General features: G+C 41.7%; 2 protein-coding genes and 2 pseudogenes across 4 annotated transcripts; 3 read left to right on the top strand and 1 right to left on the bottom strand.

Annotated features, from left to right (window-relative positions):
• The first annotated feature begins 8,683 nt into the window (after positions 1-8,683).
• Positions 8,684-8,798, top strand: LOC131900347 (5S ribosomal RNA; annotated as a pseudogene).
• Positions 8,799-14,011: 5,213 nt separating this feature from the next.
• Positions 14,012-49,375, top strand: Zc3h12b (zinc finger CCCH-type containing 12B). The gene is made up of 6 exons (XM_059251302.1): positions 14,012-14,101; positions 14,723-15,485; positions 38,947-39,086; positions 41,589-41,823; positions 42,417-42,523; positions 43,681-49,375. The coding sequence occupies exons 2-6, from the start codon at positions 14,881-14,883 to the stop codon at positions 45,099-45,101; spliced, it is 2,508 nt and encodes an 835-aa protein (XP_059107285.1). The 5' UTR covers positions 14,012-14,101; positions 14,723-14,880; the 3' UTR covers positions 45,102-49,375.
• Positions 49,376-52,472: 3,097 nt separating this feature from the next.
• On the bottom strand, positions 52,473-81,561 carry Las1l (LAS1 like ribosome biogenesis factor). Of its 3 annotated transcripts, XM_059250171.1 has the most exons (14): positions 81,083-81,561; positions 80,279-80,404; positions 78,851-78,920; positions 76,466-76,547; positions 75,118-75,396; positions 74,738-74,784; positions 73,783-73,892; positions 70,504-70,589; positions 70,127-70,177; positions 69,611-69,817; positions 69,215-69,362; positions 63,595-64,187; positions 54,390-54,540; positions 52,473-52,833 (listed from the first exon to the last, which is right to left on the bottom strand). In XM_059250171.1, the coding sequence occupies exons 1-14, from the start codon at positions 81,271-81,273 to the stop codon at positions 52,692-52,694; spliced, it is 2,283 nt and encodes a 760-aa protein (XP_059106154.1). In that variant the 5' UTR covers positions 81,274-81,561; the 3' UTR covers positions 52,473-52,691. The 3 variants fall into 3 exon arrangements, with proteins under 3 accessions (XP_059106154.1, XP_059106155.1, XP_059106156.1); XM_059250172.1 differs by lacking the exon at positions 70,127-70,177 and having other exon boundaries at positions 81,083-81,558; XM_059250173.1 differs by lacking the exons at positions 52,473-52,833; positions 54,390-54,540; positions 63,595-64,187 and adding an exon at positions 66,301-66,478 and having other exon boundaries at positions 81,083-81,378.
• LOC131900033 (eukaryotic translation initiation factor 4B-like) lies at positions 81,363-118,309 on the top strand (annotated as a pseudogene).
• Positions 118,310-144,179: the final 25,870 nt, after the last annotated feature.

Here is a 144,179-nt window from a genome sequence, read left to right on the forward strand (position 1 = left end):
CTGATATAGTTTTCTGAGAATAAACTGAAGTAACAAATTTGAAAGTATTTTGTAGATATAAGTTTCCATAGTAAAAATATGAAGAAAATGTAATAAAATTAACATTAAGTGGATAATTATCATGTGATAGTCACCGTACTAGTTGTTTGCTTATTTTATATTTATTGTTCTTAGCAAGACCAAGACCTATGTGTTGTTAAGAAATAGCCTCACACTGGAAACCCAGATAACTACTCAGTGCTAGTGAAATTATGGTTATTGGAGGATAAGCTACAACCACTAGTTTACTAAACCAGCATAATCCCTAATGACAATCTATAAATATTTGTCCTTACACCCAGAGATAAGTTTAGTCTTTCCCCTCATCAAGGACACTTTTCTTTGCAACAGATGGGGACCGCTACAGTAAACCACAACCCATCAAAATGCAGAGTTGTGGAGCCCAGTACCAATGGGTTCATCTTCAAACACTCCTGCACCTAAGGCTCAGGAAACATTGTGAAAGAGGGGGAAGAAAGAATGTAAGAGCTAGAAGATCAGGGAATTTGTTGTGAGACTGTGCCTCCTAGTCACATCAGAAGCTATACTCGTAAAATCCCACCAACAGTACCACTCAAGCATGAGCTGAACAAGGATGACACCAAGAACATGCCAGACTTGGCAGGGAAAAGCCCATGAGGCCTCACAAAGAACTACAGGCAACTGAGTAAAACTGGGAGCAGGAGAGGTGGTCCTCCTCCCCAGGGAAGAGCATACCAATTGGTTGTCCAGTACTAAATGGTCAGACCTGAAAACATACATACAAGAAATGTTACCTAGACTTATCAGGTTATATTTAGGACTATATATGTACATACAAATACTTGTGTGTCTTCAGTAATAATGAAAAAAGAGGTCATGAATTTGAAGGAGAGTAGGGAGGACTATATGGGAGAGTTTGGAGGGAGGATAGGAAGAAGAGAAATGTAATTAAATTACAATCTCAAAAATAAAATTTAAAAAATGAAATATGCATATAGTCTATCTCTAAAAGGTTCCCTAGTATTTAACAGTCTTAACACTGTTTAAAAACAAAGCATCAGCAACAACAACAACAAAAAAAAAAACAGTATCCTCTGGAGTCAAGGGAATGAGTTAACCTGTGAGCTTCTGTGAAATCAAAAACGTATATTAAACAAGCAATGGCACAGACAAAACATCTCCCATCCCAAAGTGAGGAACATGAAAATAACAAGAAAAGGTAAGACCAAAGCAAGGCTGAAATGCAGCAAGGAAAAAAAATATCATAGCTCCATATGTGACATCTGTAGCTCATGCTGGCATCATATGGGTTACAACAGCTTTAAGAAGTCCAAGCCCTCCAGGTTTGTCATCTGTAGGAGTCGTACCCTCTCTTTGGGTTGGCTCCATTCCATGCCTACAGCTTTCCTTTGAGGATGGCTCACAGTCCTAACATATTTAACATACTTGGAATCTCTACTGCAACTTACTCTTCTTCACCTTCCTATCTCTACATAGTGGCCTTTTGGGGCCTCTTTACAGGGAATCCACCCCTTCCAACGTATTTCCTGGCTTTAGTGATTTCTCTGGAAACTTGGTTTAAGCCTACATGACCTCCTCATTCTTAATTCTTTCCTATCTGTAAAACCAGTGTCATATGGACATTGGGCTACCATATACTGCTGCCCACTTGAGATGCAGCCTGGCTTCTTGGACCATGGTTATAGTGGCCTCTAGTATGCCTTTGAAGATGACCATACAGAAGCATTTTTTAGATATTAAAAAAAAGTGAGAGAAAACCATGGGATCCTTATGGTGGCATTGTCAGATTAAGCTCCCTCTTTTCAAATGAATTTGCATTTTCACAAGTTACAGCCTATAATGAATGGGGAGGTGGTATTTATTGTCTGTAAGATGCTATTCCCATTGTTCCCGAGCAGAACTATCGATTTCTTTTTAATGGTGCTAATCTTTTTAACAAATATAACTGCATTGTCTGCATTCTCATCTTCAACTGTAAATTCACTCACATCCCTTTCTTTACCAACCAGAACATTTTTCATATTCTGCTCTTTCTCTTTCTCTCTTTCTCTCATTGTAGACCTAAATAAGAACACTGGGCAGGAACCATGCCACAACCTGAATGCCAGCTTATCTTGACATTTCTTTTTGTTTGTTTTTGTGTGTGTGTAATTTTTTATTAATTTTTTTCATTTATTTTACATACCGACCTGAGTTTCCCCCTCCCTCCTGTCCTCCTGTTCCCTCCCCCCACTCCCTTCTATCCCCACTGCAGCATCCACTCCTCTTCTGTCTCCATTCAGAAAGGGGCAGGCCTCCCATGGGAGTCTACAAAGCATGGCACATCAAGGTAAGGCAGGACCAAGCTCCTCTCCCTGCATCAAGGCTGGCCAAGGCAACCCAGCATGGGGAATAGGTTCTAAAAGGCCAGCTTAAGCGCCAAGGACAGGTCCTGATCCCACTGCTAGGAAACCCACAAACAAACCAAGCTACACAACTGTATCTTGACATTTCTCACACCAAACAAATTAGTCCATTACTCCTATATTCAGCCTTACTCGAGTTCTCAAGACACAGAAAGAATGAAGACAAATTCTTTGCCAAACTATAACATGAATAACTTCTAGTCTGTTTCTGATAAAGTCTTTGTTCTCCTCTAAAATGGGCCAGGCTGTAGCTAGAGTTTTCCTGCGTGGCCCACAGTCAGGACAAATCTCTCTCACCTGCCAGTCCCACAGCCGCTCAGACCCAACCAAGTAAACGCAGAGACTTATATTGGTTACAAACTGTATGGCCGTGGCAGGCTTCTTGCTAACTGTTCTTACAGCTTAAATTAATCCATTTCCATTAATCTATGCCTTGCCACATGGCTCGTGGCTTACCAGCATCTTCACATGCTGTTTGTCATCGTGGCGGCTGGCAGTGTCTCTCTGCCTCAGCCTTCCACTTCCCAGCTTTATTCTCCTCCTTGTCCCGCCTATACTTCCTGCCTGGCCACTGGCCAATCAGTGATTTATTTATTGACCAATCGGCAACACACTTGACATACAGACCATCCCACAGCACCAGGCCTCTACTGTCCAATTTCTCTCAGCATCTGCTCTTCCAAACTCCTCCCAGAATGTCCCATTAAACTATAATTATAGGACTTTAGTACTTGTCTAGTCTACAGCTCCCAACTCTTCTACATTTTTACTGCAAACCAGTTCCAGAAGTTTACAAACCACAGAGATGGTTTTATCACACCAATAGCTCCCCTCCACAGTGTCAGTTTTCTGTAGTACTTCCTTTTCTCGCTGCCGTGATAAAATATATGACAAGAGCAATTTGAGAAAAGAAGACATTTTTTAAAGTCCCAGTTTAATAAGGAGTATAAGACATCATGGTAGGGAAGACAGTGTCAGGACCACTTAATCTGCAGTCAAGAAACTGAGAGAGATGAATGCTAGTATTCAGTCCAGGACTGTAGTACTTGTAATGGTGTCTCACAGTCAGGGTTTGTCTTCCTTTCTCACTCAATGTCTCTGGAAATGTCTCTATAGATCTAACTAGAGGTGTATTTTTATTAATTGTTATATACATGTATGTATATCTATTTCCTAAGTATATAAAATATATATATTTCTATAAATACATATATAAATAAAGTCTTTATTCATATATATAATTTTTATATGTAAAATATACATTTATATATATTTATATATATTCCTTCTCAGTCTGTATAATGTTACATGTATGATTTCATGGCTGATCATTTGGTATTGAATAACCAATTAATGTGCTGTTTCATTTCTTGAGAAAGACTATTGCTCCTACTTTTAGCATTCCTTAGATGCCTGTAATTGTTTGAGTAGAGTTAAGACCTTCTGGGCTTTTTCCTATCCTTGGAGATTGTGTCTCCTAGGAATGTCAGAAGCTACACCCATTAACATTTCACCAACATGGCTGCCTGAGCATGAACTAAACAAGGACAACAATAACAGACATGTCAATGTGGGGCTTTAGTTTTAAAGAGCTTAGATAGCTCAGCCTATCCATCTTGCGCCCAGCATCTTGGGTTCTGCTCTGAAATTCCAAACTTCAGTTTAATAGCATTGCAATGGACTCTCAGGGCCTCCTCACACTGACTCCAGTACCACCACACATTCCCTGTCCTCAGTAGCTCTCTGAAACCATAGAGCTGTAATCCACCAGCCTGTCATTCTCGTACCTTTCATGCTTCCAAAGTCAGTACCATATGTTTGAATGCCAAGTTTGGGACCCTTGCCCACTTCAACCTGTATTAACCGTAGGTTTTGTATGTTGAAGCAATTACTTTCCAAAAGCAAACAACCCCTTAGGCTTACTCTTTTCACAAGTTGGAAGCTTAGCTAGGTGAGGTTTTTCTTGCCTTCAGTGTACCCTTCCCATTGTTTCAATTTCACTCTAGAAGGCCTCTTCTTAATGTTGTTAATATCCTTAACAATTATAACTTCTCTTTCAGCACATACCTAGGCTGTAACATAAAGCTCTATTCCTCGCTTAACTGTACATTTTGTATTTCTTTCTTTCCCATTTGCTATTTTTCATTATAGACCAGTATAACAGTTATCCATAATAACTATGCCACAGACTCAATGGTAAGCAGTCTTGAAGTTTCTTCCATGAAATAAATTAGATCATTACTCTTTAATTCAGCCTCGTGTCAGTTCTTAAGACATGGGCAGAAAACAGCCATATTCTTTGACAAAATATCACATTAATGGGATATTGCCCAATTGATAACAGAAACCTTCTTCTCCGCTGAAAACTCATGAGCCTGCCTTCTATTTCCCATTTTACTCTCAGCACTCCTGTCTTCCATGCTCTTAGAAGAACAGCACTTTACACTCTTCTTATAGTATTTAACTTTTTATTTGGTTCAGTGCTCCAAAGTTTTCCACATTCCTCCAAAAAATAACATAATCAGGTTCTTCATAGCAACAACACCATGTCTTCTGGTATCATCTTCAATATTAGCTATTTTTCTGTTGCTGTGATAAAATTTCATGACCAGAAACAACTTACAGCAGAAAGTTTATTTTGGCTTATGGATTAGAGTCCATAAAGGCAGGAATGGCATTTAGTAGGCGATAGAGAGAAGAGAGAGGACAATCACATTTTGTTGTCACAACAGCAAACAGATAGGAAGTAGGAAGTAGGGAGAGGATATATACTCTAAGCCCTTTGTCAATGAAGTACTTCCTCTAACAAGGCTCCATATCTCAAAAGTTCCATAACCTCCCCCAAGTAGTCTGCCACAAACTGGAGACCAAATGTTCAAATACATGAGCCAATGCTGGACATTTCTCATTCAAATCATCACATATGACATGATGGTGCACACTTCTAACACCAACAACTATGAGGCAGAGGCAGGAAGATCACTAGTTGAACAGTAGCCTTAGCTATACAGTAATACTACGGATAAGAAAAAGAGAAAGAGAGAATATAAGATTCTAGAAAATGGCAACAGATTGTTCTAAGATCTAGCAGGTAATGATTTAATCTCATTTGCCATATTAAATGTAGATTTTAAAGTTAATGTATTCTTTGACCATTTCATACATGTATATAATATATTCTCACTACTACATCCACACCTCCCAACGAGTCCTCCTCCCATGATCATTACTTTCTGTTTTGTTTTTGTTTTGTGACCCACTGAGTTTAACCAAGGCTGCCCACATGGGCATTGTGTGGACCTCTCCACTGGGACGTAGGTAACCAATGGCTACATCACTGATGAGAATGACTACTCTTCACACAACAGTCATCAACCACTAACAACTCTCACTGGGTCCCACAGTCTCCTTCCACATCTATGACTTAATGTTGACAGGTCTAGTCTTGTGTAGACTCCATGGTGATAACCACAGCTATGAATTCATGAGCCCTATGGCATGTCACACTTAAAAGACAGTGTTTCACACCTCTCCTCCATATCATTTGGATCTTACATTTTTCTGCCCCACTTCTACAATGTTCTCTAATCCTTGGAAGGGCTGATACAGATGTTTCATTGAGAACTGAGCACTCAACAGTCACTTATTTACAGCCCTCTGAGGAGTCTTGAGTCTCTACTTTAACTGTCATTGATGGCAAAAAGAAGCTTCTCTATAAAGGCTGAGGGCAGCCCTACTCTGTGAGCATAAGCATAATTATTTAGGAGGCAATTTGACATGTAGTTTTATGGTTTGAAAAAGTTAATACATCTCCCTCTTCCTGACATATGGCTGTTGGTATGGTGAATCTCTTTCTACACATCTGTCAATAGCATTCATCACCAGAAAAAGTTTGCTTTCAGCACTATATTATCACTGTCCCACATCAAGCAAAAAACAACTCATCAGCTCTTTATCTTAATATAGTTTGCCACCATCTTGATAAATTTTTCTTCACACTGATCTATTATATTGATGGTATTATGTTGACTTAATCTGATAAGCAAGAAGAAACAGCTATAGTGAACTTATTAATAAGATATTTTCCAGCCAGAGTATGAAAAATAAATCTCATTAGTACTCAGGGACTTTCTACCCATGGAATTTCTAGAAGGTCCAGTGACTTGGGACATGATCAGATAATCTTTTTCATGTGAAGAATATGTTGTACTGATTCCCTCCTATAACCAAGAAAGAGGTAGAATGTTTAATCTCCCTCTTTGTATCAACCACATTGTTGATTTGAATGTGTTACTCTGCCTCATTTACCATGTTACTCAAATATCTGCTAAATTTTAGTGGTTATGGGAAAAAGAGAAGACTGTGTAATAGCATAGGGCTTCTCTGGAAGCTATTTTTCCAAATGGGGCATGATAATCCAGTAGGTTCAATGGTACTTGAGATGAAAGAAGAAGATAAAAATTATTTTAAAAATTATGGAGCATTTAAAGGAATGAGAAATTATGACATATATTAGGAAAAGGGAAGGAAATATAGATTTCCTTACAAAGAACCAGATACTATATTTAACAGAAAAAAATTTCATGGTAGCCATTTGTTAGAGGATAAATTGTGCATACTCTTCCTAAAATTTCAATTATGAAAGTACTAATCTGCAATACTTCAAAATGTTGACTTATATAGAAATTATGTGATTTCAGATGACATTAAATGCATTAACATAGGACTACAAATTAAATATGGTAAATGTCCTCATAAAAAATAGAGGAAATTTAGAGACTTATAGGTATGGTGGTAGATTAAAAACTTCTTTGTGTGATCCAATTAAGGAGAAGAGTCACAATATGAAAAAAATTATACTCACTTCCAAAGAGAGATATAAAGGAAAGTTTAAAAATTCAGAAAGGTAAGAAGATGTCCAAAAGATAAGAAAAAAAGGAAAGATGCAATGGGGGAAAAAATAAGCAAAGCCAGCCACAGCTCCAGCCCTGTTGGTCTCCAGAATGAAGAGAAGAAGCAAAAGCTTCATTTAGAAGATAGGCTAGGGGATATGTTAATGTTAATTGTCAGCTTGACAAAACTAGAATTACCTAGGAGATTGTTCTCTGGATGTACCTATGCAAGAGTGTCTTGCTTATATTAATTGATGTGGGAAGATCTACCCACTACGGGAGGGCACTATTCCCTATGCAGGAGATTCTGGACTATATAATAGTGGGGAAAGTGAGCTAAGTATTTGCATGCAAGCATTCTTCACTTCTAACTGTGGACATAATGCAACAAGCTGCTTCAAAGCTCCTGCCATTGTGACTTCCCTACCTTAATGGACTGTATCCTGAACTGTGAGCTAAAGCCAATCCTTCTCTGTTGTAGAATATTATTTTAAGGTGTGTTACTTTGTTTATGTTGCATTTGTTTAAACTCTGTGAAGCTGTGATACTTTGCCTCTCTAAAACACCTAATGGTCTAATAAAGAACTGAACAACCAATAGCAAGGCAAGAGAAAGGATAGGCAAGGCTGGCAGGCAGAGAGAATATATAAAAGGAGAAATCTGGAAGGAAAGAGGAAAAGTAGCCAGAGAGGGAGGAGGACTCCAGGGGCGAGCCACTCAGCTACACAGCAAGCCACAGAGTAAGAGTAAGATTTACAGAACTAAGAGAATGGGGAAAGCCCCAAGGCAAAAGGTAGATGGGATAAGTTAAGTTAAGAAAAGCTAAGTGGGATAATTTAAAGTTAAGTAAAGCTGGTAAGAAACAAGACAAGCTAAGGCTGGGCATTTATAATTAAGAATAAGTTTCTCTGTGTGATTTATTTGGGAGCTGGGTGGCACCCCTCCCCCAAAAAAGAGTAAAAAACAGACAACAACCCCTTCTCCCTTAAGTTGCTTTTCTCAGAGTATTTTATCATAGCAAAAGGAAAAAAAATTAAGATGGAGTCCTGGTGAAAACACTTGCACTACTAGCCAAAAGACAACGCACAACTATGGAAACCTTCAAATTCAATTACAAGTTCTGATGAGACAGTGATTCTGCCAGCAGATGGGTCATCAGTGAAGTAAAATCCCACTATGTCACTCTATAGACTCGGTATGGAGGCAGTGTCTGGGCACTATAATGATAAGGAATTTGTTTAAAATTGTTTACCTGGCCATTGCGTCAGGACATACCTGAGAGACAGTTGTGGAGAGTAAGCTGGATGGACAGACAAATGTAAGAGCAAGTGTTAAAAAACAACAGCCTGCATACCACCCTGAACGCGCCCGATCTCGTCTGATCTCGGAAGCTAAGCAGGGTCGGGCCTGGTTAGTACTTGGATGGGAGACCGCCTGGGAATACCGGGTGCTGTAGGCGTTAAAAATAAAAATAAAAAATAAAATAAAATAAAAAAACAGCCTAGGCAGTTAAGTGCATAGGAAAAAGTAGCTTTCTCTCTGTGCCTGGGAACAGACCCCATAACTCTGGGCTTTAATATCCCAGTACAGCAGATAGAATATAGGTTCCTCCACAGGATGATCTATTCACTACTGTAGAGTCTGAAAATTCTGAAGCTACAGCACACTCCTTGAAATCCATAGCTTCATCCCCATAGCAGATTAATTAATACTTCCCAGGTTTTGAAAATACAAGAACAGGTAATTTGCCTGTACAGATCTTAGTGCTGCAATTACTTCTTACAACCCAACCCCCAACCCTGGTTAGAACAACAGCCACCTCAGGGGATACAATCTGAGAAGCCTCCAGAGAATGGGAGAACCTGCACAGCCCATAAACTTCAATGTTAAGTATGTACAGCAGAGAATCCTGATGTGCACAGATGGGAGCTACAAAATCAATGTCAGCTCTGTCAGATATTGGACACTTGTTCAAAATATCCTCTATCCCAGCATCAGTGATAGGAAAGGAGTCCAGAAGCCCAACTCTCCCTCCAAACCCTATGCATACAACTGTCAGTGCCCAATTTTCAGTGACCCCAAAACTACTACAATATACATCTTTTATTAATTTTTTCCCAGCCCGATCACATTTTCCCCTCCCTTTTCTCTTCCCAGTCCCTTCTCACAACCTCTCCTTCCTCCCCCTACATCCACTCCTCCTCCTTTCTCTTCAGAAAAAGGCAGGGCTCCCATGTACATCAACCAGCCATGGTATATCAAGTTCCTGTAAGACTGCATACGTCCTCTTCTATTAAGGCTGGCTGAGGCAACCCAGTAGGAAAGAGACCCAAAAGCAGGCAACGGATTCAGAGACAGCCCCTGCTCCCACAGTTAGGAGTCCAACAAGAAGACCAAGCCACACAATGCAACACATGTGCAAAAGGCCTAGGTCAGTTCCATGCGAGGTCTCTGGTTGATGGCTATTCTTGGTTGTCAACGACTACTTCTGGAATTAACTAAAACCCAAAAATGGAGGGCATACCTTTAAGAGATTTCTGCTTAATTTGAAGTGGGAAGATCTACTTTTATTCTGAATGTTTGAAGCAGAAAGACACACCTTTATTCCAGGTATTTAATCTAGATTTAATCTAGGCCATGCCTTCTACTGGAAGCCTGTGATAGACTATGGGGACTTCGAAAGTTGGACTAAATGTATTTTGCATTATGGTATGGCTACAAGCCTATGGGGGGCAGGGAGTGGAATGTGGTGGTTTGAATAAGAATGGGCCACATAGGCTCATATATTTGTATGCTTTGTCATCAGGGAGTGGAACTACTTGAAAGGATTAGCAGGTGTGGCCTTGGAGTAGATGTGGCCTGTTGGAGGAAGGGTGTCACTATGGGTGGGTTTTGGAGTTTCAGAAACTGAAGCCAGGAGCAGTGGCTTTCTTTTCCTGTTGCTTGGGGATCCAGATGTTGAACTCTCAGCTACTTCTCCAGCTTCGTGTTTGCCTGTGCGCTGCCATGCTTCCTGCCATGACAGTGACCAAACCTCTGAGACTTTAAGAAAGCCCCAATTCAATGCCTTCTTTTGTTTTGTTTTGTTTTTTATTTTAAAATTCAAATTATTTTTTTTAATTTTTGTGTATTTGGAGATTATAATACAATCACATCATTTTTCATGCCCTTCCTCCCACCAAACCACATATATTCCCCTTTGTTCTCTTTCTTTTTTTCCTGTTTTTTTTTCTTTTTTTATTAAGAGATTTTCTATTCACCCTACACACCAATCACAGATTCCCCTGTCCTCCCTCCTCCTGCCCCCCAGTTTGTAAGAGTTGCCTTTTTCATGGTGTCTCTTCACAGAGATAGAACACTGACCAAGGCGTTCATATTATTTTTTTCAAATATTTGGTTTTTTTATGTGCATGAGTATTTGCCTTCATGTTTATATGTGCACTGCATGAATGCCTTGTGCTTGTAGAGGCTAGAAGGCATCATATTCACTAGAACTGGAATTACAGATGGCTGTGAGCCACCAGGTGGATACTGGGAATCAAACCTGGATCCTCTGGAAGCACAAGTGCTCTTAACCTCTGAGAAATCTCTCCAGCCTGTACTTTTAAAATTTTATATTAAGTGTGCAAAGTAGTGATCATCATTATGATGTTTCCATACAAATAATGTGTATTGATCATACTCCTTGTCTGCTTGTTACTTTCATATTACCACCCCCCTCAATTTTACTCAAGCTGGGACTCTAGAGAATGAAGAAATTTCATTAGTAATTATACTAGAACAACAGTCACAAACTGAGAGATGTCCCAGGAAAACCTGGATGTAAGTTTGCAAACGAGACAAGACAACAGAAGTGTACCATCTCCTCATTCAAACTAACAGTGTTAGACAATGTGTTAAGCTCCAGGGCTAGAAAGACCAATAAAACATGGATCTTTAGCCAAAGAACTAAGAAAAAATAGATTTTAAAAGTGACTAGGAAGAGCACTAGGAGGTACTGAAACTTCACTTCAGAGGTGATTTACAGATCAGTGGTTATTACAGCATTAAACATTAATCAGACTAGCTAAGCTATAGAGAAAGCCTAGATGACCATCAGCAAACAAACAGAAAAGTGTGGTAGACCTATGCACACTCACAGCAGTTTGATTTCACAGTAAAATGAATGTAATTGTGCTCTTTGTATGGAAGTAACTGAAGATCAGCATGTTAAGTGAAAGAAGTCAGCTTTAAAAAGACAAATGACTCGGAAAGACAAACATCATGTTACTACTCATATGCAGAATCTAGATTTAAACATATGTATGTATACTTAACAGTAGAATGAGTATGCTGTTGGATGAGGAAGGGTCTAATAGTGGGGGAGGAGGTAACAAGAGAGGGTAATAGAAACAAAAAAGAGACAAATATTGTCCATTCTCTCTTACATAGGAAATTTAGATTTAAATATGTGTATAGCCCAATGTGGTAACACATAACTATGGTCCCATCACCTCAGAGGTGGAGGCAGGGGGAATCCGAAGCTCAAGGTCACCCTCAACTGTATATCAAGTTCTAGACCAGCCTGTCTCTCAAAAAAAAAAAAACCCCAGTATATATAAATATCAGGAAAGCAGGAGGAATATTGGGGGAGGAATGGAACCAGAGGTAGATAGATAGAGGATAAGACAGGATAAAGGAGGGGTGAAAATATGAGCAAAGTACACACAGTTTGTGTGTGTTACAATTACATATAAATATATGAAGTTTGTACATATATACACAAGGTAAAATTATATATAAGAAAGTATCATAAAATATTAAATTATATGTTAGCTAAAATGTAATGAAAAAATGAAATATAGGTATAGAAATTTGTTTCCAGTTCCATTCTGAAACAAGTAAAAATACCAATACAAGATGTAGTACAAATACTTTTCTTAAATTCACGTAATGGTTTTAAAGGTTGATTTCTGTTTATGAAAGTTTATTTCTGTTGAGCTATTTTTTCTCTTTAAGTGGGATTTGTAATGACTATGATTTCAATAAGAGGTTCTGGTCTATGTAGTATTTTCTGTGAGTTTAATCATGTTATGTGTCTTCTTGAACATGGTGGAAAATTTCAAGGATGTCAATGTAAATAGAGGTAAATACCTAAAAGAAGGAAAAGCAATATATAATATACTATATATTGGAAAGTAACAATATACTATACTATCTAAGAGCAACAAAATAGTCCTTTATAAGTACTTAATAATATATACCCAAAATAAACATGAAGTCCTATAAATGGTTGTTTTTAAGTGATTTTGGAGCTTTGAATAAGTGCTAGACAAAAACATCAGTACCTTTTGTATACTAGATATTATTCTGAAGAGAACAAAATGTAAATCAATAAATGCAAAAATTCCAAAGGAAATGAACTTGAAAGTTTGAACAACTCAGATGAATGGGAAAGCAAAATTAAAATTGGTATCTTTGTGTTCGATAATTAACTAAAGGCAATTGAGACATGATCACACAGTGTAGATCAGGCTTGCCTTGAACTCGTGGAACTAGTCTTGTATGAGACTCCAAGGGCTGGAATTACAAGCATGAGCCACATACACAGCTGAAAGAAAAATGTAAAGCCAAAAGTAGTAGTGTAGCACAAGAGAAGTCATTACATACTTCCTTAATACCAGTTCAGAAATTTTATTTCTGTATTAATGTTTCCAGATATGAATCCCAAAGTAAAGGAACAGCCGTAACACTGTTAGAACTATCTGTAGCTTTTCTTCTTGCTTGTATAAATAGAATTGACATGATCTGGAAGTCTCTGGTATATTGGTTACATAGATAGCCTTGTTTTAGATTAGCGAGAACAGCTGATGCTTGAGAAGGTTTCCCATTCACACAGCTCTTATGTCCTTGCTCCATTTTCCTTACAAATAAATAATATGTAAGACTAGCTAAAGAAAAAAAGTCTTTCAATTTGAAAGAGAGCAATCTTGAGTACATGGGAGAGTTGGAGGAGAAAACAAATGGAAAAAAATCATGTAATTCAATCTCAAAACTAAAAATATTAAAATAAACAAATAGGTGAGTATAGATGTACATGCATTTCATTCCATGACTGGGCAGGCAGAGGCTCCTGGACTCCAGTAAGTTCAAGGCCATAATGGTCTACATAGCAAGTTCAAGGCTAACCAAGCTTCATTGTGAGAACCTTCTCAAAAATAAAATTAAAATGTAAAAACAGCTCTGAACCAGATGTAGTAAATTACATTTATAATTCCAGTACTCAGGAGGCTGAGCCAGGAGGATTCCTATGACTTTAAGGCCAGTCTGGGCTACAGTGACAGACCCTGTCCAAAAGACACACCTTGTGAGCTGTGGAATCTGCCGCTTCGTTGAGAATTTGTGTTGAGAATTGACTGCATTCTATTCACTGGTCTAGGCATATTCAGCACTCTTCTTATGTAATCCTTACGATTATTCTGTTAGATCCCAATGAATAGCTTCACTTTGCACATAAGAAACACTCCAGTTCCAAGAAGAGAAAAAAATTAGAACTGAAAACTGTCAGTACAGGTGAAGTGTGTGCTAGAAAAGTTAGAAATAAAATTGTGTCTAATCCTCTGCTGTATGTAATATTTTAATTGTTTATCAAACAAGTTAAGTTGATTTTTTTTCTTTTTTTCTGATTTACAGGGTCTCCCTCTGTTGCCTATGGGGAGGGATATCTCTCCCAAGGCTCAAGGGAACCTCCTGTCTTGGCCTCCTGAAAAAATGGGACTTGAGGTATGCATCACTATGCACAGCTGGTTTGCTCCTTTTGTTTACCAGTTATAATAAGTAAAAGAGGTGGCAGATATATTCAGGCATGTGTGCGTGCATACACACACACACACACCTAGAACATGCCTTTGTAATGTTTCCCCTGCATGATACTTTAGTTATCTAAAAGCAATTTTAGTCTTTATTTAGATTTGCTGAAAGATGAGATTCCTGACATTTTGTAAAAAGTAATGATGAATATATGCTTCTCAGGAATAGATTGCACCTACAAGAAGGATCTGGTGGAATATCTAGAAATACTTCACCAGCAAAAAGGAATAAAGAGTCCTGTCTACACACACACACACACACACACACACACACACACACACACACACACACACTGTTAGATGCAATTTCTCTCAAATTTGCAATAATAACTCTAGCTGTGCTTTCAAGTAATAATATCTTTATCACCTCTACTGAAATTTTGTCTATATTAATGAGAACTTATGATTCTCTATACCACTGTAAACAGGAAAGTCAAATGCCAGAGAATCTGTAATTTCTGAGGGAAAAACTGTGTATTCTGTTTTTTCCCAGAACTTTATTATATATGATTATGCCATATGTGTTTGTTTGTAGAGACTGCCTAACATCTGAACGTACAAAACCAAACAGATAAACTCTTGCACCATTGCTACGCCCAACATTTTACTGTAGAGGAATGCCACTGTACATGGATTACAAGCAGGTTAAAAAGAAAAATAGCTGATTAGATCTCTGAGTACCCAGTGAACGGGATGACCGCCACCGCTGCCGTGGAAACACCAAAAATGGAGAAGAGTGCTTCCAAGGAAGAGAAGCAGCAGCCAAAGCAGGAGGACAGGACAGACCGAGGCAATGCTGATGCTGAGGAATGGATGAGCTCTGAGAGTGACCCTGAACAGACGAGCTTTAAGAGTGGCCACAACAGCTACCAAGCTGCAGATACTCAGTTGAAGAAGAGAGAGATGCCCTCCAAGCCCCATCGCCAGCTCTGTCGGTCACCCTGCCTGGACCGGCCAAGCTTCTCCCAGAGCAGCCTTTTACAGGATGGGAAGCTAGACTTAGAGAAGGAATACCAAGCCAAGATGGACTTTGCTCTAAAGCTGGGCTATGCAGAAGAACAAATTCAATCCGTGCTTAATAAACTAGGCCCAGAATCGCTTATTAATGATGTATTGGCAGAGCTTGTCAGACTTGGAAACAAAGGTGACTCAGAAGGGCAAGTCAACTTGAGTCTGTTACTGCCCCGAGGGGCTAGCTCCAGAGAGATTGCAAGCCCTGAATTGTCTCTTGAAGATGAAATAGACAATAGTGATAATTTAAGACCAGTTGTTATTGATGGAAGTAATGTGGCAATGAGGTAAGCCTGGTGTACTTTTTTTTCCTCTCCTTTTCAAATGAAAATTGTCCTCCATTGCAAAACACTATAAGAAGTTCTTAGTTGTTCTTTGTGTCTTGCATTCCAAAGGTGGACAGAGTCTAGAATTATCCTTCTCTTGCCTTTTCATTCTCCTTTGAAATTGCTACCAATTTTTCTTCAAGTGTTTTTGACAAAACATTAGCTATTAGTGATGTTTCAACAGAGACAAAATATGTAGTGCCAATGTCCTGTCCTTTCTAGATTAATCATCCTCAAAACTGCTGCTTGTATATTGCCAGTTGAAGGCTTGCTTAGGAACTTTCTGTAATTCCCAGTCACTCGTACACAACACTGGGATCTTTCTTTCTGCCTTCAAGGCAAATGTGTGATCTGGACTTTTCTCCTCCTACTTGATTGCATCCTTTACTTTAGACTCTTTGATGGTCTTCTTGTAAATTATGCTGGTTCCTATACCTACTGCCCGTATCCATGTCATTTCCCAACCTAGAAGTGACACTTTCCTTATCTCTTACCCTTAAAGATGCACCATGTGTTTTTTTTTTCTAAACTCAGTGACTGTGGTAGGATAAATACTTGCCTGCTAAAGATATGATACTCTCTGAAGCCTGTAAATATGTTAAATAGTAAAATAGACATTATATATGTATTTAACTTGAGTTTGAGCTGGGGAATGTTACCTTGTATGATTAATGTTGGCCAAGAGTTGTTGCTAGAGGGAGGCAGCGGGGTCAGAATAAGTAGTAAGACATGCTACAGAAACAATAAGTAAAAGTATAAGAATGAAGCCATGACCACAGACCTGAGGGTAGACTCTAAAAGCTGAAAAGTATAGGGAAACATCTGAAGCCAAAAGAAAGCAGCCTTACCAAAACTTTGGTTTTAGATTTCTGATCTCTTAAACTATGAAATAATAATTACTATACATGTAGCAATTTGTTATAACAACAATGGGAAACTAATACCCTGACTCCTGATGAGACTGAACTAGTGTCATCACTATGGGAATTAGTGTGCTGGTTCCTCCAAAAACTAAAAATAGAACTACCATGTGGTCCAAGTGTACCAGTCCTGGATATATAACTGAAGGATCCAAGAATGCCACAGAGATACTTTCATATCAATGTTTATTGATATACTATTCAGAAGAGCCAAGATACAGAACCAGTCTGAATGCCCATAGACCAATTAATGGATAAGGAAATTGTGGTGTATACAGAAAAGAGTTTTGTTTGTTTGGTTTTGTTGTTTGTTTGTTTCAAGACAGGGTTTCTCTGTGTAACAGCCCTGCATGTCCTAGAACTCACTTTTGTAGACCAGGCAGGCCTCAAACTCACAGAGGTCCACCTACCACTGCCTCCCGAGTGCTGGGATTAAAGGGTAAGAAAAATTAATTTAAAAATTCCTTAAATAGATGACTGGACTGCTACTCACATCACCAGGCAGGCTACCTGGGAAACAGGACCCCAAGAAAGACACAGGGATCGCCCAACGACAGAGAAATGGAATGAGATCTACATGAACAGCCTGGACAGGAGTGGGGGTAGTGAAGGGCGAGGGTTGAGGGAAAGAGAGCTTGGGTGAGTGGGAGATCCCAGCTGGATCAAAAACAGAGAGGGAGAACAAGGAATAGGAGACCATGGTAAATGAAGACCACATGAGAATAGGAAGAAACAAAGTGCTAGAGAGGCCCACAGAAATCCACAAAGATACCCCCACAACAGACTGCTGGCAATGGTCGAGAGACAATCCGAACTGACCTACTCTGGTGATGGGATGGCCAAACACCCTAATTGTCGTGCTAGAAACCTCATCCAACTACTGATGGATCTGGAGGCAGAGATCCATGACTAGGCCCCAGGTGGATCTCTGGGAGTCCAATTAGCGAGAATGAGGAGGGTTTATATGAGAGAGAATTGTTGAGACCAAGGTCGGATAAAGCACAGAGACAAATAGCCAAACAAACGGAAACACATGAAATATGAACCAATGGCTGAGGGGTCACCAACTGGATCAGGCCCTCTGAGTGGGTGAGACAGTTGATTGGCCTGATCTGTTTGGGAGGCATCCAGGCAGTGGGACCGGGTCCTGTGCTCATTGCATGAGTTGGCTGTTTGAAACCTGGGGCCTATGCAGGGTCCCTTGGCTCAGCATGGGAGGAGGGGACTGGACCTACCTGGACTGAGTCCACCAGGTTGATCTCAGTCTGTGGGGAAGGCTTTGCCCTGGAGGAGATTGGAATGGGGGACGGGCTTGGGGGAAGGTGAGGGGGGCGGGAGGGGGGAGAACAAGGGAATCTGTGGCTGATATGTAGAACTGAATTGTATTGCAAAATAAAAAAAAAAATCAGTAGTAATAAAAAAAAAGCCTACAGAAAATTAAAAAAAAAAAAATTCCTTAAATAAATAAATAAATAAATAAATAAATAATAAAAAATTTAAAAAACAACCAAACAAAATAGGTATGTGCCACAACGCCCAGCTTAGAAAAGAGTTTTGTTTGAAGGAAAATTGAGTGAGCCAGAGATGACCATTTTAATTAAAATAACTCAGATTCGTAAAGAAGAAAAGCAGACTTTTTTCTTCTTTGTCTAGTATAATATAAATGCATAACTATTATATATGATACATAGTAGAAAAAGAAGTATGAGGGAGGAGGAACTATTCCAAACTTAGGGAAAGGGGGAAAGAGAGTGTACTGAAATGAAAGAAAAATTATCACTATTTTCTTTTATATGCAGAGCCTAGGCTTAAACAAATACATATATATGTATATATGGAGTGTGTGTGTGTGTGTGTGTGTGTGTGTGTGTGTGTGTGTGTGTGTGTGGTCACATCACAGCAAATGGGGAGGGTATTGGGAGGAAGAAAATCATTGAAAGGCAGGAAGAGAGCTGGGCGGAGGTGGTGGCACATGCCTTTAATCCCAGCACTCAGGAGGCAGAGCCAGGCGGATCTCTGTGAGTTCGAGGTCAGCCTGGTCTACAGAGTGAGATCCAGGAAAGGCACAAAGCTACACAGAGAAACCCTGTCTCAAAAAAGCTGAAAAGAAAAGGAAAGAAAGAAAGAAAGAAAGGAAGAAAGAAAGAAAGAAAGGAAGGAAGAGGGAGGAGAATTTATTAGTTATTTCTCTCATTTATGTAACAAAAGGAACTTACGAAAGGATGACTTTAATGTGGCTCACAGTTTGATGGGACAGTCCATCATGGTTGGGAAGGTATGGTGGTAGACATATGAGGCAGCTGCTCACAGTATATGCACAGTCAGGAAGCAGAAAAAGATGAATGCTGCTGTTCAGTTACATCTCTCCTTTTGTTAAGTCAAGGACTGCAGTTCATTCAGAGTGGGTATTTCTTCATGAGTTAAACCTTGCTGGAAACAGCCTCACAGTCACAGCCAGATGTGTATTCTCAAGGAAATTCCCACTCCAATCAAACTGACAGTCAAGACTAGTCTGCACAGCTCCACCGCTTGTCAACTTTATAGCCAAATACAGAACTTGAAACCATAATATTCGGATTCACAACTCTTAAGTCTCAGTTTCAAATGCATTTAGTCCATCCCAACACTATTCTGAAGCATAAATTCTTTTCTAAGACTCAAGAAAATATCTTGCGCTGAGTGGTGGTGGCGTATACCTTTAATCCTAGCACTTGGGAGGCAGAGGCAGGTGGATCCCTGAGTTTGAGGCCAGCCTGGTCACAAAGTGAGTTCCAGGACAGCCAGGGCTGTTATGCAGAGAAATCCTGTCTTGAAAAACCAAAATAAAAGAAAAACCAAAGGAAAAGAAAATCTCTTAACAGTGAATATCTATAAAATTAGAAAACAGGTCACATCCTTCTAACATACAAGGCTCCAGAATAAACATTCCCACTCCAAAAGGGAGAAATCATATAATAACAAGGAAATATGAGATCAAAGCAAAAGTAAAACCTAGCATGGGAAACAGCAAATCCTACACCTTGATGTCTCTCACAGCTGGGACTTACGATTGGCGTCATCTGGGCTCCTATGAGCTTGGGAATCCCTACCCCTTCAGGTCCCCTACCTGTAACAATATAGCTTCTCTTTAATGATGACTCCATTGGTACCCTCAGCTTTTCTCAGTAGATGTCTTTATAGTACCAGTACCTCCAACATACTAGAGTGTCCATTGCAACTTAAATTTCACCTTCCCTGTTTCATGCAATGGACTTTTAGGGCCATCTTGCAGGTAGATTGACTGGTCTCAACACCTCCAAGTCTTTCATTTCATATATCTGTAAAAGCATCATCCTGGATATGATGCTTCCCAGTTCTGCTGGGATACCAAGATGTAGGCTAGCTCCCTTCTATCATGGCAGTATTAGCTTTTGTAGGCCTTTGTTGCTGACCCTGGAAAAACCCTTTCCTAGACAGTCAGTTTTTGAGCAGAAAAACCCTTCAGCTGCATTTTCAGTTTAAGTTCTCTCCTTACAAATGTTTTTACATTGTCACAACATGGAAGCTTACATGGGGGACATCCTGCCCTAAAAGAACATTGCTCGTCAAGGGAGATTTCTCTTTAACGCTTACAGATGCTTCGTCTTCACCTTCCTTCTCTACAACTTTCAACATATCCTCGTTTCCTCAACAAACTTTCCATCTTTCATATCTTTATGATTTCCATTTTCCTTTTTCCAAGGTTTATTTGTGTATTTATTTGTATGTATGTGTGTGCGTGTATGCATGTGAATGTAGGAGCCCATGGAGGCCAGAAGAGGGCATTGGATCACCTGAAGCTTAAGTTATATGCAGTAGCAAGCCACTCAGCTCTGGTGCTGGACACTGAACTCCAGTCCTCTGCAAGAGCAGGAAGCACTCTTAACCTCTGAGCCATCTATCCAGCCCCCCTCCTTGTTTCTTTATCTTACTGTAGACATGAATAAGTACAGTGAGCAGCAACTATGCTTTGGCCTCTTTTCAAATTTCCTCCACCAAAAATTTTAGTCATTACATTTTAATTCAGTCCATTACTCTGAATTATAGCAGAAGGGGCTCAAGAGATGGCTCAGCCATTAAGGGCCCTGGGTGCTCTTCTGGATGACCCAAGTTCACATTCTTTATTATTTTTTTTTCTTTTATTTAACATTGTTCTTTCCTTTGCCTTTTCCATGCCCACATTACTTATTTTATTTTTAAAATTACATTCCTCCTAGTGAATGCATAACTTCATAGCTTATTCTGCATTACCATTGCCACTTTATTTTCTAGTGTTATTGACATAGAAGGGCTTGGCTAGATTTCAATTGTACCTTTCCTTATGATTCAGTTTGGTGGTGCTGCTGACACACCAGTTTGTTTTCTTTTTCTCTTTCAGTGTGGTAGGTGAGACCTCTAAATAATGCTGATCAGTAAAATATCCCCAAAATAAATCAAGAAGAGACACTCACCTCAACAAATACACAAATCACAACTTAAAAACACAAGAACTGTGGAAAGGCAAGAAGGCACAACTCCTCTGAAAGGTCACAATGCCTAATGGTTAAATCCAAAGACCTTGAAAGAAGTCAACAGTTCAGTTCGAAAACTGACCAATGAGCCCAGGATAATTCGTACAGATGAATAAAATAAGGAAGCCATTTTAATAAGTCAATTACAGGAAGTTCTGAATTCAGAAGTTGCTTCAGAAAATCAGAAATATGGATGAAATAATTGAAATACCAAAAGTATAAATATTTGAAATAAATAAAAAGATTAAATAAACCAAATTAAAATACAGCAGAAAGCATTACTGATAGGTTAGATAAAAACAGAAGACAATTAGATATTGAAGACAAATTAGGAATTATTACATTCAGACAGCAATAAAGAAAAATAAGCAAACATAACTACAGTTTTCAAGGATTTCAGGATAGAAAAAGAATCTGAAATACACATCGCATGCTCAAAATGCATCTTCAATGAAATATAGAAGAAGGGGTTGGAGAAAAGTTTCAGCAGTTAAGGGTACTGCTCTTTTAGATGACCTGAGTTTAGTTCCTAGCACCCACATCAATCAACTTGCAACCAGGTGATATACCTTCAACTACCAGGGATTTGACATCCTCTTCTGACCTCCCCAGGCACCCACTTACACAGTGTATACACACATACACACAAATTAAAAATTTTAAAATAAATCTTAAAAAGAAATAAGGGTGGAGAGATATTTCAACTGTTAAGAATACTTGTTGCTCTTGCAGAAGACCTGGGTTCAGTTCCCAGCACCCACACAACTCACAACAATCTATAACTCCAGTTCCAGAGGATTCAATGCCATTTTCTGACTTCTGAAAGTATCAGGCATGCACATGACTCAGGAAAAATGATCATAAAATATATAAACATAAAATAAGTAGAACTTTAAAAAGTAAAAAATAAGTTATTTCAGAAAACTTCCAAATCTAGAGAAGAATATAGACATTCAATACAGGAGAGACTTAGAGATCTATACAGTGTAAGAAGATTACTGGCTGCTGCAAGTTGACCTCTGTCTTCCACATACATGTGAATGCCCACCCTCCAACACACACACACACACACACACACACACACACACACACACACACACACTGAAATTGTTTTAACTCTCCAATTTTAAGAGCAGAGTAAATGATTGATTTAAAACAAGATCCACTTATCTGATATCTGTAAGAAACACATTTTACTATGGGAAAACCACACATACCAAATATAAAAGAATGGGAAATGATGTATCATACAAGCAGAAGCTGAACGCAAGGAGTAGCTGCTCTGATATCTGACAAAGTAGACACTAAATCAAAGTAAATCCGAAAAGCTAAAGGTTACTATATATTTATTAATGGTAATAATTATCCATCAAGAAGACATGCAATTATAAACACATATACACCAAACATTGATGTACTCAATTTCATAAAGCAGACATTACTGAACATAAGAAAGCGATAGGGCATGATACAATAATGGTGGAAGATATCAGTACCCATATTCCCATAAAGAGGTAGCTCATCCAGACAAAAATTAATCAAACTTCATATTAAAACTTTACTATAGACCTAATTGGATTAAGAGAAATTTCAAAAATAGTATTTCACTTAATAGCTATGGAATATGCTCTCCTCTCACTAGCCTGGTGAATTTTTTCCAAGATACATCATTTTTTAGATATTAAAGTAGGTCTTAAAAACATAAAACTTAATCAAAATGATTTCTTTGTGTCTTATAATAGGATAAAACTAAGAAACAATAGTAAGTGAAATTATAGAAATTATACACACGTGGAATGTGAACATTGTGCTCTTAAGTTATTAGTGGGCCATTGAAGAAATTGGGGATAACTTTTTTAATTCTAGAATAAAATGGTAATGAAAAAACAATTTTCCAGAAACTTTGGGATATAGTACTCTTATATTTTGGAAATTTATAGGTGTCTGTACTTAATGAAGTTTTCAGAAAGAACTCAAATATCAAGGTCTCAGAAAACCATGAAAAAGACAAACCCAAAATAGTAGATAGGAAAAATAGTAATATTGGGGCTGATCCTTGGTTGCCTCCCAAAGCTGAAGGTAAGTTCCTATTGCTAAGGACAGTACACATTCAGATACAAGACTCTTAGAGGAATTAAGCTGGATATGACCCAAAAGACTCCACTCATGAGTACTCATCTTCATAATACGAGAAGGTGCTATGCAAGCTGCCAAGGGAAAAAAGCATTCAGTAGTCTTACCTAGCTATGACATTGATGAGTTACAATGATGGTCAACAAAGTTATAACAATGACACTTATATCTTGGTAGTAACCAATAGCTGTCTAATTGGACTTAAGGTCCACTCAATAGGAGAGAAATCATGACTGGTAATGTAAATCTAGAAAACTGGTAGCTAGTAGATCTCAGAGGAGAACTAACTACTGCCATTTTCCTAAACCATTATAAGTCCTAACTGCATTTGAAATACTTAAACACACAGATAACTATAGCTCTGTCCTCTCATTAAAGAAGCTTCATTTCACAACAGTTGTATACCATTATAGAAAGCCACAACTAGTCAAAATGCAGAGAACAACTAACTGTGGGATCCCCAGTTCCACTGGATAAATCTACAATGCAGCCCCTGTGGAGGCCCACAAAGGTTCCTAGTGAGATCTGAGCTTGCTTTACCCAGCAGAGCTCCATTAGAGGATTGCTTGACCACGTGCTTGGTTACCAGGTGTTTGGAAGGGTCTGCACTTGGATGTGTGGTATGCTTTGATCTAGCAAGGGAAGGTCTTTGCTCTACCCCTTTGCATTCCTTTAAAAAGCCCTTTAGAAGAGACAGAAGGGGCTGGTGGATAAGGATCCAGGCCCTCCCGAGCTATCCTGTGTTTCTGTCTCTCTCCCCTCTATACTTCTATCTAAATATTTCTCACTTCTCCCTCCTCAAGTACCCTGGGGTAAAAGTGGGAGCAGGTCTCCCACAAGCCCCAAGACTTAAGGATCAGGAAACATCGTGGAAGAGGCATCAGATTGAGTGTTAGAGCCAGAGACAGGAAATCTGCTGCAAGATTGTTGTCTCCTAATTATGATAGAGAACTATACCCACAAAATGTCAACAGTATGCTTGTTTAAACAATACCTGAACATTACAACATTAGTTTCCATGCGAACATGGATGGGGGAAACTGTATAGGTCTCCACCCGTAGATGAAGATCTATAGGCAATTAAAAATTGCTGAGAGAAAGAGAATTAGTTTTCCCCAGAGATGAGCTCCCTAAATGGTTATCCAACCTCAAGTGGTAGCCTTATTAAGTATACATATAAGCAACACTAAACACACTCATCAAATTGCATTTATATACTCATCCACATATATGTGTGTGCATCAATAAAGAATAAGAGGCTATGAATTTGAAAGTGAGTAAGGAGTATGAGAGTGATTAGAGGGATAAGAGAGAAGTATATAAGGGTGTAATTAAGTGTAATTATATTCTAATCAAGTAAAAAGTCTCTAAATTAATTTCAACATTGTACACATGTACACAATTTTCAAAGAGTAAAAAGAAATGAAACAAAAATATTTCTTTGAAAGTTTAGACAATATTGTTAAACATTTAGCCAAATTAATCAAAAGAAATAGGAAACAAATTAGCAAAATTGAATATGAAAAGAACAGAGGGAGATTAAAACAGACACCTGTGAAAACTAGAGGATCGTTACAGAATACCTTGAAAATTCATATTTTTTAAGAAAAAATAGAATTTCTAGAAAAATATATGTGAGCCATCAAAATTAAACAAAGGAGAAGAATGCAATGAATGACACCCATGCATCAGTTGCTACAATCTCCAGATAAGGGATAGTTGGAAGTCAGCCATCCTGTGAAGTGGATAATGGAAGCAAAATGCTATTTCTGTTACAAAGAAGAAAGGAAACATTGGTGTCTTAGGGGTTTTATTGCTGTGAAGAGACAACATGACCATGGCAATGCTTATAAAGGAAAACATTTAATTGGCACTTGCTTACAGTTCAGAGGTTTAGTACATTCTCATCATGGCAAGAAGCATGGTGGTATGAAGCAGACATTGTGCTGGAGAAGGAGCTGAGAGTTCTACATCTGGATCAGCAGGCAGCAGTAAGTGAACTGTGAACCATTAGGCCTGGTTTGAGCTTCTGAGACCTCAAAGCCCACTCCCTAGTGACACACTTCCTCCAACAAAGCCACACTTCTTCCAACAAGAGTACATCTCCTAACAGTGCTACTCCCTATAGCCAAGCATTTAAATACATGTGTCTGTGAGGGCTGTTCCTATTCAAACTGCCACAACTGGAAAACAGCAAAGAGTACAGATTCCATTGCTAGTTTTCCTCTATTTGTTTCCCTTTCATTCCTAACCTTAAAAACTAGCATCTTAATACACGCCATACTATCTGTGCTCCTCTACTCCATAAGAATTTTTAGTTGAAGAATGATTGTTTTTAATTGACTGTTATTGTATTTTAGTCTAGTTGTTTTACTTGCTTCTGCAAATGATATTTACTCTTGGAGCAGTGCAGGAAATTGAGCCTTGAGTGCCTTGAGCACACACACTGTTTTTTGTTTTTTGTTTTTTGTTTTTTGTTTTTATCAGTTGTGCTATACTCCAACAGATTAAAACCTTCTCTGGTGGTTTAAATAAGACTGGCTCATATATTTGAATGCATAGTCATCTGAGAAGTAGCACAATTTAAAAGGGTTAGGAAGTGTGGCCTTGCTGGAGAAAGTGTGTCGTGGAGGTGTAGGGGAAACTTTGAGGTTTGAAAGGCCCATGCCAAACCCAGAATATCTCTCTCTCTCTCTCTCTCTCTCTCTCTCTCTCTCTCTCTCTCTCTCTCTCTCTCTCTCTCTCTCTCTCTCTTCCTTCTATGAATCTAGATGTAGAACTCTCAGCTACTTCTCCAGCAGCATGTCTGCCTGTACACTGCCATGCTCCTGGCCAGATGAGAACGGACTAAACCTCTGAAACTGTAAGCAAACCCTAATTAAATACTTTCCTTTATAAGAGTGGTCATGGTCATGGTGTCTCTTCACAGCAATAGAACACTGACTAATTCACCTTCCATCTTGCAAGGAAGCTCATTAAGTCACAGGGGAGGTGAAACATTCCATCTTGCATGAAAGCTCCCTAAAATCACAAAGTAAACTCAAAATATCTTCAAAAAGTCCATTAAGCTGATTATATTCAGTAGTTCTTTCCTTCCCCAAGCATAAATAAGCAGTAGGAGCTGCTAAAAGACACCTTCAAACAAACTGGGCTGCTTGGAAGAAGTAGAGAACAGCCAAATTTATCTATAAAGGCATACTAGCTGGTTTTGTGTGTCAACTTGACACGAGCTAGAATCACCAGAGAGGAAGGAGCCTCAGTTGAGGAAATGCCTTGATGAGATTCAACTGTAAGGCATTTTCTCATTGTTATTAATGAGGGAAGGCCCAGCCCATAGTTGGTGGTGCCATCCCTGGGCAGATAGTCTAGGGTTCTATAAGAAGGTAGGCTGAGCAAGCCATGGGAAGCAAGCCAGTAAGCAGCTCCCCTCCATGGCCTCTATGGCTCCTGTTTCCAGGATCCTGTCCTGTTTAAGTTCCTGCCTGACTTCCTTCAGTGATGAACAGCAATGCTGAAGTATAAGCCAAATAAACCCTTTCCTCCCCAATTTGCTTTTTGGTCATGGTGTTTCATTGTAGCAATAGAAACCCTAACTAAGACATAAAGGATAATCTCCAACCTGTTGAGCTACCTGCAAGCTGTGCAGTGTGCTGTAGGTTTCCAGCCTTGCTGAGCTGTTATTACTCATGCTAGGCTGGACTTTGGTGATGCATCTGTCTTTGAGTCATTTCTGCTCCTGTAAATAAGCTTTTACCTATATTCCTGTAAGTAACCCCAATAAAACTCATTGGCTCACCAAGTTGGACTTTGGTGGTATCTGTACTATGGTTTGTCATTGGTTCCCTATCTTAGGTTAGTAGACAATGTTTTCATATCTCCCCAGGAACAGTGCAATACAACAAGTATAGAAAGACAACATCTCAAGCCTAGTACAGCCCAGCCACACTTGATTACTGAAAATATCTCCATAAATATATATATATGAATAATTTTTAGAAAATAATAAATAATGTAATTCCAGATGCATGTCAATATGACTTCTCAAAAATTGCTCATTGTTCAGTAATTATCTCCAATAGGGTAAATTAGATGAAATATCAAGGAATTCAAAATAAGCATAAGAAAGTTCAATCAAATCAAATAATATATAAATAACTCCTGAATGAATTCAGATATGCACAAACAGCTGGATGAAATAAAGAAATAATGAACTCTAAGTAAATATATCACAAACATACTCTGACAACCAAGTTTATACCTGCATCATTCGCAATAGTCAAAAATGGAACCATAACATTCATACCAAATAAATGAATAAAGAAAATGTGCTACATATACACAGTGGAATTATATGGAACCATAATGAAAAATAAAATCATGACATTTGCAGAAAAATGGATGAAACCGGAAATCATTTTATTAAGTAAAGCAAGTCCATTTTTGATAAATACCATGTTTTGTCTCAAATGTGGAACCTAAGTTTAAAATTATATATAGATATAGACAGAAAGATAGGTAGGTAGGTAGGTACGTACGTAGTTAGGTAGAAAATAGATAGATAGATAGATAGATAGATAGATAGATAGATAGATAGGTGTTATACCTGTTTGTGGTTTGCAAAACAAGAAGAAAGGAGATCATGAAAGGAAATTAAAAAGGTAGGAAATATAGAGTAGTAGATTACATGTAAATGCAAATAGAAAGAGGTACTAACAGAGAAGAAATAGAATCAACTAAGGCAATGTTAGAAGAGGGGACTTCTTGAGAACAAAGTATGATACATATGTATGGAGATGCCATCAAAAACCTGAATCATTTATATGCTACCCTAAAAATTAATTTTAAGAAATGACTATGGGCCAGCAAGATGGTTGAACAGACAAAGACCCTTGTTGCCAAGTCTAACAACCAGAGTTTCATCTCTGGGCCTCATGTGGTCATAGGAGAGAACCAACACCTCCCTACAAGTAAGTTGTTTTCTGACCTCAACAATCATATACCCCCCTACATACACACACACATATACATAGATGTAATACAAAATTAATGAATACAAGATGTGAAAGGCGAATTCAATAAAGTGATTGAAATATTAAAAATTTTCAAATTTAAATTTTGGTATGGAAAGCTCAGCTCACTAAGACAAAAACCTCAGTAGGGGATGGGGTAGATGGGAGTCAGGGAAGGAGGGAACAGGAGGAGAGGGGGAGGGGAAACTGTGGTTGGTATGTAAAATAAATGAAAAAAGTTGTAGATGTAACAGTCTTATTAAATAAGAAACACAGAGCCAAATGCAGAGTTAAAAGCCCAAGAGGTCAGAGTAGTAGCTAAGAGCTGATACTAAAAAAAAAAAACTTTCTTACCCTTCACTGCTGCTATCGTCCTTCCCCTCCGAAAGAGACCTACTTCCTGTGTATCTGTCTTTTTATTGACTTTCTGTTCTGCCTTCTCATTGGTTGTAAACCCAACCACATGACCTCCTCGTCACTGCCTGTCTATACAGGCCTCCAGGTCTTCTATGGTTGATATTGAGATTAAAGGCGTGTGTCTCCATGCTGGCTGTATCCTTGAACACACAGAGATCTGCCTGTCATGTGATCGGGATTAAAGGTGTGCGCAACCACTGCCCAGCTTCTGCTATGGCTTACTATTAGCTCTGAACCCCAGGTAACTTTATTTATTGACATACAAATAAAATCACATTTCAGTACAAATAAAATATCACCATAAAAAGTAAATAATTATTTTAAAAAGAAAGCCTAGGCAATATAGTATATCAAACAGAAGCTAACACATCTAGTCTTGAGAAGAAGGTTGATAAATTAGAATATTCAAACAATGGCATTTAAATATCTTACTAAATAGACTTCAAGCCAAAAGTATTAAGAGGTAGGGAAGGACACTACGTACTCATTGAAGGAAAAAATTTCAACAAGAGGATAGTGCAATTCTAAACATTTATGTACCAAATGCAGGCTCACCAAGTTTATAAAAAGAAACACTATTACGGCTAAAATTACATATTGACCCTCACACAGTAATAGAGGGAGACTTCAATACCCTACTCTCTCCAATAGACAGGTCATCCAGACAAAAACTAAACACAGAAATGCTGGAGTTAAATAACATAATGAAACAAATGGACATAATAGCTACCTACAGAACATTTCACCAAACACTAAAGTACTTTCTTCTCAGTAACTCATGGAACTTTCACCAAAACTGACCACATGCTAGAATATAAAAAGGTATCAATAGATATAAGAAAATTGAAATAAGCCGGGTGGTGGTGGCGCACGCCTTTAATCCCAGCACTTGGGAGGCAGAGCCAGGTGGATCTCTGTGAGTTCGAGGCCAGCCTGGGCTACCAAGTGAGTTCCAGGAAAGGCGCAAAGCTGCACAGAGAAACCCTGTCTCGAAAAAACCAAAAAAAAAAAAAAAAAAAAGAAAATTGAAATAATACCTGCATCATATCTGATCACTACGGATTAAAGCTGTATATCAACAGAAAAAAGCAGAAAGTATACAAACATGTGGAAACTGAACAGCTTACTACCAAATAAAGAATTGATGAAGACAGAAATAAAGAAGGAAATTAAAAAGTTCTTAAAATTGAATGAAAATGAAAATACAACATACCCAATCTTAAGGGACACAATGAAGGCCATTCAATGAGACAAATTAATAGTATTAAATGACTACATTAAAAAAAACTGGGGAGATCTCATTAGTACCTTAGCAATACCTGAAAGCTCTAGAAAAACAAGAAGAAATAAACCCCCAAAAGGTAAAGGGCAACAAATAATCAAACTCCAAGCTAAAATCAATAAAATACAAACAAAAAATACAAAGAATCAATGAGACAAACAGTTGGTTGAGAAAATCAAAAAGACTGGCAAACCCTTAGCCAAATTCACTAAAAGGAGGAGAGAGAAAATCCAAATAAATAAAATTAGAGATTAAAGGAGGACATTACAACAGACACCGAGGAAATCCAGAAAATTGTAAGGACATACTTTAAAAACCTGTTCTCCAATAAATGAAAATCCCAAAGAAATGGGTAAATTTCTTGATATATATGACCTACCACAGTTAAATCAAGATCAGATAAGCATTTTAAACAAACTCTTAACCCCTAGTGAAATAGAAATAATAATTAACTGTTTCCCAACCAAAAAGAAAAAAAAAGTGTGGGGGCAGGTGGGCTACCCACCACCCCCACATTTCCCCAGAGTGTTCTTGAGTGAGAGTAGTAGGAAATATTAGATAGAAGGATTTAGAATATGGAGATAAACAGATAGAAAATACAGGATAGCCTCAAGAGGGCCTGGAACCTATTCCAATGGGCCCTGACAGGCTCTGCTCTAGGGTATTTATAGAAACGCCAAAGGGTGGGGCAAAAGACCTCCCCCCAGCACAGCCAATGCAGACCATCTCAGGCCCGTGGTCTAATCATCCTCTCTCTATGCAGACCTGCTGGGTAAAGCCACAAGGAACCTGAAAACGGGCTCCCACAGGTCCCCCTTTCTTAATATATAAAAAAAATAGCTCGTTATTAAGAGCTCACAGCAATCTCCATAGCTGTTACACCTCCCAGTATGGAAGTAGAGGATGATAAAGATGGCATTTCTTTTTTGGATTAGGTCCAAGGTGGCTACAGCAGTCTTTAGCTGCACCAAGCCCTTTGTAAACCAAAAACGTTTAATGTAATTGCAAATTTAAAGAATCCCTCAGCTTCATCATTACCATTAACAGGTTAACATAAATATTGCTATACATAGCCACAATTCTCTCAGTCTTACAACTTTAACTCTTAAAAGAACCATTTGAATTTTCTTGCTAACAGAACATAGGAAAAACTTCTGATGTTTTCACATCAAACAAATATTTCCTTAACTTTACAAAACCAGGGTGCATTAATATCAATAGGTTAACATAATTTCTGCAAACATATATTCAACCTTAATTCACTCATAACTCCTCCTTTTCTTTATAAAATTTTTTTAAAACAAAGCCAGGTAGTGGTGGCGCACAACTTTAATCCCAGCACTGGAGAGGCAGAGGCAGGCAGATCTCTGAGTTTGAGGCCAGACTGGGCTACAGAGTGAGTTCCAGGAAAGGCACAAAGCTACACAGAGAAACCCTGTCTCGAAAAAAAAATTAAACAAAATAAAAAACCTAGTTAGAAGAAACCCAAACTTACACAATTCCTACAAATCCATATTTAAAAGCAATATTCTCAACCTAAGCATTATCACTTTGAAAACTTTTAGCAAAACATCCAAAAGCAGTTTCTTAATAAAACTCTTTACACTTTAAAGGAATCTCTTAGTATACCCATTTGCATTTCTTACTAACAAAACATAACATTAATCCACTCATAAGAAAATATTTTTTAAATTAGACTAAGGAATATTACTTCTCCCTTTTCTTTATAAATTTTTTTAAACAAAATCTCAAGCCTAGTTAGAAAACCCAAACTTTTCCATTTAAACAGTTCCATTTGTAACAAAAAAGCAGTTCCATAAGTAATTCCATTTTTACATACACAGTTCCATAAAACAGTTCCTAAGTCATCACCATAAGTAAATTCAAAATTGTCCCATTGCAATGAAATCATTATTGTTCATTTCTTAAGTCCCAAAATTTAAATAGTAAATTCTGGTACCAGCCTTCCAAATATGAAGAAATCCATAACAAGAACCTTTTTGTAGTTTTATCTCATTTTTTTAAGTTCAAAAAGCTCAAAAAAAGTAAATTCTGGTATCAGACTTTCTCTTCCAAATATGAAGAGACGTTTTACAACCAAAACTTTTTGCAGTTAACATTTTAGTTCAAACAAGCATCTCTGCAACTTTCATTCTCAAGCCCGAGACCTTTTTAGTCACACTAATATTTTAAGCTGCATCGTTTTTGCTGTTAGCTCAGGTTTTTCTGTGTTGCATTGATTTTCCAATGGGTCTCAGCTGCGGATGCCTTGTGCTGTTCTGGCGTCTACCATTCTTAGCTTCTTAGCGGCTTCTGGAGATTTTGAAAACAGCTCAGACTGCCTGCTTTGCAGTCTGTTAGGATACTACCTTCTGTGTCTCAGGTCCCTTTACCATATACATTAAACATAGACTCACAATCAACATTTACACTTTTTCGCAAACTCGAATTCAACATATCTTGCAAAGCATTTAGACTCACATTCAAACATTTACACTTTTTTACAAACTCACATATAACATTTATCTTCTTAGGAGATAATATTCTTTTTTTAATTTTAATTTTTATTTTTATTTTGCAATACAATTCAGTTCTACATATCAGCCACGGATGCCCTTGTTCCCCCCCCTCCGGCCCCCCTTACCTTTCCCCCAGCCCACCCCCCATTCCCACCTCCTCCAGGGCAAAGCCTCCCCCGCAGACTGAGATCAACCTGGTAGACTCAGTCCAGGTAGGTCCAGTCCCCTCCTCCCAGGCCAAGCCAAGCGATCCTGCATAAGCCCCAGGTTTCAAACAGCCAACTCATGCAATGAGTACAGGACCCGGTCCCACTGCCTGGATGCCTCCCAAACAGATCAAGCCAATCAACTGTCTCACCCATTCAGAGGGCCTGATCCAGTTGGTGACCCCTCAGCCATTGGTTCATATTTCATACGTTTCCATTTGTTTGGCTTTTTGTCCCTGTGCTTTATCCAACCTTGGTCTCAACAATTCTCGCTCATATAAACCCTCCTCATTCTCGCTAATTGGACTCCCAGAGATCCACCCAGGTCCTAGCCATGGATCTCTGCATCCAGATCCCTCAGTTGTTGGATGGGGTTTCTAGCATGACAATTAGGGTGTTTGGCCATCCCATCACCAGAGTAGGTCAGTTCGGGCTGTCTCTCGACCGTTGCCAGCAGTCTGTTGTGGGGGTATCTTTGTGGATTTCTGTGGGCCTCTCTAGCACTTTGCTTCTTCCTATTCTCATGTGATCTTCATTTACCATGGTCTCCTATTCCTTGTTCTCCCTCTCTGTTGTTGATCCAGCTGGGATCTCCCTCTCCCCCAAGCTGTCTTTCCCTCGACCCTCGCCCTTCATTACCCCCACTCATGTCCAGGCTGTTCATGTAGATCTCTTCCATTAGGAGATAATATTCTTAAAGAAACTCTACAGGACTACCTTAGCAAATATACCTATATATTTATTTCTCATTTCTTATTATTTAATCTTACATTTCCAACTAGCATCTTTCTTATATTCTTATTTGAACTTACATACTTCTTACAAGCTTATATAGGACTACCTTAGATATTCTTAAAGCTAACTTTAGCAAACACCTAAAGATTTAACATTAACTATAACTATTAGAAAGATTCTCTTAACTAGACAGGAAGTACGCAAATCATTACTAAAGTTCAGAGCTTATAATCAGCTTTGATAGTTTTGAGAGTTCTTTTGAAACGAGTATTTCTTTAATGGCTTTCTTTTTTTTTTTTTTTAATTCGGAGCTGAGGACCGAACCCAGGGCCTTGCACTTGCTAGGCAAGCACTCTACCACTGAGCTAAATCCCCAACCCCCTTTAATGGCTTTCTTAACTCTGGGATTTAGTGACTTCTGTTGCTAAACAGTATTTTATGCATTTCAGATCTTCTACAAAAACTCTATTAAGAGCTATCTCAGTTTACAGCAAACCCAAAAAGAAAGAAAAGAGAAGAGAAGAAAAACCTCGTAAGGAATATTCTGTTTCTGAATTGCTTAGCTAGTCATTCCCTAACAGTCAATTTCCCAACAGGAGAAGATAGTGGTCTACATTGGAGTGGGGTTCCAGACCTGCAGCTTTCAGCAGGCCTGAAAACATTGCTGAAACATTTTAAACTCCTCAGCAGTCTGGAGGCCTCCTTATACTCCTACTATCCCCAGACTGCAAGATGGAACCTCAATATCAGGAAAACTCATTTAGCTGCTTTTCACACTCATAGTTTTTTTATTAGCCCAATATTTCTTAGCAAGATTCAAGAACATAGATGTTCTTTCATGAAACATATCCTTCATTAGCTTACTCTGAGGAAGAGCATTTTCATGATTTAGTATTTTCACTTCATTAGCTTTAAACCCTGATGTTATTATTGTTAGCAGCTGTGATATTTAGCATTGATTTCTTATAAGGAACTTTCAGGTGGAGAAACTATTTTTTAAGACAGATTTTCTGAAGTTTGTTCCCATCTATAAAGCAGTCATTTCTTTATGAATGTCTATTTCCTTATCTCCTTATTAGATTTGCAAAGGAATCATTCACTGCAGGTTGTTTGTTCAAAAGGCAAAGAATTTTTATTTTTCCATAAGTTTCTTCATATCTAAGACAATGTTCAATGTACAGATTGCTTTCCCTTGCTTTTTTAAAGGGTTTTTAAGTGGCTTGTTGACAAACGGTATTAGCGTTTTAAATCATCTCCTGAGAGGCGAGCTTTTTGTCTGATCTGAGTTCTCAAGAGGTAAGATTAAGCTTTCTAGCATTGCTTTGAAAAGAAACTTCATTCTGAGCTGAAAAAACAGTTTTTGGACAGTATCGCCATCTTCAGCTGAAAAACTATCTTTCCCAGAATGCATTTCTCTTCATCAGCTTATTGTTATGAGCTAGCTTATGGACTCCATTTCCCATAGTTCTTTTTGAGTCCGGGAGTCAACTTCTGGTTCTCTTTTACCGGGCTTACTTTCAAAATTTTAGCCCGCGAAGTTTGAATTAAGCTTTTAAGTTGCATTTTCAACTAGGGGAGATTGGGAGATTTCTGCTGTCTTTTACTAGGCTTGCTTTCAAAGTTTTTGCCCGGGAGGTTTGAACCTAATGTTTTATGTTTTCAATTACGGGACATCAGAAGATTTCTGTTCTCCCAGAGCTGGCTTTAACGGGTGCTTCTCCTTCATCTGACACCAGCCTGGATCAGAACAGCACCTGCCTTGTTAGCATGCATTGAGGCAGACATTCCTTTTTTCAACTTCCCTAGGGGCTTGTGTTTGCCTTAGTCAGTCAGTGAAAAACAAAAGCATATACAACAGAGCTTTACCACAGCTCCCTCAGAGTCTTTCATTGATAGATCTTTATCTCATTTTGCTTGTTCCTTCTCCCACAGATGCAGAGCTTCAGATATCTCGGGCTGTGGCTCTGTTCCTCTGCTAGCTGCCTCTGGAGATAGCCCCCCCCCCCCAAAAAAAAAATCTGCCTCAAACTCTAGCAGCTTTCCCCTGGTCTTGCACCTTCTGGGGAGGAATCTGTCCCTTCTCCCTTTCTTCTTCAGACAGTCTTTCTCCCTGACAGTTCCCAGTTTGGTCTCTGTTTATCCCCTCTGCCCCAGAAACAGTTTCCGACACTACAGTGGCAGCTTTCCCTGCTGCTAAAGGTAGGGGCTTTTTGTCCGTTTCCGTTTTCCGGGTCTGGGTGAAGGCTCTATGATGACAATTAGGGTATTCACCAATCTGATTACCACTGTAAACCAGCTCAGATACCCTCTCCACTATTTTGCTAGTAGTCTAAGCTAGGGTCATCCTTGTGGATTCCTGGGAACTTCCCTAGCTCCAGGTTTCTCTCTATCCCCATGATGTCTGCCTCTATCATGGTATCTCTTTCATTGCTCTCCCACTCCATCCCTGTTCCAGCTCGACCATCCCATTCCCTTATGTTCTCATCTCCCATCCTCTACCCTCTACTGCACCTCCTCACCCCCAGTTTACTCAGGAGGTCCCATCTATATAGCCTTCCCAGGGTGACCTGTGTGTCCCTCTTAGGGTCCTCTTTGTTACCTAGCTTCTCTGGAGCTGTGGTTTATAGCCTGATTATCCTTTGATTTACATCTAGTATCCACTTATGAATGAGTACATGCCATGTTTGTCTTTCTGAGTCTGGGTTACCTCACTCAGAATAATATTTTCTATTTCCGTTCATTTGCCTGCAAATTTCATGATGTCATTGTTTTTTATTGCTGAGTAGTACTCCATTGTGTATATGTACCACATTTTCTTTATCCATTCTTTGGTTGAGGGGCATCTAGGTTGTCTCCAGGTTGTGACTATTACGAATAATACTGCTATGAACATAATTGAGCAAGTGTCCTTGTGGTATGATTGAGCATTCCTTGGGTATATGCCAAGAGTGGTATCATTGGGTCTTGAGGTGGATTGATTGCCAATTTTCTGAGAAGTCGCCATACTGATTTCCACAGTGGTTGTTCAAATTTGCATTCCCACCAACAATGGAGGAGTATTCCCCTTGCTCCACATCCTTTCCAATGTACGCTGTCATTAGTGTTTTTGATCTTAGCCATTCTGGCAACTATAAGATGATATCTCAAAGTCATTTTGATTTGCATTTCCCTGATGACTAAGCATGTTGAGCAATTTCTTAAATGTCTTTCGGCCATCCAACACAATTCTTTATAGACCTTAAGAGAACAATACTCAACTTCATATGAAAAAAACAAAATACCCAGGATAGCTAAAACAATCCTATATAATAAAAGAACTTCTGGAGGTATCACCATCCAAAAGTGCTACTATCAGCATCCAAAGTGCTACTCTGGAGCTACAGTAATAAAAAACATAATGGTACTGGTATAAAAACAGACAGGTAGATAAATGGAATTGAATTGAAGACCCAGACATAAATTCACATGCCAATTGTCACTTGTTGTTTTTTTTTTTTAAAGAAGCCCGAAGTATACAATGGAAAAAGAAAGCATTTTCAACAAATGGTGCTGGTCTAACTGGCCCTGTGCATGTAGAAGAATACAAAAAGAGATCCACGTCTATCACCCTGCACAAAACTCAGGTCCAAATGGATCAGAGGTCTCAATATAAATCCAGATACACTGAACCTGATAGAAGAGAAAGTGGGGAATATCCTTGAATGCATTGGCACTAGAGTCAACTTCCTGAGTAGGACACCAATAATGCAGGCACTAAGATCACCAATTAATAAATGGAATAGAGTAAAAGACCAAGATATAAGGCTATACAACTATGCCCACCTTATTTTTGACAAAGATGCCAAAAATATACATTGGAGAAAAGACATCTACAGTAAGGCATCTACAACAAATGGTGCTAGAAAACTAGATACCATTGTGTAGAGGAGAGTTCATAACTTCTGCCCTTCACAAAACTCCAAATCATCATATGATCTATTGCTCTAAAACTTCTAAAGGACTCCATATCCTGCTACAAGAACTACTTTCAGATACATGATCATTGATGTTTTAATCACAGTAGCTAGGGAATGTAATCAACTTATACATTAGTTACCATTCTATTGTGATAAATACATTTATAAAAGAGTCTATTTGGAACTATAGACTTATAGTTCCAGAGTGAGTTGGAGGGGAAGAATGAGAGTGGATATGCTCAAAATACATTATATACATGTTTGAAGTTTTCAAAGAATAAATAAATATTAATTTTAAAAAGATCAAGAATACAATAGAACTCCTAATAGCTTCAAAAGCAAAATATCTATAAATAAACCTAACCAGGAAGGTGAAAGATTCCTACAGTTAAAATTTTAAAACAGTGAAGAAAGAAATGGAAGAAGACACTACAGGAACAACATGAATGTGGAGAAAGGTAGTATTCATTGCTTGTGGGAGTACACACTGGTGCAGCCTCTCTGGCAATCAGTGTGGAAGTTCCCCAAAAAGCTAGAAGTTCTATCACATGATCCAGCTATACCACTCTCTGCCACATGTGAAATGACTCTATTTTACTATAGTGATAGCTGCCCATACATATTCATTGCTGCTTCTATATTCATAATAGCAAGGAAATGGAAAAAGTTTAGATATCCATCAATGAATGGATAATGAAAATGTGATATATTTACACAATGGAATGTTATTCAACAATTCAGAAAAATGTGACTATGAAATTCACATGTGTTCTCGTTTGCTTTCTATTGCTATGATAAAGACCATGACCAAAAGTGGTGTGTGTGTGTGTGTGTGTGTGTGTGTGTGTGTGTGTGTGTGCGCGCGCGCGCGCGCGCCTTTCTGTGTGCTTGTGTGTTAAAGTTTCACATCAACTATCTTCCACATAAGCTTTATCTAAGCCTGTGATAAGAACCTTTCTTTTTCAATATGTTGTGAATTTCTAAATCTTTGAGCAAAGGTGGCAATAGAAACAGAAAGGGGGAAATGAAATTAATCATAGTTTCTGGGTGGTGGTAGCGCACGCCTTTAATCCCAGCACTCGAGAGGCAGAACCAGGTGGATCTCTGTGAGTTCCAGGCCAGCCTGGTCTACAGAGCGAGATCCAGGACAGGCACCAAAACTACATGGAGGAACCCTGTCTCAAAAAAAAGAAAGAAAAGAAAAAGAAAGAAAGAAATTAATCGTAGTTATTATATCTGTAAGTTTAGAGTTGTTATTAACCACCCTTGGCATTGAGTGAAATTTATAATAGTACAACAGTCAAATAAAAAGAATACAGTTTTCTGTTGGTGTAGTATTCTTTGTCATAGAGGTATGACTTAATAGTAGCAAGCTTGTAGAGGTCCTGAGTTTGATTCTCTGCACTTGAAAAGAAAATATGTGCTTGACATCATCAAGAAAGAAAATGGTAGCCAGGAATGATATTGGTACTCTGTAATCTCAGCACTTGGAAGGATGTGGCAGGAAGATCATTACAATCTGGAGGTGAGCCTCTAGACAGGAAGTTTCAAGCCAACCTATGCTATATAGTGTAACCCTGTCTTTAAAAGAATCTACAAGAAAAGAAAGAAAAATGTCTGTCATTAATCTCAGTACTGAGAAAAGAGCTGGTGGGGTGTTTCTTTTTGCTGACTATTATTAATCCTTTTGTCTCTTGTTCTCTATTGTTTCTGAAGCCATGGGAATAAAGAAGAATTCTCCTGCAGAGGAATACAACTAGCTGTGGATTGGTTTCTAGACAAAGGCCATAAAGATATCACTGTATTTGTACCAGCATGGAGAAAGGAGCAATCTCGCCCTGATGCACCAATTACAGGTACTATTTAAAAAAAAAAAAACAACTTTTCCTCAAGAGTCAAAGATAAAAGGATAGTTTGGAGAGAGGCAGATGGTCTCAATTTAGATAATTGCTTTGCTAAGTTAAATACGCTTAAAATATCTTTTAGTAAATGTATTTGTATAAAGTGATCCATTATGAAACCATCCTTGTTTTGTAGTTTGCGATAGTTAAATAAAAACTTCCATTTAGAAAACCCTAAAGCACATAACTGGAAAAAAGAACGTTATTTTTATGGAAATGATGATACACACCTGAAATCCTAAGACTCAATAGACTGAGGCAAGAGGATGATGATTTGAGGCTAACCTGTGTCATATAGTGAGTACCAGGGCAGCCTGTTTAATCCATCACAGATTTCAGACAATAGGGAATAAATCTGGTTATGAATTTGACTGAATTTTTCAAGAAACTAAATGTTAAATGATATATAGGCAATCTTATTTTGTATCAAGGAAACAATTGTGAGGTTTACAAATTAGGGGGAACAGAGGGGAAAACAACCAAAGACAGTAAGAACCACTCTGTACCTGAGGCAAAGAAGTTTGGGTCCTAGAGATGATCACACTTTTTTTTTTAAGTATGAAAGCTTAGCTTAGGCTTGTTCCCAACTAGTTCCTTTATTATTATTATTATTATTATTATTATTATTATTATTATTATTTTACTTTATTTTTTTTCATTTTACATACCAACCACAGTTTTCCTTCCCTCCCCTCCTCCCGCTCACCCCCACTTCTCCCCATTCCACCCCCATCCACTCCTCAGAGAGGGTAAAGCCTCCCATGGGGAGTCAACAAAGTCTGGCACATCAAGTTGAGGCAGGCCCAAGCCCCTCTCCACTGCATCAAGGCTGAGCAAGGTGTCAGACCACAGGGAATGGGATCCAGAAAGCCAGTTCATGCACCAGGTCCCATTGCCAGGGGCCCCACAAACAGACCAAGCCAGGCAACTGTCACCCACATTCTGAGTGCCGGGTTCAGTCCCCTGCAGGTTCCCCAGCCATTAGTCTAGAGCACATTTTTTAATTCTCCACAAAAATGTTTTCATTTTGTTCTTTTCACATAAGAAGAAAATAGAAAATAACAATGAGTGTGCAATAAGACACTTAATTGGATTATGTTTGTCTTTATACTAGTGAAATTCTAAAATGAACTTTTAAATATTTCTTTATGGAACAAAGAGCTCATGAACATAAAGGTGCCTAAATTCTACAAGAATCATGATGTGCACCCCAGGCTGACAGTACAGTCACTACATTTCCAGTACACATAGCACATGCTCTGTATAGCACTGAAGAACATACAGATACCAGTCTCCCGATTACCGTCACTTTCCCAAAGTAACTACTCAGAAAGCCCAGTGGGTGGATGGCTGAGTTCTATGGAGAGCTGTCTGTATCTGCAGAGCAGGCCCAAGCCCCAGTAAATCTCAACACTGTTCAAGACCAGTAAGCAAATTTTCTCTCCTAAACAACTGGGTCCAAAATGGCCAGCAAGAGGGCTCAGCAGGTAAAGGCATTTGCTGCCAAGTCTGACAACCTGAGTTTAATCCCTGGGAACCAAAGAGTGGAAAAAGAACTAACTCTCACAAGTTGTCCTTTGACCCCTTCATACATCATGGTAGACACAGACATAGACACAGACACAGACAGACAGACAGACAGACAGACAGACAGACAGACACACACACACACACACACACACACACACAAATGATAGATAGATAGATAGATAGATAGATAGATAGATAGATAGATAGATAGATATTTTTTTGAAAGGAAGAAGAAAGTCACTACTTAAGTGCTATAACTTTAGTTTTGTCCTTCTTTCAGGGAAAAGTAAAAAATGAAAGTCTTCATGAGTGATGGCTTACTCTCCTGACAGACACAGGCTTTGCTATTTTTGAACTTAAACAGTCAAGAAGCTAGGCTAGGGATGAGGATATGGATCATTGGTAGAGCACTTACCTACCATGCTCTTGATTCTGGGTTTCAACCCTAGCACCACAGGAAAAAATATCTGATGCTTCCAACACAGGGCAAAACAAATATCAAGAGTGCTAGGGTTAGCTGAGTGTGTTGGTGAACGTCTGGTATTGCTGCTCTTGGGACATTGATGTAGAAGAATCTAAAGACCCAGGCAGTAACACTCTTTCTCAGACAAGAAAAGTTAGGACAACTGTTGGTTTTTATTCTTTGTAATAGTTTTTAAAAATTAAATGTGTCTGAATCTAGGTTTTTTGTTTTGTTTTGTTTTGTTTTTTTCATTTTCCTGAAAGAAAACCTAAAGTCTGAAAAAGAAGATGACTTATCTGAGGTCCAATTCTATTTTATGTCACAGCCAGAAAAGTAGCACACTTGTTCTCCAAGTACAAATAAAAGATTTATCTAGTACTAACTTTTGTTTTGGTAATATGGGGATAATACGGTTAACTTCCAAAGATGATTTTCTACTTTGTGGTATAAACATATTTTGATAGATCAAGATATTCTACGTAAACTGGAAAAGGAAAAGATTCTCGTCTTCACACCATCCCGAAGGGTCCAAGGCAGAAGGGTGGTCTGCTATGATGACCGGTTCATAGTCAAATTGGCTTTTGATTCTGATGGCATCATTGTATCCAATGATAACTACCGAGACCTTCAAGTTGAAAAGCCAGAATGGAAGAAGTTTATAGAGGAGCGGTTGCTGATGTATTCTTTTGTGAATGATAAGTGAGTTTCTTTCTAGTAAGCTCTAAACAGTTAAATACAAATTACTAGTAGTAATGCATTACATGTCAATAAACATATATTGAACACTTATTGTAGAGCATGGATTATGCTGGTTGCTACAAAAATAAAAGACTGAATAGGAAGCAGGACTCACCATCAAGGGGCTTAAAGTATAGGAGAAGAAAGGTAGATTAGGGGAGAGAGAAAATTATGACAGGATGTTAAAAGTTGCTTTATCTTGTGAAATGAATTTCACAGAATAAAGAGGGCTGCTGGGGATGACCTGTGGACAGTACACTAGGAATAGATCTGAAGGTATGAAAGTGGCTGGTGCACTGGGGCAAACCGATATTCATGGCAGTATGACTGGGTATACAGTCCATGAAAAATGCACAAGGAAAGAATCCTTTCTGTGTGACCAAGTGGAAACAAAGGGAAGAACTACTATTTTGGCAGAAGACAGATGGGAGGCAGAAAGTACAAGTTGAATGTTATGATTATAGTGCAGGCAAGGGAGAGGGAAGGCCTGGACTCCTAGAAAATGGGGTAGTGACAGAAGGAAACACAGTCACCTCTTGTTGGCTTGCTTCCAGATTTATGCCTCCAGATGATCCTTTAGGACGCCATGGTCCAAGCCTTGAGAATTTCTTAAGAAAGAGACCTGTTGTTCCTGAACATAAAAAGCAGCCATGTCCGTATGGTGAGTACTTCTGTACAGAATTAAGTTCTGAATGAAGGGAGACATACAGATTCTTTGAATACTTTTCCTTTCCAGATTTCTCTTTGGCTTGTCCACTTTATGTGAGTGACAATCTGTGTCTTTATGTACTCTCAGTTAGGTACATAAAGCAACATCTTTGAAACTGCATGAGGAAAAGGTAACTAGAATTGCACGGGAGATTAGTTGTCACTTGTTAAGATACCAAGTCCTGAGTGATGTTGCTAGGAGTAAGGACAAGCAGAAACTACATAGCCAATGGAACAGAAGGGGCACTTCCAAAGGATTGACCCTAAACAAGATCACAAGATCATGTTTCTCAGGCAGGTGACTATACCTTCTGTCAATCAGTTATACCATTTTTCTTCTGATTTGCACTTCAGTTGCCTCCAAATTTCCTTTTCAATTGTATTTCTAAAATACAGGGTTTTTTTTTTTTTTTAAGTGTTCTTGTGCTGTTACCCAAATCCCCGATACAGTTTGTGAGCCTAACAGTGTAACCTGAACTGCTTGGTCTGAGGCTGTTTAGGATGTTGATGTTTGTTGAATAATCACTTGTTGAAGGGTGTGTTTTTGTTTTTGTCTGTGATTCATGTTCAAATGAGAGTATTTTCATGTGTGTTGTCTCATTTCATCTTTGCAATAATCCTGTAATGTAGACATGGTTCTGAACCTTGTTTACCAAAGAGGAAAATGAGCCTTAGCAAACAGTCATTGTCCCTGTCACACAGCCAGTAAAGGACAGAGCTGGAACTGAAACATAGTTCTCTCTCAGTGGCCTCCAAAGTTGTGCTCTTCCCACTGCATCATTCTGTTTTCTGCCCCTCTAGGCTGCTCAACAAACAGACTATGCCTAAGGAAAGTTGTCCATCACCAGGAAACTAAGGCTAGTCAACCGCTCAGCTCTTAGCTCTTACACTGCAATTTCCTCCGAAGCTTTCCACTCTCTCCCTCTCCCCTCACAGTATGTGCTGACTCCTTGGTGTTGTCTGTCTCTCATCTTTGTGGAGAGTTCATTTTCTGCCTTAACCCTGAACAGTATAACCCTAACCTGAGTGACCAGAATGTTAGGACAATTTCTGGCACGGAGGGTTATACCACTATGAGAGAGAGTCTTACCCCAAGGCATTATTTTTCAGGCAAAAAATGCACCTACGGCCACAAGTGCAAATACTATCATCCAGAGCGGGCCAACCAACCCCAGCGTTCGGTGGCTGATGAGCTCCGAATCAGTGCCAAACTGTCCACAGTGAAAATAATGAGCGAAGACACCCTGGCCAAGTGTGGCACAGGGATGTCTACTGCCAAAGGTGAGATAACCTCAGAGGTCAAACGTGTGGCCTCCAAGCGCCAATCAGATCCCAGCATCCGATCTGTGGCTACAGAACCTGAAGAGTGGCTGTCCATTGCCCGTAAACCTGAGGCCAGTTCTGTCCCTTCACTTGTGACCGCTTTAAGTGTCCCTACAATCCCTCCCCCGAAAAGCCATGCAGTGGGTGCACTCAACACCCGTTCAGCCAGCAGCCCCGTGCCAGGGTCTTCCCATTTCGCCCATCAAAAGGCCTCTTTGGAGCACATGGTCAGCATGCAATACCCCCCAATCCTGGTTACAAACAGCCATGGCACCCCTATTAACTATACTGAGCAATACCCAAAGTTTGAGACCATGGGAGACCACGACTACTATTCAGTGTTAAGCGACTTCTCCAAACTGAGCATCAACAGCATGCATAATCATGAGTACTACATGGCTGAAGCAAACCAGGGGGTTTATGTTCGGAATCCCAGCCTATGTACGGACAGTCACATGAGCCATACCAGGAGTGACAACTATTCCTCTTATAACAACTTGTATTTGGCTGTAGCTGATGCCCATCCGGAAGGCACTTTGAAGCTTCACCGCTCAGCATCTCACAACCATCTTCAGCCGTTTTCCCATGGTTACCATGAAGCCTTAGCGAGAGTGCAAAGTTACGGTTCAGAAGATTCCAAGCAAGCACCCCACAAGCAGTCAGTCCCTCACTTAGCTGTGCATGCCCAGAACCCAGCAACTGGTGCACACTCTAGCTGTCCTGGAGACTACACCATGCCTCCCAATATCCATCCTGTGGGGCCCTCCCAGCCAGGCCGTGCTCTGGTGATGACTCGAATGGACAGCATTTCTGACTCCCGCCTCTATGATAGCAACCCCATGAGGCAAAGGCGGCCTCCTCTGTGCAGGGAACAGCATGCTAGCTGGGATCCATTGCCCCGTACAGCTGACTCCTATGGATACCACTCCTATCCCTTAGGTAACAGCCTCATGCAACCATGTTATGAACCAGTCATGGTAAGGAGCATGCCTGAAAAAATGGAGCAGCTTTGGAGGAATCCTTGGGTTGGAATGTGCAATGATGCCAGGGAGCATGTGATACCAGAGCACCAATACCAGACGTACAAGAACCTCTGCAACATCTTCCCTTCTAACATCGTTCTTGCAGTGATGGAGAAGAATCCCCACACAGCAGATGCTCAGCAGTTGGCAGCCTTGATTGTTGCCAAGCTTAGAGCTGCACGTTGACATGACATAGGACTTATTCCTTTACATAAATATGAATACTAATAATACATGATACTATAATTCTAATAAGTAATAATTTGTGTTGTTCTTTTAAAATTACAGAGTGTTTATATCATTTTAGTACATAACAACTCTGTGACGTAGATCTTGGTAACATCTAATTTTATTGAGGAAGAAACTGAAGCTTGATGAGATTAGCTGACCTATCAAGGTCACACTGCTAGTAAATGACCAAGTCAAGACATAAACCGAAGTTCTCTGGCCCAACGTCCCATGCCCTTTTCCACTGAAGTGTGGAGGTAATGGAGGACAAAACCCAGGTTTTGTCTAAATGCAAGAAACCCCAACGATTTTATTACCATTGTTTTCTTTTTTAGTTTTTTGAGACAGGGTCTCTCCTTGTAGCACAGGCTTTCCTGAAAACTTGTTATGTCGACCAGGTTGGCCTTTAACTCACAGAGATCCACCTGTCTCTGCCTGTAGAGTGCTAGGATTGAAGGTGTCTACCACACCTAGCTACCAGTGTTTTCTTAGTCACACATTCCATATTATAAAGTATGGACCATCTGTCCTATTTAGAGAGCAAATATATGAGGATCAGACTGTATTGTGAATTGACCTTTTAAGGGTTTTATAATAGATATTTAAAACTAAAAGTAAACACATATTTTATTGCATGGGTATCTGATCATTCAATATCTTTAGCCAAGTATAGGGTCACACTGAAGCTTCTAGAGATATAGTTGAACCCTCCTCTTAGCAATTCTACTGCATGTATGAATTTATATATTTGGTTTGAGATGTGTTTGTATCTCTGGTATCAACTTTTCTATTGTGATAATAAGACAGTAAGCTCTATACAGTCTATAGTTTACACCTGTATAGATCACAAATACAACTCGATGATTTTGTCACATTTTATAGTTTCAATTAGATTTAAAAGTGAAATCACATGCCAACATTTAAAGCTTTGCTTTCTTACGCACCAGAGTAAAGCAGCTGTACTTCTTTGACATATTTTACTTGCCCATGTTTATTAACCATTCTTAGCTCTCAAGTCTCTTCACCTTAGCAGATTAGGGATCAGGCTGGAGCTTTCTATAGAGGAGGTACTCTATAAGCACATATTCAACACTTAGTATGTATATGACACATGAGTGCCAAAGAGCTGGACCAGGACCAAGGGACTTCCTACCAGAATTTACTTCCCTTATCGCAGGAGGGATGACATTAAGTGATAACTACAGAGTTGGAACTTCTGACCAATTCAACATTACAGGACAAAGTGTAGTGAAAGAGAGTGGATAGCCACGTATACCACTCTCTCCGGTTGTCCACCCTTTAAGCAATAAGATCAGTCATTGGTAGAGCAGATTCCTTTAGGAAACAAAACCAGGGTATTTTCTAGGTGGTAAAAGAGCAGCTTCCAATGGGGCCCACTGAGTGTTAGATAATTCTGAAATGCACTATTAAAGAGGGTATGACTTTTGGGTCAGGCAGCACCGTTTGCACAATTTGAATCTTACTCTGGCTAGAATTCATTTGTAGCTTCATGCCTCTAAAAGAGGTATTTATTATTTTGTTTTAAGATGCACTAAATGAGCCCTCCTTTCTGAATCCATTGTATATTTCAACATTTTGAACGATGACCAGCTCACAATTTCTGAAGCTGGAACTTACTAACTTCTACAGTCCTTTTTCATGAGAGTTGAGAAGGCCTGGCCTTGGCCTTTTGTTTCTTCATGAGAAGGTGTAATACTGCCTATAAATGTTTCTTACTGTGAAACACTCTGAATGTGAGGCTGTAGTCAGGGTTGTTTCTGGTGGTTTGAATAATGGCTTACATGCTGCTTTCCAGCTTTCTATCTCTGTGAAAGTTGACAAACAGTACATCTTAAACAATATTCACTTAGCCACAACTTTACATTTATCTCCTCCTACCCACTAACTGTTCCATTCCCCAGTATACTGGTAAAGTGTAACAATATTTTCTATCAGGTAGGGCCACACAGACTGACAATTGTCACTGCAGTGCTTCCTATCTCACCTTGAACTTCTGGGATCTTCTAAATCTGCCCCTTGACGAAATCAGGGGATTTGACAATCTCAGATTATTCTGATACCTTTGTACCAATTAGTTCATCTTCCTTCAGTGACACTGCAGTGCCCAGTAGCTTCCCAGTTTCCAGGGAAGCACAGGATTCGTCTTATCAGCTGCAATTCATCCGGAATACGTTCATGTTGAAAACGCAAAAGAATTGTAAGCTCTTCCCAGTGGGGCCCTCCGGAATTTTTAAGATAGCATATGTATTTTTTTACTTTCTAAGAAAGGATTGCCATTCCTCTCTCCTTGTAAAATGTGTATGAACCAAAGCAGCTAAGAGCAATGCCTCAAATAACCAGAAATGACCTTTTGTTGATACAAATTGTATCTCTTTTCTCCTGATTGTATAGAAACAAATATACAAAACTCATCTTAAACTATGTTTAGTACTTAATTTTCACCATATTTGTGGCACTGTGTGTCACAGGAAAGTAGCCCAGGGGTAACGAGGGAGCTTTTATTTCCAAAGGGCAGTAGTAGTTTATAGACAAATACAGATTTCAAGGCCTCTTTATTGTTAGATGCACAACTATTGTGTGTCCAATCTGCAACATTGTTATTCTCTTTAGCCTATTAAATTTAGTATGTCCTTACAAAGGGGATTTTTATAAAGTGTCAATAGTAATAAACCATATGTAAGTAGCTTTAATGGAGCTGTATAATTATGAATGCATTAATCCAGTGTGGTTCTTACATTTGAGAAACATTTTTTATATCAAGATCTGCACACTTCTTGACTTTTCCATTTTGTCTATAATTATAAAATAGCAATTAGAGAAGAGCATTGAGACCTCGTTAGCACCCTTCAAGGGGCTAAGTGTGTGTCCTTCAGGATACTTACCTCCAAGTACACAGCAGGGGTTAAGGCACAGTGTTCCGTGTGGTTTTCCAGAAGCAGCGGATTCTGTAAGAGGTGCTTTGTAATTTGAATTCCTTCACTGATTTTCTGACCTCATAGCAAACCTCTGCCTGTTCACGCCTTAGACTTTGTAGATTTTCTGATTTTTGTTTTCTTGTTGTGACCTTATTATTGTTGTTGTTTTCATTTCCACCTAAAGGAGAAATGTGACTTTGGAGGGGCATGGTCAATCCAGGGCACCCTTTCTATAAGACAGCTCAAAGAAAAAGGAGCCTTTTCAAAGGTAACATGGAACTACTAAACTCACTTAAGGTACCAGGTGTGGAAGGGAAAATGTCCGATGACGTATGGAAATGGTCTGTAAAACTTTTCTTCTAAGTAATGAAGCATAGAGCATGATTTTTCTTGCCCTCTCTTATTATCTCAACCCCTTCAGTTTCTAAGAGACTACTTCTCTGCAATCCAGTTTTTTCTTTTTGAAATAACCTCTATAAAATAATTCAATCATTAATATGTCTTCATCTTTGTTCCAGTTTCCTTCTGACATGGAATAGTTCATTACGAAGAGGCTCTCAGTTAACATTCTGTCTGTGCTCTAAGTGTGCAGCTTTGTACAAATGCCCTTTTGGAGGGCTGACAATTTCAATCGTTTGTTTTAATCTGTAAACCAGGTTTGGAATTGCACAGCGAAAGTAATGCCAAGTTGTCCAAAGAGCCCTGCTCAGGTCTCCTCCTAACCCTTATCTTCCTCCTAGTTTGCTTCTCTTCGGCTATGAAACTGAGGAGTACATAATCTTCGACCAACCAAAATGGCACTAGTGGTAGTTTTTCATTGGAAAAAAAATCAGTGTATTTCTAGAACTTGCTTGTCTAAAGTAGTCAATGCCTCTGTGAAGACTCAGCATATTTGATATCTTCTGTATTATAGCTAGCTATACACATAGGCAGACTGACTATTTTCTAGTCCTGGTTTGTGTATCATTGAGCTATAGTAATTTGTTTTATCCATTTGTGGGATTAAACAGTATTGTTTAATGGTTGTAAACTTTTTTATAAAACCACTTTGGGTTTCTTATTTGACCCAAACATAATGTAAGTCTCAATGACAAAATACAGAGCCAACCTGAGGTGAGTGAAAATATAGCCCTTCTTCTCCAGTTTTGTCCGGCCCTAGGATGCATGTGCAATGCTTTATACAATATTCTCACTAGCATGAATGTACTTACAACTTCTTCATGAGGTTTTTATTTGTTTCACCTGCAATTGTGATGAAAATGCTGTGTTGTTGACAACAATGAACTGTAAACCCATTTACTGCATAAACTATTTGTCTACTAATCACTAATGGCTCTTTCTTTAAGAACATCAGCAACATAAGTCAATGCACACACACACACACACACTCCAATTTGTTCCTGTAATATTAAACGTATGTCCTTGCAACTTGCATTGCTAAATAAACAATAAGACATAGATCCCCACTCCTCCCTCCCAGAGTTCACCTGAAATTTACCAAAATCATCTAATTTTTGGTGTTTCTTATGGTTAGGATCAAAACTAGTCTTAAAAATGCTAGGTAAGCATTCTACCACTGAACTACATCCTCAGCCCTTAGCGTGATGAGAGTCTTGTTATATACCCTCAGACTGGCCTTGAATTTTACACACACACACACAATTTGTACATGGCTATGACCTCTCAGTTCTTCTGATTTTCCCTTTCAAGTACTGGGAAAATCATTTTCTTGTTCTTTTTTGAGAAAGGTTTGTGTGTCGCATATATAAAACATGATATGCTTCAGAAAAACAATTCATTCAGTAACTACCATGTATCAGGCACTGTTTTAGATTCTTAGGAGATGGCACCTCATGTGGAATTTTCATTTTAAGTGAGCTACCAATGTTTGTTTTTTTTTTTTTTCAGAAAATGTGTGTGTGTGTGTGTGTGTGTGTGTGTGTGTGTGTGTGTGTGTGTGTGTGTTGTACACAGTATGTGTGTGTATGGTACATGCACATGTATGGGAACATACACCTGTGTGCACACATGTGGAGGCTAGGAAACCTCCAATGTTTTCCTTTATTGCTCTCCACCTTACTGCCTTGAGACAGGATATCTCTGTGAACTGGAATCTCAACATTTTGGCTAAGCTGGCTGCCTAGAAAGCTCTTGGAACACAGCTGTCATTTCCTTTAATACTAGGGTTACAGGCATGCACAGCCATGCCTTGTGTTTTATGTAGTTGCTGAGATTTGAACTCAGGTCTTCAAGCATTCTTATCTACTGAGCCATCTCTCCAGATCCTGAATAGCAAATGTATCCTGTTAATGTCTGATCTTTATAAGTTTCTGAGGTAAATATCCTGCAGATTAAGAAAACAGCATGACTTGCCCAAGGTTGCTCCAATTAAGTAGTGAGGCATGCCTAGAACCTGGGTCACTAGGCGGCTTTTTCCTGTCTATCAGTGCATCTCAAAGTCCATTTTGCATCAAAATAATCCCATCTATATCAAAATCATAGTGTGGCCTATTCTTCAACCTTTGATTCACATCAGGAGTGGGGTCTAATCATCTGCATCCATAATGATCCCAGATGATGTTCAATAAAACACTTGATCTATACCAACCTCTCTCCTCCCTCCCTCCCTCCCTCCGTCCCTCCCTCCCTCCGTCCCTCCCTCCCTCCCTCCCTCCCTCCCTCCCCCCCCCCCTCTCTCTCTCTCTCTCTCTCCCTCCCCTCTCCCCTCTCCCCCTCCCTCCCCCTCCCTCTCCTGATGGGTAAATCACTTCTCTTTTGTCTGTCTCAGTATCTCAATGCACTGGGGGGGTTGGTTGGTTAGAGGCTTAAGAAAAAAAGAATCTCACGATGTCTGGAAATAAAGAGGCAAAGTGTATACATATGTTGTGGGGGGAGGGAGGGGGGACCAAATAAGAACTATTACTTTCAAACTTTTTTCTAGCAGAAAATCTAATCTTTAAAAAGCACTATCAGGGAAGTTCTCAAAACATATGCAGTCAAGTGAGAGAGCTACTCTGATGTAGACTGGGACAGACCATAAAATGTGTATCCTCAGACCATGGAATATGTATCCACACATTTTCAAGTCCCTTCTCCATGTTAATCTAGAAGGTTCTTGATGATCTTTCGGGCTTTGACTTTCCAGTACGCTAGAAAACCTTTAGCCCTTGTCACTGTGAGGAGAGCGAGCAGCACTGAGGACAAAAACCACCACTGTATTAACCAATGCACAAGCCTGCTTTATCAATACCTTTTGCATTACACGGAAAAGTCTGTTGTGCTGCTGGACTCATGGAATGCTTTTGAGTCTAACAAAAAATGAGACTAGCTCCCTTGAAAAGCAATGTTATCAGATCTACATATATATATATATATACACTAGCTCCCTTGAAAAGCAATGTTATCAGATCTACATATATATATATACATACACACACATATACACATATAACACATACATATACATACACATAAATGTATATATACACATACACACTCTCTTATTTATATAGTATTCTTTCAGATGCTAAACACTCCCTAAAGGTCATAACTCAAGTAAGAACCCTTGTTGAAGTTCAGTGATGAAAATACTTGCCTACCATGCCTGAGGCTCCAGTTACCATCCTCAGCTTGGCGTGGCTTGGGGGCAGGCAGGGCACAGAACACCTTGACCGGGTTCTGAAACAGCATTTCCAACATTTCTTGTAACAGCTACTTATAGAAACCCCTTAAGGTACTTGGAAGAGGCATAAGTAACTCTGTCCTTCCTCACCAGGCTTTTAAAGGTTCTACTTTGATCTCTTTTCAGCTAAGGGCTGACACGGGGTGAATGTTCTGCCTATGTCTCTTGCCAACTAGGGTCTGATGTAGAATGGGCACTAAGGGAAGATGACTGAAAATTGGGTGATCATAGGACAGGGGCTGACATCACTAAGGTGTTTCTTAAAGCTCCAAGCCCACTGCAGAAGTATATTATATCTTTTCTAGGCCAAACAACAGAGAAATGACAAAGTATAACATATTTCCAGCTTTCAATTCCTGTTTGTTGCCCACTAAAGGAAAAACTGGATCCTCCTCCCACTCCCTGCTACCTCCTGTCCCCACAAAGCCCCATGCCCCAGTTGTTCACTGGGCTCTATAGCCAGCTCTTTTCTGGGCCCTGATGCTTTCATGTAGGCTTACCCACATTACAGGGGAGGGATGCAGAAATAAGTTTAAGGAGCCATGCAGCAGGTGTACCTACAGTCTAGCTAGGAAAGCAATCACAATTGGTATACTTAACAGGCCCCAGGCTCCAACTTCTACTCAAAAGCCTTGTTACCATCTCACCATTTATAGAACTGCCACAAAGTAAAGGGAGAATTACACTGGTCTACCTTAGAAGACACATCCCTCATCTCACAAACACCAGAACAAAAATCTCTTTATTAGTTTTCAAAACAAAACAGAAAATCTGGGGGCGGGGAATTCAAATTTCCATTGTGGTGGAAAGCTGAATTGACGTAGCTGATCTGAACTGTCACCCAGGTTGTCCAGTCTGTACCATGGATGGACTCTGGACTGAGCTGTGACTAGAGCAGGGCCGAAAGGACACTTTGCATCAGGACAGCCATCAGAAGAGCTGCAGGCCAGCTTTGAGGCCATGCAGTTGTCCCTGGTTCCAGAGAAGGCCCTCCAAGTTGCCACTGCTGCTGCTGCTGCTGCTGCTGCTGCTAGAGTTGTTACTGGCTCCATAACAACCGAGGCTCAGAGTGCTGCAGAGAAAATGGGCAGTCAGTCGGGGAAAGGGGCAGCTCTAACTCTGGAGGAGCTAAGGGGACTTGACTTGTGTGTGCCTATGGGAAGGGCCAACCTCCTGCTTGTCTTTATAAAGAAGAGATAGTAGCTATTCTGACAAATGATTTCAGGTGAGAACCAGGGTTGGCTCTGCTCTTGTCCCTGTCCATTGCCCGTCCCCACAAGGAAGAAATGGAAGAGTAGAACTTTTCAAATGAAGCATTAAGCAAAACTGCACTATGGAAAATAGGTTAAATCCTTGTAGAGCTATATTGCTTAAGATTAAGGGATGGAGGTCCCACCTCAGCCCCAGGAAGATAACAGAGTGGCTGCCTCAGTAGAGCCTCTTTCCAAGGGTCCTAGAGCTGAGTGAGGACCCAAAGGATGCTGGGCTGGATCCCTCCCACATCTAACAGCTAGTTAAGGGGCTCAATATGAGGCTTGGGATATAGAATTAATATGATCTAACTCCACCCTATATTTTAAGACTGCTTGAGGTACACAACTACCCTCTGTCTCCCTAACCTAGCTCAAAAAACACTCCAGTTCCCGCTTCCTGCAGATCAAAGGTCCTTCTGGCTAAGTGAGGTGCCATCTAGCTGAGAGCTAAGAATCAGCCTTCACTCAGGCAGATCTATAGTTTGAAAAAAAACCTTAGAGATAATCTAGCCCCATTCCTTCCCATCACCCACAACTTTACAGACAAGGAAACTGAGGTCCAGAGTTGAGTAAGGAAGGATCTACTCAGTTACATAGCCAAGTCAAGGGTGAGGCTGAGCAAAGAAGTAAGGGTGGGCATTTCATGTACAAACTATTAATAGAAGAGGGCTAGGAAGCTGGAGAGAAGCTGGAGAGATGGCTCAGCAGTTAAGAGCACTGACTGCACTTCCAGAGGTCCTGAGTTCAATTCCCAGCAACCATATGGTGGCTCACAACCATCCGTAATGAGATCTGGTGCCCTCTTCTGGCCTGCAGGCAGACATACAGGCAGAACACTGTATACCCAATAAATAAATAAGTAAAATAAAAAAAAGCTGGGCCAAGTCAACAGCTCCACCAGCCCACACTTCCCTCTTTATACCCTGGCACTCAATGGGCCAAGCCTTCCTAGGGCCAGGTTAGTGGGAGGAGAAGGGGCCTCTTACAATGGAATCCCACTTGCAATTGGCTTCCCCAGCTACCTCCTCTATTCATCTGCATCTGGGGCACTTGGGTTCTAGAGACCTCTCCCAGAATGCCCAGAATGAAGAGGAGTCTAAGTCATCTCCTGGGGAAGAAGCAAGCAGAACAGGAATGAACTCTCAATTCCAATTGCCCCAGACAGATGCATACACAAAGACACTAGCCTCAAAACTGGACTCAGCCTGGAAGGGGTGCTAAATCATCTGTGTGGCCACTTCACTAGGTCCCTATACTAGGGTAAAGGAGCACTAACAAGGGCACGGCCACTGACTCATCTGCCCCACTCTGTTTCCTATTCATCCATCAGGTGGCAGTGAAAGGGCCGAGAAATCCCACTGCCATAGCTACTCACCTACTCCTGGACTTGGAGGGTTCTAACCGGTGCTCTACAACAGGTTGGTCCAAAAGATACATGGTGTCGTAATTATCCAACATAAGCTCTGTTGGGTCGTCAGTCTGACCTGGCATTCGGCCTATAGGGAATGTACCCCATCGTACGTCTTCTGTAGAACAAAGAGAGGTGGCAAGTATGAGCTTGTGAAAGGTCAAAACTATACTCAGATTCCATCTTTCCTAGTCAGAATGGCAGTCATTAAAAAAAAGTAACAATAAATGCTGGTAAGGATATGGAAAGGGAACTCTCATACACTGCTGATGGGAATCTAAACTAGCCCAACCACTGTGGAAGTCAGGAGAAGGATTTCTCAAAACAGAAACAAAACAATTAACAATAAAAACCCAGAGAAACCTTATTTACCTAAAGGACTACAAAAATCAACACATCACAGAGATATTTACACATCAGTGCTTATTACAGCATTATTCACAGTAGCTAAACCATGGAAGCAACCTAGGTGTTCAAGAACAGAGGAGTGAATAGAAAAGGTGATATAAAAATCAAGCTTTTCAGCTCTAAATGCAAGGCGTTTACCCACCAACCCCACAGTTTCCCAGAGTTTTCTTGAGTGCGAGCAGCAGGAAATATTAGAAGGATTTGGATTGTGGAGATAATCAGATAGAAAATAAAGTATAGCCTCCAGAGGGCCTGGAACCTATTCCAATGAGCCCTGACTGTCTCTGTCCTAGGGTACTTATAGAAACGCCAAAGGGTGGAGCAAAAGACCTCCCCCTAGCACAGCCAAGTGCAGACCACCTCAGACACCTGCACTCAGGTCGTGGTCCAAGCATCCTCTCTATGCAGACCTGCTGGGTAAAGCCACAAGGAACCTGAAAACAGGCTCCCACAGGTCCCCCTTTCTAAATATATAAAAAAAATAGCTCGTTATTAAGAGCTCACAGCAATCTCCATAACTGTTACACCTCCCAGTATGGAAGTAGAGGATGATATAGATGGCATTTCTTTTTTGGATTAGGTCCAAGGTGACTACAGCAGTCTTTAGCTGCACCAAGCCCTTTCTAAACCAAAAACTCTTAATGCAATTGCAAACCTAAAGAATCACTTAGCTTCATCATAACCATTAACAGGTTAACATAACTATTGCTATACATAGTTACAATTCTCTCAATCTTATATCTCAAAGCAAACTCTTAAACATTTGAATTAACATAAATGGTGCTATATATAGTTAACAATTTTCTCAGTCTTACAATTTTAAGTCTTAATAAAACCATTTGAATTTTCTTGCTAACAGAACATAGGAAAAACTTCTGATGTATTCACATCAAACTTAAATATTTCCTTTAACGTCACAAAACCAGGGTGCATTAATATCAATAGGTTAACATAATTTCTGCAAACATATTCAACCTTAATTCAGTCATAATTCCTCCTTTTCTTTATAAACTTTTTTAAACAAAACCTCGAACCTAGTTAGAAAAACCCAAACTTAAATTCCTACAAACCAATACTAAAAAGCAATATTCTCAATCTAACCATTAATACTTCGAAAACTTTAGCAAAACATCCAAAAGCAGTTTTTTAATAAAACTCTTTACACTTTAAAGGAATCTCTTGGTGTACCCATTTGTATTTCTTAACTAACAAAACATAACATTAATCCACTCAAATAACAAGAAAATATTTTTTAATTAAATAGACTAAGGAATATTATTTCTCCCTTTTCTTTATAAATTTTTTAAACAAAATCTCAAGCCTAGTTAGAAAACCCAAACTTTTCCATTTAAACAGTTTCATTTGTAACACAAAACCAGTTCCATAAGTAATTCCATTTTTACATAAACAGTTCCTTTTTTTTTTTTTTTTTTTTTTTTGGTTTTTCGAGACAGGGTTTCTCTGTGTAGCTTTGCGCCTCTCCTGGAACTCACTTGGTAGCCCAGGCTGGCCTCGAACTCACAGAGATCTGCCTGGGTCTGCCTCCCGAGTGCTGGGATTAAAGGCGTGCACCACCACCGCCCGGCAAACAGTTCCATTTTTAACACAAATAATTCCAGAAAACAGTTCCTAAGTCATCACCATAAGTAAATTCAAAATTGTCCCATTGCAATGAAATCATTATTGTTCATTTCTTAAGTCCCAAAATTTAAATAATAAATTCTGGTACCAGCCTTCCAAATATGAAGAAAACTATAACAAAGACCTTTTTGTAGTTTTATCTCATTCAAGTTCAAAAAGTTCAAAAAAAGTAAATTCTGGTATCAGACTTCAACTTCCAAATATGAAAAGACGTTTTACAACCAAAACTTTTTGCAGTTAACAACTTTAGTTCAAACAAGCATCTCTGCAACTTTCATTCTCAAGCCAGACCTTTTTAGTTATAGTAATATTTTAAACTGCACCATTTTTGCTATTAGCTCAGGTTTTTCTGTATTGTGTTGATTTTCCACGGATCTCAGCTGCGGATGCCTGGTTGTGCTGGTTCTGGCGTCCGCCATTCTTAGCTTCTTAGTGGCTTCTGGAGCTTTTGAAAACTGCTCAGACTGTCTGCTTTGCAGTCTCCTAGGACACTATCTTCTGTCTCTCAGGTTTTTTCACCATATACATTAAGCATAGACTCACATTTAACATTTACATTTTTTCACAAACTCACATATAACATATTAATATCTACTTATTTATACTCCTTAAGGAAACTATAGAACTACTTTAGCAAATATATTTCTTATTTACTTTTTATATTCATTCTATATTCTTATTTAAACTTACATTTACAACTAGCATCTTTACTTCTTACAAGCTTGTTACTACATGTCTTAAGACTACCTTAGATACTTCTTGCAAGTTTATATTCTTAAAGAAACGCTATAGATCTATTTTACAAACTTATATAGGACTACCATTAGCATATATCTAACTTAGCAAACACCTAAAGATTTAACACTTAGGAGAGATTTAACATTTTCTAACAAGAGAGAATAATGTTCTACTTTTTACCCTTAATTATCATCACTATCTCTATTAGATTCTCTTAACTAGACAGGAAGTACACACATCATTTCTAAAGTTCAGAGCTTATTGTCAACTTTGATATTCTAAAAGTTGTTGATAGATTGAAACGAGTGTAATTCTTTAATAGCTCTCTCAACTCTGGGATTTAGTGAGTGTTGCTAAACAGTATTTTATGCATTTCAGATCTTTCACAAAAACTCCATTAAGAGCTACGTCAGTTTACAGCAAACCCAAAAAGGAAGAAAAAAGAAAAACCTTGTAAGGAATATTCTGTTTCTGAATTGCTTAGCTAGTCATTCCCTAACAGTCAATTTCCCAACAGAAGATAGTGGTCTACACTGGAGTGGGGTTCCAGACCTGCAGCTTTCAGCAGGCCTGAAAACACTGCCAAAGCTTAGTTACAATTGTCTCAAGCTCCTCAGCAGTCTGGAAGCCTCTTTATACTCCTACTATCCCCAGACTGCAGGATGGAACCTCAATATCATGAAAATTGATTTATTTGCTTTTTATACTTATCACCAAACTCTGATACCATTTTCCCCTTCTTAATTTTTTTTTTTTTTTTTTTTTTGGTTTTCCGAGACAGGGTTTCTCTGTGTAGCTTTGCGCCTTTCCTGGAACTCACTTGGTAGCCCAGGCTGGCCTCGAACTCACAGAGATCCGCCTGGCTCTGCCTCCCGAGTGCTGAGATTAAAGGTGTGCGCCACCACCGCCCGGCCCCTTCTTAATTTTTTAAAGCTGTATTTGCCATGAGTTCTTTAACAATGGTGATGTTTCTGATAGATTTTTATTAGCCTAATATTTTCACCAAAACTGCTACTATTCAAAGGAGTTAAGAACACAGATGTTCTTTCATGAAACATATCCTTCATTAGCTTAAACTATGAGAAAAAGTGTTTTCAGGATCTAATATTTTCACTTCATTAGCTTTAACCCCTGATGTTAGCAGCTGTGATATTTAGCATTGATTTCTTATAAGGAACTTTCAGGTGTGAAGCACCTTTTTTTTTGGGGGGCGGGGGGGTTTCGAGACAGGGTTTCTCTGTGTAGCTTTGTGCCTTTCCTGGAACTCACTCTGTAGACCAGGCTGGCCTCGAACTCACAGAGATCCGCCTGCCTCTGCCTCCCGAGTGCTGGGACTAAAGGCGTGTGCCACCACCACCTGGCGAAGCAACTATTTTTTAAGACAGATTTTCTGAAGTTTGTTTCCATCTATCAAGTAGTCATTTCTTTTTGAATACCTATTTGTCTCCTTATTAGATTTGCAAAGGAATCATTCAGCATGTTGTTTAAGAGGTAAAGAACTTTTTTAAATTTTCCCATACGTTTCTTCATATCTAAAACGTTAGGTGCATAAACTGCTTTCCCTTGTTTTAAGGATTTTAAAGTGGCTTGTTGACAAACAGTTTCTAGTTAGAGGCTGTCCCTTTACCCAAATTCATCACTTCAGGATGAGAATGAAATTCCTGTGGAACTACTGTAAAGCTGTTAGCACAGCTATTAGGGAAAATAAGGTATTTTTCGCAAAGTTGCCAAAAAAAACGGGAGGTTCTCCAAGTCCTGTATCCTTTGAATTTTTCATTGGAACTGACATTCAACAAACTCTTAGATGATTTTCCTCCTTCTTACCTTTTAAAAGCTATATTTTAAGTTTACTATGAACATATTTTCGAGCTGACAAGTCTTTCAAGGCAATTTCGCCATCTTTAGCAGAAAAACTACCTTTCCCAGAATGCACTTCTCTTATATTAGTTTGCCGTTATGAGCTAGCTTATGGACTTCATTTCCCATAGTTCTTTTCAGGTCTGAAAGTCAACTTCTGGTTCTTTTACCTGACTTGCTTTCAAAGTTTTTGCTTTTGCAATGGGAGAGTTGAACCAAGCGTTTTAAGTTTTCAATTATGGGACACTGGGAGATTTTAGTTTGAGAGAGAAAGATTAAGGCTTTTTAGAGAGATTTTCCAAGAAAAGCTTTTAGTTTAAGAGAAAGATTTTTTTCCCCAAGAGAAAGACCAACTTTCCCCAAAACTTCTGAACTTTAAACTTTTTGGCTTCTTACACCCGTATTTTTGCCTCAGGGAGAAATTACTTTCTCCTGCCGCTTGGACTTAGTATTTCAGCTGTCCCCAGACCAAAAGCTTCCATAGGAAACTTTTTTTCTGCCCAATAAGCTCAAAGAAGAGCTTTTTTTTTTTTACTACCCGTAAAGCTCAAAGAAAAGCTTTTTTTTTTTTTTTTTACTACCCGTAAAGCTCAAAGAAAGGTTTTTTTCCAGTTTGTGCTCATAGCCCCCAAAGTTAGAAAATTGAAGAGTTTTTCTGTCTAGTTGCCTTACTTATCTTAATTTTTTTCTACACAATCTTACACTTCTAAGTTTTTCCTACACTATACCTTATACTTATTTTTCACAGATAGAAATTAAGAGATAGAAGATAGAAACTTTGATAGAAAAGATTTTTGCACTGCAGCATCAGACATTCTTCCAGTTCATTTTTTCCTTTTCTCTCAAGGATAAAAACCCCTGCCCTTAATATATATATTCCATTACAACACCGGACATGTCCTTTTTTTTTCCCACTGGCAGGATCTGACAATGCACTTTCTCCAAAAATTCTGTAATAACTATTATTTTCCTTTGTCTTTAGTCCCTTTTTCTTTCTTTCTTTCTTTTTTTACTCCCTGTTCAGGCGCCATTCTGTGGGACGTTTACCCACCAACCCCACAGTTCCCCAGAGTTTTCTTGTGTGAACAGCAGGAAATATTAGATAGAAGGATTTAGATTTTGGAGATAATCAGATAGAAAATAAAGGATAGCCTCGAGAGGGCCTGGAACCTATTTCAACGGGCCCTGACTGTCTCTGCCCCACAGTATTTATAGAGATGCCAAGGGGTGGAGCCAAAGACCTCCCCCCAGCAAAGCCAAGTGCAGACCATCTCAGACACCTGCATTCAGGCCTGTGGTCCAATCATCCTCTCTATGCGGACCTGCTGGGTAAAGCCATGAGGAACCTGAAAACAGGCTCCCACATCTAAAGAACTAAGCCACATTTGAAAGAAAATGGATGCAACTACAGAAAACCATATTAAGTAAGCCAATCTCAGGAAGACAAATATCAGGCTTTCTCTCAATTGTGGTTTCTAAATCTTATATAGACGCATGAAATCATGTACTACATGTCTGACATTAAAGTACACATGTTAGTTGTCTAGGGAAACGAGGTAAACTAATGAAAGAGGAATACAAAATGAGGATAGGGAGGTATGATGGTGAATATGTTTAACATACAATGTATACTTTCATGAAAACTTAAAAGATTAATTTAAAAATATTAAATAAAAATATTTCCAGAAAAAAAAAATTGGCTGATGAGCTGGTTTTCCTACTGGTACACAGGCTCACCCCCCTGGTCTACCTACCCAACTCTCTTAACCAATTCAGCGTAGGCTTTCTACATACCCTAGGCCCTGTCCTCACTGTTACCACTTCTCAAGAATACCCCTCTGTACATCTTAGCACTCCATCACCTTAGCACTTTATAATTCTTACCCGCATGTGCTTACATTATACACATACACATAGCTACAGATATTTTTGTTCCTTCTCACATTCTTCTCACGTAGATCACTACAAAAACAAAGACATCTTCAGATGTGGCTGTATCAATGCATTAATTAGTAGAAATCTCAGAATTCTCACAGCATGCCCTCTCCATACCCACCAATACTGAGGATTATCTGAGTGATCGAAATTGTTTATACAGCTATACCCTCCATGATGTGTTTGAATGCCATGTCCTTTCTTAGTGGCCTTGCCCAAAAATACACAGGCACACCCTTAAGGGTAGATACTATTTCAGAAGTTACATGCTCCCCATGCTCTGTACAAGGTTATCACTCCCACCAATGCACAGAAAGATCACATTTTCTACCTCCCAAGGAGGTGTGCAGAAGCATATACATCCCATTTAATGAATGTCTCCTACTCCACTCCATGCCTCCCACAACTCTAAATAAGTACAAACCCCAGAAATCTCTATGTCCCCATTTCTTCACACATGTACACACAGAGACAGACCGGCAGACATACACACACAGAAACACAGAGACAGACAGACACACATACACACACAGATAGAGGAGAAGAAAGGAGAGGAGGAGAGGGAGGAATGTGAGCAAGGTGGGGAGGGAAGGACTTAATAGCATAACTTTTCCTAATTCATAATCCACAACTTCCCCAAAACATACATACATGAAGATGCTTCACTTTGGGATGAAACCTAATTCTCCCTGTCACTATGCCTCTGGATGTATGACATTTTAGCCTTGGATCAATTTGTTATGCAAAAACCATAGAAGTCACTCAAGGAGGGTTGTTCCTTATGTATCAAATTATCATACTGTATCTCATAAATATACACAATTATATGTCAATTTAAAAAAGAAGAGCACTTGCCTAGTCTGAGTATTTCCTGGGTTTGATCCTCAGAATTGTACATATACAAAGAAAAGAGCTATCCCTCTATCTGCACATCTCCGTAATCCTGGCCCTTTTAAGAACTTTTATCTGTCTTAATGATCTTTATCACCCAATAATACAGATATCTTCACACACAAGGGTCACCCCCACAGGTTCTATCTAGCACTGAGTTGACCATTCCCATCACTAACATTCCCAGACCTATGTATATTACTGCCCATATCTCTTTAGCCTGACATCCTTGTACATATCCCCTCAGTGACAGCACAGAGCCAATTCTAAATGGCTCTCACTACCTAGTCATAACTCCCTCCATAGGCTCCCACCTTCCCTTCTGGATCTCATGGTTCTTAGCTGATTCTGCTTTCTCTTCAGAAAACATATATAACACTATGGCCTATTTGAGATTCTCTTCACTGCCCCTACTTTTCTCTTACACCCACATCTAACCCTACCCCACCCCACCCCACAGATATAACTGTTCCTGTGCCAGTTCCTCTCCCTTTTGCTACTTACAAAGACCCCAAACTTCAGCCTTCCTTGCCCTAAGATACTTTTCTGTTACTATGTCATGATTTACCTATCAGATGTGGACACACACACACTGCTCACTCACCTCTGGCTCTACCACTGAAGAGTTTTTATACCACAACTCTTCCACACCTGTCTTCATAGGGCAAAGGCTACTGCTCTCCCCATGAGCTCCTTCAATGACAGTCTTGAGTCTATCTTTCTCCTTACTGGGCCCAGCTGTTTTCCTTCCCTTCTCCATGCTTTGGTACACAGACCATGCCCCTGCCTCTAGTTTCCTTGTGCATGCAGACATGTATCACCCCATACTGACTGTTCTAGTTGTTCCATCCATGTCTGCCTTCCTTAAGGCTCCTCCTTAAACTAAATGAAGTAATTCAAAAGACTACCCTCAGAGAAGCAGATTCAAGCACCTCACTCACGATCACCAAGCCTCCCCTGCGTCCCCTCTGGGCTTCAATCTCACAGACTTGGATGAACACCTAAAATCTGAACCACTCTATTTTTTGATCTCATCTCCAGTTCCAATACACACAGCAAAAACCAGTTACCACCAGTCAGCCTCCATGTGTACACAGAAAGCACTCTTAGTATATATGAAAGCATGTGCCCTAATGCATATATGGCCCCGGCCTATCATATTCTTTTGCTCTACTGCCCAGGGATCGCACACAGGTACTTATATGTGCTACTTATATGAAACTGTGATCAGTCTGACAGTGGTCCCTGATGCTTATATACTCTAGTCTAAGAGAGAAGCCACTTGCCATTCATATACCCGGTTGTCTATGGCTTGTCATATACTATCTACATCTTGTTCCTTTCTCATCTAGTCTTTAGGGTGAAAGAAAGGCTCAAGAGTCAGCCAGCAGAACACAGTGGTATGAAACTATAACTCTACCTACTCAGGAGGCTGAAATAGGGGTCACTTGAACCCAAAAGAACAGCAGCAGTGTAGACAACATAGTGAGACCTCCATCTCAAAGAGTTAAAGCTGAGGATAGTGGGGCATGCACTCAGAAGGCTAAGGCCACAGGATCTCAAGTCTGAGGTTACACTGTGAAACTCAACCTTAAGAGAGGTGGGAGGAGAGGGAGAGGGAGACTGAAAGCAGAGGAGGGGCCAACCAAGAATGGAGGGAATCAATCAAAGAAGAAAGTAAGTGGGTTTAGGGGTTACTTACCAGAGCTTACTTGCCATGCTGAACCCTGCAGCGCTTCTCTTTTCCGGGAAATGGTCCTAGTATTCTCAAAAACGTAGGACTCCTTCATGAGAGAGAAAGCCCCCAACTCCATTCTATCTTCATCATCATCTTCATCATCATCATCGTCGTCGTCGTCGTCGTCGTCATCATCATCGTCGTCGTCATCCACTTCCTCTTCTTCCACTGCCAAGTCATCACTTTCCTCTACATCTTCCTCCATCTGATCTTGAAAGACCTTTCGTTCCTCTTCCTCATTCTCCTCCTGCTCCTCCTCGTTCTCCTCCTGCTCTTCCTCCTCCTCCTCCTCCTTCTCCTTGCCTTCTCCTTGCTTGGCATCCTTAAGGCTGCCTTGCTCCTTCTGCTGAGTATTTTCTTCAGACTCACAGTTGGAACCAGATGGTTTTAGATCCTGATGTAAGGTATCCAATGTGTATGGACTTTTCCCAGTGGAAGAGGAACCTGCGCTCGACTTTCCCGCACCATTCTCTCCATTCTGAGTATAAATGGAACAGACACGCAGCAGCTTCTCCTGCTCCTCATCTGGCAAGACCTGTCCCATGGCTTTGAAGACTCTAAGCAAATGGAGGGATGGAGTAGGAAAAGGTCAAGGTCTCAAGTCACTTCACAGCCCAACACTGGGGTTTCAACTTATTCTCTGACCTTCCACACCTGCCTTTGAAAGGCAGCACAACAGAACAGAGAGAATGCAAAACAGGACCATGTATGCTGGTTCAGCTCTCTGCTACAGCTTTACTTCTATTCTCATTAAATGAAGACAATAACGGAATCTAATTTCTAGGGTTCTTGGGAGGAGGAAATAAGAATGCTCACATAGAATGCCTGGCAGAGTGTCTGGCACACAGTGACAGGCAATGAGTGACAGCTACTAGTCTGAACTGAAACACGCCATAAATATACAAACTAGCCAAAATGGGCATACGGGGCTGGAAATCAGAATGGGAGAACATTCTCTTCTTTGGGTCTAACTGAGGAAATCTGTCCTGAGGGACAAGGATATATGATGGAGAGAGTGTGCTGGGCTTCTTCTGCATGGAACACAATGTGTGATTCCTTATGGGAACAGCTACAGCCCAGCCTGGAATGGAGGGAAAGAAAGAAAAGAGCAGCAGTTGAGGAGACAAAGAGAATGTGGAAGGGAGGCCTGATGAGCACCATGAATTGGCTGGGCGTGCTGTAATAGCTAAGGGGAAGCAGAAAGTACAAGGAGGGAGCAGAGACTGGAGAGGGCTTCATGTAGGTGAGGCCCAGGTGGCCCAGGGACAAGAGGGAGCACATTGCCTGTGGCCAGAGTGGCCTGGCTAGAGGGCAAGGCCTGTGTGGGGAGCTGTGGGAAGAAAAGAAGGCTGGGAAGGGAAGTGTGTGCATCGTGGGGCAGGCCACCTGCCAGCTCTCAGGACAGGTCAAAGTCACCATTCCTGAAGATCACCATGGTAATCACATGGAGGATGGCCAGGGCAAGGCAGCCTAGAGACAGGAAGACCAGGGAGGCACCTGTTTTCACAATTCAAAACAGTTGGTTAGGGAGGACCTAAGGTACTGTTGGTAGACATGGCAAGGAGGAAGCTACAAGGACAGACACACCAAGAGCATGGCTTGGTGACCAACGGGAAGGGTCCAACAGAGGAGAATTCAACAAGATGATACTCTGCACAGAACAGACGATGCTAACAACAAAACCCCTAACAGATACAGAGCTGCTGGGGAGGATGAGGGTGAGCACACCTCACAGAGCCTGGCCCCTAAGAGGTAGCCGGCACTGTGGCACACACAGCAGGACGGAGGGATGGGGCAGATCCTTCTAGAAGTGTAGAGTGCGAACTAGGCATGTTTTACGGAGGGAGCACAAGCAGCGCATGCAGACTGGTCACATATGGCTGGCCACTGGTCTTTGGGGACAGAACTGGGATCTACTGACTAGACTGGGAGTCCCTGTTGGCAGGACCCATTTCATATTCCAAGAGGACACTGGTTCAAATTGAATTGATCGCCTGGCTGGGGGAAGCTCCTGAAATGCTTGCAACTTTTTATGTGAGGAAAAGCCAGGAAGCAACCCTACCCTCTCCCTGTTGTCCATTAGTGTGATTAATAATAAATATCCCCAGGCGTTTGATGTTGGCAAGATGCCTTGTCACTGCTGCTTGTTACCCGTCCGCTGTCCCCAGCTTCCAGCCTGCCCATTAGGTGCTGTGCTGATAGGAATCATAAAATGTGCCTCCTCCCTGAGTATGCCTGTCACAGCCTGGGACTGAGGTCATGGGTTTGGGCTGGTATTTAGACCCATAGAACTCAGGCCTCGATTCTCATCCATTATCAACAAACCACTGTGATTTTAAGGTACTTCAATCCTCAGTCCCTAGATACCTTATCTATCAAAATGTATTATACTTCCACCTCCCAAGATTGTTGTGTCAAATTAAAGGAAATAGCCTATTGAAAAAAGAAACATGATGCCTGATACTTAATTATCAGTGGTAACTTTTACATTTTCTCTGAAAAAAAAATAGAGTTCTATAATCACATAGTAGTATCAGGTTTTCTGCCATATTTCAATCTATGTGGAACATTATGGAAAACCTCAGACCTAAGGACAGGCTACAGGGACTTTTGGTCCTAACTGCAGCATACCTAGGCACAACCCCTCTATTTCCCACTCTGTATTATGGGTGATGTGATGTAAATTCACTGATTCTCTGGGAAAGGTAGGATATGTGCACAAGGAATCGTACCCAAGTGAGCCGCTGTTACTGCTGGCATGTGTCGCATCCCTGTGATATGCTTGGGCTGGGAGAAGACCTCTGTGGTCCAAACTTCTCCAAGACCAGCAGCTTCCCCTCTGCAGGCACTTAGGATTGGAAAGTACCTTGAAGGCCATCTAATCAAACCTCTCCATTCTGCTCTTTTCACTCCCTCCCCTAAGTACGTACACATCCTACATTCCTTCTGCACTTTTGAAACTTCCTTGATTTTTCTCTTCTTGAAATGTGCAAATGTTTCTCCTTTGATGTTCTAGCCTAGCTCCTCCAGAAACTCTTAATTTGCGAGACAGGGTTTCTCTTTGTAGCTTTGGAGCCTGTCTTGGAACTCACTCTGTAGACCAGTTGGCGTCGAACTCACAGAGATCCGCCTGGCTCTGCCTCCCGAGTGCTGAGGTTAAAGGCGTGCACCACCACCGCCCAGCCTGCTTCCCCATTTCTTAATCCTGTCACTTATAGTCCAGAGTTCACATATCTGACAACGTGGCTATACAGCTGGTTCCCATCTCCTGAAGTTCCTGCCTTGGCTGAATTTGTCTGTCTATAAGGCCACATTTTTAGTTTATTAATAGGACTGTAGCCCAGATGCCACTAAGGGTTCAAGAAACACGTTTGTATCAAATAGATCAATCAGGAAACTAACACAGTCTTGGCATCCAGTCTCCCACTTCACTCATTCCTCAGACATTTGGTCATATCCTACCAACACAAGCACTGTTGGTAAGGTGATAGTAGAGGCTATTTCATTCAGTTCAATGGCATTTACTAAGGCCTGTTTGGTGCCTGGATTTGTGTGATATGCTGGTGTACAGATAGCTGATGCAGAGCTCGTCTAGGAGAGGGAAGGAGACACAGGGGTAGGGAGGAGCAGACATGGCAACATAAACCTCAAATTTGGAAAATCTTTACGAGTCAACAAAGGATAGACTGTTCTAGCACCAAGTGAGATCTGTAACAGTAAGGGAAGATACCTCTGGCATTGGCCTGCCCATCCAAAGGCAGATGTTGAACATGCAGTTGAGCAGAGGAATCTGAATTGCAGAAGAAAAGGACTGGACTAAGGAGATGTAGGCTGAGAAGTTTATATGGTCTAGAAATAAGCCCTGGCATTTCTAGGAAGGTGTGGCATCCAGCATTAATGTAGCAGATATAGAAATTAACGAGGAGACCTGGTTTGCATAATTAGGTCAAGGTGGCTTTGGAACTGAGTACCAACAAAACTGCAGCAGGTTAAGGAGGAAAGAGGAGTGATAAAATCAAGATGATGAGTGAGAACCACTTTTTGGAGACAGGAAAAGATAAAGTGCCAAGCTGGTAATAAGCAACAAAAATATGCATGGTCAAAGCAGATGTGGCTGGTGTTATTACTCTTTTAAGATGGAAAAAAAAACTCAGACACATTCATAAAGGGTAAGAACTAGCTAAACAAAAGAGAAACTGGCATGGGGCCCCAACAATGCTGGCAGAATTGACTCCAGAGCACAGACAGAAGAACAGGTTTTGATGCAGTGCAAGGCCACCTCAAACTGAAGATTAGTGGTGTTGACTGCAGAGACAGATCAGCTCAAGAGGACTCAACTTCAGGTTGAAGGAGACCCGGTACATGTCTTCATGTACTGGAGGAAGCTAGGGTGAAATGGAGAGACTTGAGGTCAATGGTATGTGTTTAGAACAGTCTCCAGGCCTGGAGACAAAGTGGTCAGTAAACAAATGCTCAGACACAGAACTGAAGCCTAGAATGCGACTGAAAATTGTAACTCTCCGGTGGCAGCAGTGAGCAGGGCTATGTGCTTTTCTCAGGGAGAACGCGGCTGGCTACCCAGGCTGAGGAATGGAAGAAACAGAGCAGGGAAATCAACCCCAGCTTGAGAGTCGGCAAGTAAGACAATGCTGGAGGATCACTAGACCAGAAGGTGCTAAGGATAAGGGATATGACTACAGACAAGGCTGGGGAAGCAAGAGGAAGGGAAGAACTAAAGGGATGGAGGCTGGGACACGGGTCAAAAGCAGTGTCAAGGGACAGGAGGAGGAAAAGGAAAAGGACAAGACAGGGTGGTCACCAAGTAGGATACTGGGATGTTAGCTTTCAGAGCAAAGCTCTGAATAATGGAACTGTGCTGCTGCATACGGTGGAGAATGCAGATCTCTGGAGTTGAGAAAATGCAAGGTCAAATGGGTCACTCAAATGAAACAATACTGCTCCCAATAGCAGGAACAGAATCAGGTACTAAAGGCTTCCAGGAGAATGAGGGAAGTAGCTTAGGGCCAGGGACTGACAGAGAAGAGGGAAAGGAACACAACCATGGATCTTTACAGGAATCAAAACAACACTCCAATTAACCACACAACCTAGAGAGAACTGAGTTAAGGGGACTCGAAAGAGATATGGTTACCATGACAAGTACGTCCAGAAACACAAATATAATAGGATGTCAGGTTAAACCTTCCTTCTGCTGAGAAGGCCCGGGGATTGTGGAGTAACTATCTAAGGTATCCTTTGGGAAGCAAACAGAGGAGATAGCACTGGGCTTGGAGCCAGGAGACCCGGGTTCAATAACAAACACCAGCTCCCGTTTAGTGTGCACTTACTCTGGCCAGGCCACTATGCTAAGCATTCTCACACAGACTCAGTTTAGCCAAGTCTTCAACTGAATGACCATAGGCAGCAGCGCCCTACCCCTCCCCTTTCCAGACTCCATTCTCCCATCTGTTACTGGAAGGAAAGGGATACCGAGATAGAGCCTTCCAATTCAGCCAGTCTAAATGCTGTAAGGCCCCGAGGCTTCCAGGGCCATCCCCTACTACCGGACGGAATTAAGACTTACAGCTGAAGGAGTTGGGGGCTGGCCCAGCAAGGTGAGCTCAAGCAGGACTCAACCACCTGGGGCCACTCAAGGGCAGTAGAACAGTTGAACAGCCTCCAGCTCTTTCTTGCTTCCCACTGGCTTGCAGAAAACCTCCGAGCATTCCGTCCTAAAAGAAAACGAAGAGGCTTAAGATAAAAAGCCATGTGAGTCCTCCACCCAGTCTTTGACCTCAAAAATTAGGCTCAATCTCTCATCCCCCCAAATCTCCACCCTGTATTTTCCAACTACTCAAAGCATCCAGAGTGCCCAGTTTACTTGGCTTTGAGAAGAAAAAGGAAGAGAGGGATTTGTCCACATGGTGGTACTTTACACCACTGCTTGTGATGCCCTGGGACTAGGGCTAGTTTTCCTCACCAGTCTTGGTGTTGGCCACGATCAGCTCAACGGTCCATCTAAGGATGTAGGTAGGCCGGATCCCACGGTTCCCCAAGGTAGACAACTCAGAGAACATCCTTTCCAGCAGGGCCTGTGTGAAGGTCTGGGAGTGCAGGCCCCTGAGCAGGGGCTGCCAGAACTGAGAGAATGGCTTTGGCACCAAGACGTCATTCAAGTCGATGTTTTCTGGTTTGTGAGGGATACCCGTTGATGGACGGGAAGGGCAATGGGATCAAGAGCAAGAGAATGAGAGAGCACCAAAGCAAGCCAGCAAGAGGGGGTGGGGAAAAGAGAAGAAAAAATGCACACCAAAGAGAAAGAGCAGACACACCCAAGTCCCAACAACAAGAATTGCCATTGCAGAACAAGAGGAAAGGAAGGCAGAACAGCAGGGAAAGAGAAACCAGTTAGTATCTGGGAAACAACAACCGATACAAAACCAAGTATAAAAGAAAAAGAGCTCTGTTTCTGACTTCAGCTTTGTCAATAACTCACTGTGTGATTTTGGTTCAGTAACTTCCCCTTTCTGGACCTCAGTCTGACCATCTGTAACATGAGGATGTTGGACTAGATGACCTCTCAAGGCCCTTCCAATGCTGCTGTTCTAGCTCTCTAGCTAGTGGCTAAATCATATTTAACAAGGCACAACAACAGTGTTAAGTAACCCCCACCCTACCCATGCCAACCCACCTGAACCAATTCAAGGCCATCTAAGGAAAGTCCCACTACTACACATCAGCAGGATTGCCTATTGTGTTCAGCCAAAAGGGCTGACGTTTCAGCCCACCCCACCCCACACTCCAGCCTACTTCTGGAGTTCCCACACAAGAAACACAGAACCCTAAGACTGCAGTGAACACCCAGGATCCTACCTTCATACTCTATCTGCAAAGCTGCCAACTGCTCAAAAGTGGGAACGAGGAAGCCGTCATCTAGAAAAGCATCCAGCACAGCATTCCTAAAGCCAATGACAGTAGTTTAGATAGGCATGGTTGCACATGCCTACAATCCCAGCTATTCAGGAGGCACGGGGGCAGAAGAAGCAAAAGCATCATGAAGTTCAGAACCACCCTGTGTAACATAGCAAAACTCAGTCTCTAAGGAAAATAAAGGTGACCTTTCCAAATATGCTGCATTGTTTCACTGGTTATTTAAAGGTGAAATGACTTAATGGGCTTGTACCATTGGCTATGGCTCAATGGTACAAGACTTAACATGGTGTGCATAAGGGCCAGGGCCTGATTCCCAGCACCAAAAAGAAAGACAAAAAACAAACAAACAAAAAACACACACTAGAATGCAAACCGACAGAAGACTCACCTATTCCTGCAACACTTCCAAAACAGCTAATGTCTCTGGTTCAAATGGCCAGAGTACCAGGGGGAGAGACTAAGCAGGTGACAATAGCTATTAGGCTTCCGGTTCCTGGGGGAGGGACTGAGCCAGAGTCTGGAATCAGTGGGCTTTGAACAGTCATGTACTAAGCACACGGTGATGTAAGGCCCATAAATGAGAGCAGTGGTAACTGAGTAACTCAAATCACAGAAAAAAAGTCTTGGGCTGACAGAAGAAATTAATGCCTGGGTTAGACCTCAGTTCCTACAATATTTTGTTTCTCCTGCCCATTTATCCTCTACATGTTCCTTTCTTACTAGATACCTTCTTTTTTTTGTTGTTTTTTTTTTCCAAGACAGGGTTTCACTGTGTAGCTATGCGCCTTTCCTGGAACTCGCTTTGGAGACCAGGCTGGCCTCAAACTCACAGAGATCCACCTGCCTCAGCCTCCCGAGTGCTGGGATTAAAGGCGTGCGCCACCACGGCCCGGCTACTAGCTACCTTCTTTTAGATCCTGGAAGTTGAAATGTTAGGTACTCAATTGCTAGTTCATATATGACTCAGGACTTTGTACTGAGAACCCAGATCAAAGTTAGAGGGGCTGAAAACATCAGCAATAGGAGAGATTTCTCAGCTTCATCTAGCTCAAATCTAAACCAGCAACAGTGAATTCTCTACAGCTACTGGCTTGCTAAGAGCCTCTCCCAGCTGACTAGGTCTAGGAGGAGTCAATAAGCTTTCACTATGTCCTAGTATCTAGAGGGCTGACAACAGAGTCAGTTCCTTCTATCCATCAGACCAAGTTTGAGAAAATAATTGTCCTTCCAACAACCATCCCTCCCTCATCTCCTCAGATAAGTAGCCTACAACTTAAAGCAGCCTACCAGCTGTCTGCTCCGCACAAAAAGGCAGACACTACTATGTAGGGCACAGGGGTAGCTCTTCCCAGCTGCTGGGGAAGCTGTCCCTCTGACTTTTGCTGAAGGGTAGAGCCAGGAAGTCTAGCATGGGCAAATTCTAATAAAAATGCCTTTGGAAGCATGGTGGGGTGCACACATTTAATCTGAGCCCTCAGAATGCACAGGCAAGTAAATCTCTCTTTGAGTTCCAAGACAGCCTGGTCTACACAGTGAGTTTGAGGCCTGCCAGAACTATATAGGGAGACCCTGTCTCAAAAAACAAAACAGACAACCAAAAAGCCCGGAACAGCACCATCATTTTTGGAACCAATCTTCTGAGAATAAAGACAAGATAACAAGAGTAATCCCAGCTTACATGACAAGCTTCCATCCAAACTCACCTGCATCAGATCTAGTATAGACTGTTTTTCAACTCTGCACTTTAGATATCTTTTAGCTTTCCTTCCCTGGAGGGCCAGCATTACCTCTATAGTTTGGGGTTTGTCTTTTCCTTCTTCTGTTTTGGCACTGTAGATCAAACCCGAGGTTTTGTGCATACTAGGCACCTGCTCTACCACTGAACCACACCACACTCACAGCTTTCTTTCCTCCATAGGTTGTTGGCAGTAAGTCCTCCAAAGCCCTTTCGAACTGAATTTAGGCAGAATACAAGAGAGCAACATTTTCGCCTACTCTGGTTGAATTGAGCATTGTTTGCGGGCAGAGCGACACACAGCCATACTGAGAGAGGAAGGAACTGAGCCTCTAGCAGCCATCCTGACAAGGCCTTTCCTTTGTCTGCCTAGGCATGACTACCTAAGAGATACTGACATCTTCCAAGAGCTGTTTGAAAGAACAGACTAGCAGTATCCCAAGACTAAGTAGTGAGGTGTTAGATACCAAAGCCTTTTTCCTTTTTTCTTCTTTTTGTTTTTTTGAGACAGGGTTTCTCTACTGGTGAAATTATTAAGGCCACTCCACGTAGTTAAAAGGGAGGTTTATTTTGTGGGGTAACTTACAAGTGAATGGATAGTTTACAGAATCTGGGAAAGGCGTGGTGCAGTCCGGCGGTGTTCTCTGGAGAACTCTACTCGGTCTACCTCCAGCGTCCAGGGTCCAGGAACTAAGAGAGCCCGTGCATCTGGAACCCGGGTCTTCAGCGTCCTCTCTCAGCCCTGCCTTGTAGGCATGACCATTACCGAAGCCTCAATGGGGGTTGGAACTTCCATCAAAGCTGGAATGGCTACCCACTACGTTTCTCTGTGTAGCTTTAGGGCCTGTCCTGGAACTAACTCTATAGACCAGGCTGGCCTCAAACTCACAGAGATCCACTTGCCTCTGCCTCCCGAGTGCTAGGATTAAATGCATGCGTCACCGCCGCCAGGCTTCAAAGCCTTTATCAATTTGCCAAGACTGCTACATTCCATTTGACAGAGGAAAAGGACTGCTAGGGAAGGCATGACTATAGGCATTCCTAACTCTGGCTGTTCTAGTAACTCACAGCAGGCAACCTGGTAGATGGCATGGCTGGAAGCAGACCATACAGAAGACACAGTCATGATACGGGGGAGGAGGACTGCCTCTAGGATTTCCTACAACAGAGATCAGCTAGCCAGAATATGACAAGTGCTTTCTTTCTGCTACTAAGAATTGAATTCAGGTCATTGTGCATACTAGGCCAGCATGATACCACTGACCCATATCCCCAGACACTTTTTTCCCCCTCAACTATTATTTTGAGATAGTCTCACTAAGTTGCCCAGCCTGGCTCTGAACTCATTCTGTAGTGCAGGCTATGAATTTGCAACCTGCCTGCCTCAACCTCCCAAGTAGCTCAAATTACAGGTCTCTATCACCAGGTATGGCTTTTCTCCTCTACCCTGAGGGCAGGTAACCCAGAGTTACCACGTTACAAACCTGTTCTCCCATGAAATGCCCTTGAGTTCTTCCAGGATACACTGTACACGTGGGGAAAGGTTATTCCACACCTTAACAGCCTGAGGTAGATGCCTATATTTCTCCAGCACCTGACAGCAAAGAGAGTCTATCAGAAGTGTGACTCTGCCAAGCAACCCACCCCAAATTCCTCCAGGATCCCTTCTCATAGTACCTGGGCACTGCCCTTAAGGAACAGTACAAAGCATGCAAGATGGACCCACAGCTCCTTTATTGGCCCAGCAACTACAAATGACTACATTTTCTCCTTCTCCCAGTCTCACCCCTCCAAACCCTCTGTGGCTCCCACTCAACAGATACTCTAATACAGGTGTCAAATGGGAGGATATGGTTTGAGATGAGCAGCGATTTGGGGGCCAAAGGGTAAGGAAGAAATGGAAGAAACAAATTATGGGAGCAAGAGAACTATTGAGACTCAGGTTCTTATCCTAGTTCTATTATGAACTGTGGATATAACCCTGACTCTGTCCCTTCCCTCATCCAAGCTTTCAATCTGTCTGTGAAAAAGGGAGAGTAAACGAACTGGTTTCTGAACCTTGCTATAAAAAGTGCACCTAAGTCTCCTCTGCTCTAGGGGAGCTCGTAAGCCCCACCTGCTGGTCATCTTGAGAATCACCGGGCTCTACACTGCAGCACATTGCCAGGTCTCAACAGCAGAGCAGATGGTCCATCAAACTTTTTCCCTTCCATCAGCTCACAGGATCATCTGATTAGACTCTGCTGGTCTCCTTCCTAGTTTCCACCCCCTCCATGAAATACCTTCACGCTTTGCCACTTTTCTTCCAAATTCTCTGAGAAGTTCCCTCATGCTTTGCAACTTTCAAATTCTTTCTCAAGATCTCTCTCTCTCAGGTAGCTGGCAAGAGGGAAGAAATGGCTGAGGCAGGTGACAGCAAGCCGCATCAAGGCCACTTACCTTAAACTGCTCCTCTTCATATGATACCAGCAGTTCTCGTGCTTTTTCTGAAAACAGAATGGAAGAAAGTAGGGAAGGAAGCCCAGTCTCCCATTCCCTCTGAGAATCTGAGCCTCTTGGACTTCATTTCTTGAGCTGTAAATCAAGAACTAAAATTCCTTCCCCACTTACTTCACATAACTCAAAAAAATGATACAGCAAATGCAATAACCATTACACCATGGAAACTATCCCAGTAAGACAGTTTGTAACAGTAATTTTTTTATGCTGGGACTCACTACAGCCCACAGAAAATGTTCTATCAGGGAAATAAGCAGTACTGATCCCAAGCTTGAGTGTTCTAGGCAGACGGGCCCCTCTCTGCCCACATGAATACCTACCATACAACTCCTTATGTCTTGGAGATGGTTCTGGGTGAGAAGCTGCCTCTGTAATGTCTTCATTGTTTGCATCATCCTCGACAGCCAACTCCTCATCTCTGTCATCATCCTGAGGCTCTGGTTGCTCTTCCACTACATCAACAATAATTTCATCTTCCTCTTCTTGTTGTTCTTCTGTCTCTATCTGGTCCTCTTCCAACTCCCAGGTCTCTTTCAGGGTATCCTCCAGTTGACGGCTCCAGTATGTCTTCTGGAGCCAACTCAGGACAAAGTTGCAACCTAGAAGAGGTGGGGTGGGGGATATGCCATAGGATCAACTATGGGTAAGTAACTATCAGGTCCCCAGCTCTCTGTGCCTCTACTCTCATTCTGTATGCATAAATGGGAACGTCTAAGGACGAGACATGACTCCAGGGTTACAATCTCAAATATCCACATTGAGCCTCTCTTGCTTTAGCCTGTTCTTTGCATTCTCCTGCTCACTAGTATCTTTCCTGGGGGGTGGGGGGAGGCTAATACTGGCCTTAGACATGGGTGCCAAATAAAGCAAGGGGTGGTAAATGGGAGAACTGAAATCTAGCTACACTGGCTACTTCCATGGCCTTAGCCAAGTCACTTTCCTTTTCTAGATCTCAGTTTCCTGATTACAAGGGGAGAGACGACATCAGGGATTTTTAACCAAGATGGAATGAATATAAAAAGAATGCCCGAGTTCATGACACTATGGTTTACACCTCTCAACACACCCCTTCACACTTCTAAACTACCTACACAGCAAAATTTAAGAGGAAAAAATACCCTACAATTAAAATATCAAAATGGACCAGAACACTGGGACTACAGAGATGGCTCATCAGCTAAGAGCAATTGCTGCACCTGCAGAGAACCCAGGTTCAGATCCCAGAGCACAGCCCAGAGCAGGGGGCTCACGACTGCCTGTAACCCTAGTTTCAAGGGCCCAGCAACCTCTCCTGGCCTCCACAGGTACCCACAGACAAACAGCAAACACACACTCATGTACATAAATAAAATAACTCTGAAATTTAAAAAGGAACAGAACAGTACACTGCCAAGCCATACTGAAACCTGAAACAATGTAATACTAATCCTGGTTTCATTTTTCATACTTTCATACATGGATTTTCCCATATGAAAATACTACATATAGTGATGACTAAGCTTGTGAAAGCCCTTTATACTGTAGCCAAAATGAGTCTACAATATATTTCACCCAAGTTCTGGTCCTGATACCAGATACAATCCTCCTCTCTGTCCCCCTTTCCCAAATGCCACCTAGCCCAGGCCCATGAGCTTAACTATGATAGGTATCACACTCATTGACACTCACCTCTGCGGCAGTCATTTATATGGGGCATTTTCTTGTGGGTCAGCTTGTGGCGAAGTTCAACAACCCAGTCTGGAATGTTCACCTGATTAGGGGTGGAGGATGAGTTTAGTTAGAAATGAGAAAATAATAAAGCTTGCAGAAACTCAGGGATGAATCACCCTGACGATCTACCCCCAGTGAAGATTCCAGTCTTACTGATAATCAAGATTAAAATGCAGGAATATATATATAATTTTACTGCTCATTGGAAGTAGTGTTAAAATAAAAGGCAACTACCTCCCTCCACCCATTCTCCTCCAAGAGATTTCTGTGAATGGGCATTAGTAATTACCTTCTCAGCCTCCCTTTACCCTTTCCTTCTTCTTAGGTACCTTTATCCTTCCTTGCCTCCCACAAGAGCTCCAGAAGTTTTGTCACGGTTAAGAACACACCCACCCTCACAGCCCCTACACAACTCACTCAAGCCACAAATACCTGGCATTTTCTCGCTGCTTGGCTGAGCTGTTTCTTTCCTTAGACTGCCAGCTCCTGGAGGGAGGGCAGGCATTTTGACTACTACTCTCTTTTGTGTCCCTACCCAGTGGTACAGTCAGGCTCCTCACTCTCACTGAGCCATTCCAACAAGCAGAGCTTGCCAAGCCCATTGAAATGCAAGTTATAAGAAACATGGGAGCACTCTACTTCTTTAAAGCTGGACATTCAATCATCAAGTCAAAACCTTTCTGGTAAGGACTTCAACAGCACAAGAAATAATCCTAAAATTCAACAAACGGGATTGCATGACACTTAAAAGTTTCTGCACATGAAAGAAAATAACTGAATCAAGAGAGCACAGCTTAGAAAATGGGAGAAAAAAAAAAGAAAAAAAGAAAAAAAAAAGAAAGAGAAAAAAAAAAAAACACAAATATTTGCCGGGCAGTGGTAGCACATGCCTTTAATCCCAGCACTTGGGAGGCAGAGCCAGGCGGATCTCTGTGAGTTCGAGGCCAGCCTGGGCTACCAAGTGAGTCCCAGGAAAGGCGCAAAGCTACACAGAGAAACCCTGTCTCGAAAAACCAAAAAAAAACCAAAAAAAAAAAAAAAAAAAAAAAAGAAAATGGGAGAAAATATTTACCAAGTATATATCATGTAGGCACATTAGTATCTATAAAGAATCCCCCCAAATTAAATATTAAACAAAACATTATCCAATCAATAAATGTACAAATATACAGTTCTCAAAGAAATGTGCATGGTCAATAAATATTTGAAATACTGTTTAACAGCCTTAGCTATTAAGGAAAAATAATTAAACTTTTTTAAGATTTGATCTCAACCCAGTCAGAATGGCTATCATTAGGAAAACAGGCAAGAATAAATGCTGGTAAGGATGTGGGAAAAAAGAGTACCCATATTCACTGCTGGCACGAGTGTAAACTGGCATGGCCACTATAGAATCAATATGGAGGTTCCTAAAAAACTAAAATTAAAATTATCATATTAAAAAAAATGAATTAAAAATTATCATATTAAAATTATCACCTATACCACTCCTGGGCACATACTACAGAAATACTTAACACTTACACGTTTACTGCTACTCTGATTCAAAATAGCTGCAATATATAATGAGCCCATATGTCTATCAACACAGACATGAAGACAACATGGGACATATACAGAATGAACTTTTTTTGTTTGTTTGTTTGTTTTTTTGTTTTTCGAGACAGGGTTTCTCTGAGATGTAGCTTTGTGCCTTTCCTGGATCTCACTCTGTAGACCAGGCTGGCCTCGAACTCACAAAGATCTGCCTGGCTCTGCCTCCCAAGTGCTGGGATTAAAGGCGTGTGCCACCACCACCCGGCCAAAATGAACTTTTATTCGGCTGAAAGGAAAAGTGAAAGTATGATATCTTCAGGAAAATAGATGGAATTGGAGGTCAGCATGTGAAACAAAGAAACTAAGGCAGACTCAGAAAGTCAATTAGTTCATCAATTTTCTCATATGCAGAATCTAGATTTAAATTGATGTATGTGTGTATGTGCTTAGGGCATGAATATAGAAAGCAGACTGTTGGGAAGGGAGAATGGATCTACTGACAGGGACAAGAGCATGTGAGGCTAATGGTGTGTGACATGCAAGCAAACAGAAGGCTTATTTGAGAGAAGAGGTGGAACAGGAGAGGAGAGCAGAGAGGGACAAATAATAAACAAAAGTATAATGATACATGCATGAGTGTTGTCATGTGTTAAAAACAACACAAAACTTGAAAGCTAAGGGTCTGAAGCTCCTACTGGGTCTACCTGGTAGTGATGAGATGAATCTGTTTGCATATGTTACCCCATGACCCATTTAAGAAGCCCTCCTAGAAGAAGAGACTGTGCAATGCCATTTTATCACACATACCTCCTGAGCCAGGTACTTGAGGGGGAGGTTAGCACATTTGGTCTTCCTCTCTGAGATAAGATTCACAAACCTGGGTTGGGAGAGAAGTAAGTGGCAGAGTACAAAAAACAAACAAACAAAAAAAATGGTTTTACTCAAAATTCCTTGTGAAGTTACTGGCATCTTACATTTCCACAATCTTTTTACTGACTGGCCTGTTCTTATGATTAGTGTCAGCCAGAGCAGGGACATTTCTACCCACTCCAACATTTACTGAGGAATATGCTATGTACTGAGACAATACAGATAAATAAGACACTGCTCTGGCCTTGACAAATTTGGTCTGGAATAATCATGACTTATTATGGTAGAACACAATATGCTATAGATGTCAGAACAAATGACTACATCAAAAGATATGGGGAGAACAGATAAATGACAGAAACAGCAGGTAAAGGGGAAGACATCAATAGAACTATATAAGGCTTTGAAACATAAAAAAAGCTCAGGGGTAACCCTCCCCCAACATGTATGAAATTGTCAGAACCACTATGATTCAGTTAAATCAAAAACTCCCAGCGTATGTCTTTTCTTCCACAATTCAGCAACCGTTCAGCTTTCAGAGGGGGAGAGAAAAGGAAAAAAGGTAGTTCAAGGAGCCCACTCCACCCCCATCTGTATATGTGGTGGTGGTGGTGGTGGGTATGATAAAATGGTTGGACAATTCACAATAAATTACAGCAATGAACCACTCCGAAATGTTTCTCTGAGCTGGGAACAATGGCAACTAGGGAGGCAAAGGCAAGAGGATCTCCATGGCGTAGGAAGCCCACCTCAATTACAAAGTGAGCTGCAGATCCATAGGGGCCACATAATGAAACCCTGTCAAAACAAAGTTCTTGGTGAGAAGTTAAGAGAAGTTAATAAGGCCAGGAGGTGGTGGTGCTCACCTTTAATCCCAGCATTCAGGAGGCAGAGCCAGGCAGATCTCTGTGAGTTCAGGGCTAGCCTGGTCTACAGATCGAGATCCAGGACAGGCACCAAAACTACACAGAGAAACTCTGTCTCAAAAAACCAAAAAAATAAAAAATAAATAAAAATTTTTAAAAAGAGAAGTTAATAGGGAAGGGAGAAAATCAGATTGTCAAAGCTGGATTGGATCTAAATACCCTAACATGTTCTGAATTTCATGTCCATTCACAGAGCTACATATATTCCAGAAAGGAGGGAAACATAGAAGAGAGAAAGCTTTCTGGAAAGGAGGAAAGGATTTTGTGGACAAGCACAGTCATGGCCAAGATAAACAATCACAGGTTGATTCACACACAAAGACCCACCCACGGGTTTTTGCTTCAGGTAGCACCTGAAGCCAAGTTTTTTTATCCATGTTTACCCACCTCCAGTTCCCAAAGCCCCCCCCCCCCAACTCTTACCCCATTCAGGTCTTACCTGACCAATGCCATGCCATAGAGCAGTCTAAGTTCATCAGTGCCCAAGCCACCAGTTACATCCATGAGCTTACATCGTACCAGGTCAGCAGTAGAAGCCACTGCCAGGGGCAGTTCGTTGCCTAACCTAAAGGGCCACAGTCCAGCACCATCATAAAAGTCCTTACATTGTTCCGCCCTCTACCACAGAATCTTGGTTGTTACATTACACTCCCATTACATATTAGAAAGTGCATGGAGATACAAAACACTGTGGGAAAGACAGGGTAAAGTCCCTGAGATCCAACAGAAATAAAAGAAGTGAGAAGCTGGCTGGGATACACCGTACATCTTAACTGCTACATTCATCAACAGTTGTGTGGACACAGTCCATTCTCTCCCCCCTCAAACTATTCAGCTAGAGAAACCCCAAATCTCGATACACTCCCCCACTTAAAACGAACTGAGCAGCTACCTCAATCCCGCGTCTAACCTAAAGAGTCACAGTCCGACAATCCCTAACTAGAATCAGAAAGCCACATGTAAACCTACTCTTTTAGTTCTGGCTCAGGTCCCCTCTATTTGGCAAGTAAAGCTTAGATCTCACAGATACAAAAACATTATTAGGCTGTACATCCTATTTTTCATCCTCCGGATGAGTACAAGAGCTTGGCTGCAACTTCACCCCCAGGCACTTGGGAGAGAGGCACCATAAGGCAATTTCAGGGAAGGCTATAGAAAATATGACTGTTAGGGACTTCAGCCAAGGAAGGAGTGAGGCATCACCAGCACCCAGGCAAGAGGGCTGACCCCGCCGCCGCCTTACCTGCTCCTCCACACTGTAATACGGTTCAGCGCGTACTGCTGCAATTTCTGATCATCACAGAACAGATAAACCGTCACTTGATCCCACTCAGCCCTGCTGAGCCAGGAGACCACGATACTCTCAGGACCCGGCGGCTCAGCCTGGTCCTCTTTGAAGGACTGCCCTTCCCACGCACGCCACACGCGGTCCATCCCCTGGGGACCAAGACCAGGTCTAGCCCTGGATTCCCACCAGAAATGAAGAAGGCCGTGTATCGCCCGCCTCCCCAACCTTCTCGTTAATGTGCGGCCCTCGCTTCAAACGGCGGACACCTCACCAGCCAATTGGAGAGCGCGACCCCGACGCAAGCCCGCCTCTCAGCGTGAGGGTAGCCAATTGGAACGTGGGACACGGGGCCCACGTGCAGAATTACGCCCTCATTCGCCGCCGGAAGTGTTCTTCTCACAAAGCATCCTTACCAGAACCTCAAGTGTTCAGCTTCTAGGTTCTGCTTGTCTTCTGTTCCTAACCGGAACCAGTGTGTCTGGGTTGCTAGGAGAAAAATAAATACTTTGCGCCCCTTGGCGGTCTACGGAGGAATTGTACTCGATTACTGTACTTCCTGGTAATATGCTTCAAGTTCTGATTTTTTTTTTTTTAAATCTCCATAAACAGTTCCTAATCCAATAGACTACTGTGGACACTGAAGAACAACTACAGAGAAAATAACATATATTTAGGTAAAATTGAGTAGAACAGAATCTGCTTTCTTGACAAGTACTGATACAGAGAAAATTGATACCAGCCTGTTTGGAGGAAGGAAAGAGAACAGTGTAAGAAGGTTCAGGGTCCGGCGGTGGTGGCGCACGCCTTTAACCCTAGCACTCAGGAGGCAGAGCCAGGTGGAACTCTGTTGAGTTCGTAGGCCAGCCTGGTCTACAGAGCGAGATCCAGGACAGGCACCAAAACTACACAGAGAAAACATGTCTCGAAAAAACCAAAAATTAAATTAAAGAAAGAAAGAAGATTCAGGACCAGAGAAAGATGGTACTTGGGGGGCGGGGAGCGAATATGAGCAAAGGACAACATTGTGCATGTGTGAAAATATGAAACCCGTTATTTTATATGTTAAATAAAAACATTATTAAGAAGTAAATTGGAATGTGCCTGTTGCATGGTGATTTGATTTGAGGCAAGATGAGTGGCATTAGAATTATCTCGAGAGTATAGATTCCACTATCAGTGTGACTTTGGGCAAGTCTCTGGCCCTTTCCTGAGCTGGCTTTTATTTTGTTACTTTGTTTATTTGTGTGATGAGGATTTTAGTCTGGACTCCAGTTATCTACCATTGCTTACAATTGTAGGAGTTTTAACTCTTGAGCATTCCCTGCTGTTGATTTCAGTATACACAAAGGTATAATTACTGTTCTTGCAAAATTCCTTATGATCCCTTGATGGCTTACTTCGATAATCTCAGCACCTGGGAAACTGAGGTGGGATTGCAGTGAGCACCAGCGTATGAGCACCAGGACAACCTGGACAACGTTGAGACTCTGCCACCGCAACCCCCCCCCCTGCCCCCCTAATATCAAACAAAAGAATTCCTTAGGATTTGGAGCTGTGAGGAAGGAAACAACATAATGAAGCCCTTCCAAGAGTTCACAGACTGGCTAAAATATACTTTGGGCCTCTGTCTTTCTCACAGAAGTTATTTTCCATTTTAGCACTTCAGAGAAAACAGGAGGTGCCTATCATATCATTGCTGTGATTGGCTCTCTTGTACTTTGCAGCAGTTCTTTCTCTGTATGAGCTTTTCCACAGCCAACTTCTCCTAAAATGTGCTTTGCCCATGGTTCTTTTACGCTTCTATGTCTTTTCTTGCCAAGAAAGCAGATTAGCGCTACCTGGAACATTCTCCTTTCTTCCCTGTTTCTGACAAACCACTATTCACCTTTGGTATTCAGGATGATTTGTCAAATCCTGTTTACCCACGAGTCTTATAGGAGTCGTGAGGAATAAAAAGGAAGGGCCTTGGAATTTGTTACCCTTGTGACCCTTGGCTATTCATTAGCTGGTGACTCTATTACATCCTTCTCTGAATCCCCACACACATTTTGTACACCGTCTATTGGAGGAAAAGACTAAAAAGAATCACCTCAAGTCAGGCTTTATGTAAAGTTCTTGATAACATTGAACTTTGTCTGAGCTTTGAATTCTAGTAAAGCAAGTAGAGTAGAGAAATTCCCCCACCTTTTTGTAAGGTTCCAAACTAGTTGGAAAGGACCACATTCCCTGTGAAAATTCTCTCAGATAATGCTCTTTCCCTTACTTCCTTTGACTCCCATACCACTCATGGATGGCTTTCATGTTTCCCTCCATCTACAAACCATCTGTTGTGTTGCCGTTTTTTAAGAATTCTTGCCGGGCGGTGGTGGCACACGCCTTTAATCCCAGCACTCAGGAGACAGAGGCAGGCAGATCTCTGTGAGTTTGAGACCAGCCTGGGCTACAGAGTGAGTTCCAGGAAAAAGGCGCAAAGCTATAGAGAGAAACCCTGTCTTGAAACCGCCCCCCCCCCAAAAAAAAGAATTCTCCCTGTGGCAATAGCCTGAATAAAATAATTTCTCTAATTGTCCTGTGAATTTTGTCGTTTTACTAAAGTTGGTCCTGTTTTCATTAATTTCCAAATGAGAAAGCTGAAGCTCAGTCTCATGGCCTCATCTGGCACTGTTGAGAAAAGAGGTAAATGAGGCTGAGAAGTGGCTCCATGATTAAGAGGGTACATTGTTCTGGCAGAGGACTGAAGTACAGGTGGTTCTTCCTCCAGAGACCTAACACCAATGGCATCACCTAGTACCTGCATTCATATGGATGTACCCCCCACACAAATACACATAATCTAAAACTTTTTAAAGAGTGAGGGAAATGTGTTTTCGTCAGTTATGTGTAACTCTAAGGCTAGGCTCCATTTACAATTCTCAGATACAGGGATGTGCCCTTCCTGCTTACACAACTACTTAAGACCATGAGAGCTATAACAGCAAGAGCTCCCAGTGTTTAACACACTCTATGCCCGCCACTTATGTTTAATATTTATTTACTGGCTGGTTCCTGAACAAAGGCATTGCTGTAGTGTTTCTCTGGCTCTCTTTTTGATAAGTATAAAGAACCCAAGCCTCCATTTGAAATATTTTTAAGATTTATTTTATGTGTATGAGTGTTTTGTTTGTATGTATGTCTGTGTACCAAGTGCATGCTGGTGATCGCTGCTGCCCCTGCCTCTGCCACTCAGCCTCTGCTTCTTAATCTCTGCCTCTACCAATGCATTTCTGCCTCTGTTTATTCCACTGCCTCCCGCCTCTCACCTCTGCATTTCTCCCTCTGCCTCTCTCTGCATCTGCCTCCGTATCTACCCCACCCCGTGTGCCGCTGTCTCTGTCTTTCCGCCCTGCCTCGGCCCCTCTGACTCTTTGACTCTGCATCTGTATTTCTGCCTCCCTCTCTGCCCCTCTGCCAGTGCTTCCCTGGCTCTACCCATCTGTTTCTCTGCCCCTCTGCCTCTCTACCTCTTCCACTTCACCCCCTGAACTCTGCCCCTCAGCCTCTATGTTTCTGCCTCTGTCCCTCTATATCTGTGCTCCTTTGCTCCTCTGCCTCTGGATTTCTGTCTCTCCCTCTAGCTCTCTGCTTCTCCCGCTCTGCCTCTGCCTGTCTGCATACGCCTCTTTGTGGGTCTGACTCTGCCCCTCTACCGCTTCACCTTCCCCGCCCACTTCCTCCCTTCACCTTCCCCGCCCACTTCCTCCCTTCACCTTCCCCGCCCACTTCCTCCCCTCTGCCATGCTGCCTCTGCCCCTCTGCCTCTATGCTCTTCTGTCATTCTGCCCCTCTGTGTCCAATCCTGCCCCTCTGCTCTTTTTCCCTCTGCCTCAGCCATCAGCCCTCTGCCTCTCTGTCCCTCTGCCCCATGGCCTTTCTTCTTCTGCATTTCTGCCTTGGCCTCTCTGCCCATCTGCCTCTGTGACCTCTGTTTCTGTCCCTCTGCTTCTACTGGCATGGACCAGCAGGTCTTCTTTCAGCTACAGGTTTCTCGGGGGGAAGGATCGGGAGATGAAGGTGATAAGAACGTTTGGGATGAGGAGGTCTTGCACGAGCTATGTCTTTTGCCAAACAAGTTTATTACAGCTTCTTACATACTTGTTTTCAGAGGGGGAGAGGTAGTCAAGGTCAGAAGAAAGTTAAATCAGACAACGACGACAAAGACAACACAGGATGCCTCAGCCACAGCTCCTTAGGACTGATAACCACAGGCCAGAGGGAAGAGTCAGATCCCCAGAAACTGCAACCTTGACTCCTTTGAGACTTTGGCCCTAGGCCCAGAAAGGACCCTGCCAAGTCTGCCCTTTTGTCCTTTCATCAGGACCTCTGAGAGAGTCTTGGATGGGCCTGGATCCCAACAGGTTACCACTCACTTTTTAATTTTTTTAAGGCCAGATGAGTTATTAATGTCTCAATGTTGAAGAGACCCTGATATTCCTTAAACAAACAAATGCCTCACAATATTGTCAAAAGAATCACTAACACAAGTAATCTGAGCATAATACTGAATGAATGTTGAAGGATATTAAAAGCATTAAATCCTTGTAGCTTGTATAATAAATCTTTGACCAACCGCAAAGGGGAATAGAATACAAGATGAACATGGAAGCCAGGTGGCAGTGGCACACGCTTTTAATCCCAGCACTCAGGAGACAGAGCCAGGCGGATCTCTGTGTGTTTGAGGCCAGCGTGATCTACAGAGCAAGATCCAGGACAGGCACAAAACTACACAGAGAAACCCTGTCTAAAAAAAAAAAAAGAAAAAAAAAAAAAGAAAAAAAAAAAAGATGAACATGGCCCAGATCAGGGTCAGTAACTAATTACTTGAAGGTTAATAAATCTAAACTAACATTCTCATGATGCCATATTCTATGCAAATGATTTTAACTCTATCCCATTTCCATTCATATTCATTATAGCTTAAAGAAGTAACACAGACATATCTAAAGCCAGAATGATGATGTAAAGTGATGTTGTATTGCTTGTACAGTATCTTCTAGATGCAATACCACAACTTTTAAGGCATTTAACTTAGCTTCTAGTGCTTTATGTATACATTCTTCTCCAGAGGTATTATAAGCAAGATGATTTGAAAAACGAGCAGTTTGCAGTTGTTGGGGAAAGGCCACTGTGAAACAGCTGTAGGTTGTATAGCAGTGACTAATGCTAAAATGCTAGATGAAATCTGACCTAAAAATTTGCACTTTCAAATAAAAGCTTGATGTCGTTCAAGGAGAACATGTTGTCCAAAATCACCAGACCATCTATATTTAAGATGCACAAGAACCTTAACAAAGGAAGGCTGCCAAAGCAAGAGAAGGCTCTTAGGAGCAGAGGAGGAGTTCACACAATTAGAGAGGAGACAACTGATACAGGTAATTTTGAACTGCCCCCAACTCTCCTAAATAGAGGGACTCCCAGTCAGTAACATATGTGAAGGGTTAACACAGGCAGTGAATCCAAACGTAAAATGCTGTCCATGCCATAGTTGTTTGTTTTCACCAAAAGTCCCATAAACAACCAGATTGTCCAGAGCTGTGGCTAACAGCCAAAGAACCGGCTGAACTTTTCCCTCTGGAGACATTATAACAGGACGTGGCCAATGAGGGGGTCCTAAGAAGTCATCTTCATCCAGACCAGGTGGGCGCTTCCAAGATAAGTCGACCAGCACCTCAGATCATCCATTCGGAGGCACAGAGTTCTTTAGAACTGTGGAGCATGCCACCCAAGAGGAAATTTGATTCTGAAACCAGGGCATGGGATTGTCCTTGCATACTGGGAAGCATCCATCCAGTGGGGTAACCTGTGGGTGACTAGAGACTGGAAACTCAAGTGGTGGATGAATTGATATGTTTAAAAAAAACTGCATACCCAAACTCTCTTGTGCCCCAAAGCCATAAGCTTTACGGGTCATCTGGGTGAGAGGGAAACATTCATAGAGACCCACCAATGACAAATAGGAATGGTGGGTGATACCCCAGAGTAGTTAAAGAGAGCAGTGCGAGGCACCACGTGAGAAACATCAGAACTGTCAAAAAAAAAAAACTGTATCATTAGTAAATACGCTAATTGGCGGATCCTCCCAAGTGACTGGGTGGGCCAGAGTGGGGTCAGGTACATAAGCCCAGTAGACCCCAGCACTGTCTGCTAGCGGGACGGAGAGTAATGCCAGAATTGCTACAAATAAGTGAGCAGGAATAACAGGCTGCCCTTTGTCCTTGACCACATGAATTCCTTCAGCACTCAAATGTTTAATGTGTCTCCAAGTCGGGAGCCGATCCCTCTGTGTAGAGGAAGGGACACCCTGGGCTCTTCTCTGCCTTCAAACACATCCTCATCTGTATCTTCAGCTTCTGGAGGCGGTGCTGCAGCCATCTCTTGTGTAACCTGGGGGTGTTTGATGAGACTCTTGGGAATCCAAGATGGATCATCAGCTTCCTGTAGGAAAACACAGCCACAACCTTTCCCCCACATTAGCATGGGATCGGGCCCACACCATTTCCCTGCAGCAAGATCTTCCCAGAGCCTGTTAACCCCTTAAATGTTCTGCAGCTATCAATACCTCGTGATCCAGTTTCAAAAAATTTAAAGAAAATAAAGTATAATTAAGATTAGTAGGAGAGTATATATGGATATATATATACATATATATATATCCCTTTTTATTTTTTAATTTTTTTGGGGGGGGTGAGACAGTGTTTCTCTGTGTAGTTTTGAGCCTGTCCTGGATCTCACTCTGAAGACCAAGGCTGGCCTCGAACTCACAGAGATCTGTCAGGGACAAGGATAGAATCTCTAGTTAGTGGAAAAATACAGACCCCCCATAAGACAGGGAACTAGATCATCTTACAGTCAGGTTGCCTAGCAACAGGACATTGAGGCAGAGCCCTTGACACTTTCACCCTGTAAACATCCTATGCAAATATCCTTAGCTTGCCCCACCTTATGCAGATGACAGCTTCTTGCTCCCCCTACCCTGCAGAAACTATATAAACCCTCTTGGAGAAAAATAAAGTTGCACCTTGATCAGAATCCAGACTTGGTGTGTTTCCTTGTATCTCCTGTCCCTATCATTCCGTCCTTAGGGTGGTCAAGAACCCGTTGAAGCCCTGCAGGCGGGGCAAACTGGCGCCCAACGTGGATGAAACCACCTCTTGAGGATTCGGAACGTCGTCTCCCGGAGGAAGACCAAGGCCTTGGTGAAGTTGTTGGATCCCCCTGAAATCGCCCGGTTCAGGACGCGATCCCGGAGGAGGGTGGAGACGACGCAGGTAAGAAAGTGACGAGCCATGGGACAGGCAACATCGTCACAGGATTTATTTATTTCTGGCCTAAATGAGCCCCTCAAGATACAAGGAACTAGGGTAAAGAAAAATGACCTTAAAGCCTTTGTTGATTATTGATATTCTTAGGGTCTATAAATATTCCCCTGACATACAAGAGCTTATTAATATAGGAGAAAAAATCTTCAAATAACCCCCCTCCCTATATTTCTCCGTCTTCCCATTTTTGCAGGCCTATTCTTGATGAGTTGGCTCACCCTGTCCCAGATCTTGGTTCACTGAGACGGGCCCTCCAGGCTCGCAGGGAACATGTTGAGCTTTTAAGGGAATTGAAAACTCTTGACAAAGAACTTAAAGATCTTGCCCTTGAAGTGGTGGCTCCCGGTCCGCTAAAACCATCTCAAAAATCTAGTAAATCGAAGAGTAAGCCTCAGCCTGTCCTGGCATTTCCTGTTACCAGGAGCCAGACCTCTGGCGACTCGTCCGAGGCGGCCGCCCAGAGCGGCCCCTCAGGGGGTTTGGAAGATCAAACTGAGGGGGAGGAGGAGGAGGAGGAAGAGCCATCACCAGAGGACCCCCCGCCAGGTCAGACTTATCACAAATTAAATTTCCGCCTAGTTGAAAAGCTGAAATCTGCCTGTGCTCAGTATGGTCCTACGGCTCCTTTTACATTAGCCTTGGTGGAAAACCAGAGCGAACATTGGTTGACCCCTAATGACTGGTATTTTCTTGCCCGTGCGGCTCTTTCTGGGGGTGACTTTGTCCTCTGGAAAACAGAATTTACAGAAAATTGTCGGGAAGTTGCTCAAAAAAATACTGAACAGCCGTCCTCAAAAACTTGGACATTAAAGAAACTCCTTGGCAACCCCCCTTACGATACAAATGCAGCACAGACAAAATTCCCTCCTGGCCTCCTGGCCCAGATTCAAAATGCGGGGGTCCGGGCCTGGAAACGCCTGCCCCAAAAGGGCTCGGCTACCACCTCATTAGCAAAGATTCGTCAGGGCCCTGATGAGCCTTTTAGCGATTTTGTCTCTCGCTTAAATGATGCAGCTGAGAGACTTTTTGGGCCGAATGAACACGAAAGCACCTTTGTTAAACACTTGGCCTTTGAAAACGCAAACCCTGCCTGCCAGGAAGTCCTCCGCCCTCATAAAAACAGAGCGGACCTGTCTGAATATGTGAGACTCTGTTCAGGTGTTGGCGCCGCCCATGCCATGGGATTAGCTATAGGTGCCGCCCTCAGGGCTTCACAACAGCCTGGAGCCCGCACCTGTTACTTCTGTAAACAACCGGGACATTTCGCTAGGGAATGTCCCCAGAAAGGTCACAGCCTCGTGCCCTTAGCCCAGCCGGCTCAGGAGGCCGCCTCTGTGAGGGCCCTGCCTTCCACTCTCTGCCCTCGCTGCAACAAGGGCTGTCATTGGGCTACAGAATGCAGGTCAAAAGTCAATTATCTCGGTCAGCCCCTTCCTCCGAGGGTGCCGGGAAACTTCCAAAGGGGCCAGCCCCTGGCCCCAATGCCTCCAAGAGCGCACCCTGGGGCCTTGAGGTCCGCTCACCCCCTAACTCCCCAGCCTCAACAAATTCTCCCGCCCCAGTTCCATTCTCCTCCCTCCGGAGAGCAACTCCAGGCAGTGCCGGATTGGACTTGTGTGCCGCCGCCGAAACAGTATTAAACTCCCTTGAAGGGGCTCAGGTCATCCTTACAGGGGTGACAGGGCCCCTACCTCCTAATGTTTGTGCGCTTGTCCTTGGCCGTGCTTCTGCGGCCCTCCGAGGGGTCCAGGTCTACCCTGGCATAATAGATAGTGATTTCACAGGTGAAATTAAGATTCTGGCCACTGCTGTAAACGGCATGGTCACAATTCCTCAAGGTACGCGCCTGGCACAGCTAGTTCCTCTACCCTCCTCTGTCTGTGATAATCCCTCAATTACAAACACCCCTCGGGGGTCAGCTGGATTGGGCTCCTCGGACGCCTACTGGGTCCAGCCTGTTACTCAGGATCGCCCTACTCTCACCCTTACTATAGAGGGAAAGAAGTTTCAGGGTATCTTGGATACAGGGGCAGACACCACAGTCATTTCACAGTCTCACTGGCCATCTGCTTGGCCACTGGTTCCATCCTTCACCGATTTAAAAGGAATCGGGCAGTCTAATAATCCTTTAATTAGTCTCACCTTAGATGCTGCAGGGCACTCTGCCGCTGACAGGCACTGGCACCCTTCTCCAGATGCCACCCGGCCACTAGCCATGTGGCGAGATCCCCTCATGGGGCGTTGGAAGGGCCCCGACCTGGTCCTTATTTGGGGACGAGGTTCGGCCTGCATTCTTGACAGGATACACTCTGCTCCCAGATGCAGAATGCCTGGTTAGAGCTGTAAATATACCTGATCTGCCCAGGACAGATAGCCCCTCTCCTGAGGAAACTTCTTCTGTTTCAAATGCTGTCCCTCCAGCAAGCCCTCCAGGCTATTGTCCTCACCCACAGCAACCCCCACCAGCCCTTTAGCTCTGTTATCACTCTGCTCAGAGTTCCTGTGGGGGGGGGGGGGGACAGTGGGAACTTTACAGCAAATTGTGTTTGAGACCTTTCACACAGTATACAAGTCCCATAGTCAATCATGTTCTGGGCTGTGACACTGCTTGTCACAAATCCAGTCTGACAGCAGGGGTCATGTTTCCAAGAGCAGTGCTGAATTTTCATCCAAGGTGTCAGAAAGACTTGTCGGACCTGCTGGCCTTGGTGTCACAGGGTGGTCATAGCCGTGTTGAGCCAGCTTGACACAGCCTATGGCTGGCAGGTAGCACAACAAACAGGGTAGCACCAGAGATGCCACTCAGGGCACTTAGGTCCCTTCCACCTAGACTAACCTTTTATTCCTCAGATCAATTCCTAGATCTCTAGGAAGAGAAGCCGCGCTGAGACGACTGCCTTGACGGGAGCCTGTTACTGCTATCACCTTAGCAGTCCTTCTGGGGGTTGGAGCAACGGGAACAGGCACAGGAATTGCCTCTCTGGTCCTGTCCAACCAACAATCTGAGCTTTGACTGTCCATAGACGAGGATATTGCTCAATTTGAACAGGGAATTTCAGCCCTCCAGTCATCCCTTTCCTCCCTAGCTTGAGGTAGTTTTACAGAACAGGAGAGGCCTGGATCTCCTCTTTCTACAACAGGGTGGTCTTTGTACTGGGCTCAAAGAGGAATGTTGCTTCTTTACAGACCACACCAAGATAGTCAGGGACAGTATGGAAGGTTAGAAAAGGACTAGAAAAAAAAAAAAAGAGAGAGAGAGAGAAAAGGAGAATAAGAGCTTGGGTGGTTCTAGAATTGTTTTTCCAACTTCCTTTAGCTAACAACCCTTTTTCCCTCCCTCCTAGGACCTGTTGTAGGCCTGCTCCTGGTCCTTGCCTTTGGGCCATGGGCACTTTCCTGGCTCACTCGGTTCATCCGAAGCCAAATAACAGACCTGCCAGCCAGGCAGATCCAGGTTCATTACCACTGCTTTGATATGCAGGACTCCAGGGTTGAAATTTCCCCTGATGAGAGATGCCCCACACAGACCCCTTCACTCGGGGGAGGCTGCACCTGTGTGTGGGAAAAAGGCTCGCTCAAGGCATGATTGGAGTGCAGCTGGGACTGCACAGGCTGGGGACCATGGTACCCCAAAATCCCGAGAGCCTGGATTATATGCCCTGTTGCATAGCGGTTGTGCAGTAACAGCCTTGCGCTTACCCATTTCCGCTCCCTCAAAAAACTGCACGGTCCATTGATTCCTGCACTATGGGGACGCCTGTGGTGCTTGAGTCTGGAGAGACATTCCCTCTCGGACCTTTTTTCACAACCTTTAGAGGGATAGGGCCTCTGTAATCCTCCATGCAAAGCCTCTTTCAGAGTCCTCCTTTTAGACCATTCGAACCTGGTTTATGTTGGCCCTTAGATTTATTACTAAAAAGGGGGAGATGTCAGGGACAAGGATAGAATCTCTAGTTAGTGGAAAAATACAGACCCCCCATAAGACAGGGAACTAGATCATCTTACAGTCAGGTTGCCTAGCAACAGGACATTGAGGCAGAGCCCTTGACACTTTCACCCTGTAAACATCCTATGCAAATATCCTTAGCTTGCCCCACCTTATGCAGATGACAGCTTCTTGCTCCCCCTACCCTGCAGAAACTATATAAACCCTCTTGGAGAAAAATAAAGTTGCACCTTGATCAGAATCCAGACTTGGTGTGTTTCCTTGTATCTCCTGTCCCTATCATTCCGTCCTTAGGGTGGTCAAGAACCCGTTGAAGCCCTGCAGGCGGGGCAGAGATCCACTTGGCTCTGCCTCCCAAGTGCTGGGATTAAAGGTGTGCATCACCACCGCCTGGCCCTTTTCATCTTTTAAGCAAAACTTTAATAGATCCATGCGCCTTGTCGTTGAAGATTGTAAGGGATACCTGTTTTATGTGAAATTCCCAAGGTGGTACAAAATTTCTTAAAGACAACAGAAGTATGTACAGGAGCATTATCTGTTTTCAACATTTTTGGAAGGCCCGCTACAGAAAAAGTTAGCAGGCAATAGGTAATGCAATGAGTAACAGCTTCCAACCATCCAACCACCAACTCTAATGCACTAGGCAGTAAGTCTCAAGGATTAACCCCATACCAAGGAGCAGGCAGAGAAGTTACACGAGCAGAGCAGTCTGTAACGGTTTGTTGTGCTTGTTCTTACAGAGCTGAAATTGACACCACAGGGCAGCAGATGGTTAGTGATGGAGTGCATGAGAGGCTGTAGCTTGCTTAAATCAAACCAACTCAGGAACCGTCTGAGTAAGACGGTGAGAAGCTAGACCTACAATTTGATTTACCTCTCCCGAAAAACCAGGGAGACCAGAGTGTGCTCAAATGTGTTGGAGAAAATAAGGTGCCTCCTGATTTTTGAACAGTTGCTGCATCTGTATAAACAAAGGAAATAGTTCTTTATCCTCAGTCCATTTTATAAGAGCAGCAGGAGGTAGTTGGGCAACCTGTACAACATATAAACTGTTAACATAACTATTCAGAGGTTGAGAGGATAACCTCAAAGTTTGGAGTGAAGCAAACAGTCAGACTAATAAAGTTTCTGTGTCTCCATCAACAATAATGTGACTCACTGTCTGTAAGAAGCGAGAAATAAAGTTTTGATAGGGCTCCTCTGGACTCTGAAGAATTTTTCAAAGTTCCTCAGAGTGCCAGACAGTTTCTAACAAAATCATTGAACATTGGCATTATTTGATCGTAGGAAGTCCCTGAAACTGAGCAGATTCACCAGGCCCTCTCCCTGCCAGAGTAAACAATTAAAGCTGCTGAGAGTTGCTCCCAGACAAACCAAACTGTAAAGAATCTGAGAACAAGACCAGCTACTTGGAAGAAACAGAAACCAGCCAAACTGCCTGGAAGAGGTTTGGAACAACTGAGGCACCTGGAAAAGACACTCCAACCTGTTGAGCTGCCTGCAGGCTGTGCAGTGGGCTCCAGGCTCCCAGCTTTGTGAGCTGTCACCATGCTGGGGTGGGCTTTGGGGATGCAGCTGTCTTTGAGTCAATTGTGCTCCTGTAAATAACCCCTCACCCATACTCCTGTGAGTAACCCCAATAAAACTCGTTGGTTCACCAAATTGGACTTTAGTAGTATCCATACTTTGGCTGTTGTGGGCTACCCATCTGGAGTAAATAGACATGTATGTGGGGTCTCTCCAGGAAGTCTTGCCAAACAACAGGAGTCTCAGGCCCACCTGGCTTCTGAAAATGAAGGCCAGGAGGCTATAATGGGTCGAGGGGCTTTTGGCTCAGTTAAACTGGTAAGAGCCACTTTGGGTGATTTTATAACTACATCATTTAAAAAAAAAAAGCCTCCTCTCAGGCATCATGAAGATAAAGTAGTTCAAGAACTGAAGCCACTCCCTCGTCCTCAGGGCCTTTTATCGCCATTGTTTGACTTTTTTTCAATCTTCTGTGTCCCCAGTCTGTTTTCAAACAGACTGTCTGTCCAACTTTTACAGGGGTGTTGAATTGCAACTGAATCAGACTCATGCTGTGAGTCTGAACAATCTCATAGGAAAGTCCATAGTGCTAACTCACCAATAGGAAACTCACATGGCCCTCAGGGAAGACTGATTTTCAAACTTTCACTTACACATCCCCATGTCTTTAAATTTACAGAACCTTCTTCAGGGAACCAACGGCAACATTTTTAAATGAAAATAAAGAACTTTTCTAAGAGCTTTAGCAACACATTACAAGAACAATAATGCAGAAGCACGTGAAGCATTTGTAGAAAAAAAAGTGCTCTTAGAATCTTCCTGCCCCATGTTTTCTTCTGTTCTACCAATTCTTCCTTCGGGCTGGATGACTTCTCTTAGTTTTCTATATATTACAACCTTACTTACTCTTTTTCCTTACTCTGGTCCCTGTTCAGGTGCCAAGTGACCTTGGCCAATGGGATTTTCTCCCCAGAGACGGGGTCTGGAGGAAACTATCAGGGAATCAGAAGATGAAGAAGACAGTTAAGTTTGGGATTGGGAGGTCTTGCACGAGCTATGTCTTAATGCCAAGATTTATTAAGCCACACAGCTGCTTACATACTGTTTGTGGGGCGGGGGAGGGGCAGATAGTCAAGGTCAGCAGAAAGTTAAATCAGACAACTATACAAAGAGAACACAGGATACCTCAAACACAGATGCCTTAGGACTGATAACCACAGGCCAGAGAGTTAGAGGGAAGAGTCAGATCCCCAGAAACTGTAACCTTGACTCTTATGAGGCCCTGGCCCCAGCCCCACTGCACTTTTCAAAGTCTGCCCCTGGACAAGGACACAGAACTAATGTTCCCCTCCCTTTTCCTGTCATCTGGGCCCCTGAGAAAGTCTTGCAACTGGCCTGGCTCCCAACCCTTTACCTCTACATTTCTGCTTCTGCCCCTCTGCCTCTCTGCCCCTCTGCCTCTCTGCCTCTCTGCCTCTACCCCTCTGTCTCTGCACTGCTGCCTCCGCCTTCTCCTGTCACTGCCTCTCAGCCTCGGCCTCTCTGCCACTCTCCCTTGCCTCTCTGTCTCTGCCTTCTCAGCCCCCCGATTCTCTGCCTCTGCATTTCAGCCTCAGCCTCTATGTCACTCTATGGCTCTGCTCCTCTGACTCTCCCTCAGCCTCTATGGCTCTGCCCTTACGCCTTGCTGCCTCTCCAACTCTGCTTCAGCTCTTCTGCTTTTACCTCTCTGCCTCCCTTCCTCAGCCACTCCGCCTCTGGGCCTCTGCTTCTGCCTCCCTGCCTCCCTGCCTCCGGCTCTAGGCCTCTGCCTCTGCCTCTGTGCTTCTCCAACTCTACCCTTGCCTTTCTGCCTCAGCCTGTGTGGCTCTCTGCCTCAGCCTCTCTTGTCTCAGCCTCCATCCCTCTTCCTTTCTGCCTCTCCCCCTCTGCACTTCATTTGATCCTCTGCTTCAGCCTGTCTCTGCTTGTTCGTGTCTCTGCCTGTACCTCTTCCGCAATATTTCTGCTTCTGCCCTCCAACACTCTGCTTTTGCCCTTCTACCTCTCTACCTCTGCCCTTCGGCATCCTCCTCCTCAGCCATCTGTCCTTACCAGTTCTTGGGCCTCTGCTTTTCAGACTCTGCCCCTCAGCTTATATGTCGCACTGCCTCTGTCCCTCAGCCTCTGTGCCCCTCAGCCTCTCTGTCCCTCAGCCTCTATGCCCCTCAGCCTCTCTGTCCCTCAGCCTCTATGCCCCTCAGCCTCTCAGTCCCTTGGCGTCTATGCCCCTCAGCCTCTCTGTCTCTCTCAGCCTCTCTGTCCCTCAGCCTTTATGCCCCTCAGCCTCTCTGTCCCTTTGCATCTGTGCCCCTCAGCCTCTCTGTCCCTTGGCGTTTATGCCCCTCTGCCTCTCTGTCCCTCATCCTCAATGTCCCTCATCCTCTATGCCCCTCAGCCTCTCAGTCCCTTGGCGTCTATGCCCCTCAACCTCTCTGTCCCTCAGCCTCACTGCCTCCTTTTCTATGTGCTTCTACCTCTTCCTATGTTTAAAGGCATGAATCACCACACCAGACTTAAACCATTATTTTTTAAAAAACAACTTAAAGTTGGTTTCATAATAGTCTTCGCCAGTTCTTTTCTGCAGTGAAATCAAGAATGTGGTTTAAGGAAGTGGAGGTCTCGAAAGGTTTAGGGACTCCTCCCAGGTTTTGTGGCTGTCGTGCCCTTTCTGTCTTATTACACCAGTGCTCTCACTCTGGAAATTTCTGGCTGATTAGGGGCTGGCTGTGGGAGATTTCTTTTAAAAAGCTCTGCCCTTAGAAATTCCTAAAAAGGGACAAGTTAACTCAGAGAAATATATAACATATTTGAGAATGAAGCCCTTCAGGGCCTGATTTTTCTTTTCTTTTTCTTTTTAAGACTTATTTATTTATTATGTGTACAGTGTTCTGCCTGCATGTATGCTTGCAGACTAGAAGACGCACCAGATCTTGTTACAGATGGTTGTGAGCCACCATGTGGTTGCTGGGAATTGAACTCAGGACCTCTGGAAGAGCAGCCAGTGCTCTTAACCTCTGAGCCATCTCTCCAGCCCCCAGGGCCTGATTTTTCACCTCCATTGTCCATTCCAATGGTGCCTCAGAGTCAGGTACTAGGATATGACAGCCAGATAACACATCTCAAATTAATTGCTTGTGTTACAGGATCCTCTATGGAATCATCATCGCATCCCGATAAGGAGGACCCCAGAGATCTTTTGGTTAGCCCACTTCTTGAGCAGATAGACTATCAGTTGAATCAGGGACCTGTACTTTCTTAGGATGCACTTTTGAAGCTAACAATGCTCATTTTAATAGACTGCTGTTATTTTTTTCTTTTATGCTCTTCTTTTACGATCTTTCTCACCTCTGTGCTTGAATGGCAAACAGCATTATGAATTCGTAATTCCAGTTCAACCCCTTAGTCTTCCTGAACAGGATTTCTGTTTCAGTCTTTACATATTGTTTCCTGAAGTTCAAGCTAGCTGAGAGATAATGGGTCCAGTGGTATCTTTTAAAGGATTAAAGAGCTAAGGATGTGGCCTTCAAAAAAAATTTTTTTTTGGATACACACTATAGAAAATACACTCCATGACTCATTTCATGTGTAGTTGAAACAAAAAGTGCACAAAACCAAATTTATATTTACTAACAGCTATTCATCTTTTAAGCTGCCAGGGTACTTAGCATGTGTGAGGACATAGATTCAATCTTTAACATGAACATGAAAAAAAGCACAATTTAACTCTAATTTTTTGTCATTTTTTGAAAAATGTCATTCAATTCTGTAATCACACACTATATCACAGACATCCACACTGGAAAAGCAAAATCTGCTACTTCTATGTTCAGGCTGGGCACCCACTGAAACAGTCTACATTAACAAGACTCTGCTGTTCTGTTTCTGTCATTAATATGACTCAATTTTTTGTTAACTCCCTTGCTTGAGCAAATGACAGCACCATTGTCTGTTCCAGGAATATCTCATCAACTCTTCAGTTAAAGCAATAACAGAGATTCAAAATTTCCTTAAGATATTTTAAATTCTTAGCTTCCAAATCTTTACCCTGTTGTTTTCCCAATCCTGGACTGTTTTATTATAATCATGATCTAACTAAACCAAATCCCTGCTTTAAGACTCTCCTAAAGCCGGGCGGTGGTGGCGCACGCCTTTAATCCCAGCACTCGGGAGGCAGAGCCAGGCGGATCTCTGTGAGTTCGAGGCCAGCCTGGGCTACCAAGTGAGTTCCAGGAAAGGCACAAAGCTACACAGAGAAACCTTGTCTCGAAAAACCAAAAAAAAAAAAAAAGACTCTCCTAAAACAAAATTTCACATTCTCAAATTCAGACCTTTCCAAGAGGCATAACCACTGTTACCTGCTACCCAATAATCTCGGCTTTAACAGCAGGCTATGTTGCTATTCCACTTAGGGAGTCCACTTTGATCACAGCACAGAATACAAGTACAGCATAGGATTCATTGGTGGAGGGTGCGACTTACAAGTAAGCAGAAAAACAATAGTGCATGCAGCCTCTCGAACTCTCCTTGTTCTGCAGCATAGGCTCGTTGTAGATGTTCTAGATGAACTGTATCCAAAGTTCCAGCAGAGAGTAGCTTGTCTGGTTAGCAAGCCAATGTACCACTGTGGGCATTCTAATTTTTTTTTTTTTAAAGAGCTTTAACTCCACCCTTGGACATGAGACTAGGTACTACGTAGTTTCTCTAAGTAACGAGAAATGTGTCAGTGCTATCCCAAAGCAAGAACAATGCTTGGGTTTGTGCATGCCCAAGATAAGGTCTGCATATAAAGGAGCCTAGGAAAAGTCTTGCCTACAATCAGCCAAAGACCTTGTCTTTGCACAGATAGCTCAGTCGGCCCTCTGCTAAACTACTGGAAAGGGGAAGACAGTGAGTTTCCAATGCCATCTATAGTTGTCTCTTATCAGTTTCTCCAAAAGTGATTCCCATATAACTAGTGTGTTTCCACCTGTACTTTAAAAGGGACTTGTTTTCACTTTGGGGATGACTACCATTTACTATCATGTTGCTGCTGCTGCTGTTTGTGGGCATGACTTTACAGGTGACAGCTTACCAAATTTTATGCTTTATTTATTTACTTATTTTTACAGTTCTAGAGATTGAACATCAGGGCACGACCACGCTAGACAAGTGTTTTACTGCTCAGCTATGTATTGGATATATTAAATGTATGTAATTTATTGTATTAAAATTATAATCCAAAAGTTATGAAAAATAAATTAGGTATTGAGGAAAGTAAAGGGTATAGATGCTGCAAGTGTGGTCACATGTTGATAATTCTTAAGATACATTTATTTTCTCTTTGATAATTCCTTATAAAACTGTGATACCAAGTATTGAAGCCAGGCATTGTATATAGGGACCATATGCTCTGCTCCCATGATACATTGTTAGCCCCGACATTTTCCTTAGTTTTTATATCAATTTTATCACATAATTATTCAACCAAAAATAGTCAACCAGGATGTCACCTTGGCATTTGGAGAGTTAGAAACAGGAGGATCAGAAGTTAAAGGCCATATAGCTATATAGCCAGTTTGAGGCCAGCCTTGGCTACATGAAGCACTCTCTCAAAAGAAACATAAAATAAATTTTTAAAAGCAAAAAAAGGAATGACAGGAAAGAAAAGTCATTAAGTAAGCAAATTTATGTGTTTTTTAGTATAAATAATCAAGCTTTATGATTCAATAGACCTTCACTGATTTCTCAAGAGTTTGGAACCTATTATTTTACAGTTTCATGTCAAGTGTATAAAGTAGGGTTTATTGTTCCATTTTCAAGATAAGGAAACAGAAACTTATTAAAATTAGGTAATTTTCTCAATGTCATACTGTATGTGATAAATCCTCCTTTTCACATTTCCAATGCAAGCTGTCTTCTAAATCTGTGTGCTGGAAGTAGTAGGGTACGGTTGGTTTTTTTGTTTTTTTGTTTTTTTTGTTTTTTTTTGTTTTTTTTTTTTGTATCTTACGAGTCTATGGACTTTTAAACATTTTCCTACTGGAACTTCTGGAAAATAAGAGGCATAAACTACTAGATTTCGGCCGGGCGGTGGTGGCGCACGCCTTTAATCCCAGCACTCGAGAGGCAGAGCCAGGCGGATCTCTGTGAGTTCGAGGCCAGCCTGGGCTACCAAGTGAGTTCCAGGAGAGGCGCAAAGCTACACAGAGAAACCCTGTCTCGAAAAAAACAAAAAACAAAAACAAAAACAAAACAAAACTACTAGATTTCCAGAATTCTTCTGCATGATTCTCTGTGGTAAGAAGTAAATGTGTATGGAATTGAAGAGAAGAGAGAAGGGTGTGGTGGCCTTTAATACTTTAATACTCAGGGGTTTAAGGGAAGAGCATCATACACAGTGAGTTCAAGGCCAGCCTGGGCTATGAAATGGAACATTTTTTTCAAAAGCCAAGAGAGGGGGGAAGAGCAGATAGGAAGCAGGAAGGAGAAAAGGGAGATGGAAAGAAAAAAGAAGAAAGACAAAAAAATAGAAGGAAAAATCATTTTAAAAATTAAAGGGACAAAAAGATATAAATCAGTGTATGAGTTGATTAAATAAAAGTTCTTCGGTGATTTAAAAGGCCTTCCAGTGATACCAGACAAGAACATGAACTTAGAATTCAGGAAAACATGAGTACAAACTCACCCTCCCACTTGGAAGTGCTCAAGACTGAAACTACCTCTTCCAAATTTCAGTTCCTTATTACCCTATGGACGTCTGGAGCAGCTTGGATTCATTTTTTTTTTCTCTGCTAACTAAATAATTAAAAGACAAGAAAAACTCTGAAGCACAACCGGTAGCAACAGGAAAAATCCCAGCCAACAGCAAGCTGTTTTGATGGAAATTTATTTTATTAAATTGAAGGGGTGCACATGCACAGCAAGAGACACGGAGACAAAAACCGCCTGCAAAATGGAAGGGGTACCCAGACAGCCAAAGTTGGCTTTTAAGGGGATTTGTAGGACTGGAATTGGGGTCTTCTCCTAATTTTAGCGCTGGTCAGTTTGAACAGATAGGGAAGCTGACTGGCCCATAACTTTAGGTAAATGTGTCCTGGTCTGATCTTAAACTTCTCAGTGGGCGGGAGGCAGCCAGCATGAGAAAAAGCCTGGAAGACTTTGTCTCGGGTCAAGAGGGCCAGAAAGAACCCAGGAAGAAGTTTCCATCTTTTTATAAATCTATCTGTGAGTCCTTTCCCTATCTGTCTGCCTATCAGGACCCTCGCCTATACAAAATGGTGACTCTTAAAATGGTTTCTTAGGAAACGAGAAAATGTGGAGTGATGGTTGTAGCTTGGTGGGTATCACACTTTCCTGGGATGTAAGGATCCCTGGGTTTAATCATCAGCATGACATAAAACCAGGTATGTTAGTACCTGGTACTCTTGTAATCCCCAAATCCAAGAGGATCAGAAGTCCAATGTTATCCTCTGCCATATAGACTTCATGATCTGGAATACATGAAACCCTGTCTCAAAAAAAAATTTGTAGTGGGTAGTTGTTCCAGCTTTGACTTGGAAGTACTACCCCCACTGAGGCTTCGGTAACTGTCACACCTACAAGGTGGAGCGGAGATCCAGTCTTGGTTCCTGGATCCTGGACGCTGGAGGTAGACCGAGCAGAGTTCTCCAGAGAACAACGCTGGACTGCGCTTCACCTTTCCCAAACCCTGTTATCTATCCCTTCACTTGTAACTTACCCCACAAAATAAACCTCCCTTTTAACTACGTGGAGTAGCCTTAATATTTCTACCAATAAAAATTAAATAAAAAGAAAGCAAATTTTTAAACAATTTAGGAGGGATTCATTTACTTAATGTTCCATATATAAAATCAGGTGCTAAGATGCAATGCCAAGCTACGTGCAGAAGCAAATACTTTCCTAATTTCTCCACTTATGTACCTCTTCAAGAAGCAGATGCTGAGCCCCTCCTATGTACCAGATTTTTTACTGGGCACTAGGAAAACAGATGGACCAGATGGGATCCCACAATTAATAGGTGAAAAACTATTTCACTCAAGTCTCTTCCTCTTCCTAGGAATGTATTCCTGGACATTGCTTTTTATATACCTAGAATTTAGGGCAGAATATCTGCCATAATTGAATTCAGAATGAACATAAAAGAAGACACCAGTTCCTGTTGTATTTTAAAAACAGCTGGCAGCAGCCTTGGTGGGTTGGAGCCAAGGGCCCCCCACGGTGATGCAGACAGCACTCACATAGAAGATTTTATTGGAGGAAGGGAGGGAGGGAGGGGAGAGAGAAAGGGGACCCAGAGCGGCCTCCTGGGAAGAGAGAGAGGGAGAGAGAGAGAGAGAGAGAGAGAGAGAGAGAGAGAGAGAGAGAGAGAGAGAGAGATGAGTGGGGCCTTGCAGCTATAACAAAATATCACATGGATCAGGTATTTTAAAGACAAAGGACATTTCTTTTTCACAGTTCCGAAGGGTTAGGTGGAGGTGGTATCAAGAGGTTGGTGTCTTCTGAAGCCTTGCTCTGGGGCTTTGGGCTTCAGTATGGTCTTTCCTTGTATTAGTCTGTCTGCCTATTTCTTCTCTAATCTCCTCCCCCCCTTTAAATGGGCCACTAACCCGTTCAATTGGATTAGGGCCCACAGGAATGGCCAGGTTTTAACTTAATCACAGTGTCTCCAAATAAAATCACATTTGGGGGTACTAGGGATTAGAATTCAAACACATGAAGTTTTTAGGTGAGCGTACAATTCACCTCATAATGTTGCTTATATGATCTTGACTAGGTCACTTCTGAACCTGTTTCTCCTGAGGTAAATAGAAATAAAATTAATTTTTATGTAAAATATTTTTATTTGCTGGGCAGTGGTGGCACATGCCTTTAACTGCAGCACTCAGGTAGCAGAGGCATGTGAATCTCTGAGTTCAAGGCCAGCCTGGTCTACAGAGTGAATTCTGGAACATCCAGGGATACACAGAGAAACCTTGTCTTGTAAATAAAAAAAATTCATTTAAATATTACACACAGTCTATTTTGACCATATTCTTTCCCCTCCCTCAACTTATCCCAGATTTTCCCTGCCTCCCTACCAACTTCAAATTCTTTCTCTCTCAAAAAACAAAAAGAAAAAAACAAAGAGAAGGGAAATGGGGAATTTTATTTTTAATATTTAACAACTAGCAGCATCTGAGCAGCCTTGGTGGCTACATTTCTAGAGCACAGTTCTGTAAGCCTTTACTGTTGCAAGCATTAACCCTTCAGCTTCTGGATTGTGTGTGGCAATGCAAAGGAATGAAGCTCCCACAGACAGATCAGGGATGTTGTTATAGTCATGAAGGCTGATACCAACCAGCATGGTTATTTTTAAATATTTCAAAACCTGTATCTTTGTATTTCAATATCAATTTTAATAAAAATGGAAATGGTGCCCATCTAATTACTATACACACACACACACACACACACACACACACACACAGAGAGAGAAAGAGAGAGAGAGAGAGAGAGAGAGAGAGAGAGAGAGAGAGAGAGAGACAGAGAGAGAGAGAGAGAGAGAGCTGTGGGATGTTCTGTATGTTACGTGTGTTACTTGATTGGGTAATAAATAAAACACTGATTGGCCAGTAGCCAGGCAGGAAGTATAGGCGGGACAAAGAGAAGAGAATTGTGGGAAGTGGGAGGCTGAGGGAGAAAGACCTGCCAGCCACTGCCATGACAAGCAAGATGTGAGGTACCGGTAAGCCACGAGCCACGTGGCAACTTATAGATTAATAGAAATGGGTTAATTTAAGATAGAAAAATTAGATAACAAGAAGCCTGCCACGGCCATACAGTTTATAAGTAATGTAATCGTCTGTGTGTTTATTTTATAAATGGGCTGTCGGACTGCGGAGGCTTGGCGGGACCTGGACAGAAAACTCTCCAGCTACGAGAGAGAGAGAGAGAGAGAGAGAGAGAGAGAGAGAGAGAGGGAGGGAGAGAGCTCTTCTTTCCCAAACACTAACTTTGGTTTTTCTAAGGCTTCATTCTTCTCTTAGTAACTTTTTGGGAGCTGGCAGTTGTACTGACGAATGTTCTGTGAGTCTTTGCTGGAAAACAGGAAGCATCTTTAGTGTTATTTATTAAGTCAGAGAAAGTAGCTCTCATCCTATAAGGAGATACTTCCTTGACTTTGTCTTTCCTACAATCCAAATATCTTTGGGCTAGGAAGATAGAGAAGGCTTCCACCTTTCACTTGACAGAGTGCCATGAACCCTACAATTTCTTATCTCCTGACTTCTGTCCTACCTCATCTCTGATTTGCCAGTGTGATGGAAGGCCATGGGGGAAGGACCTTGGGAGTAGGGTAGTTGCAGAATCCTTAAGAAGAACTTAAGTTGAGAAGAGACAATGTAAGCTTTGTGGAAAGGGCTGGGAGACAGTGGCACACACCTTTAATCCCAGCACTTGGGTACTGTGGAATAATGCTTTTGTACACTGGTTTAATAAAAAGCTGATTGGCCAGCAGCCAGGCAGGAAGTATAGGCAAGATAAGCAGACAAGGAGAATTCTGGGAAGAGGAAGGCTGAGTCAGATGTCAGCCCGCCGTCCAGGGAGCAGCATGTAACGGCACATAGGTAGAGCCATGGAACACGTGGCGACATATAGATTAACAGAAATGGGCTGAGTTTAAGTGTAAGAGCTAGTCAGTGGTAAGCCTGAGCTAACGGCTGAGCAGTTTTAATTAATATAAGCCTCTGTATGTTTACTTGGGTCTGAGCAGCTGTAGACCAGGTGGGACACCAGAATACTTTCAGCTACACTTGGGAGGCAAAGGCAGGTGGATCTCTGTGAGTTCAAGGCCAGCCTGGTCTACAGAGTGAGTTCCAAGAAATGCCCCAAAGCTACACAGAGAAACCCTGTCTTGAAAAACAAAACAAAACAAAAAAGATTTGTGGGAAGGATATTGACCAGAAACCTCACAGGGTTTAGCAGGACATAAGTGGAGAGTAAAATCAATTTTAGCATCTTAGCATACCTAGGGCTGAAGCAGGACTCTTCTGGAAAACTAGAGAAGGAGTGGGGGGAGGCCACATTATGGTGGCAGCTATAGAGAAGCTAGAGAGATGGTTTCTTTGCAGGTAGAGCTCCTAGGACATTTCAGGAAGTTCTTTAGAACCAACTTCCAAATCATGTCATGGTAGTAGCCATAGCAATCCTTACTTGCATCAGGATTGGAGGGGACCAGTATCATCTCATCTCTTTTTAAGGAAACCATGAAGTCAAAGCTTATTACTCTCCAAAGCTAGTAGGGTAGCCTGCTATAATAAAAAAGAGTACTGAAAATAAAGCCAGAAAGGCTAGACTGTACCTTTAACTCCCTCTTGAGTTAAGCAAATTTCTTCACTTCTTTGACATATGTAACATGGGAGAGGGAACCCTTTAGTACCAGAGGGGCCCTTGCTCCATTATCATCTTAGGCCCCTGAGTCAATGGAGAATAGGGCCTGGTAAGAGAATAGGCCACCATTTCACCTTTTGCCCTCCAGCCTAGACTTCCCTCTTAGCACTGGAGCCAATACACTCTAAAGAAGCCACATATACAGGTAGATAGTACATTTCAATCGTATTCACCATCCCTCATTACTCTTTTGTCCCCTTCCCACTTGTAGTGGTCCCTTTTTTCCTGCCAACTAGCCCCCATCTACTTTCATGTCCTTTTATTTATTTTTTTATTACTCAATGACTTCCATTATGATTGGCTAGGGTTAAGCTGAAGGTAAACTACACTTTGAATGGTAATGATTTAAAAACGCAGGTTCAGCAACAGTAGCAAATGTGGCACTCTGGGGAGGAGACCATAGTGATAACAGAGAAGGGTACGCATGTGTGGGGCAGGAGATAGGTGTCATATACCTTTCTGTTTGCTGTGAACCTCAAACGTCTCCAACAACATTGTTTAAAGGAAAAAAAAGGAAGTGAGGGAGGGCAGTGTTGCCGACTAATAAAAATGCTTAGCTTAATCCTTGGCATTTATTGTACATTGTGTGGTTTTTGACTGGTGTTTATTTTTAAACATATTTCATGATATGATAGTACTGTACAGAGTAGTTTACCTGACCCACACATCCTGTGTCTTACCTATCCATTTCTCTTTCCCCGGTAATCCCTGGTAAGTAGTGATTTGTTTTCTAATCAGGGTTTAAAATTTTGTACTGATATATATTTGTTGTATAAAGTGATGAATTTCATGACATTTTTTGTTCAAGCATATCTTGTATTTTTTTACCGTATTCACTTCCCATTACCGTTGTCCTTGAAGCAGAATAAGGTAGAAAAGACCAATTATTAGATATTGATTCATTTATTTAAATTTAGTGATTTACTTAATGCACTGCTTCTACTGCCTATTGGTCAAGCATGACTTCACTTGCTCCCTGGAACAGAATGACCTGAAGAAACAGCTGAAACTATTGACCATTGCCCTTAACCTGCTGACTGCCACATACTCTTCTGTAAGATCTCACTTGCTTGCCTGCCCCAACTTGTGGTTTTAGAGTATAAAATAAAAATACAAACTGGACTCTGCATCAAAACCTCGCAGGAGCTGTCTTGATTTTGGTCCACCAGTGGCATCTCCTCTCTTTCTTTTCCATTGGTGTCAGAGTGCTTATTCCAAAAAGATTCCTGCAACATTCTGTCTCCTTTCTTCCTCCTATCACTTCCCTTCCCCCTACTCTCTCTATAGAACACACACACACACACACACACACACACACACACACACACACACACACACATTCCCTATTTGGGAAAAATATGCAATATGTAATTTTATTGATCTGGCTTATTTTTCTTATTTTTCTCTGTCTTTCTTTCTTTTAGGTATATTCTTGCTTTGTATTTCAGAATAGTGGGAGCTGTGATAGCATCACCCTAGATACCTAAATTTAATACAAACAATCTGTGTGTGTCTTTGTTTGAAGAACTAGTAAATCAAGCTGGAACAGAGCTGGAAGCTTCCTGCTAGCTAGCTTTGATAATACCAGAAGGTGCTATACAGGCTGTTCATAGAGAAAAGTCATCAACAGCCTTACTCAGCTCTTGGTGGTATGTGTTACACTACCATCCTTCCAGGAGAAAAGTAGTAGTAATTTTCCCCCTAGAGCAGTAGGTTTCCACACAGCTTTTCAAAAGGCCTATAGTGTTAGTTGCTCCTCCCCATATTCTCTCCTTTACCCTTCTCTCCCACCAGCCTCCCTATTTAATAATGTTCATAATGACTGTGCTATCAATTTCCTGCACAGTAAATCCTCCCTTTTGTCAATGAGTTCAAGCCTATTCACCACTTTCTCTTTTATCAGATTCAGGATTTCTGGCCTTATGTCGAAATTCTTTTTTGTTTGTGTGTTTTGTTTGTTTTTCAAGACAGGGTTTCTCTGTGTAATAGTTCTGGTTGTTCTGGAACTCGCTCTGTAGATCAGGTTGGCCTCAAATTCACAGAACCCTGCCTGCCTCTGCCTCCTGAGTGCTAAGATCAAAGATGTACACCACCACTGCTCAGCTTATGTTGACACTCTTGATCCGGTTTGAGCTGAGTGATCAAGGGTGATAAACGGGACTCTACTGTTATTTTTCTGGGTGTAGCTATCCCATTTGACCAGAACCATTTCTTGAAGATGTTGTCTTTTCCCTAATGTGCATTCTTAACTTCTTTGTCAAAAATCAGGTGTTTGTAGGTGTGTAGAACTATGACTGCATCTTCAATTTTATTCCATTGATCAACATGTCTGATTTTGTGCCAGTACCATGCTGTTTTTATTATTATAACTCTGTAATACAATTTGAGGTTGGGGTGGTAATGCCTCTAGCAGTTCTTTTATTATTCAGGATTGTTTAGATATACCTGAGTTTTTTGTGTTTCCATATTAAGCTGAAAAATGTTCTTTCTATTTTTGTGAAGAATCATGTTGGAATGTGTGATGGAGATTATATTGCATCTGTAGGTTACTTTTGGTAGGACGGCCATTTTCACTACATTAATCCTACCCATCCATGAACATGGAAGATCTTTCCATCTTCAGACATCTTTTTAATTTTTCTTCAATATCTTAAAGTCCTTATTGTACAAGTCTTTCACTTGCTTGGTTTGAGTTATCCCAAGATACCTTTTTGAGTCTCCTCTGCAAGACAGACCAATGATAAGAATTTGATTTTCTGAAGCTTCAAGAAACCTGAGAATATCAGACTATGACTGTGCTTTTCTATGGAATGGAGAAAACATTTGCCAGCATTTCATCCAGCAAATAACTAATAAATATTGAGAATATATAAAACACTCAAAACATTAAACTCTAAAACAAGAACAGAACAAGTAAACTGGCTAAGCATCATAGCACACTTTAAATCCCAACACATGGAAGACAGAGGCAGGAATATTTCAGTGAGTTCGAGGCTTACCTGGTCTATATAGTGAACAGGTCATGAAAACAAACAAATGAACAAAAATACAAGTAAACCAATCTATCCAAATTCAAGTGAACTGAAAAGATACTTCAAAGTAAGAATTACAAATATCCAATAAGTACTTGAAAGAAATCAGCTGCTTTGGCTATACAGACAGTAACTATATGTATCAGGAAAAAAAAAGATTGCTGGGGTTGGGGATTTAGCTCAGTGGTAGAGCGCTTGCCTAGCAAGCGCAAGGCCCTGGGTTTGGTCCTCAGCTCCAGAAAAAAAATGATTGCCCACTGCTATTATCAAGGAAAAATTGATAGTAAATGTTGGCTGGGATGTGGGGAAAGATGACCTTTATTCAGTGTTGGTCAGAGTGTAAATTGGAAATCAATGTGGAAGTTTCTTAGAAAACTGAAATGAGAAATTTCATATGACCCAGATATACCACTCTTGAGCATATACTCAAAGGCCTCTTTCTACCTTACAATAGAGATACTTGCACATCCATGTTCTTTCTACCTTACAACAGAGGTACTTGCACATCCATCTTCGTTACTGCTCTATTCATAATAAAAAAGAAAATAGAATCAGCCTACATGCCCATTAATTGGTGAATGGATAATTAAAATGTGGTACATATACCAAATGTAATTTTATTAACTGTGAAAAATAAATTATGAAATTGTCAGTAAAATGAATAGGACTGGAAAATATTGCCTTAATTGAAGTAACTCAAGGTCAGAAAGAGCAACTCCTCGTATTATTTCTCAGGTGAGAATCCTGGCTGCTAATTTTTATACATGTGCATTTAGGTTAGAGTGAGTGTGTTTAGGGCCATGAACCTAGAAATGGAGCCATGAAAGTAGAGAAACAGAAACTTTTTTAACGTGAGGGAAGTAGTAGAATATGTGTTAGGAAAAGGAAAGGGAGAAAAGTGGAGAAGTTTAAGTGGACAGAGAAGTACAAGAAGATGGGGAGAGGAAGGAGTGAGGGGGAGAACCAATCAAAACAAATGACGTACAAAAAAGCCAGAAGGAAACTCGATAATAGATAATCAGACGATAAAATAAGGGGCTGGAGATATGCCTTGCTGGTTAAGAGTACTTACTGCTCTTCTAGCAAACTTGACTTTGGGTCCCACCACTCACATAGCAGCTCACAACCTTCCAAAACTCTATTTCCAGGGGATTTGACACTCTGAAAGTACCAGCACATACTGGTTAGTTGTTGTTGTTGTTGTTGTTGTTTTATTGCATGGTTGTGTCAACTTGACCCAAGCCAGAGTCACCTGGGAAAATGAACCTCAATTGAGAAAAACGCCTCCATCAGTTTGTAAACAATTTCATAGGGCATTTCATTTTATTAATGATTGATGTAAGAAGGCTCAGCCTACCGAGGAGTGCCATCTGTAGTCCTGGGTGGTATAAGAACACAAGCTGAGCAAGCCATGGAGAGCAAGCCGATAAGTATCACTCCTCCATGGCCTCTGCTTCAGTTCCTCCCTCCAGGATCTTGCCATGAGGTCCTGCCCTCACTTCCTTAATGACCATCATGTAGCATAAGCCACATAAATCCTTTCCTCCCCAAGTCACTTTTGTTTATGGTGTTTATCACAGCAATAGAAAGAAAACTAAAGCATAGAGGATATTTAGATTAGTGAAACTATTCCACATGATTTTACTGTAACTGTCAATATGCATTAGGCAAAGCCTATAGAACTGTACAGCACAAAAAAAAATTGAACCTTAATGTACACTGTGAGATTTAGTTAATGCATCAATGTAGTTTCATCTATTATAACGTAACTTAAGATGCTAAGAATATGGAAAAACTGGCTTATATGTGAGAGGAATATGAGAGAGCTCTGGATTTTCTGCTCTATTTTTCTACAAACTTAAAACTGCCACACAAACTAAAACCTATTAAGAAAAATCTGTGGTGGTGTAAATCTTTTGTAAACCTAACACTACTGTGCTGAGAAAGGAGTCACAAATCCATGTCCAGTCCAGGTGACAAAGTGAGATCATGGAAGGAGAGAGAGGAAGCAGAGACTGAAACAACACAAATAATGAAGCTGAAGTGGGTAAAATACCCTTTCATTAAGTTATTTCTTTGACAGTTCATACATGCATCTAATGTATCTGGTTACTCTCGACCTACATCCCTCTTATGTCTCTCATATTTCTATCAACCCACATCCTTACTAGTCCTTTCTTCAACTTCATGGGTTTAAGGTTAGTTTTGTGACCCATTTAGTTTCACCAGGGCCATCTATGTGACTGTTGGATTCAAACTATCCATTAGAGCTAGTAGGGACACATTCGAAGGCAATGACTCCCCTCTCCACTAATCTATCAGTAGTAAATAGTCCAGTAGTGAAGAATAGGGCCCTCTAAGCCCACCCTCCATCAATGCCTGACTTTTGATGATTTTATTCTTGTGCAGACATAATTCAAGCAGCTGCTGTGAGTTTGTATCTTGAACAGAAGATGACATTTCATTATCTTTTCTAGCTCTTACGTTCTTTTTGTCCCCTCTCAAACAATGTTCCCTGAGCCTTAGAGGAGATGATATAAATGTCTTGTTAGGGCTGAGCATTCATTCATTTCTTATTGTTAGCACTTTATGCAGCCATGAGTCTCTGCATTCACCACCACCCACTGGAAAGTGAGGCTTTTTGGATTAAGGCTAATAGTAGCATGTCTATGGGTGTAATCATAAACATTTAGAAGGTGGTTTGATACTTTGTCAATTCAGCAAATACAATAGTATTCCCTTGCCCTGGGGCTTATGTCTTCCTCAAGTAGAAAAAACTTAAAAGATAAAAAAAATACTAAAATTCAGAAAAATTAAGCCAAATGGTGGTGCTGCATGCCTTTAATTCCAGCACTTAGGAGGCAGAGGCAGGCGGATCTCTGTGATTTCGAGGCCAGCCTGGTCTACAGAGTGAGTTCCAGGACAGCAGCCAGGGCTACACAGAGAAACCCTTTCTTGAAAAACAAACAAACAAACAAAAAGAATAAGTACATAGTGATAGTGAGCTCCCCAGATTTCAATTAATTTCTCCAATGCTTCCATGTCTCCTCCTCTTCATCCTCATGATACTTGCCATGCCTGTAAACAACAAGATCCATGTTGGAAGTCAGATGTGGCAGGTAAGGCCTGTGATTACAGCACCCAGGAGGCTGAGGCAAGAGGATAAGCTTAACGCCAATCTGGGATACACATGAGTTCCAGGCCTGCCTGTACTACACAATGAGACTTCTCTCTTTTATTCAAGGTTCAAGGTAAGAAAATTGACCAGATATTGCTTTTTCTGTGACTTGGTGAAGAATAAACAAAGATAATAAAGAAGAAAACTTTATTCCAAAAGGAGAGGAAGAGCTTCAGAAGTTCACAAAGTAATGAGATACCACAAAAGTATCAGGGAAAGATGGGCAGCACACAAAAAAGAAGTCAGGAGCATGGCTTCACAGTTGGGGTGATGAATCAGAAGCCTCCTCCAAAAGGTAAGCTGAGCATCCCTGGTGAAAACAGACTGGAAGACCTACCCTCAGAACAAACTCACAGCTTTTACAAACCTCAAAACCAGTCTCAAGATTTGGTGAGACAGTAAATACTTTGGTGTATGATTCATCATTAGGAAGGAATCTTACTTTGTCATGATGTTACCTGAAGGGCAGGAGTTGGGCACCATTTTGAGAAAACCTGTTGTTTGATACTGTACTACAGTGGAGCCTTGAGAACAAGTAACAGCTACAAGAAAAGGAGCCTGAACTTAATGTTGATAATTTCTACTAATTACAGTGGCTTTCTGGGAACCCATCTTATCTGCAACTTTATAAATTTGTTCATGCTCTTTTCCAGGTCACATTTCACATTTTTCCCCATATCTTTTTGCTTTACTTGCTTTTTTTTCACTGTTGACTCAGATAAGAGTGAGAATCATGACACAGCTTGACTAGTATTCTTTCTTTGAATTTTCTCTGCCAACTAAATTAGTATACTCCTTTTTAATTCATCCAATCTCAAATTCTCAGGACATGGACAGAATACAGCCAGGTTCCTTGCCAGAATGTCATCCAAACAGTCTCTAGCCAACTTTTTAACAGAGAATTTGTTCTCTCTGAAACCTTATAAGCTAGGTCTCTACCATCTACATTTCAATCAGTATTTTAGTCTTCCGTATTCCCACCATAATAGCCCATTAAGCTCTGTTGACAGCATTTTAGGTCTTTTCTAGTCCTAAGTTTTCACTCTTCTACATTCATCTTGTAACCAATTCTCAAAGCCTACATGCTTCATATGTTTGTCATAGCAATGACCCCACTCCTCAGGACCAGTTTTGTGTTTTATTTAATTTTCATATTGTGACAAAATGCCTCGCAAGAGCAACTTCAGAAAGGGACTGAGTTGGCTTGCAGTTTGAGGTAGAGTCTTTCCTAGCCATGAAGGCAGGATAGCTGGAGACTGGGGAAGCTGCTTCCACTGTTTCTACAATCAAGAAGCAAAGATAGGTGAATGCTGCTGCTCAGCTTCTTTTCTCCTCTCTCCTCTTTCTTCTCTTTTTCTCTTCTCTTCTTTTCTTTGGGATGGAGTCTCATGCAGGATAGGCTGCCCTATCAATATATACTCAGGGATGACCTTGAATTTCTGATCCTCCAGCCCTCTACCTCCTGAGTGCTGGGATTACAGCATTGTGCGACCATGCCTGGTTTTATGTGACTGCATACTAGGCAAGCACTCTGCCAATTGAGTTTCATCCCTTTCCTCCTAGGTTCTCATTTTTCATTCATTTCAGGAGCCAGCCCATGGAGTTAGTGTCTCCCACATTCTGGGTAAGTCTTCCCTGATCGGTTAAACCTTTACAGAAATACCCTCATAGACACTAAGACTTGTGTTCTGCACTGATTCTAAATCCAGTGTATTTGGCAATGACGATTAACCATCATAGCCACTAGGGAAAACAGTATGGAAGTTTCTCATGAAACTAAACAAATAGAACCACAATATGGTACATCTACACCATATACGTACCCAAAGGACTCTAAGTTGATATACCATAGAGAAACTTGCACATCCATGTTTATTGCTGTACTATTTACAACACCTAGGAAATGAAACTAGTTTAGATACTAATTGAGCGATGAACGGATAAAGGGCATTTTGACACACATGCACAACAGAATTTATTCCACAGAAAATAAAATGAAATGGTGACATTTGCAGGAAATGGACAGAACTGGAAATCATCATGCGCAGTGAAGTGAGCTAGACTCAGAAAACCAAATACTGAGTGCTTTCTCTTACATACAGATTCTTGGTGTGTGTGTGTGTGTGTGTGTGTGTGTGTGTGTGGTATTATGAAACTAGAAACAGGATCATGAGAAAAGAAGATCTTTTTAAATAAATATTTTTATTTCACAATTAATTTAATTTTACATATCAGCCACAGATTCCTCTGTCCTCCTTCCTCCCAACCCTCAGCCTTGCCCCCCCAATCCAACCCCCATTCCCACCTCCTCCAGGGCAAGGTCTCTCCTAGGGAGTCAGCCCAGCCTGGTAGATTCAGTTGAGGCAGGTCCAGTCCCCTCCTCCCTACACCCAAGCTGAGCAAAGTTTCTCACCATAGGCCCTAGGTTCCAAAAAGCCAGCTCATGCACCTAGAACAGGTCCCCGTTCCACTGCCTGGGAGCCTCCCAAACAGTTCAAGCTAATCAACTGTCTCACTTATCCAGAGGGTCTGATCCAGTTGGGGGCTCCTCAGCTATTGGTTCATAGTTCGTGTGTTTCCACTAGTTTGGCTATTTGTCCCTGTGCTTTTTCCAATCATGGTCTCAATATCTCTTACTTATATAGTCCCTCCTCTCTCTCGCTGATTGGACTCCTAGAGTTCCACCTGGGGCTTGGCCGTGGATCTCTGCATCTGCTTCCATCAGTCACTGAGTGAGAGTTCTATCATGACAGTTAGGGTGTTTGGCCATCAGATCACCAGAGTAGGTCAGCTCATTGCCAGTAGTCTATAGTGGAGGTATCTTTGTGGATTTCTGGGGACCTCTTTAGCTTTCTGCTTCTTCCTATTCCCATGGGGTCTTCATTTATCATGGTCTCTCTTTCCTTGTTCCCCCACTCTGTTCCCGATCCAGCTGGGACCTCCTGCTCCCCTAAGCTCTTTTTCCTCCAACCCTTGCCCTCCATTAACCCCCTCACATCCAGTTTGCTCATGTAGATCTCATCCATTTCTCTGTCATTGGGTGATCCCTGTCTTTCTTAGGGTCCTCCTTACTAGCTAGCCTCCCTGGAATTGTGAGTTGCAGTCTGGTTATCCTTTGCTTTACATCTAGTATTCATTTACAAGTGAGTACATACCATGTTTGTCTTTCTGAGTCTGGGTTACCTCACTCAGGATGATTTTTTCTAGATCCATCCAGTTGCCTGCAAACCTCATGATGTCATTGTTGAGAAAAGAAGATCTTAAGGGAAGACAAAGAGAAGGAAAGTGAGAGTGATGAAATACAAGTTGGGGGAGCCACAAAGAGAGATGAATGTACCAAGAAGAGGTAGGCAGGAGGGATGGCAGTAGGCGAGGACAACATACAGCAAAACATGTATGAAAAGCAAATTAATGCATATGTATCAAAATGCCATAATAAAGCCCAGTACTTTGAATGCTAACTTTAAAAACTAATTTTTACCTTTGTGTTCTCTCCCTCTCCCAACATGTTGGCTTCAGCAAAAAAAAAAAAAAAAAAAGGGGGGGGGGAAGAAGGGGAAGACCATCTCCCTAACAGAAAAAAAAGGGGGGAGAAGGAGAAGACCATCTCCCTAACAGACTTTCTGGCTGACTGGTTGAGGATGGGGCTACTGGTGGAGGAAACGCCTATGTCTCCAAACCAGTCAGCTGGGCTGACAAAACAATCTGGAAGGAGATGTGTCAACAACTTGGCATAGTAACAATGACAATGTGTACAGGACACCTCCAATTGACCATTCTATCCTTCCCAGTGCTCCACAGGCTGCTCAGGAACCCAATATCAACTGGAGCCCTCTTCCCAAATCTCTACCCTACAGTGCTCTTCTAAGGAACCTGCCCTATGATGTGACAGAAGACTCCATTAAGGAATTCTTAAGAGGATGAAATATCAACACTGTATGTTTACCACATGAAGCCAATAATCCAGACAGGTCTAAAACTACAGAATTTGAGGGCCTGGATTCTCTCTGCTCAGTGTTCTGAGGCTCAATGAAGAGTCTCTAGGTAACAGGAGAATTTTGGTGGACATTGCTGGCCAAGTACAGGATAAAGACAGGGATAATTGTTTTTTCCATCAAGACAACGCAGACACAGACTACAGGGACCATCCTGCCACAGACAACTTTGATGGCTACCGATCTAGAAGTGGTGATGATGTCTTTGGAGACATGTATTGAGATCTTCAGATTAGTATCAGAACGGGTATCAGGAAGGACATTGGAATGGCCCACACTGAGCAACTGATCGCTAAGGGGGCCAGATAGCTATGATGACCAAGGCAGCAGAGATTATGACTGAGGCTATGACTCCAGGATAGGCGGTGGCAGAAGAGCATTTGCTAGTGTGTACCATGAGGACTACAGAGGAGGTAGTGATCGCTGTGAAGACCAGTATGACAGATGCAACAATAGGTCATGAAGCTCCAGGGATGATTACTCTCGGGACAATTAGAGGCATGATGACAAAGCCCTCCCACTCCAAAGACCCAAACGGAATCTAAAGCTGCGGAGTATGCCTAGGGAAGACGATCCCTCCACTAGCACCTCCCAGTCCAGTCGAGCGGCTTCTGTCTTTGGAGGGGCAAAGCCTATTGACACAGCTGCTAGAGAACGAGAAGTAGAAGAGTGACTACAGAAGGAGCAGAAGTTGTAGCGCCAGCTGGATGTGAGCCAAAACTAGACTGCCGGCTCCAGAAGAGAAACCCAAGTTGGCGAAGAGAAGAAACTTGGGAAAGAGAACGGTCGAGGACAGGAAGTGAGTCATGGCAGACTTGGGCCCCAGCCACATCTGGCAGAAATACATGAAGGAGAGAGCGAGACGTCTCTAGAAAATGAAACACTCAGTAAGGAAGACTGTCACCCTCTAACCTCTAAACCTGATCCGACTCTAAAGGTAATACCAGTCCCTCCACCAAATGAGAATGTGTGGTTCGTCCTGCTTGGTCTCAGAGCTAGGCACAGAGCAGCAGTTCCCTACAAAAGGTGAAGAGAAAGTAGCTCCAGCTCAGCCCTCTCAGGGGAGACAATCAAGGAACAAATGAAAATAAAATGGATGAGGTGTCCCAAGAGGCCGAAGTGGGAAGTCCAGCTGTGGTCCTGGAGAAGGAGAGAACAAAGACCACTGGAAGGAGTTGGATAGGAAAGATGGCAAAAAAAGATCAACACTCCAGACCTGCACCTCAGCCAAAGAAATCTGAGGAGAATCCAGCCTCTAAGTTCAGTTCTGCAAGCAAGTATGCTGCTTTCCCACGGATGGTGAAGATAAGGATGAGGGAGGTGTCTGCAGTGAGCAGACCTCCTCATCCTGTGCTTTCTCTTAGTCTCTCCACCCTGGAACATTCAAGAACAAATCAAACCTCTATCGAGACAAGAGAAAATAAAACTCACGGTCTCCTGAAGACCTTTCTTAACTAAAAAAATTAATGAAATGAAATTCTTTTGGATGCTGCTACAGCCTGTTAAAACATTGAAGTAACTGGACAATCACCATTGTAGCCAGAGACATGTGGCTACTGCTTATGAATGGGGAAGTTGTGATGTGTTCTGATGATACCAAGCAGCTACCTGTGTGACTAGTGCCTGGGACTCCATTCAGCAGAAATGTAGTGACAGAGAGATTCACTCAGCCAAATCAGTTAGGAAGTAGAGACAGGTACAAGGACGAGTGAGATTTCTACCTTTTTAATTCTTATTCTATGGTGGCATCCATGAATTCCCAAACATTACCTGAATTAATTTCCCATCCTTGGAAAGGTAGATTTAGTCTCTCAAGTTCTTTTAATCTCCAGGAGGCTGCCAGACCTTCTACTGTAATTCTGACTTAACTGGGGTCAGACTAGGGGGAACTGTATTATTTTTTTACCCCCTCCCCCCGCAAAGGAGTAGTTGGAAGTGAATCTACAGGCCACTAACAAGTAGTACTGCCTGGTGACCAAAATAAATAGGAAACTCAGTCTCAATCATGATTTGAAAAGCTTTGGGAAGGTAATCAGTAACAGGATACCAGGTAGTAAGGGAAGTGGTGTGACCTCCAATAAACACATGAATGAGGAAGCACTTAGAAGTCGTGGGAAATTTCAGTCTTGTGTATCCTGATTTTGCCTCTTCTAAACATTGTCCTTCCTAAAGGTTGAGGTATATCCACATGTGGTGATATATTGTGTACCCTAATAAAATTTGCCTGAAGATCAGAGAACAGAACAAGCCACTAGATTAAACATAGGTACCAGGCAGTGGTGGAACACACCTTAAATCCTAGCACTCGGGAGCAGAGATCCGTCTGGATCTCTGTGAGTTCAAAGCCACCCTGGACTACATAAGATTGATTCAGTCTAAGAGAGAAACAGCCAGGCAGTGGTGGCACACACCTTTAATCCCAGCACTTGAGATCTCATGCCTTTGCTACCAGTATTTGAGAAGCACACACGCCTTTAATCCCAGCACTAGGAAGTGATATGGCTGAGCAGAGAAAGGAATATAAGGCATGAGGATACAGTAACTAGAAGCCTTTTCAGCTAGAAGCCCCCTTTTTTTTGGTCTGGAGCCCTTTTGGCTGAGGACTTCAGTCAGAGGATTCGTCGAGTTGGAGAGGTGAGAAGTAGCTGTGGTTTGTTCCTTTGTCTCTCTGATCTTCCAGCATTTAACCCAATATCTGACTCTGGGTTTTTTTATTATAAGACCATTTAGATTTTTGAGCAACATCCATGTTCTTTCAAATCCTTGTCACTCTGGTCATTTCATGTTCTTGATGATACTGTTAGCCTCCTAGAAGCAGTGTGTGTAAGTCACACACCTGCTCTCACAGGTATTTGATCTTAGCAACAAGAAGCTGAGGCCTGAGGAATCACCGCTTTTCTCCAGCAAACCGGCTCTGTGGTATCTTTGATTTCTGCCCCTATCTGCCTGCTCCTGCTGCTTCCACACCGCTCCCCCTGGTGATCAGAGTACTTCAAGTGATGGACTTGGGTGGTGAATAGGGGTGCATAAAAGGGGAGAGTTGAGTTGGAGGTATTCAGCCTGGATTGCGGTGTTAAGGTTTCTACAAGTTTCCTTCTCTGAAACCCCATTCCAGTGCTTGGTTTTCTAATATGACCTACAGTATGTGGGTTTCTGCTTAGAAGAGTTGGCTTCTTAACTTCCCTCAAGAATAAAGGATAATGCAAAGAACTATAGAACATGGTCCTGGTTTCTCTTGCAACACAGCAGCTTGACCTGTCTGCTTTGATGTGCACCTTTGTAGGGATCAGTTCCAAAGATGGCAAGCTTCCCTGCTGTGGGAAGTCAGCGTACCTGCAGACAAATGAGACCTTGGTGTTAATGTGAAAGGACCAGGCCTGCTGTGCAGGAGCGCTGGTGTAGTGTGCAGCAGCAGTGGGCACAGCAAGTCACTTATCCAGTGGACTTGATTGGCTGGTACCTAGGAAGTGGGCTTTTAGAGAGATGCTCACGGTTGAATGGAGTAAAAACAAACTGATTGTAGACAATGAAAAGGTAGTTCACCTTCTTTGTGTCTATGTCCCTCCCAGATAGTTGCAGCCAAAAGAAAGCTGTTGTGTCCCCATCTCCTACTCTGCTTCTCTGTTAAAATAAAAACGGGTAGACTTACGTCCAGCTCCTGAATACATGTAAAATTTCTTCTATGAAATTAGACAAAAATATTTTTCTATGAAAATGACTTGAGAGATGTCTTGAGAAGTAAAATCCCACCTTTTTTGTTTTGTTTTGTTTTTTTGTTTTTTTGCAGAGGAGGGTTTCGAGACAGAGTTTCTCTGTGTAGTTTTGGTGCCTGTCCTGGATTTCACTCTGTAGTCCAGGCTGACCTTGAACTCACAAAGATCCACCTGGCTCTGCCTCCCGAGTGCTGGGATTAAAGGCGTGCCCCACCACTGCCCAGCATATCCTATCCTTTTGGTCAATTTTCTTTTTCTCTCTCTCTCTCCAAATAAATCCACTCTTTAAACTAATACTAAAAAAAAAAAAAAAAAAGAAAGAAAGAAAAGAAAGAAAGAAAAGGAAAGAAAGAACAATATCTTTTGCTTTCTTTTTCTTTCGAAACAATACTGTCTTCCAGGAGGACAGTGCAGGGAAGAAGGGCATTGTACCCCTCCACCAAATGGTTTCCTAGGTCAAGGAAGGGAAAGGAAGCCAGGCACAATGGCTCGTATCTGTAGTCACAGCATGAAGGAGGCTAAGGTAGGAGGATTGCAATGAGTTTGAGATTAGCCTGGGTGACCTTGAGAGAGAGGCAGAGACAGAGAAGGAGACAGATAGAGACACACAGAGAGGAAATCATCCATTCCTCCATTCCTACTTCTTTCTTGGGTTGTCCTACAGACAGGAGGTACTTGCCAAAACCATTGAATGAGTGGTAAATGGGCAGACTGGATGAGATGGAGTCGCTTGTAGTAGAAGGACAACTATGTATAGAGGACTTCATAGTTCTATGGAAGGGACCTGAGGATGCAGTCCAGTGGAGTGCTTGCCTAATATTTTCAAGGTATTGGTTTCCATCTGCAGCACAATGAAACAGAAGTGCTTGAGCAGCGTATTTCCCTGGGGTGGATGTATGCAGGGATAGAGAGGAAGGAGGGAGGGACGAAAGGGGAATCATTGACGAACAGGTTAGACTCAATACTGGTAGGGTTGCCTAGGGAACACCTGTGAGACTGTGGGCAACAGACAGGCACAAAAATGCCTCTATCCTCTCTGCCAAGCATCAGGTTAAGTGAGAATACAGGAAACAAAGTCTGACTTAGACTTAGTGTCTGTGAAGTAAGAAATCAAGAAGAAAAACAGTAACTTAAGTTTGACAAACTGTGTATTCAGTCAGTTTCATGTCAAGAAATGTGGCTGATTATTTTTCACTGAAACAATCAGGTGAATCAACTTTACCAAGTGATCAGCTAAGTTTTAATATTATGAAGGTAAAACCATGTGTCTGGTCACCAAGTTTCCTGTTAATGATAATTGTATATGTGGTGAGTGTTAGTTATATAGTAACAACATTGACAAAATTATTTGTAGGGCTAGCTTCTTTTATTCTGGACAACACTTCTCTCTGTTCATAACATCAAAATAGTTGCTCAGGCTAGAAGAGAACTGAATTCCCCTTTTTCATTTCAGACTTCTGACAATGGACAAGGGAGGGGTTCATCTGTAACATGTCAGCTGCTAGCCTGGGTAGTCACCTCAGAGTTGCCCAACTAGACCAGTACTTCAATTTGTGATAAGAGCTCAGTACTATCACTTCTTAGCAGCATATCAAAACCCAATTCCAAGATGGCTGGCATGTTGTTTGGGTCACCTAGTTTCAAGGGAATTAGCTAGATTTATGTTTTCCTTCCCACTGTAGCTCTGCTCACCTCTCCCGTCTCACCCCAGCCCAGACCTTTCTAGACAAAGACTCGTGTTGAGCATTCATTCCTTAGTATATTTCTTTCTTTTATTGAATGGTTTTCATTCATTTCCCCTTGAGTCTTGATTTGGTAATAATATAAAGAGATGCCTGGTACAAACCAGCTAAAATTATTTATGAACTTCCTAACTGAAAATAGTAAGCACCCCCAAAGAAAAAATGCCAGCTGTATTATAACCTCAGTCTAATTAATCTTGGTTTCCTGCTTCAGAACCCATACCTGTGGCCATTACTAAATTGCTACAGATATTTAAATATTGCTACATGGTCACTAAAAATGGGTATTTGGTGGTGGAAAAAAATGGGACTTGAACGTCAAAAGGTGATTTTTTTTTTTTTTTTACTAGAACGGTGTCAGATCCCTTAATTAACTTCATCTCTTGGCCTGAGAACACAGCTCAGAGATACACACTCATCTCAAATATGCAAAGATATGGGTTTGACCCCCCCAGCACTAGAAAATGAAAACTCTTTGATCTCAGATATTCAATATATATTAAAATTTTAATTAAAATAGAAATATATCACTTTTCTCCTTCCCTTTTCTCCCTTCAACCATTCCCAAGTACTCTTCCTTCCAACCATTCCCATACCCACCCCACTCCCAGGTTGATAGATAGCCTCTTGTTCTTTGATTAATGTACTTACACATGTATATATGTATAAAATGCATAAATATAAAAATACAATCTGCTGCACCCATTTTTGTTGTTTGTGTGTATATGGTTTCAGGGCTGACCACTTTATGTTATATAACCACTGTCTTAGTTAGGATTTCTATTGCCATGAAGAGACATCATGACCACGGCAACTCTTATAAAGGAAAACATTTAATTGGGAGGGAGGCTCACTTACAGTTTCAGAGGTTCAGTCCATTATCATAAAAAGGGAACATAGTAATGTGCAGGCACACGTAGTGCTGGAGTAGTAACTGAGAGTCCTGTATTTTACAGGCAACAGGAAGTGGACTGAGACACTGGGTGGTATCCTGAGTATAGGAAACCTCAAAGCCCTTCCCCAACAATGACACACTTCCTCCAACAAGGCCATACCCACTCCAACAAAGCCATACCTCCTAATAGTGCCACTCCCTGTGAGATTATGGGGCCCAATTACATTCAAACTACCACAATCACTAAAGGGGATCATCCCTGGGAAAGGCAGTTACTAGCTACCTATAGTTTTCTGTCTACAGGTTGGACCACATGAACATTTCTCCTCTCCACATTAATATATCTTTTTGTATTGTCGTTGTTTAGTTAGGTTTTGTTTATGCAGCCATTTCTTTCTTTTTTTTTTTTTTTTTGGTTTTTCGAGACAGGGTTTCTCTGTGTAGCTTTGCGCCTTTCCTGGAACTCACTCTGTAGTCCAGGCTGGCCTTGAACTCACAGAGATCCGCCTGCCTCTGCCTCCCGAGTGCTGGGATTAAAGGCGTGCGCCACCAACGCCCGGCTATGCAGCCATTTCTAAGAGAAACTGTTTCACAGACAACTTCCTGATATTCTGGCTCTTACAACCTTTTACCACCACCCTTTCTGTGATGTTCCCTGAGCCATAGATGCAGAAGCTATGATATAGTTGTAACCATTGTAGCTGGATCCATTGACCTCTGTATTGTGTCCAGTTGTGGTTTTCAGTGATGGTCTCCATTTTCTGTAAAAAAGAAGACTCTTTGATGAGAGTAGGAACTACACTTACCCATGAGTATAAGGATAAGATTTATAAGTAGTTAGGAATTATGCTGGTCTAGCAAAGTGGTGGTAGTGGATTATCTTATATCCATGACCTCATTGGCCTATGGAAGTTGGCTAGGTTTCTAATACTAGGCATGATTCTCCACCACCCAGATATATGTATTTATACATTTTGCTCTGTACCTATTTTTATGAATGTGCTTTGTCTTCTCATCACTGTTACACCTACGTAGCTTTCATTAGTACATCTAAGTTTTTATGCTTACAAAATTATGCATTGTTTTATTTTGAACAGTAGCCTATAAAATGTTTCACATTTTTCCTGTTTGTCAGGCAAATTCTCTATTTTTTCCTCTTACATTTATTTTTAATTACATTACTTTCCCTCATCCCTTTCCTCCTTCTAGCCCTTCCCAAGTCCCCTCCCTCCAACTCTTTCCTTGTTCTACCAACTCTCAAATTGATAGTCCTTTCCCTCAATTATTACTCTGAGTGTGTGTGTGTGTGTGTGTGTGTGTGTGTGTGTGTGCACAAATATATAAATACAACCTGCTGAGTCCACTTTCGTTCTTTGTGTGTATATGGGTTTCAAGGCTGACCGCTTTGTATTGGACAACAAATTAGGGAGCTCATCCCTGAGAAAGGCTAACTTTCTCATCAGTGGTTTGTAGTTCCTTGTCCAGGGGTGGGATACCATGAGATAGTCCCCCTCCTGTGTTAGCATAGCTATTAATATGCCAATGTTCAGATCTTTTTCATGCAGCCATTTCTATGAGAGACTGTTTCATGGTGGATTTCTGATTGCTTAGACCAACTATTCTAAAGATTTCTTGTGCCTCGTACTGGGGCTCTTGTTAGTCTGTGGTTTTTGTGGGAGCATTGTCAGCACTAGTTCCATAACTTCTCTTAATATGTGTATATATATAATTATATATAAAACATAATATATATTCATTAGATATATCTCAGACTTATATGTATATTACACATGATATATGTATATATACATATGTGAACTGTATATGCATAAATATAAAATATTTACATAAATATAAAATAGTAAGACTCCTTGAGGCTTTATCAAACAACCTTGGTGATATTTCTCCTTCCTTGTCCTCCTCCTGTATTGACCTCCCTCCCCACTACCTTGTTGGAACCCCCCTCACTGTTTTTCAATTTCCTACCTCATATCACCTGTATGTTTCTATTTCTCTCCCAACCCTTCCCACCTATGATCCTTTTATACTTCCCTGGTTCCCCACATTTGAAGATTTGGAGCTATGAACCACAGATGAGAGAGGACTTGCAATGATTGTCTTTCTGGGTCTGTTACCTCAATATCATCTTTTCTAAGTCCATCAATTTACCTGAAAATTTCATGATTCCTTTAATAAAAACAGCTGAATAATATTCCATAGTGTATATAGTACCACATTTTCATTATCAATTCATCTATTGAAAGATATTTAGGTCAGAGGTTCTCAACCTATATGTTGCAACCCCTTGTATGGTCAAACTACCCTTTCACAGGGGTCACCTAAGACCATCAGAAAACATAGATATTTACATTACAGTTCATAACAGTAGCAAAATCACATATGAAGTAGCAACAAAATTAATTTTATGGTTAGGAGTCACCACAATATGAGGAGCTGCATTAAAGAGTCACAGCATTGGGAAGGTTGAGAACCACTGATTTAGGTTATTTCCATGTCCTAGCTATTGTGAATAGGTTGATAATGAATGTTGCTGAGCAAGTATCTGTGGAGTACAGGATGTCAAGTCCTTTGGTCTTGTGCCAAGGAGTAGGATTGCTAGGTCATATGGCAGATTTATTTTTACTTTTATGAAAATTCCTCATACTGGTTTCCAGAGTGCCTGCACAATTTTCATTCCCTCCAACAGTGAATGAGGGTTCCTTTTTCTCCACAACCTCGGCAGCATTTGTTGTCAGTTGTTTTGTTGATCTCAGCCATTTTGGTTGTAGTTTTGTTTGCTTTTGTTTAGTTTTTATTTTTTGCGTTTTCCTAATTGCTAAGGGTGGTGGATACTTTTTGAGGTATCTCATAGCCATTTTTATTTCTTCTAGTAAGAACTCTGTTTAGACACATAGCACAGGTTTTTGTTGTTTCTGTCTTGTTTTTTGAGACAGGGTTTTCTCTCTGTAGCCGTGGCTGTCCTGGAACTCACTCTGTAGACCATGCTGACCTTGAACTCACAGAGAGCCTCTTGCCTCTGCCTTACAAGTGCTAGGATTAAAGGTATGTGCTGCTACCACCCACCCAATAGCTTATTTTTAATTGGGATATTTGTTTCCATAACCTTTGTTTTTTTCTTTTTTGTTTTGTTTTTGTTTAGTTCTTTGTATATTCTGGATAATAATCCTCTGTCAGATGTGTGGTTGGCAAATATTCTTTTCCAATCTGAGGTTTTCTTCTTCACTCGGTTTATTGTTTCCTTAGCTGTACAGAAGGTTTCTAGTTTTTGAAAACTGAAAATTTGTGAAGAAAGATTGAGAAAGACACCAGAAATGGACAGACATCCTATGCTCATGGGTTGGTAGAATAATATTGCTTCTGGTATGATAGTCATTTTCACAATATTCCATCACAACACATAACTTATGTTTGGCCTTTGCCTAAGGTTCTGTTGCATTTTAGTGCTTCCTACTTTCCATTTCATAGTCTTCCTTTCTCCTCCTCACCCAGTTTTCTAAGTACTTCTCACTTTCCAGCTTGCCAGCAACCAGCTCTCTCAGGGGACCAAGAGTTAGACATATTATTAGAACTCACAACAAAGACGTGATACATTTATTCCAAAACTCTTGTCTGAGTTATCATTGAGCATCTGCCTGTTACACAATTTTCTCACCCTAATTTCCAGTTTTCTGACCCTAATTTCATCCCTGGGCTGGGCTGGGACCAGACCTCATTTTCCTCGTAACTTGGTTCCTCCATTACTTTACTATGAATCCATTCATAGGCCAAATAGGAGTCAAACCTAACTGCAAGTGCCAAGCAGGTGTCCCCAGCCTCGCTTTGGCATTAGGAAACTTTTTATTTTCTCCTAACCTTCCCAGAATCTCCATCTCCAGATGAGGCATGCTGTCAGATCTTGACAGATGACAGATAAAGTTTGTTCCCTGTCCCTTCTTCTGCCTTATACTATATCTCTGTCTCCTCTGGCCTATGTACAACATAGAAGGTTCTCGTAAGGAACTGGACCAGGATGGCTTGAGGAACAACCAAAGTTAAGTTTCCTATGCAAAAAAAAAGAGCCTCCAAATTTCCAAATCAATTTAATAAAACCCCTATTCAAAGCATCTGAGGGTGGAAATTTGTATCTGCTCTTCTGGGGAGAAAATCTTGTATCAATCTGGAAAGCCGGCCAGCTCTTGGCAAGCCAGATAGAATGACAGCAACACATTTAGAAAAGCAGCCAGGCCAGCAGCACAAACTCAAAAAGTATCCTCCCAAGCTGTTCCAGAGAAGATCTGAGTCCTCCTTTCCAAGTCTCTCTAGGAACCTCCTGGGCTTCTGTACTGTGTACTGTACCCAAGTCTCCACCCATTTTAGAGAAGAACCTAAACCGTATACTTGGGGACTGTTTTTTAATGCCAAAGCAAAGGCTATGTAGACATCTTGTTCGTTATTCCTAGAGATGACTTTCTTGTCCCCTCCCTCATCCTTCAGATGAGAAAGCATGCAAGGACTGGGAGTTCCACTTTAAAGGAAAGTCCAACAGGTGAAGCTAAACCTGTCAGCCACTGTGTGGCACCATTGGCCCACTTTTCCATTCACTACTAGAAAGTGGCTGTGTATAAAGGAAATGAAAACTCTCTACAACTTGCATGTGTATGTTTCTAGGGCTGATCACTTGGTATACTGCATAACCTATCAAGGGGGTCATCCCTAGGGAACACTAGATCTCCCTCCCTCAGCTGTTGTTGATTGCTTGGAGCTCTTCATCTAGGAGTGCAGACAATATTGAATGGACTCAACATGTTATGTTTATATGTTTATTCATATATGTAAAACAGCAATAGTTCAATAAGAGGAGGTGATTCATTTGGGAAGAAGTGAGAACATGAGAGGAGTAGGAAGGAGGAAAGGGAGGGAGAAATAATAATTCAATTATATTTTGATTAAATAAGGAAATCTTGAAAACTTTCCTGAGGTCTCATTCTGACCACGATAATAATATGATGTAGATGCTTACCTCCTATAAGCCTTGATTCTTCATTTTGCTAAGCAGGAGACAGCTGAAAGTCACTAAGTTATTTTCCAACTTCATAATCCTGTAAATTGACATCCAATTGACAATCTTCATCCAAGTGATGCAATTTTGCACTTTGGGCCATAAGCAAGATAAGCAGAGAAAGAAGCACACAGGTCAGGACAATAAATACAAGGCTGAGGATGTGGAAGGCAGGATCAAAGAAACACGGGTGCTTTGCAACATATGAATCGGGATTTCTTCGGAGCTTTCAATAGTAACAAGGAAAAGGTAATGGATCCATTCACTTGCTGACCAGGATCTTGGTGCCAGGCATTGTGTGACAGAGGCAAGGTTGTGGTGGTTGATAGGACACTGAGGTGAATAAACCTCGGTGGTGTTTAGCAGCCAGTGAGGAAGAAGATGAGTAAACAAATTCCAGCAAACAAACTGGAATATGGTGTGCACTGATTGGAAATTCAAACTGCTAGAGGCAGAGGGAAGGAGGAATGTACTCTGGTAAGGAAGGACTCATGGAGAAGAAAGCACTCCAGTTGTGCTCGGGCGGATAAACAGGCATTTATGAGGAAAGGGTTGGAGAAAGTAATGGCAGGAAGGGGAGGGAAAGGCCAACATGCTGCGAAGAAAAGGAAATGGCTTTTAGGAAAGGTGGGGGATTAGTGCGTTTATGCTCTAGGGCCAAATAGGGAGTATATGAAATGGCGAGAGGAATAAAAAGAGGGAGGGGTTTGCAAAATAATTGGGGACCAGATTGTAGGTTTATCAAGCTCTTTTTACATGCTCACTTCAGTACACAGTGTAATGGGCAGACTCCCAAGATACAGAGTTCTGATCCTTCAGCTTAAGGGAGGCAAATCCACTCCTCCACACATACCCACGACTACCCAAGAACAGTTAAGATGAATACAGCACAAAAATTTACAAAAGGGATTACATGAAATTAAAGTAAATATTTTAAGTGTTCAGTAGCCTTAGCTATCAAATGAAAATGAAAATTACTTTGAGATTTCATCTTATTCCAGTAGAATGGCTATTATAATAAATGCTAGGTAAAATGTGTGTGTGTGTTGGGGGGGAATACTGCTGGTTGGAGTCTGTACTGATTAGAAATTCCAATTTTTAGAGGCAGAGGGAAGGAGAACTGTACTCTGACCAAATGGTAAGGAAGGACTTGCTGAGAAGATTCCACTCCAGTGAAGAAGCAGGATAGATATTTACGAGGAGACTGATGCAACCACTGTGGAAATGAATGTGGAGACTTCTCAAAACACTAAAAACAGGGTCCCATGCCCATGAGGTGGCTCAGTAGGTACAGGCACTGGCAGAGAAGTGTTGGCATCCTGAGTTCAATTCTGCAGAACTCCCATGAAGGTGGAAGGAGACAGCTAAGTCCACAAAATTGTCATCTGACCTCCACATATGAACTGTAGCATGCATGTCCATGTACACACATATAAAATAACCTAAACTAGAACTTCCATTTGATCTGGCTATGCCTGGGCATTCTTAAAGGCCTCTATATCTTACCACAGTCATACCTGCACATCCATGTTTGTTGCTGTTTTTCATGGTACCAAAGAAATGGAATGGCTAGATGTCCATCAACTGATAAATAGATAATGAAAATACAATATATATGCACAATGGAATTTTATTCAGCCTTAGAGAATGATTAAATTTGTAGGAAAATAGATGGAAGTAAAATGACAGTCAGTGGGTAATTCAGTCTCTGAAAGACAATGCTGTATGTTTTCTCTCATGAGTGAGTTCAGCTTCTAATTATTAAATATGTATATTAGGTGGGAGTAAGTGTGGGTTGAGGGTAGGAAACGAGACAGGGACCATGAGATATGGGGGAAAGAAGCTTTAAGGGAGAGAGTTAGGGAGGGTAATAAAACACATGTGATATGAAAGGAGAAGGGAGGATACTAGGAATCCAGCCATGCGCAGAAGTGTAAGGGATGGGCAGGGGTGACACGGAGATGAGGAAGAGAAAGAGAAGGGAAGAATCCACCCAAACTAAGTATGTACAAAAATTTCATAAGGAAAGCTGTTAGTTTGTAAGTTAAATAAAATAAAATAAAGTCCGTATTGATTTATTCTGGAAAATAAAAAAGACTGTGAAGGACTCGGGAGGTGGCTAACTTGGCAAAGTGCCTGCAACACAAGTATTTGGACCTGAGCTCAGAGTTCCATCAGCTGGGTAAAAGCTAAGCACACTGGTGAGCAGCGGTAACCCTGGTGCCTGGGGTGGGGAGAAGAAACAGGTGGGTTCCTGAAGCTTGTAGGCCAGCCAGCCTAGCTGAAGGCTTGCACTCTAAGTTCAGTGGATAGCCTAGAGTCTAGATGAACAAATGAAGTGGAAGAAAGCTACATGAAAGGACACTTGTGACAATGCCCCCCCCCCCACGCACATATTGCTAGGTTTGAAAATGCAGGAATATTTAGTGAGCCCGATAATTCAGGGAAAGAATACCTTTAGAAACAGGGAAAGGTAGAAAACTGCATTTGCCCTTAGGACCTCCAGAAGTGACTAGAATGTTGACAAGACTGTGAAGGACTCGAGAGGTGTCCTTAACTTTAGCTCAGGAAGACTTCTACTATTACTATCTATATGGCCAACACAAAATGAATTCAATGGTATTTTGTAGATGTTTTGTCTCATATTTGTTTGTTTTTGTCACACTGGTCTTTTGGTTGTATATCATTTGTATATTATGGTTTCCAATTTGTGTGTGTGTGTGTGTGTGTGCTTCTTGTTTTTTTCAAACTCTTGTTTCTTTCTTTGTTTTATTTGCCTAATTGTTTTCTAAAGAGAGAGAAAGAAAATTTGGAATTGGATGGATGGTGAGGTAGGGAAACTCTAGAGGGAGATGATGGAGGAGAATATATTGTATGAAAAATTATTTTCAATAAAATAAAACAAATGACTTCCGACATACTGAGCTGAAAAAGTAAGTTTTTATTTTAAGCCCCTAGATATACGACAATTTGTAAAAGCAGAAGTTATATAAAACCGATATAATGGGGCCCTGAGTACATACATAACAAAAATTTTCTGGTACAAAAGGTGTTGTAAGAAAAAAAACAGTGTATTAATTATGAAAATGCAGTGATTCTTGTCTTTGGGGAAATGAATCAAGGAAGGATTCCCCAAAGAGTTGACAGTAGATGTGTTGTAGCAGAAAAAGTAGTTAGCTATCTGGAGGAGATGGAAGTGTCCTGAAGATAGAGAGACACTGTGTACAGAAGTTCCAGCACAAAAGATACTCTTGAGCTTAGGGAATCGGGAAACAAACAGACTGGAGTACATAACGAGTAAGTTTTCTGGGGAGAAGGGGATTTGGATGAGCAAGGAGAGAGGGGAAACTGCTTCTTTCCGTCCCACTTTGAAAGCCAAGTTAGTCTGTGTTTCTGTCACTGGAGCCCTTGGTCATAGGCCTGTCTTACCTGTATTAAAAGAAAATGTGGGTCGGGCGGTGGTGGCGCACGCCTTTAATCCCAGCACTCGGGAGGCAGAGGCAGGTGGATCTCTGCGAGTTTGAGGCCAGCCTGGGCTACAGAGTGAGTTCCAGGAAAGGCGCAAAGCTACACAGAGAAATCCTGTCTCGAAAAACAAAAAACAAAAAAAAAAAACAAAAAACAAAAAAAAAAGAAAAGAAAGAAAATGTAGCCGGGCGGTGGTGGCACATGCCTTTAATCCCAGCACTCGGGAGGCAGAGCCAGGCGGATCTCTGTGAGTTCGAGGCCAGCCTGGGCTACCAAGTGAGTTCCAGGAAAGGTACAAAGCTACACAGAGAAACCCTGTCTCGAAAAACCAAAAAAAAAAAAAAAAAGAAAGAAAGAAAATGTGCATATATGTTTATGTATGCATGTACATAATATATGTACTATGTTATATATTTATGGAAAACAAATTTATTTACAACTTTGGTCAGAACTGCCTTGCTTATAGAAGTATTACAATATGTAGAAAAGATGAAATAAAAGCCAGGAAATATGCATATGTAGATTTAGTTGTGGGCCCAGGCTGACAGAATTGGGAGGTAAGACTTTCTTCTGGCACTGGCAGCCAGGCCTCTTGGGGTTTGTCAGTTTTACTTTCAGAATATTATTTCCTGGAGAGATCCAATTAGTGCCCTGTAACACTGATGAGTTAATCTGGAGATTATCATAATAGGTGAATTAATCCAGTTTCAGAAAGACAAATATTGCATGCTGTCTCTAATTTGTGATTAGATCTTAGATAAAATGATGTATGTTATATGGCATGAAAGTAGGAGTGAAATTGTCTGGGAGACCTAAGAGTCTAACAGGGCTGCGAAGGAGAGGCCAGAAGTGGGAGGTAGAGAAAACAGTTTGAAAAGTACATTATGTATTTGTATAAAAATGAAGTTTCTGAAGAGGTACAGTGGCTGGGTCAAGGAGCAGAAGTGGAGACTATCTGGAAATAAGAATCATCTGGGTATTCCATTAGCAAATTCTCCTCTGTAGCAACACAGGAGACTGTTTTAACTCCAGAGGTGGGAACTTGAAATCAGGGGTGGTCCAGGCTATCAGGAGAAGGGGACATAGCTTGTCTCAAAGGAATTGGAGTCTCTTCCGGTCCTGATACAAGTCACAGGCAAGAAGGTCTCTGTCCTGTTCCCCTATACCTACCTTAGGCCTTGAAAAAGAGCCTCTGGATCAAAGGGAAGAAAAATGAGTGTACAGAAAAGAGACAGGTGCATCCAGGAACACATATGGCCTCTTCAGGGCTATCCTTGTCCTTACTTGCCGTTCTCCTGAGGTCCTGGGTGTCATGGGTGAGGAATTCCAGTGGGGCTGCTTTGGGGGATAAAGTTGTTGTAAATAATAACTGGTCTTCTTTGATACCTCTTAAATGAAGAATGACTACCTAACTTCCTGTTTCCTCCAGCTTCCTCTTTCCCCTCCCGGTGCTCTGGGCTGGAACTGAGATGGGGAGAAAGGAAGAGTAGCTAAGTGGGCCAGAGTCACTTGACTGTACCCAGGACTTCCTGCCCTAGACGGCCTGTGAGAATGATCACATGGATCAGTGCCTAATGCTAAACTCTGCTGAAGAACCGAAGCTGGTATTTTTGGAAATCATGGTTCCAGGTCTTTGACCAATGCTGGGTTTCCCTCAGGCTTAAGGTAACTCACTAACCATATATTACATATGGTTACATATATATATATAACCATATATACCACATTTGATACTCTGACTCCAACGAGCCCTGCATAATGGACTCAATGACCACACATTTGTCATGCTCTTTAGGGCCTTAATATGTAGATCTTCAGGGTACTTTGAGAGACTCATAACCCAAAAGTAGGAAAGAAGGAGGGAAGGGTGCTTAAAGGTGTGGAGACGGCTAGGGAATGAGATTGCTGATATGCTTCTCTTTTCCCAGTTTCTTTCCAATATCTCTCCACTCTGCAATATGTGTCCTGGTCACCTTCTTCCAGGAGAGAGAGGTCCAGCTGGACCGCTTCTCCGCTAACTTCACTTCTGGCATGAAGCAGAGGGGATATCAGCAAGAGCAGCAACCGGTACTTCAGAACAAGTCTTTCTTACCACTATCCACTTACTCTACCTGGGACAGAGCTCTGGTTTTTGCTTTGAAACTGAGCCCCTTGCTTGGTCCATTTCATACCCTGACAAGGACAGCTTCCTATGTGACCCTCTCAACCTGGCCAGTGTCATCTACTTGTTATCTATCTGCTGGTGGTGATTGTGCATGACAAGATTTAGCAAATTCCCCTTAGCCTTATTCTTGAAGGTATTTGTTCTCTGTCTTTATTTCTGGAAGTGTCTTTTAAAGTCCTGGGCCCTGAGACACTCTTGGTTCATATTTCCCACTCTGTCTTGAACGAGGTATGCATTTTTCTTTTGCTTTGGCTGGTTGGAATCTTATTCTTTGGATTACTCTTCCTTTATGAAGAGATTATAGGCATGCCCACTTCAACTGAGGATGAGTTATACATTAGGGACACCTTTGTCTGTCTTCGTTGGACTGACATAACTCATTACTGTCATCTATGGAGGAATCCCTTCTTTCTTTGCTTTGGGCCAGTTTACTTCTGATGTCACAGCTACTGTGGGGATGTTCATTGCTGTCCTGCTGATGACAGTGCAATGGTGTAGTCCTGGCTCCTTAGAAATGAAGGCCCTCTGCGATCACTAGTCAAGATGGGTGGGGTCCATCCCTTCCTTCCTCTTGCCAGTTTCTGTTGACAGATAAGAATTTCTTGAGCCGCTAAGATAGCTTCATAGGTAAAGGTACTTGCTGTGAACCTACAGACTGAGTGTGATCCCCAGAACCTATACACTTTAAGGAAATAACCAATGCTTGAAAGCTGTCTTCCAGCCTCCACACAAGCCTGTGCACACATAGTAAATAAATTAGTTGGGGGAAAAAGGATTTCTGTGTGGCTAGAGTTTTCCTGCCTGGCCCACAGTCAGGACAAATCTCTGTCACCCGCCAGTCCCACAGCTGCTCAGACCCAACCAAGTAAACACAGAGACTTATATTGGTTACAAACTGTATGGCTGTGGCAGGCTTCTTGCTAACTGTTCTTACAGCTTAAATTAATCCATTTCCATCAATCTATACCTTGCCACATGGCTTGTGGCTTACCGGCATCTTCACATGCTGTTTGTCGTGGCGGCTGGCAGTGTCTCTCTGACTCAGCCTTCCACTTCCCAGCTTTATTCTCCTCCTTGTCCCGCCTACACTTCCTGCTTAGCCAATGGCCAATCAGTGTTTTATATATTGACTAATTAGCAACACATTTGCCATACAGAACATCCCACAGCATTTCTGGGTCTGAGAAACGTAACTAGTTGGTAGAAAGCTTGACTAGCATGCACAAAACCCTGGATTTGATCCTCAGAATCACATAAACTTCATTTAATGGTGCAAAGCTGTATATAACTCAAACATTCAAGGGGTAGACAAAGGAGGATTCAAAGTGATTTTTCAGTTGCATAGTGAGTACAATGCCAAACTGGGTTATGTGAGACCCTACCTAAAAAAATATGGCTTTTGATTTAGCAAAAAATTCCTTCAAGAGTAACCCTAGGTCACTATAACTCTTGCTAATCAGGATCAGCTAATCATGACCTACCTCTAGGTTGGATTCCACTTTACCATTATGGGAGCATCCTGGAGGTGGAGCATTAAGAACCAAAGCTATCTAATCTTCACTGTCCTCCTGCTCTACAGAAGACCTTTCTCTTAATCTTGAAATGATCTAGAAGGGTAAATGGTAGTTTTTCCTAGATAGCTGCTATATCCCTGGCCCCCTCAATAGACAATTTGTTTCCATTTCCGTGTCTCGGTTCTCCCAAACTCAACTAGACCATAGCCTAAGTAGAGACTTTGTTAAAGGATTTATTTTTATTTTGTGTTATTCTATGTGTCTGTGTGAATGTATGCCACATATGTGTGGGTGCCCTCAATGACCAGAAGATGATGTCTCCTAGAACTGGAGTTACAGGTGATTGTGAGTCACTCAATTATGGATACTGGGAATTGAAGTCAGGTCCTCTGCAACAGCAGCAAGTGCTCTTAACTGCTGAGACATCTCTCCGGCACTTAAATGAGGACTGTTGGGTGATGATAACCACATGCTATCTGTATCACTTGTCTATGAGGATGAATGGTAATTGGCTGTGGGTATCAATAGTAACTGCCTATGAACATCTGATAATAACTAGTTATAGATGCTTGATATCTTCAATGTCAGCTATAACCAACTTGCAGCATTGTATCCCACACTGCTCCTAAAACAAAAGCTCATTACTTGTATTTATAAGGAAGACTTTGAAGATTCTCAGAAACTCTGAAGTGATATGGGTCAACCATGCTTGAATCTGAAGCACTCAAGCTCCATGACCTTCTGATCCTGTTATATCTTTGCCCAGTAGCTCCAGCCATCTTCCTTATCCCTGATTTTTTCATAATATTTTTGTATTAATTAGTCATCAGTAATCACAATGTTAATGGAAATTAGCCATAATATTCTAGCCATAGGAACAGTATGTGTTCATCAAAAGACAAGAAATGTTATTTTTGAATACTGCCTGAACAGTAACAAGAAGTAGGGTTGCTAATATGAATACAGGATAAAAAAAACCAACAAACCTCATTTTGTAAAGGGCTTGCCTCCCAAGCATGAGGACCTGAGTTCAATTCCCAGAACCCACATAAAATGCCATTTATTATTCCAGTGCTGGTGGGGGTGGGGTGGGGGAGTAAGACAGGAAGATCCTTGAGCTCATTGGCCAGACAGTATAGTGTATGAGTGTGTTCCAGACCAATGAGACTCACTGTCTCAAAGGAAGTAGATGGCATTCCTGGAGACTGAAAAGTCTCTGGTGTCTAAATATGTGTGTATTCACGCATGCATTCGTGCATGCGCATTTGTGCCCACACACACACTCAACTTCCCCCCCCCCAGAAAAAAATGCATGCACATGAATAAAAACAAGCAAACAAGCAATTTCCTCTTCAAAATTTTCTATGTATTTCAGTTTTACTCATTTATGACTTTTTTCCAAATACTTTCCAGTACCCACAATGGGTCAGTCTACCTCCAATCCATGCAGTTAGTGAATGTTCCCATCCTGCGATTTTTCTTCTACTCATTATAACTATATTTGTGCTCTTCCCTCTGTTAGAACTGGCTTCTGGAAGAGAGAGGATACCTCTTTAGGTCTGATTTCAAATCAAATCACTGAATTGTTAGAGGAAGTACCCAAGGCAATTGGTCTGAGCTAGGAGGTTGAATTCAGCATTTACTGTTGAGGCTATGAGTATAAATCTGCTTCTAGTATATTTAAATAAAATCTCTTTTGGTACTAGCAAGATGGCTCAGTGGGTGGAAGAGCTTACCTCCAAACCTGAATACCTAAGATTGCCCCCCAGAGCCCACATGGTGAAAGGCGAAAATGGATTTCCACAGGTTATCCTCTGACATCCACACACATGCCCACCCAAAAATAAATAAATAAATGCAAAAGTAAAATATCCTGTGAAGTCTCCATTCCTGGGTTTTCTGTGATTTTCTTGGGAAAGACTTGTCATCAGCACAATTGGTGCAATAAACTAATGGCAAGTCAAATCACTCCATAGGGTGTAAAGTTTGCTAACTTCATTGTATCTTTTTCTCACAATAAACTATTACTAATCAGACACCTTAACAGAATAACAAAGATTGCTTATGCTGGGAATTATTGACTGGGAAAGGGAATGGGCTAAGGAGCTGAGGACTAGAGAAATCTGACTTTCTTCCTTAGAACATGGTGGTAGAAATCCTGGGTTCTCTTCAGACATGAGTGGTTGTTAGAGGAGAGATTTCCATTTAAACAGCACCTAAAGATCAGAATTATGGCAACTTCCCTAGCACCCGGTTTCTCCCTATCCCCATGATATCTCCCTCTATCATGGTATCTCTTCATTGCTCTCCCAATCTGTCCCTGTTCCAGCTCGACCGTCCCATTCAAGGATTATCCCAGCTTAGATTACTAGCAATAGTGGAGAGGGTGCCTGAACTGGTTTACCCTAGTAATCAGATCGGTGAATACCCTAACTGTTATCATAGAGCCTTCATCCAGTAACTGATGGAAGCAGATGCAGAGATCCACAACCAAACACCAGGCCAAGCTCCAGAAGTCCAGTTGAAGAGAGAGAAGAGGGATTCTATGAGTAAGGGGGATCATGACCATAATGGAGAAACCTACAGTGACAACCAAACCAAACTAGTGGGAACTCATGAAATTTAGACCAACACCTGTGGAGTCTCCATGGGACTGGACTAGGCCCTCTGCATAAGTGAGACAGTTGTGTAGCTTGATCTGCTTAAGAGGCCCCTGGCAGTAGGATCAGAATCCATCCCTGGTGCATGAGCGGGCTCTTTGGAGCCCACTTCTATGGTGGGACACATTGCACAGTCTTGATGCAGGGGGAGGGGCTTGGTCCTGCCTCTACTGAATGTACCAGGCTCTACTGACTCCCCATGGGAGGCCTTACCTTTTTGGAGGAGGGAATTGGGGGTGGCTTGTGGGGGGAGGCTGGGGAGTGGGAGGAGGGAAGAGAGGGGGATCTGCGGTTGGTATGTAAAATGAATAAAAAATTTCTTAATAAAATTTTTTTTAAAAGATCAGAGTCATGACAAAACATCAAAGATGTATTCACTTCCTTGCTACTTAAAAGTGAAAGAAGTTGTAGTAAGTTGTAGCTTTTAAAAACCATTCTAGAGGCTGGACAGATGGCTCAGCAGTTAAGAGCACTGGCTGTTCTTCCAGAGGTTCAATTCCCAGCACTCACATGGCAGCTCACAACTGTCTGTAATTCCAGCTGCCGAGGATCTGGCACCCTTGCAAAGACATACATGCAGGGAAAACACCAATGCACATAAAAATAAATCTTAAAAAAAAAACCAACAACCTATTCTAGTCTGCTGCCCTTAAGATGGCTCACTCAGTAAAGTGCTTGTGCAAGCATGACTATCTGAGTGTGTTGCCCAGAACCCACATTAAAGAGGCTCACTCCTGGGCTGGAGAGATGGCTCAGAGGTTAAGAGCACTGACTGTTCTTCCAGAGGTCCTGAGTTCAATTCCCAGCAACCACATAGTGGCTCATGACCATCTATAATGAGATCTGGCGCCCTCTTCTGGCCTGCAGTCATACATGCTGCATACGTAAATAAAAGATCTTTAAAAAAAAAAAAAAAAAAAGGCTTACTCCTTTAATCCCAGCACTCAGGAGGCAGAGGTAGGTGGATCTCTGAATTCAAGGTTAGCCTGGTCTATAGAGCAAGTTCCAGGACAGTTAGGACTACACAGTGGAACTCCATCTTGAAAAACAAAAACAAACGAAAGACATGTGAGACGGCACAATTGTAATCTCAAAGCTAGAGATGTGAAAACAGGTGAATCCCTGGAGATCTCTGGCCAATCAGCTTAATCTAATTGCTTAATCCAAGACCAAGAGAAAGACTATCAAAAACAAAACAAAACAAAAAAGGTGGATGGCACTTTTAGAACACCACCAGAAGACAGCATGCGACCCCTGCACATAGGTATATATGAACATACATGTAGAAACACATAGAGGAAATGAGGCCTCGAAAAGGGAAGGAATTTCCTAAGAACACCAAAAGAAGAGACAGAGCTAGGGGATAGATCATCTAAAAGGAACACTTTATCGTTCTTTGTCAACTCAACAGTATCAGAGGTGGGTAAGTAGAGTTTATGACCCAAATATACAAAGCACACTCTTACAGGGAGCAGCAGTGATGTCAGAGATATGAGAGGATATGAGTGGGGCTAGAATGATACAGAAGTCTTGAAGCTTGAATGAATAAAGGAAAGGGGACACTTTATACAGTACCAGTGAGATTGTAAATCGGACCACCCATTATGTAACTCGACATGGGAGATCCTAAAAATAAAATCTAACAATAGACCTACCATGTGACTCAGCTATTCCATTTCTTGGTATGTAGCTGAGACCCTAAGGCAACTCACCATTGTGATATCTGTACATCCATGTTCACTACAACACTTTTCACAATAGCCCAGGTATGGAGTCAGCCTAAATGTCGTCCACCAGCAGATAAATGGTTGAAGAAGATGTTATGTAGACACACAATGGAGTTTTATTTTGCCATATAGAAAAATAAAATCAAGCCATTTACAGGAAAATGGATGGGACCTGAGATCATCATCTTAAAGTGAAATAAGTCAGATGCAAAAGACACTTTCTGTATGTTTTCCTTCATTTATAGGTTCACACATTTTTGACAGATGCATATAACACACACACACACACACACACACACACACACACACATTCAGCATGAAAAGCAGAGAGAGTCTAGGGAAAAGGAGGTATAAACAGGAAGAAGGTCTAATGGAGGGACTAGTAGGAGTACTTGAAAGAAATTATCTGCCATCTGCTGTCATGCTACCCGCATCGTTATGGACCCTGACCCTCTGTAAAGCTGTAAGGCAAAATAAACTTTCTTCTGTAAATTGCTTTGGTCATGGAGATTATCACAGTGACCAGAAAGTAATGAATACACCCTTAGACCTCAAGGTATTTCCTAACTACCAAGCGCTCTCTGATATTTCACCCTCCTGTCATGATTATGTTCAAATTCTCATGCTATGGTCACTGGTTTCTTCTTCCTAAGCATTAGCTGTCCCTTTTCTAGGGATGGCAGGGACTTAGTGGGTATTATAGTTTAGATAAGTGTTCCCCAAAGACTCATGTATTGAAGGCTTAGTCATCAGCCTGTAGTGTCATTGGGAGGTGCTGGAGCCTTCCAGATCTATAGCCCATTGGGAGAAAAATCATTGGGATTTTGCCATTTCTATCTCTGTTTCCTGGAAACCATGATATGAGCAGCTGCCATCTACCACATGCTTTTGCCATGATGTATTTCCTTGACACAAGGCCCCAAAGGAATAGGGCCTAGTGACTGGACTGAAACCTCTGAAACAATGGACCAAAAAAAAAAAATGGGCTGTCCTAGAAATTGTGGCAATCTTTTGCCTTTGTCCCACAAGTGTTAGGATTACAGGCATGCACCACCACACCTGACTAAATATTTCCTTCTTGGAAATTGATTGGAATGTTTTTCATAGCAACAGAACAGTGAAGATATTGAAACATCTTTAATTGGAGTAGATTCTACCACTGGTTAAGGAGGCTTCCTTGTCTCCCACATGAAAACCCCTAAGCCATCAGCTACTTTGATCCCAGACCCAGTCTCATGGTACAACGTCACTCCTCCTAAATCTAACTACTTTGTCTATGGCAGAAACCTCCTGGCCTTGCTCTCCAAGGCTTCCTGTTTCTGGTGGGTGGATAGAATAAAAACTAGTCTTCCAAAACACACTTTCGGAATGGACCCCTCTTATTAGGAGAGTCTGGGGAGTCTGTGGGCTAATGTCAGCCTGTGTCTGGCCCTATCTGGTGAAGCAGTCTTCTTGGCCATCCTGTCTCAGGCCTTTAAGTGGTTAGTTGCCTTAGCTCATTGTCAGGCTGGGCCTGCACGTTCATCTCAGACCCATAGAGGGCAACCAAGCCCAGTTTATGAGAAATTATTCTGGGTGTGGCCTCTCCCTCTCTTCACTTCCTTTCCAGTGCTTGTAAAATTCGAGAACTACAGGCTGTCAGAATCACAGTATATGTTCGATAATTTGTATTTAGATCTCTCCATAACAAAAATAAACATTGGATGGAACTCTGTAGTGGAGCATTTGCCTAACATGCTCAAGGCCCTGGGTTCCATCTGTAGCCACTGAGGTAAAAAAAAAATCTAGAAGAAACTGAGGCCTAAAGAAGGGTATAAGACAGTCTAAACTCAGATAATTATACATTCTGTATCAACAAAGTTAAAGCCCGTATGTCCTGGGTCCTATTAAGAACTCACATACGAAGTCCAATAAAATGCTTCTTTCATGGTTGTGGAAACTGAGGCCCAGGAAAGAACTTGTCGAAGGTAATACAGTTGTGACAAAGCTAGGGTTGAATTCAAGTCCCCTAACTAACAGCCCAGGATTCTGAAAATACAATGCTAGGATTCTAGCTCATTGGATTTGCTACAGGGAAAAATAATTCAGAGAGAGAATGCTGTTTACCAGCAGCTGCTGAGTAAATTAGTGGCTGGCTTTTAGAATTAGGACTGAATGACAATTTGTTCCCCAACTTTTAGTCTTAGAGAGACCCCCAATAGCTTAATGACCCTTGAATCTCGGAATTATATTTCAGAAGTGCTGGCCAATCCTTACTTGTTTTGTTCCCAAGAGCCTGGCATCTGTGGTAAACTGCGTATGTACGGGAAGCTGTCTACCTCTGTTCAGCTCTCCACTCCAAATGAAAAAAAAAAAAAAAAAACCTCTTAACAAAAACCTCACCTCATTTCTCCCCTGTCAAGGCCTCAGGCTTTGAGAGTGAGAGGATGACTCACTCTGTGCCCACAGTCGCCTCTGTGGAGAACATAATTGCTAGCTAGGATGTCACCATAGCGCCCAGCCATCACATCTGCAGAGCTTGTTTTTGTCAAAGCTCTTTCCTATCTTTATTTTTTTGCTGCTACTTCCCTAAGCCCCAGGGAGCCAGATGAGGCAGAAGATGTCATTACCTCTTCTTTTACAAAAAAAGAAAATGACTTGTGAGGAATGGATAAGGGACACCTGACCAAGTTTAGGACAAACAGACTAAATCTCCTGATCCTTCATTTTCCAAGTTTCTGGAGTGTTCTGCGTCAATACCCAGATCCCCAGAGGAAGTACCAGCATCCGGCAAATACCTGGTAGCAGCTACCTCTCTCATTTATTAATCAATAAGCTGGGGCCAGACACTGTGTTAGCCTTTCATTGGACATTAAAAAAAAAAACAAGAACAAAAATTCATTCAAACCCTGTCCTTCAGTGTTCTCAGTCTACATATTGGTTATGTTACCACCCCACCCAATGGCAAGCTTCTTGTTCCTTTGGCAAAGTTATCCAAACAATGACTTTTAACTGATCATGCTGAGCTACTTGGGTAATTTTTCAGAGCATTTGATTAGGAGTCAGAAGGACCAACATTCTCTGTCCAGTTTTTCCATGCTTCACGTTGAGGCAATGGATGTACCTATGGGATGAGTTTTCACATCTGCAAAATGGTAGGGATTAGGGAGCAGTGGGAATATCTTTGCTAAAACCTTTGACTTGGGCTAGTAAGATGGCTCAGCAGGCATGAGTACTTGAGGACCTGACTTCAACCTCCAGAAACTAGGCAAAGGTGGTAGGAGATAATGGACTCCACAGAGTTGTCTTCTGAATGCCACAGCACACCCCTAACAATAGGAACAACAATAACAACAATAATAAAGAATACTTAATCAACTCATCTAGAAGAAGATTCCAATTGGTGGAATTCTTTTTAGAAGAAAAACTGAAGCACAGTAGTCAGCAGGCCTTGCTATGGGACCATTTTGTATTATATGGCTGTTTCCTTTCTTTTCACTTTGCTTTAAGATAGGATCTTAATGCACAGCCCAGGCTAGCCTGGAACTTACTATGATATCTAGTCTGGTCTCAACTCTCAACCCTCCTGCCTTGTCATCCATAGTGCTATGTACCACCACACCTGGCTTCTATAAGATGCCTTAGCTTTGGCTCTGTGAGCTGTACTAGAGGGATAGGGGACTAAAACTTCCTAAAGACCGCAAATGGACACTTCTGTTCACCAGGAACACTCACAAGTCACCAGAAATGTTTTAAATGTGAAGCTATTTTGGTCAGATTCTGGGCTTGAGGAGGAAGTTAAAGAGTGGTAGAATTGGGGGTGGAGGTGGGGGGAGGGTGGCAAATAGGAAGGGAAAGAAAAAAGACATAGAAGAATGTAATAATGGACAAAGAGCCATGTATAAAACCCTTCACCTTGGAGTTAATATCATCCAGAACAAAAATAATCCTTGAAATAAAGCAAGGCAAGAGAAGTATTGAGAGTTGATCACAGTTGCAGAACAAGATGGTAGCAGTACCATGATGGACTCAAATCCATGACTAGAATAAAGGTAGCCCAAAACCAAATGGCTGGGCTGGGGAAATGGTTCAGTAGCAAAATGCTTTCAAAGTGTGTAAAAGGCCCTGGGTTCAGTCCCCAGTACAATAAAATAAATAAAAATGGCCTGGAGTTTGTCAGTATGGCTTTGCAGGAAGAATGCCAGTCCATGTCTGTCTCAGAGGAGGCATTAGCATCAGGGAATTCGGTCCTCTTCATATCAGCTTTTCTTTGGGGACTAAAACATCCAGATTAGACTAGACTAGTGAGGTTGACTGCCTGTAACACGATTTTTTAAGAAGATTAGTGGCAGACTTCACAAAGATGCTTTTGGTGTGGGCCTTAACAGATGAAAGTATTAAACAAAATTTTCGTGGCAAATATATAGTTATCCTTTTAAAAAAATTTTAAAAAGGGACTAGGGAGGCAGCTCATTTGCTAGAGTACCTGCCACCATGCCTTAAAGCTCTGGACTCAGTATAACAACACATAAACCGAGTATGCTGCTATGTACCTGCAATCTCAGCACTTAGAAGATGCAGGCAAGAGGATCAGAAAGTTAAGGTTATCCTCAACTAAGGGTAATCTGGGATGTATTGAATCCTGTCTCAAAAAAAAAATCTGCATTGGGAAGAATTTTGATAGGTGGAGAAGGGGGTTATATTTTCTCAAGGGACTATTACAGGGGCAGAAAAATGTAGGGTGGGTATTGGTAGGGATCTAGGCAAGGTTCCATCAGCTGCTGAAAGACAAAGTTATTAAGAAAGGTCATAGGGTTCTGGGTGTGTGGTAGCACATGCCTTTAATCCCACCCAGTACTTGGGAGGCAGAACCTGGTGGATCTCTGAGTTTGAGGTCCAGACTGATGTACAGAGCTGGTTCCTGGACAGCTTTCTCAAAAAGAATGAGGAGAAGGAAGAAGGAGGATGAGTAAGAAAAGAAGGAGGAAAGGAAGGAAGGAAGGAAGGAAGGAAGGAAGGAAGGAAGAAGGAAGGTCATGAAAGCCCTAGGTTTTGGTCACCCCCATAAATATCAGGCATCTGAGTTGGTTTTTACCAGCAATAGGGAAGAAAAAGAAGGATGGAGAGGTGGAGAAATGGTTTAGCATATGAAGCTGCCTTCCACCAATACTGATGACCTGAGTTCTAGCTCTGGACCCATGTGGTAAAAGGAGAGAATTGACTCCTGAAACCTTTCTTCTGACTGCCACAAGCTAGCCATGGCTTGCATGCACACACAAATATTAAGCAAATAAATAAATAAATAAATAAATAAATAAATAAATAAATAAATAAATTTGAAAATGTTTTAAAAGGAAGATTTGGACTTGCGATGAAGCAAGAAGGCTGAGTTTTAGTAAGATTCCCTCTGGCAGGCAGCTCCATGGGAGATGGATTAGCAGGAAGGATGCTGCCACTGAAGAGCTCTGATAAAAGATCTTTTCTATAGTCCAGGGAACAGACAGGTGAATGTCTGATATGGTGTGGTGGGGTAGATATGGCTATAGGAAGTGAGAAGGAGAGCTTCAGTACAGAAAACATTCTGTAGTGTTTGTTAGGAACACTGGTAGAGGAGGAAGGGGAGAAATGA

This window comes from Peromyscus eremicus, chromosome X, assembly GCF_949786415.1.
Source record: "Peromyscus eremicus chromosome X, PerEre_H2_v1, whole genome shotgun sequence".
Taxonomy (NCBI): Eukaryota; Metazoa; Chordata; class Mammalia; order Rodentia; family Cricetidae; genus Peromyscus; species Peromyscus eremicus.

What these genes read in the sequence shown, in the direction of transcription:
- Zc3h12b (XM_059251302.1), top strand. Translation starts at nt 14,881, where the DNA reads ATGACCGCCACCGCTGCCGTGGAAACACCAAAAATGGAGAAGAGTGCT. An exon ending in GGAAGTAATGTGGCAATGAG is followed by an intron (nt 15,486 to 38,946) that starts GTAAGCCTGGTG and finishes TTGTTTCTGAAG; the next exon opens with CCATGGGAATAAAGAAGAAT. An exon ending in TATTCTTTTGTGAATGATAA is followed by an intron (nt 41,824 to 42,416) that starts GTGAGTTTCTTT and finishes GCTTGCTTCCAG; the next exon opens with ATTTATGCCTCCAGATGATC.
- Las1l (XM_059250171.1), bottom strand. Translation starts at nt 81,273, where the DNA reads ATGGACCGCGTGTGGCGTGCGTGGGAAGGGCAGTCCTTCAAAGAGGAC. An exon ending in TATGGCATGGCATTGGTCAG is followed by an intron (nt 78,921 to 80,278) that starts GTAAGACCTGAA and finishes CTCCCAACCCAG; the next exon opens with GTTTGTGAATCTTATCTCAG. An exon ending in TACTGAACCAAAATCACACA is followed by an intron (nt 69,818 to 70,126) that starts GTGAGTTATTGA and finishes CTCACAAACCAG; the next exon opens with AAAACATCGACTTGAATGAC.